Source organism: Triticum urartu, chromosome 2 (genome assembly GCF_003073215.2).
Source record: "Triticum urartu cultivar G1812 chromosome 2, Tu2.1, whole genome shotgun sequence".
Classification (NCBI taxonomy): domain Eukaryota; kingdom Viridiplantae; phylum Streptophyta; class Magnoliopsida; order Poales; family Poaceae; genus Triticum; species Triticum urartu.
The window spans coordinates 230,917,334-231,061,512 of NC_053023.1; the positions used below are offsets into that span (position 1 = coordinate 230,917,334).

Sequence of the window (144,179 nt, forward strand, 5' to 3'; positions counted from 1 at the left end):
TTCTTAATTCATCACCTAAACCCTTGGCCTTTTCCTTTTCTGAACCTGGAATTCAAATTTTCAAAAAAGAAGGAAAAGGGAAGGGGCCTCCCAGCAGAGTACTTGGGCCTCCTCCTCCAGTTCAAGCCCAGCCTACCTAGACATCTTGATCTCTCTCCCCTGATAAATCCCACACATGCATCGGGCCGGCCCCGCTTGTCATCCTCTCCCTCCTCTCCTTTTCCTTCCACCTTGGCAGCACCCCCTCTCACAGTAACTCGCACAGCCGAGCGAGGCACATGGCCACCTCAAAGGATCGAGAAGAGGTGTCTAGAGGGGGGTGAATAGACTCTTAGTAAAGAAAAGTGACAATTTTGAATTTCTTTAAGTTAAGGTGGAGTTTTAGCACAAGTTTAACCATTCACAATACATTCAAGCAAGCATGGCAAGAGTATATGAGCAGCGGAAAGTAAAGCATGCAACTTGCAAGAAAGTAAAGGGATGGGATTGGAATGTTCAAACGCAATTGGAGACTCGGAGATTTTTGGCGTGGTTCCGATAGGTGGTGCTACCGTACATCCACATTGATGGAGACTTCAGCCCACGAAGGGTAATGGTTGCATGAGTCCACGGAGGCCTCCACCGACGAAGGGTCCATGAAGAAGCAACCTTGTCTATCCCACCATGGCCATCACCCATGAAGGACTTGCCTCACTAGGGTAGATCTTCACAAAGTAGGCGATCTCCTTGCCCGTACAAACTCCTTGGTTCAAGTCCACAATCTTGACGGAGGCTCCCAAGTGACACCTAACCAATCTATGAGACACCACTCTCCAAAAGGTAATAGACTGTGTGTTGATGATGAACTCCTTGCTCCTGTGCTTCAAATGATAGTCTCGCCAACACTCAACTCTCTCTCATAGATTTGGATTTGGTGGAAAGATGATTTGAGTAGAAAGCAACTTGGGGAAGGCTAGAGATCAAGATTCAAATGCTTGGAATGGAATATCTTGGTCTCAACATATGAGTAGGTGGTTCTCTCTCAGAAAATGAATGCTGAAGTGTAGGCACGTTCTGATGGCTCTCCTTCATAATGAAGGGTGGAGGGGTATATATAGCCTCCACACAAAATCTAACCGTTACACACAATTCACCAAACTTGCTGGGACCGTATCAAAAAACTCGATGGGACCGATTCAATTCAAATGTGAATGTTAGGCTTTTCGGTGGGACCGATATGATCAACTCGGTGGGACCGATGTGCTAGGGTTAGGGTAAAACCTCATCTCGGTTTGACCGATTACACAAACTCGGTGAGGCCGATTTTGGTAATAAGCAAAACAGAGAATTGGTCAGGCAAACTCGGTGGGACCGATTGCTTATCTCAGTGGGACCGAAATAATTGCAATAGGCAACAGAGAGTTTGCAAGCCCATCTCGGTGATACCGAGATCCCATCAGTGAGACCGATTTGATTAGGGTTTCTGGCAGTGGCTATGTCAAGTGAACTCGGTGGTGCCGGATGGATCAAATCGGTGGGGCCGAGTTTGACTTTTGGTTTGGGACATATGTGGTTGAGGGCTTTGGAGCATATCACTGAGCATTTTGAGCAAGCAAGCGATTAAGCAACCCCTCATCCCCTTTTAATAGTATTGGCTTTTCCTATGGACTCAATGTGATCTTGGATCACTAAAAGTAAAATGTAGAGTCTTGAGCTTGAGCCAATATGTGACCTTAGCATTTTGAAGGGGTTCCACATTCTCTTGTCCACGCCACTCCATCTGTTGAACTTATCGGAAATGTACTACATAAAAACATTAGTCCAACAAGAGATATGTTGACATTAATTACCAAAACCACCTAGGGAGCACTTGTGCTTTCAATGTCCCCCTTTTTGGTAATTGATGACAACATACATCAAAGCTTTAGATAAAAATATAGGGAATAGCAAGTAAAGCTTTGGAAGGACATGTAACATGCATAGGCTCCCCCTACATGTATGCAAAGATGTGAATGTGGAATATAAGATCATGTGAATGCATAAGCATGACAGAGCAAGAAATGAGTTACATGTATCTTGGCTATATGCATCAGAGCAAATGATGTGGATATAGGAACTGTACCTTCATGTTCATGAGTCCTTCTTGCAAACCATATGTACATTAGCAAGAGATCATCATGCACACAAATGTGATGTGTATACTTACCGTGTGGTCTTGAGCTGGCTTAGGAAGATATGAACCTGAGTAAACAAGGTTAGATAACACAGATACATCTACTAAACATAGCTAACGGCAAACCACAAGAGTACCAAGACTGGGATGACATGTAGAGAATGAGTACTAGGTACTCCCATTGGATATAGACATGCCCCCAAGGATAGAGATATGCAATGAATTCAAGATTTACTTCCCTTAGATGTCTTTCTCCTCTTGAATCTTATATTTGATAATGGGAGAATATAGGGAACAGAAAATCAGAGCAAAACATATCAGAGCACAGAAACATAAGACAAACTAACATGTCTTTCCCCTCTTAAAGACATGTGACTTCTCTCCTCTTGAATACCAAGCATCTGGGGTCTCTCTCTCCATTTGATGTGATTAAGCATTCTCCCCCTTTGAAGTACTCTCCCCCTTTTAGCTTTGATGTGATCTCTCTCTCCCCCCTTTTTAGCTTTGATGTGATCTCTCTCCCCTTTTGACATCAATTTCCAAGAAGGGATCTTCTGGAGTCAAAATAGATTTGGTCCTTGAGTCACCGAGCAAAGGAGCATTTAGAGTGTGATGCTGGTAGAGGACAAGAATCATTGAGTGGAGCTAGGTCAATTATGCAGGATGCAAGTGGCAAATTGTCTTCTCTCCGGTGAAACCGGTAACACCGAGTTGTATTAACCGGTGGCACCGAAATGGTTCAGTTTGACCGAAAGCTACAGACCAGTGTGACCAAGTTCAATACAGAGAGAACATTTGTCACCTTAGCTCACTGGGAAAATAAGATCTCACAAAGATTTGTAATGAATTAACTAAAGGGTTTTCAATGAATTGGATGGAGGGAATGCAGAACAAAACAAAGAAAAAGAAAAGAAATCTAATGAAGGTAAACAAATATGAAAGAGACAAATGCAAGAATATAGAGAAACACTAGAGAACATCATCTAGAATTGGTCGGCGACAAAGTCACCTATGTTAGAGTATATTGACTGAGGAGTCAAGTGAGAACACTTGATCATAGGTCATACTCATTGTTTAAGCTCAAAATGTGGTTACCATTTTTCGTTTAAGCATTTGATGTATTCGCATCTTGTTGAGTTGCTTTGACCCATGACTTGGGGTAAAGCTTCTCTAAGATGGAATAACATACCTTGGGTGGTGGTGTTGAACTTGATCGTGTAGTTGAACTTGTGTGGGATGCTCAAGATTATTGTAGCTCATCAAATATTGGGAGCACCACTTGTAGTTTGAGTTCATCTACCTACATGGGTTAGTCTTGCAAGGAAGAGCACTTGTGTATCCAAATTGACAATCATGAATTTGATACCAAATGAAATTTGATATATATATAAATGGTGAGGGAGTCCTGGATTAGGGGGTGTTTGGGTAGCCAGACTATACCTTCAGCCGGACTCCAGGACTATGAAGATACAAGATTGAAGACTTCGTCCCGTGTCCGGATGGGACTTTCCTTGGCGTGGAAGGCAAGCTTGGCGATGCGGATATTCAAGATCTCCTACCATTGTAACCGACTCTGTGTAACCCTAACCCTATCCGGTGTCTATATAAACTGGAGGGTTCTAGTCCGTAGGACAACTTCATCATACAACAATCATACCATAGGCTAGCTTCTAGGGTTTAGCCTCCTTGATCTCGTGGTAGATCTACTCTTGTACTGCCCATATCATCAATATTAATCAAGCAGGAGTAGGGTTTTACCTCCATCGAGAGGGCCCGAACATGGGTAAAAACATCGTGTCCCTTGTCTCATGTTACCATCCGCCTAGACGCACAGTTCGGGACCCCCTACCCGAGATCTGCCGGTTTTGACACCGACAAATGGTCAAAGGATATTTTGAAAGGTTTCATGCTTCCTTGTATTCAACCACCATATTGTAGAGACTTGGTGATGTAGAGATTGTTCAAGATGTGAGTTATTTGCAATCTCATAGATTTTGATTCATCCAAGTACCTACAAGGGTTAGATAGCATGCAAGGGTGCAAATATATCCAAGACATATGATCATCATCATAAGAGAAACATCAAGGATTAGTCAAAGGCTCATGCCTTGCATGTATCCAAATGGAGTTTCTACTCCAAGTTTGAAGCATCAATGATGTTCAATTCACCTCTCAAATGGCAAAATACTTTCTCATCAAGCAGTTTGGTGAATATATCCGCCAATTTCTTGTCGGTACGAACTTGCTTAAGATCAATGTCCCCTTTGGCAACATGATCTCGAATGAAATGATGACGAACTTCAATGTGCTTGGTTCGAGAATGTTGCATGGGATTATGAGCAATCTTAATAGCACTTCCATTGTCACAAAGCAATGGAACATGTTCCACATAGATCCCATAATCTTTAAGAGTTTGGGTCATCCAAAGTAATTGAGCACAACATGAACCGGCAGCAATGTATTCCGCTTCGGCGGTGGATAAGGATACCGAGTTTTGTTTCTTGGAGGACCAAGATACAAGAGATCTACCAAGAAATTGACAAGTACCCGAAGTGGACTTTCTATCAACCTTGTCACCGGCATAGTCCGAATCGGAGTAGCCAACAAGATCAAAAGAAGACCTCTTAGGATACCAAATGCCAAAATTTTGTGTATGTATTAGGTATCTCACTATCCTTTTCACAGCCTTAAGATGTCATTCTTTGGGGGTCGCTTGATATCATGCACACATGCACAAACTTAGCATAATATCGGGACGGGAGGCACATAGATATAACAATGAACCAATCATAGAGCGATAAACCATTTGGTCAACCGGTTTGCCATCCTTAGTCAAGTCAAGATGTCCACTAGTAGGCATGGGGGTTTTCATACCTTTGCTTTCTTGCATGTTAAACTTCTTGAATAAGTCCTTGGTGTACTTTGTTTGAGAGACAAAGGTGCCTTCCTTAGTTTGCTTGATTTGCAAACAAAGAAAGAACTTGAGTTCACTCATCATAGACATCTCAAACTTCTCCGACATTAGCTTCCCAAACTTTTCACTAAAATGAGGGTTAGTTGAACCAAATATGATATCATCAACATAAATTTGGCACACAAATAATTCACCATTAACCCTTTTAGTAAAAAGAGTAGAATCAATCTTTCCAATCTCAAAGCCATTTTCAATAAGGAATTTGGTCAAGCATTTATACCACGCTTTAGGAGATTGTTTAAGACCATAAAGAGGTTTGTGAAGTTTGTAAACATGATCGAGTTTCTTAGGATTAACAAAGCTGGGAGGTTGTTTGACATAAACTTCCTCCTCAATTTCACCATTTAGGAAAGTGATATGTCTCCAATATCTATAATTTTTTATTGTTCAATGCTATTATATTATCTGTTTTCGATGTTTATGGGCTTTATTATCCACTTTTATATTATTTTTGGGACTAAACTATTAACCGGAGGCCCAGCCCAAATTGGTGTTTTCTTGCCTATTTCAGTGTTTCGAAGAAAAGGAATATCAAACGGAGTCCAAACGGAATGAAACCATCGGGAGAGTTATTTTTGGAACGGAAGCAATCCAGGAGACTTGGAGTAGACATCAGGGAAGCTTCGAGGAAGCCATGAGGCAGGGAGGTGCGCCCTACCACCTGGGCATGCCCCAACACCCTCGTGGGCCCCTCGTGGCTCCCCTGACTGACTTCTTTCGCCTATATATGTCCATATACCCTAAAAACAACGAAGAATAGAATAGATCGGGAGTTTCGCTGCCAGAAGCCTTCGTAGCCACTGAAAACCAATCTAGACCCGTTCTGGCACCCTGCCGGAGGGGGGAATCCCTCTCTGGTGGCCATCTTCATCATCCCGGTGCTCTCCATGACGAGGAGGGAGTAGTACTCCCTCGGGGCTGAGGGTATGTACCAGTAGCTATGTGTTTGATCTCTCTCTCTCTCACATGTTCTTGAGACAGCACGGTCTTGATGTATCGTGAGCTTTGCTATTATATTTGGATCTTATGATGTTTCTCCACTCTACTCTCTTGTGATGAATTGAGTTTTCCCTTTGAAGTTATCTTATCAGATTGAGTCTTTAAGGATTTGAGAACACTTGATGTATGTCTTGCATGTGCTTATCTGTGGTGACAATGGGATATTACATGAACCACTTGATGTATGTTTTGGTGATCAACTTGCGAGTTCCGTGACCTCGTGAACTTATGCATAGGGGTTGGCACACGTTTTCGTCTTGACTCTCCGGTAGAAGCTTTGGGGCACTCTTTGAAGTTCTTTGTGTTGGTTGAATAGATGAATCTGAGATTGTGTGATGCATATCGTATAATCATACCCACGGATACTTGAGGTGACATTGGAGTATCTAGGTGACATTAGGGTTTTGGTTGATTTGTACCTTAAGGTGTTATTCTAGTACGAACGCTATGATAGATCGAACGGAAAGAATAGCTTCATGTTATTTTACTACGGACTCTTGAATAGATCGATCAGAAAGGATAACTTTGAGGTGGTTTCATACCCTACCATAATCTGTTCGTTTGTTCTCCGTTATTAGTGACTTTGGAGTGACTCTTTGTTGCATGTTGAGGGATAGTTATATGATCCAATTATGTTATTATTGTTGAGAGAACTTGCACTAGTGAAAGTATGAACCCTAGGCCTTGTTTCCTAGCATTGCAATACCATTTGTGCTCACTTTTACCACTTGCTACCTTGCTGTTTTTATATTTTCAGATTACAAAAACCATTATCTACTATCCATATTGCATTTGTATCACCATCTCTTCGCCGAACTAGTGCACCTATACAATTTATCATTGTATTGGGTGTGTTGGGAACACAAGAGACTCATTGTTATTTGGTTGAAGGGTTGCTTGAGAGAGACCATCTTCATCCTACGCCTCCCACGGATTTATAAACCTTAGGTCATCCACTTGAGGGAAGTTTTCTACTGTCCTACAAACCCTGCACTTGGAGTCCCAACAACGTCTACAAGAAGAAGGTTGTGTAGTAGACATCAAGCTCTTTTCTGGCGCCGTTGCCGGGGAAGTTAGCGCTTGAACGTATAACTTTAGATCTTGCAATCGAATCTTTTTGTTTCTTGTTTTATCACTAGTTTAGTTTATAAAATAAAATTATTAAAAAAATGGAATTGAGTATACCTCATATGCTTCATCTTTTTAATGTCTTTCATGAAAATAAGGATTCTGATAATTGTGCCAAAGTGTTAGAAGAAGAATGCATTAGAATGTTTGGCACTAAATCTTTGGATGATGAGGATGATTGCAATGTTATTAGTATGAATTCTTTGAATATCCATGATGCTAATGATATGCAAAGCCACAAGCTTGGGGAAGCTATGTTTAATGAACATGATATTTTTTGTCTCCCAAGTTTTGATGAGCAAATTTATTATAATAGCATGCCTCCTATTTATGATGATTATATTTATGAAAGTGGGTTCGGAAGAGTGTCAACTTTAGGAAGTGATGATCCCACTATTTTGGAGTATGTTTAATCTTATTGTGATAATTATAAAACTAGATTTTAAGAGGTCATGACTTTATTTAGTAATGATTCCACTATTTCGGAAGAGGTTCTAATTGATTATGAGAACAAAGTTGCTATCTATGATGATTATTGTGATGACTTGTATGCTATTAAGAATAATGATAACCATAAAACTTGTCATGATTATGATTACCCTTTTTCTGAACATTACTCTTTTAATGTGGAAACGATTTATAGTATTCGAGTTTCTTATGATACTCCCACTATTCTGAATGAGAAGAATTTTTCTTATGTGGAGAGTAATAAAATTTCTTTGCTTGTAGATCATGAAAAGAATGCTTTATGTGATGGTTACATTGTTGAATCCATTCATGATGCTACTGAAAATTATTATGAGGGAGGAACATATGCTTGTAGGAATTGCAATAATATCAAGTTCTCTCTCTATGTGCTTAAAGTTCTGAAGTTATGCTTGTTTTGCCTTCCTATGCTAGTTGATTATTGTTCCCATAAGTTGTTTGCTCACAAAATCCCTATTCATAGCAAGTGGGTTAGACTTAAATGTGCTAGTCATATTCTTCATGATGCTCTCTTTATGTTTCAATTCTTATCTTTTGTGTGAGCATCATTGAAATCATCATGCCTAGCTAGGGGCGTTAAACGATAGCGCTTGTTGGGAGGCAACCCAACTTTATTTTTGTTCCTTGCTTTTTGTTCCTGTTTAGTAATAAATAATTCATCTATCCTCTGTTATGATTGAATTTTTATGATTTTAATTAGTGTTTGTGCCAAGTAGAACCTTTGGGAAGACTTGGGGAAAGTCTTTGTGATCTTGCTGTAAAAAACAGAAACTTTAGTGCTAACGAGAATTGCTGCCATTTTTTATTAAAGAGTGCTATTTAGTTAATTATTTGTGATGATGATTAATAGATAAATCTCTAACATCTAGCAATTTACTTTAGAATTTTGGGGGTTCCAGAAGTAGTCGAAACCTACAGATTAGTACAGATTGTTCTGTTTTTCACAGATTCTGTTTTCTATGTGTTGTTTGCTTATTTTGATGAAACTATGAGTAGTATCGGAGGGTATGAACTATAGAGAAGTTGGAACACAGTAGATATTACACCAATATGAATTTAGAATTAGTTCACAACAGTAACTAAGTGGTGATTTATTTTCTTATACTAACGGAGCTTACGAGTTTTCTGTTAAGTTTTGTGTTGTGAAGATTTCAAGTTTTGGGTAAAGATTCGATGGACTATGGAATAAGGAGTGGCAAGAGCCTAAGCTTGGGGATGACCAAAGCACCCCAAGGTAATATTCAAGGAAAACCAAGAGCCTAAGCTTGGGGATGCCCCGGATGGCATCCCCTCTTTTGTCTTCGTTCATCGGTAACTTTACTTGGAGCTATATTTTTATTCGCCACATGATATGTGTTTTGCTTGGAGCGTCATTTTATTTTATTTTGCTATGCTTGCTGTTTGAATAAAATACCAATATGTGAAATTCTTAAATGCTAGAGAGTATTCACATAGTTGCATAATTATTTGACTACTCATTGATCTTCACTTATATCTTTTGGAGTAGTTTGTCATTTGCTCTAGTGCTTCACTTATATCTTTTTAGAGCACGGCGGTGGTTTTATTTTGAAGAAATTGTTGAACTCTCATGATTCACTTATATTATTTTGGGAGTCTTTTAGAACAGCATGGTAGTTTTCTTTGGTTATGAATTTAGTCCTAATATGATAGGCATCCAAGAGGGATATAATAAAAACTTTCATATAAAGTGCATTGAATACTATGAAAAGTTTGATATTTGATGATTGTTTTGAGATATGAAGATTGTGATATTAGAGTCATGCCATTTGAGTAGTTGTGAATTTGAGAGATACTTGTGTTAAAGTTTGTGATTCCCGTAGCATGCACGTATGGTGAACCGTTATGTGATGAAGTCGGAGCATGATTTATTTATTGATTGTCTTCCTTATGAGTGGCGGTCGGGGACGAGCGATGGTCTCTTCCTACCAATCTATCCCCCTAGGAGCATGCGCGTAGTACTTTGTTTCGATAACTAATAGATTTTTGCAATAAGTATGTGAGTTCTTTATGACTAATGTTGAGTCCATGGATTATACGCACTCTCAACCTTCCACCATTGCTAGCCTCTCTAGTACCGCGCAACATTCGCCGGTACCATAAACCCACCATATACCTTCCTCAAAACAGCCACCATACCTACCTATTATGGCATTTCCATAGCCATTCCGAGATATATTGCCATGCAACTTTCCACCATTCCATTGTTATGACACGCTTCATCATTGTCATATTGCTTTGCATGATCATGTAGTTTACATTGTATTTGTGGCAAAGCCACCGTTCATAATTTTTTTCATACATGTCACTCTTGATTCATTGCATATCCCGGTACAATACCGGAGGCATTCACATAGAGTCATATTTTGTTCTAAGTATTGAGTTGTAATTCTTGAATTGTAAGTAAAAAAGAAGTGTGATGATCATCATTATTAGAGCATTGTCCTAGTGAGGAAAGGATGATGGAGACTATGATTCCCCCACAAGTAGGGATGAGACTCTGGACGAAAAAAAGAGAGAAAAGAGGCCAAAAGAAAAAAAGGCCCAAATAATAAAATAAAAAATAAAATAAAAAATGAGAGAAAAAGAGAGAAGGGGCAATGCTACTATCCTTTTACCACACTTGTGCTTCAAAGTAGCACCATTATCTTCATGATAGAGAGTCTCCTATGTTGTCTCTTTCATATACTAGTGGGAATCTTTCATTATAGAACTTGGCTTGTATATTCCAATGATGGGCTTCCTCAAAATGCCCTAGGTCTTCGTGAGCAAGCGAGTTGGATGCACACCCACCTGTTTCTTTTGTTGAGCTTTCATACACTTATAGCTCTAGTGCATCCGTTGCATGGCAATCCCTACTCACTCACATTGATATCTATTGATGGGCATCTCCATAACCCGTTGATACGCCTAGTTGATGTGATACTATCTTATCCTTTTTGTCTTCTCCACAACCACCATTCTATTCCACCTATAGTGCTATGTCCATGGCTCACGCTCATGTATTGCGTGAAGATTGAAGAAGTTTGAGAACATCAAAAGTATGAAACGATTGCTTGGCTTGTCATTGGGGTTGTGAATGATTTAAATATTTTGTGTGATGAAGATTGAGCATAGCCAGACTATATGATTTTGTAGGGATAGCTTTCTTTAGCCATGTTATTTTGATGAGACATGATTACTTTGTTACTATGCGTGAAGTATTATTATTTTTATGTCAATATTAAACTTTTGTCTTGAATCTTATGGATCTGAATATTCTTGCCACAATAAAGAAGATTACATTGATAAATATGTTAGGTAGAATTCCACGTCAAAAATTCTGTTTTTATCATTTACCTACTCGAGGACGGGCAGGAATTAAGCTTGGGAATGCTTGATACGTCTCCAACGTATCTATAATTTTTTATTGTTCCATGCTATTATATTATCTGTTTTGGATGTTTATGGTCTTTATTATACACTCTTATATTATTTTTGGGACTAACCTATTAACCGGAGGCCCAACCCAAATTGTTGTTTCCTTGCCTATTTCAGTGTTTCGAAGAAAAGGAATATCAAATGGAGTCCAAACGGAATGAAACCATCGGGAGAGTTATTTTTGGAACGGAAGCAATCCAGGAGACTTGGAGTAGACATCAGGGAAGCTTCGAGGAAGCCATGAGGCAGGGAGGTGCGCCCTACCACCTGGGCATGCCCCAACACCCTCGTGGGCCCCTCGTGGCTCCCCTGACTGATTTCTTTCGCCTATATATGTCCATATACCCTAAAAACATCGAAGAATAGAATAGATCGGGATTTTCGCTGCCAGAAGCCTCCGTAGCCACCGAAAACCAATCTATACCCGTTCTGGCACCCTGTCGGAGGGGGGAATCCCTCTCTGGTGGCCATCTAAAAAAATTAGGATCACGCGGGTATCTTCGAGTTGTTCCAATGATTTTGTGACGAGAACATTGTTCTTGGTGCCTCCTGTCATTTAGGGGTTGTGGCAGTGTACCAGGGAGTTAAGCTCCAAGGTGTTGTCGTCACAATTTTATCGTTGCAGTTCTGGTATACCTGAGTTTTTCGCCGACATCGAAAATATCTTATATGCAGTTAGTGGTGAGATAACCTCGACACCACCCAGTACTGGGGCGGGAGTTCGGGAGTATTGCCACAACTCGTATATCGGATGCTTTTTAAAGGTTGGGGTACACGATTTCTGGAGTTTTCTTGGTTATGTGTTGACGGATGGTACAGTTGGAGCGTAGGGTGTGTTAGTTGTGTGATATATTTTGTGCCTCCCTGTATCCCCAACACCAGATTGCATAACCAGAAAGTTCCAGGAGTTAATAGGTGGGAATTCAAGTATCACGTAGGATATCTTTCCAACAGACACATGATACGATATGGGGTCTATCATATGTTTGTTCCATCTTATTCTGCAAGCCAATCCTTTGTTTTGTTTTGGTTTGTGGTAGTCGAGTTGCTTCAATGTCAACTGTTGACTCCATACCTTTCATAAGCGGTGTTCTCATATTTCTATGAGGATGCTAATCCTTCTTGCTTATCGAGATTGTCATGTCAATTCTTTTCCAATGGGTTCGCTTCTCGACAAGATGATCCTATCATTTTCCCCATTCGTGGGATCAATTCAAAGTTTTCTCAACGGTGTTTGTTTCATCCATCCCAAGTTGTCTTTGTTTTCCCGCCTTCCCACCCCTTTTCTTTCAGGAGTCAGATTTCATAATCATGTATCCTTTCATTTGTGAGAAGTCTCTTCAGTCTTTTCTTTCAATGTTTTACCTTGTGTTTCAAGTTCGTCATTCTTCACTCATTTTCTGCTCCGGTGGATTAATTTCAAGCTTCGGTGTTGATCATATATCTTCCTTTTGTTTCACATATTTTGCCATGTGAATTTCTTATCCAAGGCTCTCTTATTTATTCACCTCTACAAGTTCATATCCGGAGTGTTGAAGATATCTCAGAAGATTCGCCTTTCCATTCTCAATCCGTTCAAGTTATTTTGAGGTTGTTACCTCATTCAAGCCATTTAATTCAACCGGTGCAATCTCTCTTTAAAAATCACTTCAACGGTTTTTCTTCTAAGTGGGCCCTAACCGACAGGTCATTTCCCAGGATATTACCTGACTCTTCTAATTTTCCCGAAGCTTTCTCAAATTCCTTTTTGAAGTTTGACGTTAGAATGGATTTCATCAGTCATATGTCTTTCTCCAAGATCTTTCAAATTCTTTTCATCATTGATTCAACCTTTCTACTCCTCATTCCGGAGTGCCTCAATAATTCATGGTGGTGTTTCTCATCGTCATTCTCAGATTTTGAAGACCGAAGAAGAGTTTCTCTTAAATCTTGTTTGTTCTTTCGAAGATTCATGGTTCTAGCTTTATGCCATCCTCTCATAATTGTTTTCGATTGTGAGAATTTATTTCACCCATTCGGAGCAATTCAGGAGTATTTTCAGTTTGATTCTCCGGAGCCCATCATCTCAGAATAATTCATTCTCAGCTTTCACCTCTCGTTCTCCAAATCTAACCGGTGCATCGCTCAAATATTCCTTAGTCAGCTCATGATATCTTCATTCTCTTGTATCTAAATTTCCCCAAGTATCTTCGTTCGTTTTCTAATTCTTCCCGGTGAATTATGCCTTTGCTACGTTCATCTTTAATTCTTATGGTGGTTCTTTCAAGATTCCTCTTCTCTTTATCATATCAATTCATTTGTTCTTTTCAAATCCTACCGGTGGTTCATTGAAGACCTTCCCAAGCTTGGCTATATCTCTTCAATCTTTTCAAGAAGAATAAGTAGTATGCCAAATCCGTTGCTTGTCGTCAATTTAAATTGATGAAGGAAACGCATAACATAATTCTTATTATTGTTTCATACAAATGATTTAATCCCTTCTTCCGGAGTTTTTTCATGATGAGTAAATTCTCTATTCCAAGTGATCCATCTTTCTTTCCGAAGTTGCAACGCTTCGTGGTTATATCGTCATGGAGCTCCATCTAAATCATTGCAGGGCTTCTACCGGAGTTCTTTTCAACTTTCCTTTCGTTTGATCATTCTTTTATTACCGGAGTTCTCACGAAGGCTCAAAATGGTGGTTCATAAAGGATTCCTTTCATTCTTCAATTGTTCATCAAGATTTCTCTCGAAGTTAAGATCCGCTAAGCTATACTCTAAAATAAACATGGTGCTCAACGCACGTTTTGTTTTGAGGAGTCCAGGAATTCTTCAGCTTGCATTCCAAAGTGCCATTCTTTCTATCTTATCTTTTGAGGTGGTGTTATGTCATTATTGATAATTTCCCTTCGTGTTTCGTGATTCACAAGTTGTCAAGGATGAGATATTTTAAAACCATCATTTTCTCCTCGTTCAGGAGATATTTGCAACCCATCAATCTCTTAGTTGGAGTTATCTGGGTATAGATTACACATAAAGCCTTCCATTGTGAATGTTGCTAATTGTGGTGCTTATCTATGATCCAAGTTTTTTCCTTCTCACCTCGGTGGAAGAAGATTTCTCTCTTTTGTGGCTTTCAATAAAATCAATTTTTTTCATTAGTGGCAGAAATTCACCTCAAGTTTTGAGATGTTTTTCATAAGCCCACAACAAGCTTGTTCTCTTCGTTGTTGATTACCCAACAATGTTGTTCAATCCTTCTTTTTAAGGAGGCTCTTTCAAATTCATTTGCGGTAGAAGAGGTTGTTGTTCTATTCTCCATTCTCTTAATCCCATTCTTTCATTTCTTTCGGAGGCATTGTGATGTTTCTCTCTTCATCCCATCATCTCGGTTTTCCAAGATCATGTCCTTTCCTTGCAAATCCACTTAATCGAGGTGTTGTGTCCTCTTTTCAAGTTCTTTCGATCTTATCAAGTTTTGCTTCTCCTTTTCAACCGGAGTGCAGTTCGAAGTCTTTCGTTCTTATCCCTTGTCTATTTCATTCTAACCGGAGTGGTTTCAAAGGCTTTCTTCTTCCTTAAGCTCATGGTTCTCGTAATCTCCCTTGTTCCTCTTTTCTACCGGAGTGTTTTCTACATCCCTCATCTCTGTTGTATTCTTTCCTTAGAATGTCTTAGCCTCTCAAGGTTCTTTTCTTTCACTCATTTGTCCAAGAAGCAACCTTGTTTTTCTATTCCTCTTCTGTCGCGTTCCTAAGATCTCGGGACGAGATCTCTTGTTAGTGGGGGAGTGTTGTGACGCCCCTAGATCAATGCTCCAGTTGCCTTCCTTTATTTTAGTTTTTGTCGTGTGTTTATTATGTTTTTTGCATTATCATAATTGTCTTGCATATTTCATTCCTATATTTTATGCCATGACCATGTTGATTGCCTTGTCATATTTTGCTTCTTGCATCGTGTTCATCTTTTATTATATTGCATTATGCCATCCTTGTTTGTTTTGCCATGCCTACCTCTTGTCATATTGCTTTTGGTCATTCATGGTGTTGCCATGAGCATCATGTGCATTGCACTCATCCTTATGTTACATGTTACTTTCATATGTGTGAGCATCATTCCTTGTCATCTCTCTCTCAGACCATGCACATGCATCATCACCTCTCCCTTCCTTCTCCTTTCTTTTATTTTGCAAGTGACATTTCTCCCGTCTCCTTTAATGTTCATTCTTTCCCTATAAATCTTGCCTCTTGCCTACACCCTCTCTGTCAGATTTCATCCCATTTGAAGTTTTTTTGCTCAAGTTCAAAAATGATTGAAGTTTGAGAATAATTCAAACTCTAATTATTTTTCTACCTTCCAAAAATTCTAGAGCACTTTATTCAAATCCTACATAAATCCAGGGTTCCAAATTTATTCTTGATTATTCTTAATTCATCACCTAAACCCCTGGCCTTTTCCTTTTCTGAACTTGGAATTCAAATTTTCAGAAACGAAAGAAAAGGGAAGGGGCCTCCCAGCAATGTACCTGGGCCTCCTCCTCCCGTTCAAGCCCAGCCCACCTGGACCTCTCGCTCTCTCTCCCCTGGTAAATCCCACACATCCACCGGACCGGCCCCGCTTGTCATCTTCTCCCTCCTCTCCTTTTTCCCCCACCTTGGCAGCACCCCCTCTCACAGTAACTCGCACAGCCGAGTGAGGCACATGGCCACCGAGGCAGCCAGCCGAGCCGCGTTCCCTCCTATAAATCCCACAGCCATCACCCTAGGATTCCTCCTCCTCCCTCCTTTCCCCTCTGCGCCGCCGCTAAAGGTAAGCGGGCACCCACGCACCTGCTTCCGCGCCTTGAGGAGCCATGGTCGCTGCGGCCACGAGCTCGTCGCCGGCTTCCTTCACCGGCCTCCCTTCTGCGTCCCCGAACACAGCCACGCTGCCCTGGATCCATTCTAACATCGAGCCACGCCCAAGGATCGCCAAGTCCGGCTACCTCCCGTCGTTTTCTTTCTCCCCTGCTTCTTGCTAATTCAGGGACAGTGCTGGTCAGTGCCTTCCCTCCTTGCCTCCGTTCGTCCCCGAGCACGATTGACTACACCATCCAACCCATGGTGAGCCACCGCTTGTCCCAGCCCTTTTCCGTCTCAAATTTTTCCATGCATGCCCGTCGTTTCCCGTCACATCCTAGGTCATGCTCGCCGTAGTCGCAGTACCCTTGATGCATAGCACCTTTGCTGCACACCTCGTCACCCACAGCTCCTGTCCGCACACACACGCGTCGTAGCACCGCAGATCGCCTGTAGGCCACGCCATGCCCTCCTAGTACCTACGCCGCACCTCACTGGATGAGGTGCTCGAGCTCCTCACACCCATGGGTCTCCTACACATACGCGCGTCCCACCACCGCTTCCCTCGCCAGTTTCCGCGACCCCGCTGGTGCTCTGCATTGCCTGGAGTCGCTGGCATGCTCCAGCATGTCGGCTTCAAGCTCCTCTTCGTGGCCATGGTGATCCATGCGCTGCGCTGCTGTTACCTTCTTATGGCATATGTTCCCTTCCTCATTCGAAGCTAGGCAACTAGCCCAATGGCTAGCTTTGCCTCCCTTCACCCGGGAGACAAGGGATCAAATCCCCGTAACTGCATTCTTTTCTGCAATCTTTGTCTCTCCAGTGGAACAACTCTTGGCTCTGATTGATCTACAGACGAGCCTCACGCTAAACACTAGCACCCAGACAGCTCTACTAGTCATCCTAGCGAACCAACATCATGAGAGCATCTCTAGTGGATGGTGTAAATTTGGACGTGTATATCTCCATATACACGTCCATATATACCTTGCTAAATTATACACGTTCCAGTTTTTCAGTGTAACGTGTAAATTAGGACGTGTATATTCCAACGGGTATATTTTCAACGGCCATATTTCCGATCTATATAAGCCACCCCTACCACCTCTCTTCCAGCACACTTCTACCTGTGACTTCTCTTCTCACCTAGATTTCTCTATCGTTTCTCACGCAACACAATGAACACATCCACTTGGGACATGAGTTCTCCGTCATCTTCATCTGGCGACGATGAACTCATACTTGCAGCATTCGCCGAGCGCGAGGAGGAAGAGAGAAAGAACGCTCGACGCCATGGTGGTTCCAAGCATGGACGTCAGTCAATCGATCGAGGAAGAGATGCCGGATTTCTTCTTCTGTGGGACGACTACTTCAAAGAGGTTCCTTGCTTTCCCGGACATTTGTTTCGACGAAGGTTCGTAATTAGTACACTTCTCTGCTTTGGTCCTTTTTTTCATTTCCCTGTCTCATTTACTTTTTATGCACAGATTTAGGATGTCGCGTACTTTGTTCAACCGCATAGCTGATGGTATACTTGAGCATGACTATGATGGGTTTTTTACGCAAAAAAGAAGTGCTTCTTGAGCTCTTGGGTTACATCCTTTGCAAAAGATGACCGCGGCAATGCCTATGCTAACATATGGAATAGCAGCTGATGGTGTTGATGAGTACATCCGGTCCGCTGAGTCTACTAATTTAGAGTCTTGCAAGAAATTTGTGATCAAAGTTTGTGAAGTTTTTGGGGAAAAGTACCTGAGATCTCCAAATGAAGAAGACATTGCTAGGTTACTTGCAATAGGGGAGGAAAGAGGATTTCCCGGTATGTTAGGGAGCATAGATTGCATGCATTGGGGGTGGAAAAATTGCCCCAAAAAATGGCATGGCATGTTTAAAGGCCATGTGAGCGAGCCCACTATGATCTTGGAAGCAGTTGCTTCACAAGATCTTTGGATTTGGCATGCTTATTTTGGTTTACCAGGGTCTCTGAATGATATAAATGTTCTTCAACGTTCTCCTATTTTTACAAAGCTAGCCGAAGGCCAAACTCCTCCAGTGAATTATAGCATCAATGGACATCAGTACACAATGGGGTATTACCTTGCAGATGGTATCTATCCACGATGGGCAACATTTGTGAAGAGCATACCAGCTCCAACTAGCAGAAAGCATAAAACTTTTGCCAAGAAGCAAGAGGGGGCTAGAAAAGATGTGGAACGAGCCTTTGGAGTTCTGCAATCCCGTTTTGCCATTGTTCATGGACCTACTAAAGGATGGAAACGTAAAGAAATCACTGATGTCATGAAAGCTTGTGTCATAATGCACAATATGATAGTTGAAGAGGAGCGACAAACTGGTCGGCAAAGCTGCACTTTTGAGGCAATGGGAGAAAGAGTCACAGTCTCTCGTACTCATGCGGACGAACTGAGCTCTTTTATTCAGATGACTCACCGGATTAGAAATTTCGATGAACATGATCAGCTTAAACTTGATCTAATTGACCATGTGTGGCAGAAGTTTGGAAACGAGTGATATCCTAGCTATAAGTTTGTAATCCATTTCTTTTCATCTAGTTTTAATTTATGCAATGAGTGATGTAATCCATGTCTTTGTAATGCAGCTATCAAAACAATATTTATGCAATGAGTGATGTAATCCATGTCCTCAACTAGCAGAAAGCAGTAAATAGTTCTTACAACTACAACATATAGCTCACATTACCCTAGGCCGCGAGCAAGGATCTCCTTCTGCTTATCTCGGTAGAACTGCTTTTGCACATTAGTCATACCACTAGTGTCGATGAGCATGATCCTCTCATCTAATTCAAACTATCTCCGTGCATCCTCCCTCTCATTTCGTGCATCTTCATTCTTTTTTAGTCCAATTTCCTCTTTTCGCAATTCCAATTGCTGTGCGTAGCGAGCATTTCTTGCCGCCTCTTTGATCTCATCCTTCTCTAGCTTTGCTGCCCACACAGTTTCTAATGACAGCTTGCAAGCACTATCGTCAGCTTTACCTCTCTTATCCTTCTTCACACCATCAGGTCTTTTCTCATGTTCAAGAGCATCAGTGCATATCGAGGTAGCATCAATACGTACCGAGGATGCATCAGCCGGATCATTGGTGGCTGTGCCCGGACTTGCATCAATGGTCTTCTTTTGTTTCTTAAGAGAAGTTCCAACTTCTCTTGTCTGCCACTTTGGATACTTCGAAAACTCTACACACTACTGGAATCAGCTACTTTGCCATCTGCCAGCTCTTTGCCGTCTGCTAGCAGACGGCAAAGAAGCTCTTTGTCATCAGCTACCTGAAAGCAGACGGCAAAGAACTGGCTGATGGCAAAGGTCTTTGTCGTCGGCTAGCAGACGGCAAAGAGGAAGGGGCCCCACTGACGAGCTTCTTAAAAAAAACTTAACGGCCCCCCCTCTTTGCCGTCTGCTAGCAGACGGCAAAGAGCAAATAAGCGGACGGCAAAGGGGGGCGGACGGCAAAGATTTAACATATCTAATGGCGCGCCCCCCACCCCGCGCCCTCTCGCTCTGTTTCTTTCCCCTGCTCCCATACGCGCGCCGCCGCCACCACCACTCGCCGCCGCCGCGCCCCCGGCCCCCCCGCGCCCCACCGCCCCGGGCCCGGCGCCGCCGCCCCGCCCTCCACCGGCCCCCCGCCTCGTCGCCACCCGCCCCGCCCCCCCCCCCGCCCCGCCGCGCCCGGCCCCGCCCCGCCCCCCTTCCCGGCGCCGCCCCAGGCCGCCCCGCCCCCCTCCTCCACCGGCCACCTCCTCCACCGGCCCAGGTGAGCTCTACCTCTTCCTCTGTTTTTCTTTTTTCTGTTTTTTTAGTTTTAGGTTTATGTTTAGTTTAGATTTAGTTTAGTTTTAGTTTTAGGTTAGGTTTAGTAGTCTTAGTTTAGTTTTAGGTTTAGATTTAGTTTTTTCCTTTTTTCTGTTTTTTTAGTTTTAGGTTTATGTTTAGATTAGATTTAGGTTTAGTTTTAGGTTTAGTTCAGTTTTAGGAAAGAAAAAGAAGAAGAAGAAAAAAACAGGAGAGGAGGAGAAGAAGAAGAGGAAAAAGGAAAGGAAGGAAGAAGAAGAGGAGGAGGAGAAGAAAAAGAAGAGGAAGAAGAAGAAGAAGAAAAAAACAGGAGAGGAGGAGAAGAAGAAGAAGGAGGAGAAGAAAAAAGAAGAAGAGGAAGAAGAAGAAGAAAAAAACAGGAGAGGAGGAGAAGAAGAAGAGGAAAAAGGAAAGGAGGAAGAAGAAGAAGAAGAAGGAAAAAGGAAGAAAGGAAGAAAAGGAAGAAGAGGAAGAAGAAGAAAAGGAAAAAGAACCCGACCCGGCACCCCGACCCCGACAACCCCGAGAGTTTACCCGTTAAGGTTTTCGGACCTAACAGATTGAAGCTATAGCCCGCCCGAGACCGGGGGTGTGTGAGGGTGTTTGAAGTGTGACACCGACAACCGAGCCCGACCCGCCGAGACAGGCAGTTGAGGAGAGAAGATATTCTTCACATTTATGGTTTATGTCTCGTTTTTGATGGATACATAGTTTAGCTACGATTGGTCCACCCTAGGCGTGCCTGTTGGCGGTGAAGGGTGTGTGGTGAACGGTTTGTACGCTCTGGTTCACTTTACGCTTGGGGGTGTGAACCTTCCGTCGGCGCGGTTCTCTGTTATCGGGCCCCCGACCCCGCCGCCCCCGACACCCGACCCCAAGTGACACGACACCTGACTCCGACCAGATCCACACTCTGACGAAATCACAACACCCGACACGAACGGCACTCCCGAACATGACATGGTTGGAAAAAAAAAAGTGAAAAACCCGACGCCCCGAAAACAGCACCGACCGACACGGCACCCGACGACACGGACCCGACCCCCACACACTCCCGAAAAGGTGTTCTTTGGCCTTCCAGAGGCCGACGGGGTCATATATTTGTGAATTATTAGTTAGGTCATATATTTTTCGATTTTGTTATGAAAAACATCATATATAATTGTGTTGATCGGGTAGTTTTAAATGTGCAGTTGTTTCATCGCTGCGAGGTTTGGTGTTCGACGACCTCGCCGTGCGTTTGACGAGCTCTGCCCCTTCGTTCGTGGGTGAGCACAAATGACATGTCCTCCTCCCCCATTAATTATTTGATCTATTCCGATGAAACTTGATAGCTAGCTATATATGTGTCTTGAATCATCAGTATGCGTAACCAATATGTGTCTCCCGTTCGAAAGCGTCATAGTTATAAATATGCATGCATTTGCATATTTATAACCTTGATTCTTTCGAGTTTCCAACGCTATCCATGGACAGCCCGAGTATGTGGTGCTTTGCTTGGTACATTGGTAGCGCTAGTCTGTGTTTTATGAGTATTATAGTTCTCTATTGCATCGTGAAGATGTTCGGTGCGGTTATATATCCATTCGTCGACATCGAGCCGAGTTTGTGTAAGTGATTTGGGTTCATGTTGAGTGTCGCATTTCCCATGGTTTAGCAAGTATTTGCTCTTGCAAATAGTGGCTTTGCTCCGGATCCGACGCATAAATTTCGTCAGTGCCTCCCCTGTTGTTCTCCGGGTACACATCCTCTCTGTTTATTGCAGAGACGTGTAATCAGGAGAACAGCGGGGAGGTGCTGCCGAAAATTTTGCGTCGGATCCGGAGCATAGCATGGGAAATGAACCAATCTACACATACACGGGTGGGATTAGGACCTATCATTACCTATTAGAGTGTAGGTTGCATGGACGTAATAAAATTGACAAAGTAGATCAACTGATGAATATATACATGGTGAATTACATATATAATTGTTGTGTGTCCAGTAGCTCTGAAAGTCAAGATGAGTGATCGTGCGTGGATGTATACCGGTCACACTGGTCAGAACAAATGGAGCGCTGAATGGTTCACAAAAACCAAGGGGTTTGTGCAAGCCGCATTTGCAAATGGCCAGAGGAAAACCTGGTGCCCCTGTTTCCGGTGCGGCAATTGGGAAAAGAGGACAGAGGCTGAAATGGGCAAACACCTGCAGAAGAGTGGTTTTACGCCTAATTATACGGTGTGGACATTTCATGGTGAGTCTGCCCAATGTGACCGAGCTGAGGTGGATCGTCGTTGCACCGACGAGCATGGTACCGGGATGGGAAACATGGTGCAAGACTATGATGATGCTCGGGATTCGGACGAGGAGATGGAGGAATCTGCAAAGGCCTTCAATGAAATGTTGGAGTCTTCAAAACGTCCGCTCCACGAGCACGCTGAGCTTTGTTAGTTGGATGCCATCTCACAAGTAATGGCTCTGAAGGCTCAGTTTAACTTGGGCAGAGAATGCTATGACGCAATTATGACAGTATTTGGACGCTTTCTACCCAAAGGCCATGTAATGCCTGCAAACCTGTACCAGTCGGACAAAATCCTCCGTGCACTGAAGATGCCCTATGAGAAGATACATGCCTGTGAGAAAGGATGTGCCTTATTTAGGCTTGACTATGCGGACTTGAACTATTGTCCCATTTGCAAGTCTTCCAGGTATATTGTGGTAGACAACGGTATGGGTGAGAAGACACAGACCAAAATCCCCGTTAGTGTTCTTCGGTATATGCCAATCGTACCAAGACTTCAACGTCTTTTCATTGTCGAAGAGACGGCCAGACAGATGACATGGCACAAAACAGGCAAAAGAACCGAACTAGATGCAGATGGGAATCTGATGATGGTACACACATCGGATGGTGTTGCGTGGAAAAAGTTTGATGAATTACATGCTGACAAAGCGGCAGATCCGAGGCATCCTCGAGTCGGCATCAGCACGGATGGGTTCAGTGTGTTTGGTATGACAGCAGCCCAATACAGTTGTTGGCCCGTATTTGTCTTTCCACTCAATCTCCCCCCCCCCGGACAGATTATGCAAAGAAAGAACATTTTCCTGACGTTGATAATTCCAGGACCCAACTATCCGGGCAAAAATATGAATGTGTACATGCAGCCGCTTAAGGACGAATTGCAAGAAGCCTGGGATAATGGGTTCAAGACATACGACGCCTTTAGCAAACGGAACTTCATAATGCGTGTCTGGTACATGTACTCGACGCATGACTTGCCGGCGTATGCGCTATTCGTTGGCTGGTGTGTGCATGGAAGGTTCCCGTGCCCCACATGCAAGGGAGCTCTTGAGTTTCGTTGGCTTCAAGCCGGTCGCAAGTTTTCTTGCTTCGACATGCATAGACAGTTCCTGGATCCTCGCCATAGGTTCAGGAAAGACAAGAAGAACTTCATCAGGGGTAGAGTTGTCAAAAACTCTGCACCACCTGCATTGACAGGCCAACAGACCCTAGATCAGTTAAACGCTCTCGAGCCAGATCCACAACGTCCAGGGTACTCCAAGGGGTATAATACTAAGCACGCGTGGACTCACAAAAGATGCTTATGGGATCTGCCTTACTTCAAAGACCTCCTTTGCCCACACAACATCGACGTGATGCACACTGAGAAGAATATCGCCGAGGCACTTTTTGGTACATTGTTCGGCATAGATGGGAAGTCAAAGGATAATACTAAGGCTAGAGTCGATCTGGAGGCGCTATGTGATAGGCCATTACAAAACATGAAAGAACCGAAAGGAAAGCAGAACTGGACGAAGCCAAAGGCATGGTTCAATCTTGGAAGGCCAGCTATGAGGGAAATTCTCTTGTGGGTGCAACAGCAGTTGATGTTCCTCGATGGGTATGCAGCGAATCTAAAGAGGGGAGCGAATCTTGATAAACTGAAGATATTTGGTCTCAAGAGTCATGATTGGCACATATGGATTGAGCGGGTAATGCCAGTGATGTTGCGTGGCTTCATCCCTGAGGATGAATGGCTAGTACTGGCAGAACTCAGCTATTTCTTTCGTGTTCTTTGTGCGAAAGAACTATCGCCTGGCGTGCTAGAAGAAATGGAAGAGTTGGCGCCGGAGTTGATCTGCAAGTTAGAGAAGATCTTTCCACCGGGCTTCTTTAATCCAATGCAGCATTTGATTTTGCATCTCCCGGCCGAGGCAAGATTGGGGGGCCCATGCAAAATCGTTGGTGCTACCCAACTGAGAGGATGCAGAAGATGCTTTGAGAAAAATGTAAAAATAAACGTAGAATTGAAGCATCGATGGCTGAGGCATTCATCACAGAGGAGGCGGCAAACTTCGTAACAGCGCACTACGAAGCCAAAAATCGTCATTTGCATAATCCGAAGCCTCGGTACAATGCTGACGAGCCTAAAAAGGGTGGATCCAACCTCAGCCTATTCAAAGGGAATCTCGCACCAGCTAGCGTTTCACATCCAATATCTTTGGATAACGAAGAATGGCGGACCATTTCGTTGTATATCTTCAACAACCTGATACAAGTGCGGCCGTACATCGAGTAAGTTCTCGGTACATTGTTTCGCAACTTCTATTTCCTTTTAACTACTCTTATTCCTGGATATGTCATACAGTCGATACGTCGCCATATTCTCGTATGGAGCGGAGATCCAAAAGGATTCCGTCGAAGAGTATGAGCTTCTCGCAAAGCAAGGAGGTGGCTATCCCAGTTTCATCTCTTGGTTCAAAGAAACGGTAATTTCTATTAGACAATTTCATTTCATTCGCTAATTTGTGCATAATGCAACAATCCTTTCATATTAAACTTGTAGGCTAATTCAGAGTCTATGGACGCCGAATTGAGACAAGTCGCTAATGGTTTTGACTATAAGGTCCGTTCATTTGACAAGTACGACATCAACGGGTATCGCTTTCGTACCTATGGCAAAGAGCTATCTATGGCCGACCGAAAGTCTACAAATTGTTGTGTATCTGCTATCGGCGAAGGAGGTACCGAGTATTATGGGAGAGTTGAAGCAATTTATGAACTTCTGTTCTATGGTGAAAACCCACCGAATGTCGTAGTCTTCAAATGTTATTGGTTTCATCCGAAGGAGACTAGAAGGAATCATGAACATATAGGGCTAGTTGAAATCAACCAAAGCACTCATTTAGATGTTCCTGATGTCTATATTATGGCTCAACAGGCGACCCAAGTATTCTATCTACCATGGGCCTGCCAAACTAATCCAAATCTGAAAGGTTGGGATGTCGTTTATGAAGTGCCGCCACGTGCTAGACTTTCTCCCCCAAAGGAAGAGGATTATGAACCTCACATTAACCCAGACACATATGAAGGAGAATTCTTCCAAGAGACAGGTCTTTCCAAAAAGCGTTTCAAGAACCGCTATACTTCACCCCAAAACATTGAAGTAGACAGCGACAATGAATCCGACATCACCCCAGAGCAGGAACAAGAAGAGCCGGAACAAGAAGAGGTTACTGCTGCGGATGACCTGTCAATGCTTGACCGATTACGTCAAGGTGGCCTTGCACATGTTGATGCCAATGAACCCTATGAGCCCGTCATTGATTATAGTGATGATGATGATGATTATGCATTTATTGATGATACTGATCGAGATTATTAGTAGTGTCAGGTATTAAATTTTTTTATGTTGTACTTGATGATGATACACTTAAGTGATACACATATTATTATTCATGTCGGTCTTTTTTTATGTTGTACTAATTTCGTTTACTGTTTGTCATGGCAGGTGTTGAAAGATGGTGGGCGCTGGTCGGGAGCGCGCCAAGGCCCCTTCTTCGTCGGCGCGTGGTCTGAGGTCTTCCATTCCAGACGCACCTCTCCGCCGAGCGTTGCTGGACAGTATGGCCACACCGCCGGGCCCTTCTTCGTCGACCGCGGTGCCCAGCAGGGGACGAGGTAGGAAGAGAGGAGGTGGGGCACGTGGTCGTGGGAGAGGAGGAAGGGTGACTGCTACGGCGCCTTCCTCGCCGCCACCCCCAGCTGTTTCACCCGAGCACGTGACTGCTAGGGTGGACTCGTCCGAGGAGGAGGCTACACGGACTCCGGTCCATGAGCCTCCGGTCCACGGGTCTTGGGCCCACGAGCCTCGGGTTGACTGGCCTTCGGCCCACGAGAGTTCGGCCCACGAGACCCGGGAGGAGCACACGTCCGGATGGGGTACCTGACCGGATCAGCCCGAGGAGCCGAGTGGCCATGCTGATGATGGCGGGGAGCCGACTGATCTTGAGGAGGAGGGGGGGCACCATCTACCAGCGTGGTGCTACACGGCTCTTGTCCGTGCCAGCGACCCGCGAGTAGAGGTGGTTGATTTTCCCTGATGGGGAGAGGTACGTAAGTGCATTTAATATTTTTTTACCTTCTGCATTCACGTTTCTTCAAATAACTAATGCGTTGGCCTTGTCATGCTGCAGGGGTTGGGACCACCATCATAGTGTCCGCCGGCCCAACTCCGTCCTTGGAGTTCTTTGCCGGCAAAACTTCCCGGGGTTTGTCACATTGCCTGGTGAGGGTCGGCTTCCAGAGCTTGGATTGAGCTGGGAGCACTACGTGGCTGCCCCGGCCCCGCCGGATGAGATTATCGACGGTGTCGTGTGCGACACGAGGGCAGACATGGTGATCAGAAAGTTCTGGGTAATTTCTCCTTTACACATTTAAAAATCTTCAACTAGCTAGTTATTAATTGTACTAATCAATATTGTCTCATTTGATTGCAGACATTCTACAGGTGTGAGGAGGGATACGAGGAGGACGCGGCACATGTTATCGAGAACGTCTGCAAGCGCCTACTCCAGAACTTACGACACGAGGCTCGGGTGCAGGCTGTTCGAGACTACTACGCCTTGCGTGGTATCAAGAAGACCAAGCCGGCGTGCCGCGATAAGTTCCTGAGTAAGGAGCAGTACATGAAGGTAATTCTTAAGGCCTTCTCTACTTAAGTTCCTTCATTTAGTAATTCTTAGCCGTAGCGCTCAAGTTTCTATTTGCTAACTTAGGCGCCTCCGAGATGGTGTGCGGATCGGATGGATTGTTGGGAGGTGTTGGTCGATGAGTGGTGCTCAAAACAATGGCTAGCCCTCCACAACGAGGCCAAGGACAAACGTGCCCAAATGGAAGGTGTGCCACACCATCAAGGCAGCTCCAACTTATATCAGTTCGGGCGCAACTGGGTATGTGGTTTGCTTCATGATTCATGCAATTCATTCATCATGCTAGCTTGAGCCCTTTAATTGCTAATTTTCATTGTTTCTCTCTTTCAGGCACGCTACAATAAGGCGGATAAGGTGCCAGAGGTGTACGACCTGTATGCCATGGCCCACACTGCCTCTTTCAAGAAAGTCAAGGCTTTCTCTCAGTCTGACCTCGATGATGCAAACAACTTCACCAACATCTCCTCCCACAACAAGCTCGTGAGATATAGAGATGAGGGGAAGGCGAGGAAAGGGGAGGACTTTAACCCGAGCCAGGGTCCCATTGATCCAGAGCTGGTGATGATATCTGGTGGCGGGAGGTCCCATGGCTCCATAGCCATTGGAGATGGACTTATCCGTTGTCCTAGCACTCTCCCGGAGATCAAGGCGCGCCAGTCGAGCTTCGCTCCTGAGATAAGGCCTCGTGAACGGCCAGTGCAACTCGCCATCAAGGTTAGTGATACGTACTCAGTTATCTTTCTCCATTACATTGTGTGCGCTTCCATCAATGATTACAAATGGTCATGTGAGTGGTGTTGCAGGCTGCTATACAGAGTGAGAGAGATAGAACGGAGAAACTTCTGGCGGAGGCGGCGGAGAGGCAGCGGGAGTTGGAGGAGAGGACGACAAAGATGATGGAGGAGGAGAGGGCACGGAATGACATGCAGGCAAGGGCCATGTACGAGCTCCTTGTGGTAAAGTTTCTTCTGCAGATTAGCCAAAACATTCATGTAGTGTTTGTCTCATTACTAACTAGTATGACTGAGTCGTCAAAACCAAATGTGCAGTCTGTGTGCGAGAAGACAGGTCAGACCGCTCCGCCGATGCCAGTGAATTGCAAGAAGCCTGGGACCACGGTGAGTTTTATTGAATGGACATTACTTGCTAGTCTTAACATTTGAGTGTCATCATGCTAACAAGACATTGGAAATGATCTTTGGTGCAGCGTAACTCCAGACAAGCATCGCACGATCCTTCTCCAGCTACCGACACGAGCCACCCCGCTCCTACACCTCCTGGATCTTGGTAAGTTTATCTAGTGTTTTGCTTAACACATGCATAAAGACCTAGACTTAGCTTTATTTCCTCCAATGCTTACCATAATGACCTAGACTTAGCTTCTTCTCCTCCAAAATGACTTAATAAGCTTACTGACCTCCAAAACCATCCATTTTACCTAAGTTAGCTCTAAAACGATCTGTACTTAGCTTACTTATGTCAAAAATTGCATAATTAGCTTAGTTAGCTCATAGACGATCCATTTTACCTAAGTTACCTCTAAAATGACCCATTTTACCTAGGTTAGCTTATAAATGATCCAGTTCATCCAAGTTAGCTCAAAAATGACCCATTTTACCTAGATTAGCTCCTAAATGATCCATTTTACCTACGTTAGCTTTAAAATGACCCATTTCACCTAGGTTAACTCCAAAATGACCCATCTTACCTAGGTTATCTCATAAACGATCCATTTCAACTAATTTAGCTCATAAACGATCCATTTCACCAAGTTAGCTAAAAAATGATCCATTTCACCTAAATTAGCTCTTAAATGATCCATTTCACCTAAGTTAGCTCAAAAAGATCCATTTCAACTAAATTAGCTCATAAATGATCCATTTCACCTAAGTTAGCTCAAAAACGATCCATTTCAACTAAGTTAGCTCATAAATGATCCATTTCACCTAAGTTAGCTGAAAAACGATCCATTTCACCTTAGTTACCTCAAAAACGATCCATTTCACCTTAGTTAGCTCATAAACGACCCATTTCAACTAAGTTAGCTCATAAATGATCCATTTCACCTTAGCTAGCTCATAAACGACCCATTTCAACTTAGTTAGCTCATATATGATCCATTTCACGTAAGTTAGCTCATAAATGACATACTCTTCTTGTTCTAGTCTTCTTCTTGTTCTACTCTTCTTGTTCTAGTCTTCTTCTTGTTCTACTCTTCTTCTTGTTCTACTCTTCCTGTTATAACTTTCTTATTTTTCATTTTGCAGATTTCATTCACTTGACGAAAGCTTGCATAGATGGAGTGCTCCTTATCCCTTTCTCTGTTTCTTTTGTATCGTTGAACTATGCATGTATCGTTGGATGAAACTATTGTAATATATATGGTTGGATGCCTCTATATATGTTGAACTTGTTATGTATGATGGAACTATGCATGTAATATATATGGTTGGATGATGAAGTTATGTGTTGGATATCTTATATGTTTGCTCTGTAATGGCCTTTTGAAATATATCTATATATGTCATATATATTTGTGATGAAAATTGTTGGATTTAATAAAAAACAGATAAAAGACCCAATATGCAGGCTCTTTGCCGTCGGCCACCGACGGCAACGGGCTCTTTGCCGTCTGCCGCGGACGGCAAAGAGGACACGTGGCATCCAGCTGTGCTTCCTGGGAGCTGACCCATTTGGTCAGTTTGCCTACAGTGGTAGACGGCAAAGACTTTGCCATCAGTGGCAGACGGCAAAGAACCTGCCATGCAGTGACGTGTAGATGACATCATACGGCGGACGGCAAAGACACTAGAAATTTTGCCGTCAGCGGCGGACGGCAAAGGCCTGCCGTTAGCCACTTAACGGACTGACAACGCAATTATTGCCGTCCGCTCTCTTTGCCGTCCGCCGCAGACGGCAAAGGGCCTTTGCCGTCAGCCGCCGGGAAGCAGGCGGCAAAGTAGCTGTTTACCGTAGCCTACTTTGTCGGAGCCTTTTGCCGTCCGCGGCTGACGGCAAAGGCCTTTGTCGTCCGCCGTTCATGCCTTTGCCGTCCGCCGTGGCAGACGGCAAAATAGCTGATTCCTGTAGTGACATAGCAATGCATCAGTGTGAAAGGCTTCTTTTTTTAAGATCCATTTCCTTGAACAAGATGTGTGCATCGTTTGTCTGCACATATAAATATGTTGTTAAAATAAGCACAACACATATAGAATATTGCACATCACATATAGAATTACAAGAAAGGCGCATACCTTTTCTTCTATAGTCCTTCCACTTTCTTGCCTATTTAAAATATGCTGAAGGCAACCACAAAATTTAGAGGTCTCTCTGTTAATCGTTGTGTAACGGCAATTGATTGCATTAGCATTACGCTCCGGCCATGATGATTCCTTGTGTGTGTTGTAGTACTCTGAAATTCTATCCCAATAAGCATCTCGATTTTCATCTGTCCCAACAATATCCAAACTTGTATTTGCCCATGCTGCTATGAGAACCTTGTCCTCATCACTAGACCAATTTTTTCCTTTGTTGGATTTTCCTTTCTCTGTTATTGCAGAACGATGCTGAGTTGATGGAGTTGCCTGCTCTCCAATTGGACTATCTGGTTGTGTTTGTGTGTAACCAAAACTAATGGTGTCCAAGAAGCTTTGGTCACAATCCATCTGCAAGCAAACAATGCACAGCTATTTTAGACCACAATCTGACATCAAATTGACATGGCCAAGCAACAATTTGCAGTAGACAAATACCAAATATCAACACCAGATGGAGAAAGCATTGCAATTTCCTGCTTTTCCCCACCCACTCGGCCTCACTGCTTCGATACTGACGCTGCCTCTCCCCTGCCCGTCGACCTCACTGCTCTCCCAAGGCTGCAGGCAGCCGGCCTCCCCAGCCCGCCCGTCGACCTCCTACCTCTTCCCAGGCCACAGCTAGCGCCGCCCGCACCCCGCACTCCGCCGCCCGCATCCCGCACCCCGCCGCCCGCACAGTGCCGCCCGCATCCCGCACCCCGCCGCCCGCATCTCGCACCACGCCGCCCGCAGCTAGCGCCGCCGGCCCGCCGCCCGCACAGCCACCCCACGCGGCCGACCTCCCGCCGCCACCAGATCTAGCTGCAGGGCGTGAGGCCCCCCGTCCCCGCCCTCCCACTCGTGAGCAAGGCCAGAGAGGAAGAAATTGTTACCTTGGGTGATGACCGGAGAAGAAATGCGACGGTGACCTGGGGGCGAGCTCCTTCAATCCTTCCTCCGGGCAGGCGCGGGACGAAGCAGCGGTCTCCTTTTCGCGAGCTCACGAGCGTGGCTTGCTCGTGTATATTTCCACGCCTCGTATCGTCGTGGCCTGGGCGTGGATGTTTACACGCCCTTTTACACGAGTCGCTGGGAGCTGTTTTTTAGCTCGCATCGTGTATATTTACTATACACGTCCATATAGATGATCCACTAGAGATGCTCTGAGGTGCTGGGTTCGAGTCCCAGGCGCCCCAGCTTTTTGCCCTGTTTCCCATTTCTTATGCACACTGTCACCGCTGGGCCAAATCTCCTCCTGAGCCGCTGCACTATGTTGCAATTCAGCACAGGTATGTTTTTTTCCTTCTCTAGTTTTTAGTATTTTTCAAGTGCATTGCATATTTACATAAATGCCACTCTTTTATATTATTAATAACTAAATATCCATGCATCCAAATAAAAACATGTCATATATGTAAAATGCTTAGATTTCATGTACTTTCACAATATGCAACTTTCATCCCTGTTAAAAATATTTAAATTTCATGTTTGCATTAATTTTCATAAATGCCACGTTAAAATGGTTTATTTCATAACTTAATAGCCGTAGCTCCAAATTTAATAAACTACATATGTAACTTGTCTAGAAAAATGCATAGATTAGCATGATGCACTTACTTTGCATGTTTAACAACTCTAAAATATGTTTTAGGGCTTAACAGTACCAAATTCAAAATATGCACATGGGGATTTTCCGGATTTGTTGTTTTCGGCCCCATTTAAATTGCTTAGATAGTGTAGCTTTATTATGCTTCACCTCTTGCCATGTTAACCAACATAATATGGATGAGTAGCTTAAATGATAGAGAATTAAATAATTGTTGTGATGTTTCGTCAATATGCAACTCATTGCATATTGAGTTGCACTTAACTTCTAGTATTGTTTGTTGCACTTTGCCATGCCATGCCTCATTAAACCGGACATGCATCATACTTGGATGAGCATCATGCTATGTTTGTGTGTTGTCTGTTTACCGTGTTGTTTGCTTCTTTTCGGTTGTGCTCCTTCTCGATAGTTCCTGTTTCGTTGCGATTGTGAGGATTCGTTCGACTAAGTGGGATCGTCTTCTTCATGGACTCGTTCTTCTCCCTAGCGGGATTTCAGGCAAGATGACCGTCACCTTGGATCTCACTACTATGTTTGCTACGCTAGTTGTCTCGATGCTATCGCTATGTCACGCTACCTACCACTTGTTTATCAAGCCTCCCAAATTGCCATGATAGCCTCTAACCTTTTTACCCTTCCTAGCAGACCGTTGTTTGGCTATGTTACTGATTTGCTCAGCCCCTCTTATAGCGTTGCTAGTTGCAGGTTGTTCCATGTTGGGACATGGATATCATGGGATATAACAATATCTCTTATTTAATTAATGCATCTATATACTTGGTAAAGGCTGGAAGGCTCGGCCTTATGCCTGGTGTTTTTTTCCACTCTTGTCGCCCTAGTTTCCATCATACCGGTGTTATGTTCCTTGATTTTGCATCCCTAACACGATGAGAATTTATGGGCCCCTCTTGACAGTTCGCTTTGAGTAAAACTCTTCCAGCAAGGCCCAACATTGGTTTTAACATTTGCCATAATAATACTTGAACCTAACAATTAATTGGCATAGGGCGTCATGAACCTGAGAATTTCGACATACAGGGGGGCAGTGCTGATGGTGTTGGTCCCAAATAGAGCACCGTGCGGGACCGCCCCTAGGCAACTTGGGGTATTTGGATCATGTACGCCTCGCTCATCTGGTGTACGCTGAGAATGAGATCGTGCAACTCCTAACAGGCTAGGTTGGTGCATCAGGAGGTCTTGCTGGACTTGTTTTACCATTGTCGAAATGTCTTTTGCACAGGGATTCCGACTCTGATCGGAGGGTCCCGCGATGGAGGATTGTCTCCATGGATCGTGAGCTTGTCATGAGCTAAGTTGGGACACCCCTGCAGGGTTTAAACTTTCGAGAGCCGTGCCCGCAGTTATGTGGCAGATGGGAATTTGTTAATATCCGGTTGTAGAGGACTTGAAGTAAACTCAATTTAAAATACACCAACCGCGTGCGTAACCATGACTGTCTCTTTTCGGGGAAGTATGAGAGGAGAAAACGGTTGGGTTATGTTTGAATGTAAGTAGTTCAAGATCACTTATTGATCATTACTAGTTTGTGACCGTTTGCGTAGTTTCTCATCTTACTCTTGTATTCGTAAGTCAGCCACCATACTTTGCTTAGTCGCTGCTGCAACCTCACCACTTTACCCCTTCCTTACCCATTAAGCTTTGCTAGTCTTGATACCCATAGTAACGGGATTGTTGAGTCCTCGTGGCTCACGGTTTACTACACCAACAGTTGCAGGTACAGGTAATGCGATGATCATGACGCGAGAGCGACGTTTGCTTGTGTTGGAGTTCTTCTTCTGCTTCTTCTTCATTCAGGGGATAGGTTCCTAGTCGGCAGCTTGGGCTAGCAGGGTGGATGTCGTCTGAGCTTTTGTTTGCGTTTCATCTGTAGTCGGATGTTGTTCTATGTATGATGTATTGATGTACTCTTGTGGCATTGTATGCCTTTGGTATGTATCTCAAATATTATGTAATGGTACGATGGTATCCACCTTGCAAAAGTGTGTCAATATGCGGTTCTATCCTTGGTGGGACCTTCGAGTCCCTTTAGGATAGTGTCGCACATTGTGCGTGACAAGTTGGTATTAGATCCTCGACCGACCATAGGAGCCGTCTTGATTGATCCCTGGCTTTGTTGAGTCTAGAACAAAACTATTTTGAGTCTTAGGATTATATATATATCGGAGAGTAGGATTTTTTTTATCCTCAGCCCCCTTCGTCGCTCTGGTGAGGTCTCCTGACGTAGGTGTTTTGACCTCCCTCTCCTCATTTTCACTAAAAAATTAGGATCACACGGGTATCTTGGAGTCGTTCCGATGATTTTGTGACGAGAACATTGTTCTTGGTGCCTCCTGTCATTTAGGGGTTATGGCAGTGTCCCGGGGAGTTGAGCTTCGAGGTGTTGTCGTCACAATTCTATTGTTGCAGTTCCGGTATACCTGAGTTTTTCGCCGACATCGAAAATCTCTTATATGCAGTTAGTGGTGAGATAACCTCGACGCCACCCAGTACTAGGGCGGGAGTTCGGGAGTATTGCCACAGCTCGTATATCGGATGCTTTTCGAAGGTTGAGGTGCATGATTTCTGGAGTTTTCTTGGTTATGTGTTGACGGATGGATACAGTTGGAGCGTAGGGCTTGTTAGTTGTGTGATATATTTTGTGCCTCCCTGTATCCCCAATACCAGATTGCATAACCAGAAAGTTCCGGGAGTTAATAGGTGGGAATTCAAGTATCACATAGGATATCTTTCCAACAGACACATGATATGATATGGGGTCTATCATATGTTTGTTCCGGCTTATTCTGTAAGCCAATCCTTTGTTTTGTGTTGGTCTGTGGTAGTTGAGTTGATTCAATGTCAGGTGTTGACTCCATACCTTCCCTAAGCGGTGTTCTCATATTTCTATGAGGATGCTAATCCTTCTTGCTTATCGAGATTTTCATGTCAATTCTTTTCCAATAGGTTCACTTCTCGTCAAGATGATCTTATCATTTTCCCCATTCGCGAGATCAATTCTAAGTTTTCTCAACGGTGTTTGTTTCATCCGTCCCAAGTTGTCTTTGTTTTCCCGCCCTCCCACCCAATTTCTTCAATGATTCAGATTTCATAATCATGTATCCTTTTATTTATGAGAAGTATCTTCAGTCTTTTCTTTCAATGTTTTACCCGGTGTTTCAAGTTCGTCATTCTTCACTCATTTTCTTCTCCGGTGGATTAATTTTAGGCTTCGGTGTTGATCATACCTCTTCCTTTTGTTTCACATATTTTCCCATGCGAGTTTCTTATCCAAGGCTCTCTTATTTATTCACCTCTCCTAGTTCATACTCGGAGTGTTGAAGATATCTCGGAAGATTTGCGTTTCCATTCTCAATCCGTTCAAGTTATTTTGAGGTTGTTACCTCATTCAAGCCATTTAATTCTATCGGTGCAATCTCTCTTTAAAAGTCACTTCAACGGTTTTTCTTCTAAATGGGCCCTAGCCCACAGGTCTTTTCCCAGGATCTTACCTAACTCTTCTAATTTTCCCGGAGCTTTCTCAAATTCCTTTTTGAAGTTTGACGTAAGAATGGATTTCATCAATCATATGTCTTTCTCCAAGATCTTTCAAATTCTTTTCATCGTTGATTCAACCTTTCTACTCCTCATTCCGGAGTGCCTCAATAATTCATGGTGGTGTTTCTCATCGTCATTCTTAGATTTTAAAGACCGAAGAAGAGTTTCTCTTAGATCTTGTCCGTTCTCTCAAAGATTCATGGTTCTAGCTTTATGCCATCCTCTCATAATTGTTTTCAATTGTGAGAATTCATGTCACCCATTCGGAGAAAGTCAGAAGTCTTTTCAGTTTGATTCTCTGGAGCCCATCATCTCAGAATTATTCATTCTCAGCTTTCAGCTCTCGTTCTCCAAATCTAACCGGTGCATAGCTCAAGTATTCCTTAGTCAGCTCGTGATCTCTTCATTCTCTTGTATCTAAATTTCCCTAGGTATGTTCGTTCGTTTTCTAACTCTTCCTGGTGAATTGTGCCGTTGCTACGTTCATTTTCAATTCTTATGGTGGTTCTTTCAAGATTCCCCTTCTCTTTATCATATCAATTCATTTGTTATTTTCAAATCCTATCGGTGGTTCATTGAAGACCTTCCCAAGATTGGCTATATCTCTTCAATATTTTCAAGAAGAATAAGTAGTACGCCAAATCCATTGCTTGTCGTCAATTTAAATTGATGAAGGAAACGCATAACATAATTCTTATTCTTGTTTCATCCAAGTGATTTAATCCCTTCTTCCGCAGTTTGTTCATGATGAGCATCATGCCATCCTTGTTTGTTTTGCCATGCCTCATTTAACCGGACATGCATCATACTTGGTTGAGCATCATGCCATGTTTATGTGTTGTGTGTTTACCATGTTGTTTGCTTCTTTCCGATTGTGCTCCTTCTGGATAGTTCCTATTTCGTTGCGATTGTGAGGATTCGTCGACTACGTGGGATCGTCTTCTTCATGGACTCGTTCTTCTCCCTAGAGGGATTTCAGGCAAGATGACCGTCACCTTGGGTCTCACTACTATCTTTGCTTTGCTAGTTGTCTCGATGCTATCGCTATGTCGCGCTACCTACCACTTGTTTATCGAGCCTTCCAAATTGCCATGATAGCCTCTAACCTTTTCCACCATCCTAGCAAACCGTTGTTTCTCTATGTTACTGCTTTGCTCAACCTCCGCCGTCACCAAGAACCTCGCCGGAGAACCATGTCCCGCTCCTGGAACCGCTCGTCTCCGTCGCCTGCCACCACTCTGAACATGCGCCTCCGTAGTCTCTGCATCTCGTGTGTGTGTGAGCGCACGCCTGTGCCCGCATGAGGGCCGCATCGCGTTGACTGAGGCCCAGCAGCGTTCTTCGTTCCCCAGGCCGCCCCTTCTTCCTCAATCGGGCCAAGGCCCATGGTGAGGCAACCCCCCCCCAGTGCCTCTTTTTTCCCCATCCTTTGGCCCAGCTAGTTCCGGCCCGTGTATGTTTTTTTCCAGCGCCTGGGAATTTGCTAATTAATCCAGTAAAACAAATTTGTAAAAAAAACCTCAGCTTCATGCATTGAATAGCTAAATAACCGTGCTTCAGTTTAAAATGATCTAAATATGAAAAATGCATAGAATTTTGTGTAGATTAAGAATTTGCAACTTTCATGAATGTTTGACATGTTTAAAATGTTGTTTGGTTAAATTTTCTCATATGCCATGTTAAAATGTTTTAATTCATGACTACATAACCATAGCTCCAAACCTAACAAACTTTATATCTAAATGGGGTAGAAAATGCCTAGTTTAACATGGTGCACTCCTCTTGCATGTTTAACAACTCTAAAATATGGTTTAGGGCAGAGCAGTACCAAACCTAAAATATGCATATGAGGAGTTTACGGACTTGTTGTTTGTTGTTCCGGAATCATTTAAACTTGCCTAGATAGGTAGTTTTCATTTGCTTCACCTCTTCCCATGTTAATCAACATTTAACATTGTTGGGTACATAAACAAGAGTGAGCTAAATAATTGATGTGGTGTTCCGTTATGACGCCCCGAGACCGATGTGCCAGGTGTCTCCCAGTAATTCGCCGTCGTGCCATGTCATTCGCTTGCGTGTTGCATCTTGCCATGTCATCATGTGCATTGCATCATCATGTTTTCAAAACTTGCATTCGTCCGGGTCTCCCAGTTCTCTTCGTTGTCCGTTCTAAGCCCAGACACACTTGCACGCGCCCGTGGCATGTCCGAAATATTATTTTATAAGTGGCCGGAAAATGTTCTCAGATGGGGTTGAAAGTTGGCATGCGGTCTTATTTTAGTGTAGGCCGTCTGCCAAGTTTCATCACTTTCGGAGTCCGTTTGACACCCCATCGGATAACTATAGTGGCAGTATAGCCGGTCTATCGTCGGACATTTCGGTCTCCGAAGCAGTCGTCGGGCCTCTCTCTCTTCTCTTCTCTCAGCCCACAACTAGCTCTCTCAGCCCCCCTTCGATCGAAACCACCGGATCGCGATCGGACGCTCCGAAACACTCTCAAAACCCCTCCAAACCCTAATCCTAACCCCCCTGGCCTATATAAACCACCTCCCCTTCCATTTTGGGCAGCTACCTACCCCTCCTCCTATAATTCCGCGCCCCTAATCAGCAGCCGCCGCCTCCACCTCGTTTTCCGGCGCCGCCCTGATACGTCTCCAACGTATCTATAATTTTTGATTGCTCCATGCTATATTATCTACTGTTTTGGACTATATTGGGCTTTATTTTCCACTTTTATATTATTTTTGGGACTAACCTATTAACCGGAGGCCCAGCCCAGAATTGTTGTTTTTTGCCTATATCAGTGTTTCGAAGAAACGGAATATCAAACGGAGTCCAAATGGAATAAAATCTTCAGGAACGTGATTTTCTCACCGAACGTGGTCCAAGAGACTTGGACCCTACTCCAAGGAGTCAAAGAGGAGGTCACGAGGGTGGGCCCCCCCCTAGGGCGCGCCCCCTGCCTCGTGGGCCCCTCGGTGCTCCACCGACGTACTCCTTCCTCCTATATGTACATACATACCCCCAAATGATCAGAACAGGAGCCAAAAACCTAATTCCACCGTCGCAACTTTCTGTATCCATGAGATCCCATCTTGGGGCCTGTTCCGGAGCTCCGCCAGAAGAGAGCCGTCATCACGGAGGGCTTCTACATCATCATAGCCCCTCCGATGAAGTGTGAGTAGTTTACCTCAGACCTTCGGGTCCATAGTTAGTAGCTAGATGGCTTCTTCTCTCTTTTTGGATCTCAATACAAAGTTCTCCCCCTCTCTTGTGGAGATCTATTCGATGCAATCTTCTTCTTTTTGCGGTGTGTTTGTTGAGACCGATGAATTGTGGGTTTATGATCAAGTCTATCTATGAATAATATTTGAATCTTCTCTGAATTCTTTTATGTATGATTGGTTATCTTTGCAAGTCTCTTCGAATTATCCGTTTGGTTTGGCCAACTAGATTGGTAGTTCTTGCCATGGGAGAAGTGCTTAGCTTTGGGTTCGATCTTGTGGTGTCCTTTCCTAGTGACAGAAGGGGCAGCAAGGCACGTATTGCATCGTTGCCATCGAGGATAACAAGATGGGGTTTATTTCATATTGCATGAATTTATCTCTCTACATCATGTCATCTTGCTTAAGGTGTTACACTGTTTTTAACTTAATACTCTAGATGCATGCTGGATAGCGGTCGATGAGTGGAGTAATAGTAGTAGATGCAGAATCGTTTCGGTCTACTTGTCACGGAAGTGATGCCTATATACATGATCATGCCTAGATATTCTCATAACTACGCTCAATTCTGTCAATTGCTCAATAGTAATTTGTTCACCCACCGTAGAATACTTATGCTCTTGAGAGAAGCCACTAGTGAAACCTATGGCCCCCGGGTCTATTCTCATCATATCAATCTCCATCACTTTAATCTTGCTTTGCTTTTTTACTTTGCCTTTACTTTTTACTTTACATCTTTATACCAAAAATATTATATCTATCAGATCTCACTCTCGTAAGTGACCATGAAGCGATTGACAACCCCTAATCGCGTTGGTTGCGAGTAGCTATCGCTTTGTGCAGGTACGAGGGACTTGAGTGTGGCCTCCTACTGGATTGATACCTTGGTTCTCAAAAACTGAGGGAAATACTTACGCTACTCTGCTGCATCATCCCTTCCTCTTCGGGGAAAACCAACGCAAGCTCAAGACATAGCAAGAAGGATTTCTGGCGCCGTTGACGGGGAGTCTGCGCAAAAGTCAACATACCAAGTACCCATCACAATCCCTATCTCTCGCATTACATTATTTGCCATTTGCCTCTCATTTTCCTCTCCCCCACTTCACCCTTGCTGTTTTATTCGCCCTCTCTCTCTCTCTATCCTCCCTCTCTATTTGCTTCCTTTTGCCCGTTTGCTCTTATTTGCTCGTGTGCTAGTTTGCTTGTTTGTCGCGATGGCTCAAGATACTACCAAATTGTGTGACTTCACCAATACCAATAATAATGATTTCCTTAGCACTCCAATTGCTCCTCTTACCGATGCTGAATCTTGTGAAATTAATACTGCTTTGTTGAATCTTGTTATGAAAGATCAATTCGCCGGCCTTCCTAGTGAAGATGCCGCTACTCATCTGAATAGCTTTGTTGATTTATGTGATATGCAAAAGAAAAGAGATGTCGATAATGATGTTGTTAAATTGAAGCTATTTCCTTTTTCGCTTAGAGATCGTGCTAAAGCTTGGTTTTCGTCTTTGCCTAAGAATAGTATTGATTCTTGGAACAAGTGCAAAGATGCTTTTATCTCTAAGTATTTCCCTCCCGCTAAGATCATCTCTCTTAGAAATGATATTATGAATTTTAAGCAACTTGATCATGAACATGTTGCACAAGCTTGGGAGAGAATGAAATTAATGATACGTAATTGCCCTACTCATGGTTTGAATTTGTGGATGATTATACAAAAAATTTATGCCGGATTGAATTTTGCTTCTAGAAATCTTTTAGATTCGGCCACGGGAGGTACTTTTATGGAAATCACTTTAGGAGATGCTACTAAACTCCTAGATAATATTATGGTTAATTATTCTCAATGGCATACTGAAAGATCTTCTAATAAAAAAGTGCATGTGATAGAAGAAATCAATGTTTTGAGTGGAAAGATGGATGAACTTATCAAATTATTTGCTACTAAGAGTGTCTCTTCTGATCCTAATGATATGCCTTTGTCTACTTTGATTGAGAATAACAATGAATCGATGGATGTAAATTTTGTTGGTAGGAATAATTTTGGTAACAACGCTTATAGAGGGAATTTTAATCCTAGGCCATATCCTAGTAATCCTTCTAATAATTATGGGGATTCCTACAAAAACTCTTATGGAAATTATAATAAGATGCCCTCTGAATTTGAGAATAGTGTTAAAGAGTTTATGAATTCACAAAAGAATTTTAATGCTTTGCTTGAAGAGAAATTGCTTAAAGTTGATGATTTGGCTAGAAACGTTGATAGAATTTCTCTTGACATTGATTCTTTAAAGCTTAGATCTATTCCTCCTAAGCATGATATCAATGAGTCTCTCAAAGCCATGAGAATTTCCATTGAGGAGTGCAAGGAAAGAACTGCTAGGATGCGTGCTTCCAAAGATGCCTTTATTAAAGCGTGGTCTTCCAATTCCTATGAAAATCAAGATGAAGATCTAAAAGTTATTGATGTGTCTCCTATTAAATCTTTGTTTTGCAATATAAATCTTGATGAAACTGAATATGATCTTCCTTTACCTAGAAGGCGTTCTAAAAATTCGGAGTATTTAGATCTTAATGATGAAATCGATGAAAGTGGGATTGAAAGAAATAAAAATCTAGATGTTGCTAAACCCACTATATTGGATTTCAAGGAATTCAATTATGAAATGTGCTCTTTAATTTATTGTATTTCCTTTTTGCAATCCGTGCTAAATTCTCCACATGCTTATAGTCAAAATAAAGCCTTCACCGAACATATTATTGATGCCTTGATGCAATCTTATGAAGAAAAATTTGAGTTGAAAGTTTCTATCCCTAGAAAACTCTATGATGAGTGGGAACCAACTATTAATAAAATTAAAGATCATGAGTTTTATGCTTTGTGTGATTTGGGTGCTAGTGTCTCCACTATTCCCAAAACTTTGTGTGATTTGCTAGATTTCCGCAATTTTGATGATTGCTCTCTAAACTTGCATATCGCGGATTCTACTATTAAGAAACCTATGGGAAGGATTAATGATGTTCTTATTGTTGCAAATAGGAATTATGTTCCCGTAGATTTCATTGTTCTTGATATAGATTGCAATCCTTCTTGCCCTATTATTCTTGGTAGACCTTTCCTTAGAACGGTTGGTGCGATTATTGATATGAAGGAAGGGAATATTAGATTTCAATTTCCATTAAAAAGGGCATGGAACACTTTCCAAGAAATAAAATAAAATTACCATATGAAACTATCATGAGATCCACTTATGGATTGCCTACCAAAGATGGCAATACCTAGATCTATCCTCGCTTTTATGCCTAGCTAGGGGCGTTAAACGATAGCGCTTGTTGGGAGGCAACCCAATTTTATTTTTATTCCTTGCCTTTTGCTCCTGCTTAGTAATAAATAAATTATTTAGCCTCTATTTTGGTTCTGTTTTTTGTGTTTAATTAGTGTTTGTGCCAAGTAGAACCGTTGGGAAGACTTGGGGAAAGTCTTGTTGAACTTGCTGTAAAAAACAGAAACTTTAGCATTCACGAGAACTTCTCTCATTTTTATTTGAAGAGTTATATTTAGTTAATTATTTTTGAAGATGATTAATAGATAAATTCCTCACGTCCAGCAATTTATTTTAGAATTTTTAGGGTTCCAGATCTTGCGCTAGCTACAGATTACTACAGACTGTTCTGTTTTTGACAGATTCTGTTTTCGTGTGTTGTTTGCTTATTTTGATGAATCTATGGCTAGTAAAATAGTTTATAATCCATAGAGAAGTTGGGATACAGTAGGTTTAACACCAATATAAATAAAGAATGAGTTCATTACAGTACCTTGAAGTGGTCTTTTGTTTTCTTTCGCTAATGGAGCTCACGAGTTTTCTATTTTGAGTTTTGTGTTGTGAAGTTTTCAAGTTTTGGGTGAATTCTTTTGATGGATTATGGAACAAGGAGTGGCAAGAGCCTAAGCTTGGGGATGCCCATGGCACCCCCAAGATAATCCAAGGACACCAAGAAGTCAAAGCTTGGGGATGCCCCGGAAGGCATCCCCTCTTTCGTCCACTTCCATCGGTAATTTACTTGGAGCTATATTTTTATTCACCAACATGATATGTGTTTTGCTTGGAGCGTCTTGTATTATTTGTGTCTTTGTGTCTTAGTATGCCACAATCATCCTTGATGTACACACCTTTTGAGAGAGACATACATGAGTTAAAATTTGATAGAATACTCTATGTGCTTCACTTATATCTTTTGAGCTAAATAGTTTTGCTCTATGTGCTTCACTTATATCTTTTGAGCGTTATAATTTTGCTCTATGTGCTTCACTTAGATATTTTAGAGCATGGTGGTGGATCTTTTTTAAAGAAACTATTGATCTCTCATGCTTCACTTAAATTATTTTGAGAGTCTCTTAATAGCATGGTAATTTGCTTAATAATAATATGCTTGGTATTCAAGATTTGTGAAACTTTCTTTTGAGTGTGTTGAATACTAAGAAAAGATTGAAGCTTGATAATTGTTTTGAGATATGGAGGTGATAATATTAAAGTCATGCTAGTTGAGTAGTTGTGAATTTAAAGAATACTTGTGTTAAAGTGTGTGATTCCTGTAGCATGCACGTATGGTGAACCGTTATGTGATGAAGTCGGAGCATGATTTATTTATTGATTGTCTTCCTTATGAGTGGCGGTCGGGGACGAGCGATGGTCTTTTCCTACCAATCTATCCCCCTAGGGGCATGCGCGTAATACTTTGCTTTGATAACTTCTAGATTTTTGCAATAAGTATATGAGTTCTTTATGACTAATGTTGAGTCCATTGATCATACGCACTCTCACCCTTCCACCTTTGCTAGCCTCTCTAATACCGCGCACCTTTCACCGGTATCATACACCTACCATATACCTTCCTCAAAACAGCCACCGTACCTACCTATTATGGCATTTCCATAGCCATTCCGAGATATATTGCCATGCAACTTTCCACCATCTAGTTCATCATGACACATTCATCATTGTCATATTGCTTAGCATGATCATGTAGTTGACATAGTATTTGTGGCAAAGCCACCGTTCATAATTTCTTCATACTTGTCACTCTTGATTCATTGCATATCCCGGTACACCGCTGGAGGCATCCATATACAGTCATACTTTGTCTTAGAATCGAGTTGTAATCATTGAGTTTTAAATAAATAAAAGTGTGATGATCATCATTTAATAGAGCATTGTCCCAAAAAAAAGAGAAAGGCTAAAGAAAAAATGGCCCAAAAAAAGAGAAACTAAATAAAAAGGGGCAATGCTACTATCCTTTTACCACACTTGTGCTTCAAAGTAGCACCATGATCTTCATAGTAGAGAGTCTCTCATGTTATCACTTTCATATACTAGTGGGAATTTTACATTATAGAACTTGGCTTGTATATTCCAATGATGGACTTCCTCAAATTGCCCTAGGTCTTCATGAGCAAGCAAGTTGGATGCACACCCACTAGTTTCTTTTGTTGAGCTTTCATACATTTATAGCTCTAGTGCATCCGTTGCATGGCAATCCCTACTCACTCACATTGATATCTATTGATGGGCATCTTCATAGCCCGTTGATACGCCTAGTTGATGTGAGACTATCTTCCCCTCCTTTTTGTCTTCTCCACAACCACCATTCTATTCCACCTATAGTGCTATATCCATGGCTCACGCTCATGTATTGTGTGAAGATTGAAAAAGTTTTGAAAAAGTTAGAGTATGAAACAATTGCTTGGCTTGTCATCGGGGTTGTGCATGATTTAAATACTTTGTGTGGTGAAGATGGAGCATAGCCAGACTATATGATTTTGTAGGGATAACTTTCTTTGGCCATGTTATTTTGAGAAGACATAATTGCTTTGTTAGTATGCTTGAAGTATTATTATTTTGATGTCAATATAAACTTTTGTCTTGAATCTTTTGAATCTGAATATTCATATCACAATTAAGAAGATTTGTATTGAAATTATGCCAAGTAGCACTCCGCATCAAAAATTCTCTTTTTATCAGTTCCCTGCTCGAGGACGATCAGGAATTAAGCTTGGGGATGCCAGATACGTCTCCAACGTATCTATAATTTTTGATTGCTCCATGCTATATTATCTACTGTTTTGCACTATATTGGGCTTTATTTTCCACTTTTATATTATTTTTGGGACTAACCTATTAACCGGAGGCCCAGCCCAGAATTGCTATTTTTTGCCTATTTCAGTGTTTCGAAGAAACGGAATATCAAACGGAGTCCAAACGGAATAAAATCTTCGGGAACGTGATTTTCTCACCGAACGTGATCCAGGAGACTTGGACCCTACTCCAAGGAGTCAAAGAGGAGGTCGCGAGGGTGGGGGGCGCCCCCCCTAGGGCGCGCCCCCCTGCCTCGTGGGCCCCTCGGTGCTCCACCGACGTACTCCTTCCTCCTATATATACATACGTACCCCCAAACGATCACAACAGGAGCCAAAAACCTAATTCCACCGCCGCAACTTTCTGTATCCACGAGATCCCATCTTGGGGCCTGTTCCGGAGCTCCGCCGGAAGAGGGCGGTCATCACGGAGGGCTTCTACATCATCATAGCCCCTCCGATGAAGTGTGAGTAGTTTACCTCAGACCTTCGGGTCCATAGTTAGTAGCTAGATGGCTTCTTCTCTCTTTTTGGATCTCAATACAAAGTTCTCCCCCTCTCTTGTGGAGATCTATTCGATGTAATCTTCTTCTTTTTGCGGTGTGTTTGTTGAGACCGATGAATTGTGGGTTTATGATCAAGTCTATCTATGAATAATATTTGAATCTTCTCTGAATTATTTTATGTATGATTGGTTATCTTTGCAAGTCTCTTCGAATTATCCGTTTGGTTTGGCCAACTAGATTGGCAGTTCTTGCCATGGGAGAAGTGCTTAGCTTTGGGTTCGATCTTGCGGTGTCCTTTCCCAGTAACAGAAGGGGCAGCCAGGCATGTATTGCAACGTTGCCATCGAGGATAACAAGATGGGGTTTATTTCATATTGCATGAATTTATCTCTCTACATCATGTCATCTTGCTTAAGGCGTTACTCTATTTTTAACTTAATAGTCTAGATGCATGCTGGATAGCGGTCGATGAGTGGAGTAATAGTAGTAGATGCAGAATCACTTCGGTCTACTTGTCACGGACGTGATGCCTATATACATGATCATGCCTAGATATTCTCATAACTACGCTCAATTCTGTCAATTTCTCAACAGTAATTTGTTCACCCACCGTAGAATACTTATGCTCTTGAGAGAAGCCACTAGTGAAACCTATGGCCCCCGGGTCTATTCTCATCATATCAATCTCCATCACTTTAATCTTGCTTTGCTTTTTACTTTGCCTTTACTTTTTACTTTGCATCTTTATACCAAAAATACCAAAAATATTATATCTATCAGATCTCACTCTCGTAAGTGACCGTGAAGGGATTGACAACCCCTAATCGCGTTGGTTGCGAGTAGCTATCGCTTTGTGCAGGTACGAGGGACTTGAGCGTGGCCTCCTACTAGATTGATACCTTGGTTCTCAAAAACTGAGGGAAATACTTATGCTACTCTATTGCATCATCCCTTCCTCTTCGGGGAAAACCAACGCAAGCTCAAGACGTAGCACGCCCAGTCGCACCCTGCCACTTGGCGTCGCCGCCCCCGCGCCCCGGACCAATCTTGGCGCGCCACGTCGCCCTGCGCGCCGCTCCAGCCAACCAAGGCCCTCCACCTGTCCCTGCCACGTCTCCCCACACCTCCCCGCCGCGTAGGCCCGTGCCAGGCCCGCCCGGGCCCCAATCTGGGCCCGAGGCGCCCGCACCATGCCGCCGCCTCACCGATCGGGAGGAGCCCCGATCCACGCAGCTCTCCGCAACCTCCCACCGGCGACCCCGTTCCCCACCGTTGGACTCCGTCGGCGCCTTCCCGGACGTCCCTCGTCACTCCGCCGCCGGCGAGCACCAACCCAGGTCACGCCGCCCGCCTCCTTCTCCTTTCCTGACTGGATCTCTCCCACCTCACCCAATCTCTCTCTCTCTCTCCAGGGCGTCGTTCGTCGCATTTGGAGCCTCCACGAGCGCCGCCGGCCACCTCCGACACCGGATCCGGCTTCCCCAGTCCTGGATTTGTCCATTCCTGCCGGTACCGCCTCGCCCCACCGCCTCAGGCCACCATCGCTCCCTGCCGCCGCCACCATGGCTCGCCTCGGCCTCGACGGGAGGTCGGGGACGAGATCCTCCTCGCGTGGGCCGCCTCCCCTTCGCCCGATCCAGCCCAGCCGCGTGGGCCTCTCCATCTGCAGCCCAGCAACCGGCCTGCCTGGGCCTCTCCACCAACCGACTGGGCCTGGCCCAGCTGGGTGAGCAGCCCCAGCCTCCCGTGTGCACCTCTGGGCTTGCCAGTTTCGGCCCGTTCCATTTTTTTCTGGCCTATGTGATTTTGCTAATTATCCGGAGAAACCAGTTTTGCAGTATAGCCCCTAAACTTCATGCATTTAATAACTTCACAACCGTGCATCGGATGTAAATAACTTATATATGAAAAATGCTTAGAATCTTGTCTAGTTTCCTAATATCCAACTTTCAACTATGTTTGAAATGTTTAACTTGCTGTTTGCATTAATTTGCTCATATGCCATGTTAAAATGCTTTATTTCATAACTAATTAACCGTAGCTCCATTTTAAATAAATTTTATATGTATATGGGGTAGACAAATGCCTAGTTTAACATGGTGACCTTACTTTGCATGTTCAACAACTCTAAAATTATGTTTAGGGCAGAATAGTACCAAATCTAATATATGCAGATGAGGAGTTTCCGGACTTGTTATTTTGTTGTTCCGGCCTCATTTAAACTTGCCTAGATAGGTAGTTTTCTTTTGCTTCACCTCTTGCCATGTTAATCAACATTTAATATTGTTGGGTACATAAACGAGATCGAACTAAATAACTTGAATGTGGTGTTTCGTCAATATGCAACGGAGTTGCATGTTGAGCTCCACTTAATTTGTAGGATTGTTTGTGCATTTTTCCATGCCATGCCTCATTAAACCGGACATGCAACATACTTGGTTGTGCATCATGCCATGTTTATGTGGTGGTTGTTTACTATGTTGTTTGCTTCTTTTCGGGTTACTTCTCGCGTTAGCTTCGGTTTCGTTCCGGAGTTGTGAGGATCCGTTCATCTATGTCTGTTTATCTTCTTCATGGACTCGTTCTTCTTCCTTGCGGGATCTTGGGCAAGATGACCATACCCTCGAAATCACTTCTATCTTTGCTTGCTAGTTGATCGCTCTATTGCTATGCCGCGATACCTACCACTTGCTTTATCATGCCTCCCATATTACCATGTCAAGCCTCTAATCCACCTTTCCTAGCAAACCGTTGTTTGGCTATGTTACCGCTTGCTCAGCCCCTCTTATAGCGTTGCTAGTTGCAGGTGAAGATAAAGTTTGTTCCATGTTTGGAACATGGATATGTTGGGATATCACAATATCTCTTATTTAATTTAATGCATCTATATACTTGGTAAAGGGTGCAAGGCTCGGCCTTATGCCTGGTGTTTTGTTCCACTCTTGCCGCCCTAGTTTCCGTCATACCGGTGTTATGTTCCTTGATTTTGCGTTCCTTACACGATTGGGTGTTATGGGGACCCCTTGACAGTTCGCTTTGAATAAAACTCCTCCAGCAAGGCCCAACCTTGGTTTTACCATTTGCCTCACCACGAGCTACCTTTTCCCTTGGGAGTCGCGCTCCCAAGGGTCATCTTTATTTTAGCCCCCATGGGCCAGTGCTTGTCTAAGTGTTGGTCCGAACTAGAGTCCTTTGCAGCGCCACCTCGGGGAAATTTGAGGGCTGGTTTTAGTTGTACGGAGCGCTCATCCGGTGTTGCCCTGAGAACGAGATATGTGCAGCTCCTATCGCGATGTCGGCACATCGGGCCGTCTTGCTGGTCTTATTTTACCATTGTCGAAAAGTCTTATAACCGGGATTCCGAGCCTGGTTGGGTCTTCCTGGGAGAAGGAATATCCTTCGTTGACCGTGAGAGCTTGTGATGGGCTAAGTTGGGACACCACTACAGGGTTTTGAACTTTCGAAAGTCATGCCCGCTGTTATGGGCAGATGGGAATTTGTTAATATCCGGTTGTAGAGAACTTGAAACTTATCTTAATTAAAATGCATCAACCGCGTGTGTAGTCGTGATGGTCTCTTTCCGGCGGAGTCCGGGAAGTGAACACGGTTTTGGTGTTATGTTTGAACGTAAGTAGTTTCAGGATCACTTCTTGATCACTTCTAGTTTCACAACCGTTGCTTTGCTTCTCTTCTCGCTCTCATTTGTGTATTTTAGCCACCATATATGCTAGTGCTGGCTGCAGCTCCACCTCATTACCCCTTTCCTACCCATAAGCTTTAAATAGTGTTGATCTCGAGGGTGTGAGATTGCTGAGTCCCCGTGACTCACGGATTACTTCCAAAATAGTTGCGGGTGCCGATGATGCCAGTGCAGGTGACGCAACCCAGCTCGAGTGGGAGCTCGATGAAGATCATATTCGTTGTGTTGTTTCGTTTCCAGTTGATCAGTAGTGGAGCCCAGTCGGGGCGATTGGAGATCTAGCATTAGGGGTGGTCTTCTTTTATTTTGGTTCCGTAGTCGGACCTTGATTGTATTCTGAATGATGTAATGCTATATTTATGTATTGTGTGAAGTGGCGACTTTAAGCCTACTCTTTATCCCTTTCTTATTCAGTACATGGGATGTGTAAAGATTACCCCTCTTTCGACATGCCTACTATGCGGTTATGCCTCTAAGTCGTGCTCCGACACATGGGAGATATAGCTACATCGTGGGTGTTACAAATTGGTAATCAGAGCCTTCCCTGACTTAGGAGCCCCCTGCTTGATCGAATCGCTGACGTTGTTGAGTCTAGAAAAATGTTTTGAGTCTTATAGGATTATATATATCAGAGAGTAGGATTCTTTTTACTCCTTAGTCCCTTCGTCGCTGTGGTGAGGCCTCCTGGCGTATAGTTTTTACTCTTCTCTTCTCAAATTTCACTATAAAAATTTAGGATCACGCGGGTATCTTGGAATCGTTCCGATGGTTTTGTGACGAGAACATTGTTCTTGGTGCCTCCTGACATTTAGGGGTTGTGGCAGTGTCCCGGGGAGTTGAGCTCCGAGGTGTTGTCGTCACAATTTTATCGCTGCAGTTCTGGAATACCTGAGTTCGCCGACATCGAAAATCTCTTTTATGCAGTTGTCGGTGAGATATCCTTGACGCCACCCAGTACTGGGGCGGGAGTTCGGGAGTATTGCCATAACTCGTATAACGGATGCTTTTCGAAGGTTGAGGTAAACGATTTTCGAAGGTTTCTTGGTTATGCTTTGAAGGATGGATACAGCTAGATGTAGGATTTGCTAGTTTTGAGTGAGATATTATGCTTCCCCTGTATCCCCAACACCTGATTGCATAACCAGATAGTTTCGGGAGTCTATAAGTGGGAATTCAAGTATATCCTAGAATATCTTTCCAACAGACACATGATACGATATGGGATCTATCATATGTTTGTCTAAGTGGTGTTCTCATATTTCTATGTGGATGCTAATCCTTCTTGATCATCGAGATTTTCATGTCAATCCTTTTCAACCGGCGTGTTTCTCTTCAAGTGGATCCGATCATTTTCAACATCGGCAAGATCAATTCTAAGTTCTCTCAATGGTGTTTGTTTCATACGTCTCCAAGTTGCCTTTGTTTTCCCGCCCACCCACCCTTTTTCTTCAAGGACTCAAAGTTCTTATTCAAGTATCCTTTTACTGATGGGAAGTCTCTCCATTCCTTTCCGTCAATGTTCTTATCCGGTGATTCTCAAGAAGATACTAACGGAGCTTCAAGTTCGTCACTCTTCACTCATTTTCTTGTCCAGTGGGTTCAAATCAAGCTTTTGGTGTTGATCATATCCCTTTTCCTCGTTTCAAATGCTTTCTCATGCCGGTGCACCTCTTAATCATCCACTCCTCGCTATTCATTTGTTCTAGAGTGCTAAAGATATCTCGAAGATTCGTGCTTCCACTCTGTATTCGTTCAAGCCTTTTTCGAGATTGTTATCTCATTCAAGCCATTTAATTCAACCGGCGCAATCTCTCTTTCAAATCTTTCAATGGTGTTTCTTTTGAGTGGTCCCTAACCCAAGTCTTTTCCCAGGATCTTACCTGACTCTTCTAATTTTCCCGAAGTTATTCTCAAATTCATTTCTAAGTTTGATGTAAGAATGAATTGTTATCAGTCATATGTCTTCCTCCAAGATCTTTCAAATTCTTTCATCGTTGGCTCAACCTCTTCGCTTTTGATTCTCCCGGAGTGTCTAAACAATTCTTAGTGGTGGTTCTCGTCATCATCCTCAACATTTGAAGACCGAAGAAGATTTTCTCTTAAATCTTGCTTCGTTCTCTTGAAGAAGCGTGGTTCTAGCTTGTTGCCACCCTCTCATAATTATTTTCGATTGTGAGAATTCTTTTCACCCATCTGGAGCAATTCAGGAGTCTTTTTAGTTTGATTCTCTGGAGCCCATCATCTCATAATTATCCATTCCAGCTTTCAGCTCTTGTTCTCCAAATCTTACTGCTGCATCATTCAAGTATTATCTAATCAGCTCGTGATCTCTTCATTCTCTTGTATCTAAATTTCCTCAATTATCTTTGTTCATTTTCAAATTCTTACCGGTGATTCATCCCTTTACTTTGTTCGTTTTTCAATTCTTACGGTGGTTCGTTCAAGATCTCTCTTCCTTGGTTATCATATCAATTCATTCGTTCTTTCCAATCCTACCGGTGGTTCGTTGAAGACCTTCCCAAGTTGGCGCTATATCTACCTTAGTCTTTTCTACGAGAATAAGTAGTTTGCCAAATCCGTTGCTTACCATCAATCTAAATTGGTGAAGGATGCGCATAACGTAATTCTTATTATTGTTTCATACAAGTGCTCTAATTTCTTATTTTCGGAGTGGTTCATCATATCACGTTCTCAGTTCGAGATGCTTTATCTTTTCTTCCGGAGTTCCAAGTTTCCACTTTATCTTGTCGCAAAGCTTCATCCAATCATTGCAAGGCTTCACCTTGTGTTTTCAACCTCTCTTTCCTTCTGTTTGATCATCCTTTTTTTACCGGAGTTCTTCATGGAGGCTCTACATGATGGTTCATAAAGGATTTAATTCCTTCTCGAAGTATTCATCGAGATTCTTTTCAAAGGAGCTCAAGTATTCTTCATCTTGCATTCCAAAGTGAAATTCTTTCTACCTTATCTTTTGGGATGGTGTTATGTCATTCTTGACAATTTCTCTTCGTGTTTCACGATTCACAAGTGTCAGCAATGAGATATTTAAATCCATCATTTTCTCTTCGTTCAAGAGATCTTTTCAACCCATCAATCTCTTCATTGGAATTATCTTGGGTTATATTTCACCGAAAGCTTTCCCTAAGGATTGTTGCAAATTATGGTGCTCATAAATGACCCAAGTTCTTCTTTCATCCTCCCGGTGAAATAAGTTTGTCATCTCCTTGTTGACCTTAGTCCAATCTATTGTTTTCGTTACTGGCAGAATTTCACCTCATAATTTTGAGACGTTTTCCATAAGCCCACTACAAGTTTATTCGTTTCGTTGTTAGTTTTCCAACAATTACGTTATAACCTTCTTGGAAGGGTGCTTTCCAAGCCCATTTGTGGCAGAAGTTGGCATTTTCTTCACCATTCTGTCATTCCAATGATCTATCGTCTATTATTTCTTCCGGAGGCATAGTGATATTGCTCTCTTCACTCATCATCTTGTATTTGGAGGATCGTGTTCTTTTCTGTGCTTATCCATTTAATCGGAGTGTTGTGTCATCTCCTCAAGTTCTTTTCATCTTATCAAGTCGTGCATCTCTTTTCAATCGGAGCATTGTCCAAATTATATCATTCTTATTCCTTCTCTATCTTGTTTTAACCGGAGTGGTTCCAATATCTATCTTGGCATTTAACCTCAAGGTTTTTCGCAATGTTCTTTGTTCCTCTTTTCTAACAGAGTGTTTTTGACTTTGTTCACCTTCCTTGTATTCTTTTCTCGAAATTGTTTAACCTCTAAAGGTTCTTTGGTTTCGGTCATTTGTCAAAGAAGCAATTAGTTTTACCTCTCCTCTTCCTCTTCCGTTTTCCCTCCGGTGCCATCCTAGATCTCGGGACGAGATCCTTTCATAGTGGTGGAGTATTGTAACGCCACGAGACCGTTGTGCCAGGTGTCTTCCAGTTATTCGTTGTTGTTGCCTTGTCATTCTCTTGCGTGTTGCATCTTGCCATGTCATCATGTGCATTGCATCATCATGTTTTCAAAACTTGCATCTGTCCCGGTCTCCCCGTTTTTTCCGTTGTCCGTTCTGAACCCAGCCAAACTCGCACGTGCCTGTGGCATGTCCGAAATATTATTTTATAAGTGGCCGGAAAATGTTCTCGCGATGGGTTGAAAGTTGGCATGCGGTGTTGTTTTGTTGTCAGTAGACCGCCTGCCAGGTTTCATTTCATTCAGAGTTCGTTTGATGCCCCAATGGATAACTATAGCGACAATATAGTCGGTCAAGACGTCGGACGTTTTCGGTCTCCGGAAACAGTCGCCGGGTCTCTCTCTTCTCTCAGCCCTAGGCTTTCTGCACAGCCCACTACCACTCACCGTCAGGCCCTACCTAACCTCTCTCGTCATCCCGTGACCCTCCTCGCGCGCGCGTCCGAAAGCTGTCCCGGACCCGACCCGGGCAGTCGTCACCAACGGGTCCGGATCATTCCCAAACATCTACATTACATCACCGTTTTCTTATTTAGACTCCCTACCTAATTTTTTTTCTCGACCCTCAGATTCCGATCGGAGGGACTAGGTCGCCTCTAATCTCTAACCCACATGCTATATATGTATCAGTCCAGCCCTAATTTGTGGAGAGCTGTCCCATCCGCCGATTCCCTCCGCCGCCGCTGCTGTGTTTCCTCGGGATCCCCTCATTCCTTCCCGAACCAACCCAGCCTCCACCGTGCCTCGCCCCGATCCAAATGCACCAAAGCCACCGCGTCCCGCACCCACAGCCTCGTGCGCCCGAGGCCTCGCCTCTTCCCGACCTCACCTGAGTTCAGGGAGCACGCGCCCCTCGTCACCGCGCCGCCCGGCGAGCCTGCCAGCCGGCGACCTCGACCTCAGGCCGGCCCCGTCGCGTGACCTCTTCCTTCCCTTCCTCCTCTGGTTCTTCTTCCTCTCACTCACCCCGCCTGTCTCTCTCTCTCGCAGGTGGAGTCCATGGCGCCCCCGTCCGGGCCTCCACCACCGCTGCCGCCTCCGGCCCCCACTCATTGAGCCCCGGCCATCCCCATTCATCAGCCGCCTCGAGCCACCCCGCCGTCAGCCAAGTTCCCGCTTTGCGTCGCGACGCCCCTGGGCCCCTCTGCTTCCCTGCTCCAGATCGAGTGTCAAGCGTCGCTGCCTCTCCTGCCGACTGGAACCCCGCCGGATCCGGTGACCCTTGTCGCCGCCGTCGCCAAGAACCTCGCCAGAGAACCATGTCCCGCTCCTGGAACCGCTCGTCTCCGTCGCCTGCCACCGCTCTGAACCTGCGCCTTCGCAATCTCCGCATCTCGTGTGCGTGCGAGCGCACGCCTGTGCCCGCACGAGGGCCGCATCGCGTTGACCGAGGCCCAGTAGCGTTCTTCGTTCCCTAGGCCGACCCTTCTTCCTCAATCGGGCCAAGGCCCATGGTGAGGCAAACCCCCCAGTGCCTCTTTCTTTTTCCTTCCTTTGGGCCAGCTAGTTTCGGCCCGTGTATGTTTTTTCCAGCGCCCGGGAATTTGCTAATTAATCCAGTAAAACAGATTTGCAAAAAAAACCTCAGCTTCATGCATTGAATAACTAAATAACCGTGCATCGGTTCAAAATGATCTAAATATGAAAAATGCTTAGAATTTTGTGTAGATTAATAATTTGCAACTTTCATGAATGTTTGACATGTTTAAAATGTTGTTTGGTTAAATTTGCTCCTATGCCATGTTAAAATGTTTTAATTCATAACTAAATAACTGTAGCTCCAAACCTAACAAACTTTATATATAAATGGGGTAGAAAAATGCCTAGTTTAACATGGTGCACTCCTCTTGCATGTTTAAAAAATCTAAAATATGGTTTAGGGCAGAGCAGTACCAAACCTAAAATATGCACATGAGGAGTTTCCGGACTTGTTGTTTGTTGTTCCGGCCTCATTTAAACTTGCCTAGATAGGTAGTTTTCATTTGCTTCACCTCTTGCCATGTTAATCAACATTTAACATTGTTGGGTACATAAACGAGAGTGAGATAAATAATTGATGTGGTGTTCCGTCAATATGCAACTCGTTGCATATTGAACTCCACTTAATTTCTAGTATTGTTTGTTTCACTTTGCCATGCCATGCCTCATTAAACCGGACATGCGTCATTCTTGGTTATGCATCATGCCATGTTTATATGATGGTTGTTTACCATGTTGTTTTTCTTCTTTCTGGTGTTGCTTCTTCAGGTTAGTTCCGATAACGTCGCGTTTGTGAGGATCCGTTCGACTACGTCCGTTTGTCTTCTTCATGGACCCGTTCTTCTTCCTTGCGGGATCTCAGGCAAGATGACCATACCCTCGAAATCACTTCTATCTTTGCTTGCTAGTTGCTCGCTCTTTTTCTATACCGCGATATCTACCACTTGCTATATCATGCCTCCCATATTGCCATGTCAAGCCTCTAACCCACCTTGTCCTAGCAAACCGTTGTTTGGCTATGTTACCGCTTTGCTCAGCTCCTCTTATAGCGTTGCTAGTTGTAGGTGAAGATGGAGTTTGTTCCATGTTGGAACATGGTTATTGTTGGGATATCACAATATCTCTTATTTAATTTAATGCATCTATATATTTGGTAAAGGGTGGAAGGCTCGGCCTTATGCCTGGTGTTTTGTTCCACTCTTGCCGCCCTAGTTTTCGTCATACCGGTGTTATGTTCCTTGATTTTGCGTTCCTTACGCGGTTGGGTGTTATGGGAACCCCTTGACAGTTCGCTTTGAATAAAACTCCTCCAGCAAGGCCCAACCTTGGTTTTACCATTTGCCACCTACGCCTTTTTCCCTTGGGTTTTGTAGACTCAAGGGTCATCTTTATTTTAACCCCCCGGGCTAGTGCTCCTCTGAGTGTTGGTCCAAACTAGAGTCCTTTGCAGCGCCACCTCGGGGCAACTCGAGGTTTGGTTTTAGTTGTACGAAGCGCTCATCCGGTGTGCCCTGAGAACGAGATACGTGCGACTCCTATCGGGATTTGTCGGCATATCGGGCGGCTTTGTTGGTCTTGTTTTACCATTGTCGAAATGTCTTGTAACCGGGATTCCGAGTCTGATCGGGTCTTCCTGGAAGGAATATCCTTCATTGACCGTGAGAGCTTGTGATGGGCTAAGTTGGGACACCCCTGCAGGGTTTTGAACTTTTGAAAGCCGTGCCCGCGGTTAATGGCAGATGGGAATTTGTTAATATCCGGTTGTAGAGAACTTGAAACTTATCTTAATTAAAATGCATCAACCACGTGTGTAGCCGTGATGGTCTATTTTCGGCGGAGTACGGGAAGTGAACACGGTTTTGGTGTTATGTTTGAACGTAAGTAGTTTCAGGATCACTTCTTGATCACTTCTAGTTTCACGACCGTTGCTTTGCTTCTCTTCTCGCTCTCATTTGCGTATTTTAGCCACCATATATGCTAGTGCTTGCTGCAGCTCAACCTCATTACCCCTTTCCTACCCATAAGCTTAAATAGTGTTGATCTCGAGGGTGTGAGATTGCTGAGTCCCCGTGACTCACAGATTACTTCCAAAACAGTTGCAAGTGCCGATGATGCCAGTGCAGGTGACGCAACCCAACTCAAGTGGGAGCTCGATGAAGATCGTGTTCGTTGTGTTGTTTCGTTTTCCAGTTGATCAGTAGTGGAGCCCAGTCGGGGCGATCGGGGATCTAGCATTAGGGGTGGTCTTCTTTTATTTTGGTTTCGTAGTCGGACCTGGATTGTATTCTGGATGATGTAATGCTATATTTATATATTCTGTGAAGTGGCGATTGTAAGCCAACTCTTTATCCCTTTCTTATTCAGTACATGGGATGTGTAAAGATTACCCCTCTTGCGACATGCCTACTATGCGGTTATGCCTCTAAGTCATGCTCTGACACGTGGGAGATATAGCCGCATCATGGGTGTTACACCTCCCTCGAAGCGAGCCCGCCGGCTAGTCATAACCGTCGCTGCTTGAGCTCCTGCCGGAGGAAGAGCCGCCGCTGCTAGATGAGCCATGGTCGTCGCCAAGAAGCTCACCCTCAGCGTCACCACTGCTTTCGTCAAGGCCAAGCTCATCGTCGCCGCCGTCGTCTTCGGGGCAGTACCCCACGCGGCCTCCATCTTCCCCGAACACCCTCGACGAAGAGGGTCGCGACGCCGTCATACTTGAAGTGGAGGGTGCACCTCCCGCTCAGACCACATGCACGAGCAAACGTCTTCCAGCCGCGGGTCAGTGTCACGTTGCCCGTGGCGGAGACCTCGACTGCGGCCCATGAGGCCTTACTGCAGCAGTCGTCAGCCTGCAACCAGAGGCCGTCAGGCCCCAGGGCCGGTAGCTCGCCGGCAAAGAAGCGCAGAAGATGGAGCCAGGTGCCGGCCGGCCTCTCCGACCACACGACGAACTCCGGGAGCACCTTCGCTGAGTGGAAGCGCAGCCGAGGAGGCCGGACAACCATGGTGCACCTCCCCTCATCACAGGGGGTGCCTCGCCCTTGGCGGCTTCCACCACGAGAAGGAGCACCGCCACGGCCGCCCAGGGCGGCGCCGACCCCTGAAGGAGTGCACCCGCGCCCCCGAGAGGCCACCGCAGGGGTCGCGACGTGCTTACGGGGGCAGCCTCGCCCTCTCTTGGGCGGCGGCGAGCCGGGTCCCTCCTTGGGGGACCTTCCCCTTCTCAACGGTGGAGAACTTCCTCGTCGGCGCCTTAAGGACTACAGCAAGGTGGCGAGGCAAAGAGGAGGAACAAGAAGCAGGCAGCAAGAAGATGGAGATGAGCAAGGGGGCTCCGCCCCTCTCTTCATTTATAGCCGAGGGAGGCCAGCCGCCGGCCTCCATGATCCCGCACAATGATGGTTTTATCTTCATGAAGTGAAGTCTCATCAAGCCGGACGGTTGCCGAGGCAGCATGGGGAAGCGGAGGCGCCCACGTCCCATCAATCGCCATGCGTCGACCAAGGCCGCAGGCGATTAGGGCCCGCGGTGCTCCGCATTTGCCCTTTGGCTTCGCCTCGAAGCCAAGTACAAGCGCGCCTTGGGCTCGGGGGCTACTATTGGCATTCTGGGAACGGGAGTACCCAGACTTGCCTACCTGCGGCCCACGGCATGGCTCCATCGACGGCCTGGTACGGCCCTGCGTCAACGGCAACAATCCAAGACCCTCACGAGGCGGACAGCATCCAGGGCCTCCCTGGGGCCGGCCTCACCAGGCTGGCTCCCGAGGAACGGAGATATCTATGCAAGGTGCACCTCGCGAGGTTCATATGACGTGACCCATGACGACCAAGGCCAGGCGGGCGCCAGCGGGCGCAGTGTACCAGTTGAAGGAAATATGCCCTAGAGGCAATAATAAAATTATTATTTATTTCCTTATATCATGATAAATGTTTATTATTCATGCTAGAATTATATTAACCGGAAACATAATACTTGTGTGAATACATAGACAAACAGAGTGTCACTAGTATGCCTCTACTTGACTAGCTCGTTGATCAAAGATGGTTATGTTTCCTAGCCATTGACATGAGTTGTCATTTGATTAACGGGATCACATCATTAGGAGAATGATGTGATTGACTTGACCCATTCCGTTAGCTTAGCACTCGATCGTTTAGTATGTTGCTATTGCTTTATTCATGACTTATACATGTTCCTATGACTATGAGATTATGCAACTCCCATTTACCGGAGGAACGCTTTGTGTGCTACCAAACGTCACAACGTAACTGGGCGATTATAAATGTGCTCTACAGGTGTCAACGAAACCGAGTTGGTCACGTTGTGTGATCCGGCTTGGACTCTTGTAAGCCAGGGGGCTCGACCTATGTATATAAAGGCGAGACCCTGTGGCAGGTTAACTCAAGAAACAATTGATCGATAGCTAGGTCAAGCGATTCTGCTCCCTTGTAATCAATATTCAAGCAATAGTCAACAAAAGCAGGAGTAGGCTTTTACCTCATTGTGAGGGTTCGAACATGGGTAAACCCCGTGTCCTTGTCCCGTTCAACCCCTTCAAGCTAACCTACGTTGCGATGGCTCCAACCTAAGTCCTTCTCCCGTGACAAAACCACGACAGGTCCCGATCTGGTAGTCTTGACTAGATGGTAACAAGACACAACGGAGCACCTATGTTTACCCAGGTTTGGGCCCTCTCAAAGAGGTAAAACCATATGTCCTGCTTATTTGTATTGATGATGGAGTATAGGTTTATCTACCTGGAGATCGAGTATGAATGAGTTGGCCTCTACGGTCTACACCCCTCTACTTATATAGAAGTCGGGGTACCTATGGTTATACATGGTCAGTTACATCTGAAGATAAGCATGCCGAAGATTGCATTCGTGCCTTGGAATATGTGCCAAGTCTTTGGAAGATTCCTCCTGGGGCCTGACAAATGTGGCCCATTGGTTGGTTGTTTTGGGGGTCCTTGGCCCGACCCACATGTTGGGGAGCCGACCTGATTAGCACCCCCTTATCTGGGACACCATCAGCAAGGTTGGTGAAGAAGGCTCCGGCAATGGAATCCCCCTCCTGCAGAGCTCCGGAACAGTCCTCCAGATTGGAACTTCATCAAATAGGAACTTGCGGCGGCGACAAAATTCTTCTAAAAATATGGCGGATGGTTTCGGTATTTATAGGGATTTATGGCGATGGAACGGAGATATGGCAGTAACTATGGGCCCCACACGCTTAAGCGGCACGCCCTAGGGCCAGGGCGCGCCACCTGGCCGTGTGGCCCCCTGGTGCAAGTCTTGTCCTCCCCCGAGGCTTCTAGGGTCCTTCGTTGTCCAGAAAAAATCATCAATAATTTGCATCATGTTTTGACCTTCCTAAATATTGATTCCCTGTGAAACCAAATACAAACAGGAAACATAAATTGACACTGGGCACTAAATTAATAGATTAGTCAAGAAAAATAACATAAATTGCTATAAAAAGTACATAAAATTGATAATATAATAGCATGAAACAATCAAAAATTATGGATACGTTTGAGACGTATCAGAGGCCATGTTCTGCTCTGGGAATGCCAGGCCTTGTGTGGATGGGCTTGCCCTCGCTGTGGTTGTGACCAAGATTCCTCCTAGTGGTGTAGACGAGTTTCTGAGCGAAAGATTCACGTTTCCGGCGCCGGCGGTGCCCATGGGTGCCGCTTGCTTATTGGATACGTTGTCGTGGGTCTTGTCCCAGTTCCAAGGTTCCAAGTGAAAACCTCTGTCTCTTTGCTCGGACTCGGCAGCGGCGATGCTTCATGACATCACTCTTGGGGGCATTGTTATGGAGCTGAGGAGGCTTTGGTCGGGCCTTGGTGAGGTCTTTTGATTTGCTTTGTAAGAGGGCCTCCTCACCATATTGTATTGTTCGCCTGTGTACTTTGGTGTGTTTTATTTTATATATAAAGCGAGGCGAAAGCCTGTTTCGAGAAAAACTTGAAATATTGCTGAGGAATGCTTGTCAAATACTCCCTCAGTTCCTAAATATTTGTCTTTCTAGACATTTCAAATGACTACTATATCCGGATGTATGTAGACATATTTTAGAGTGTAGATTCACTCATTTTGCTCCGTATGTAGTCACTTGTTGAAATGCCTAGAAAGACAAGTATTTAGGAACGGAGGGAGTAGATTATTAGTACACATTTGTATCAACCATGCAATTGGTCAAATCTCGCATTTGTGGGGTGATATTGACTTGTAGTGGCTGAAGAAATTGTTTTGCTATTTTAACTCTAGGTTAGTCTACTACTAGCGGCTTATTCAATCACGTTAGCAATTCAGTATGAAAGGTAAGTGATCGATAGATAGCTCTAGCAGGTACTCCTTCCGTCCCATAATCTAAAACGTTTTTTGACACTACACTAGTGCCAAAAAACGTCATACATTATGGGACAGAGGGAGTACATTTTGGGGGGTGGGGGGGGGGGGGGGGGGTAGCAAATGTAGGTGTTATTTGGTATAGGCCTTATCTCTTCTATCTGAAAAAGTGCAAAATGGTTAGTGTTTTTTCTGGCTTTGCTAGGACTTGCTTTGATTTCTTTAGATCTCATGTTTTCTCACCAAAGAAGCTGGGATATAGTGGTAGTGTATGTGACTTAAGAGGACACAATGACTACGAGAATGTTAGTTAATTAGTGGCTCGTTACATTTTTTTGTTATCCCATGACAAGGCGCAGGTTCTTAGGCCCCGCTTGGAATGTCGTTTCTCAGCCCATTACATCTGTAAAACATCCCCTCCGTAAAAGAAAACAGTTGGGCTTCGACTAGGTGCTTGGAACGTCGTTTTCAGGCTGTAAAAATACAACTTTTACACCCGGAACAGACACGTAAATGATGCAGATCCCTGGGCGCCGTATTTCCCCACCTCCTCGCTCGAGACCAGGTTAAGCGTTGCGCCGCCGTAACGAGGGACAGGGAGGCGTCGCCGCATCCACGACGCAAAGGGCAAGGCACTGGCTACTTACAGGACGAGAGACCTCGTCCGCTCCGAAGCCGGTGAGGTCCCCGGCAACCGTGATGTGTGTGTGCGTGTGCGGGGGGTCTAAGGGCAGGTGGCCGTTTGAAAGCGACGGTGACGGCGGCGAGCACCGGCCACTCAGTCCCTCCTCTTGCTTCAAGCGGCCAGATCCGCACCATGCTACCAGTCTCCTCTGTCCCCTTCCCATCCTCTGAATGCCTGCTGTATTTCTTCAATCATCGTTCGATGATACAGTGGTGAGACACATCGGGTCTGGGAGCCATGCCTATGGAACGCGGCGGATTACAGGCAGAAATTTATTCTAAGTGTAATCATTTACAGTTGTAAAATTTCAGACATTCCAAGCGGGGCGCCTTTATGTAGGAGTAGCAGAGATAGGAGAGAAGAGAAGAGGCAGTTAGAAAATTGAATATCATTGGTCACCAGCGTTCCTTGTTGCACACCACCATCCCCATCCTGTCGTGCCGTCTTAGGCCTTATACAATGAGAGATGCTTAGAGGGGTGCTTAGAAAAATAAACCGAGATTTTCTGAAGCACCGGTGCCTATTTCTACAGAAGAGACGCTTAGTTAAGCGTCTACCCTGTACAAATAAGCACCAGTGCTTAAAGAAAGTCTGGTTTATTTCTCTAAGCATCTCCCATCGTACAAGGCCTTATACATACACCACCTTGCACCCGGGCACAGCGGGGCGCAGTCCGGATATATATACACCTCAGTACCTCACCAATGCTATACCAGGACTAACACACAACAACAGACATGTCTCACCCTGTACTCATGTAACTGTACGGTCTCTACACACAACAGACATTCTTCATCATGCAACCAACGTCCGTATTCACCTTGGCCGGTCATGAGCTGCTCCTCAACCTCTCCAGTCTTTCAAGGTGAGACTTGAGCCATGCAAACTCGTGGCGCATCTTCTCCATGTGCGCCTCCGCCATGTGCATCTCCTCGCTGAGTAAGCTCACTCGCTTCTGCAACCACTCTATGCTCTCCTTGCTATATGAACCCAAGCTGCTCACAGAAGCTTCGGGACTGACCATGAGGACCTTGGGGGGTCTACTGAGCAGAACGATGATTGTTACCTGTGATCAATACAGTGTCACAATAGAGTAAAAACTGAGCATTCCCCATGATAGGATAGGCCACCAAAAGCCTTGAATACTTGCCTGCATTAAGATAACGATGGCCACCAACATCACTCCTAAAACCGGACCAAATTGACTGGACCTCATATATGAGGCGAGTGAGCCCCAGAATTCTTGTGAAGTGGATGCCAAAGTGCCTACGCTTTGTTGACGATGTTCAATGGGAGGAACAAGGCTACTCAAACCAGAATCATATGGTGCCGAAGCCATGTATGCGACTGTATTTTCCAAAGGACCTTCAATGTTCAGACTAGGCCCTGATTCAACATCAGCGTTCATGGGGATGGAGGCTCCTGCAAGAATCAAGTCATTCAATTGTTTCAGAATTAGACATTTGCTGCGTGCGGCCTAGGATGTTATTTGGATCAAACAAGCCGAATCACGGCGAAAGAGTTGGTAAGTGGTAGAAACTGCAAATACAAACCTTTCCGAGAGATGCCATCCTGCTTCAAAATATCATGGGCCTAAAACACGCACGTGATGAGAAGGATTTTTACAATTTGAAATGTAAATACCACTGAATAGAAATATGTTCCAGGGATTGCAAGAGACGTACAAGCTTGATCCAGAGACCAAAAACCTCACGACATTCATCCTTCGTTGATTGCTCTATTTTCCCTGTAATATGAACATGATAATATAAGAAGAAGCAATGTCTTGAATTCTAATTAATGAAATGCTCTTGGGAGTAGAAATAAGCTAATCACACTACAGACACAAGAAACAATATCTTAGAACTAATTCCATATTTAAAGTAAAGATGTAATTAGGAAATAAATTTGATCCACCCTGAGGCATAGGTGTGTGTTGTTTGGGGTTTTAGTTGGCCTTTTCCTATCTTCTTATGGAAAAGCCCTTCTTCACCGTCCAGAACTCCTGTACATTATCTTGGTTTCCTGCTTAATAAAATGATGTGCAAAGCATTCGGACATCTCTAAAAAGAATCAGTACACAACTAAAGACATCTGTGCAGAGAAGTCTATTAGACAGCAATGAAGAGGCCTTGGTTTAACTGCCACCAGGAACATGATAATCCACCTGTTAGAGTTATAATATAAGTCATGTACCCCTTTGTATTTATCCCGTTGTATGAGGGGTTTCCTGCATATGTTCCACACCTGTACATGTATATATATATCGGCCTATGGCCTCATGGGAATACAAGTTGCTTTCCTAACATGGTATTAGAGCTAGGTCAATTTTTACACGCCGCAACTCGTGTGATTGATCCTTCCGTGACGCCGCAGCTGCTTCTCTCTCCGCCGCCTATTTCCCACGTCCGCTCCTGCTGCTGGTTCCACGGCTGGTCGCTCCTGCCCGACCTCTACTCGAGATCAGGTCGAAGCTGCCTGCTCGTTTTCCTCTCGAGATCGGATTGCAGCCCCCTCCCCTTTATCTCCCGATTGGATCGGCAGCCACGACAAACTCCCGCTGCTCCGCTCAGATTCGTAGGCGTCCCGTCCAGCTGAGCTCGATCTGCTGTCCTCCAGTCGGATCCCGTCGCCGGCCGCTGTCTCTCGTGATCCCTAGTCGGATTCCGTCGCCGGTCGCCGTGTTCCACCGCTTCCAGTGAGATCTTGCAGCATATCACGGTGCCTCGTCTTCTACAGGATTAGGCAGCGGACGCGGATCTCCCATTGTTTGCTGCCTCTGTTGACTGCCTCCATTGACTTTGTTGGGTGGCTAGTACCGGTGTTGTTGCTTCCATCTGTGGCTGGTCCCGATCTCCTGCTGCCGGCCCGTCCCGATCTTCCGCTCGATCCGTCCCCAGCCAGCGCCTGATCCCGATCTGGTTGTTCTCGTCGGATCCAAAAAAAAAAAAACATGTCTGCTGCATCGGGTTTTGTTGCTGTCCCTCGCTGTCCGGTGATCTTTGATGGTACTAACTACACCGAGTTCACTGGCTTCATGCGCATTCACATGCGTGGCATTCGTCTTTGGGGTGTTCTTTCTAGCGAGGTCTGCTGTCCGCCACGTCCAGTTCCTCCGGTGGCCCCTACTCCGCCAACTCCATCGGTTCTTCCCACGAATGCTAATCAGGCAGCCAAGGATGCGGCTAAGGTTGCTGATGAGGCTGCTGATCATGCTTATGATGAGAGGGTTTTGGCTTATGAGGAGGCTCTTCAGTTGTATCATGGTGCTCTGTCTGCTTACACCCAGTGGCTTGATGATGATGCTCGTGCTGCAGCTGTTCTCACTGCTAGTGTTCTGCCTCAGTTTGCTTCTGAATTTCTGGGTCTTTCTACTGTCTTTGAGATGTGGACCCGTCTTCGTGAGCGCTATCAGCCCTCTGGTGATGCCTTATACCTCTCTGTGATCCGTCAGGAGCATGCTCTTCAGCAGGGTGACTCTACTGTTGATGACTTCTATGCCCAGAGTTCTGCTATCTGGCGTCAGCTTGATTCTCTCCGTAGTGCTGGGTGTCGTACCTGCCCCTGTTGCCAGGCTGTCCAGGCCAATTTGGAGTTTCATCGCGTCTATGAGTTCTTGTCTCGGCTCCGTAAGGAGTTTGAGCCCCGGCGTGCTCAGTTGTTTGCTCGTGGCCGTATTTCTCTCATGGAGGCGCTTTCTGAGATTCGTGCAGAGGAGACTCGCTTACGTGGTGCTGGTTTGCTGGAGGTTCCCTCTGTGCTTGCTACTCGTGCTCCTACGCCACCTGCTCCATCGACCACTTCTCGCTCGAGTGCTCCGCCGCTCTTGCCCACTCCTTCTGGAGGCTCAGGTCGTCCCCGTCCACACTGCGCCTATTGCAACAATGATGGTCATCTTGAGTCTCAGTGCTACACGAAGAAGAAACACCTGCGCAAGGCTCGATCATCATCTTCAGGGACTTCGTCGTCTACCTCGACAGCTTCAGCCATTGCTTTGACTGAGCAGGATATTCTGAGACTTAAGCGTCTGCTCGCGGCTTCAGGTTCTTCCTCGACGGGTGCTGCTGGTTCTGTGACTGATGCTTCCCGCACTGAGCACTCACCCTCTACACAGTCAGGTACATCCCCATGGGTTCTGGACTCTGGAGCTTCTTTTCATATGTCTTCTCATTCTTCCACTTTGTCCTCTCTTCGATCACTCGATTCTCCTATTCATGTCCTCACTGCTGATGGTACTCCCCTTTCTGTTGCTAGTAGAGGCAATCTTACTACTCCTTATTCTGTTCCTAATGTTGCTCATGTTCCTCGACTTACCATGAATTTGTTTTCTGCTGGACAACTTACGGATTCTGGTTGTCGCGTCATCCTTGACGTTGACTCTTGTTCTGTCCAGGACCGTCACACGCACACTCTGGTTGGGGCTGGCCCTCGCCGCCGTGATTCTCAGGGTCTTTGGGAGTTGGACTGGCTTCATGTTCCTTCTGCTGCCACCACCATCGCCAGTTCTCCCGCTTCTGTTGCCTCCGTCACTGGTTCCTTCCAGCAGTGGCATCATCGACTTGGTCATCTGTGTGGTTCTCGATTGTCTTCTTTAGTTCGTCGAGGCCTTCTGGGGTCTGTCTCAGGAGATGTCTCTTTAGAGTGTCAGGGTTGTCGTCTTGGCAAGCAGATTCAGTTACCATATTCACATAGTGAGTCCGTGTCTAAGCGTCCTTTCGATTTAGTCCATTCTGATGTATGGGGTCCGGCCCCTTTCGCTTCGAAAGGTGGTCATAAATACTATATTATTTTCATAGATGATTTCTCTCGTTACACATGGCTTTATTTCATGACTTCTCGTTCTGAGGTGTTGTCTATTTATAAGCGTTTTGCTGCCATGGTTCATACTCAGTTCTCTTCACCCATTCGTGTTTTTCGTGCTGACTCTGCTGGCGAGTATATCTCTAAGATGTTGCGTGGTGTTCTTGCTGAGCACGGGACTCTCTCTCAATTCTCTTGTCCTGGTGCTCATGCTCAGAATGGTGTGGCTGAGCGAAAGCATCGACATCTTCTTGAGACGGCTCGTGCATTGATGATTGCTGCCTCTCTCCCGCCTCATTTTTGGGCTGAGGCCGTCTCCACATCCACCTATCTTATCAATATACAGCCTTCCGCTGCTCTACAGGGTGGTGTTCCTTTCGAGCGACTTTTTGATCGTTCTCCCGATTATTCGATGCTTCGCTCGTTTGGTTGTGTTTGCTATGTTCTTCTTGCCCCTCGCGAACGCACCAAACTGACCGCTCAGTCTGTTGAGTGTGTCTTCTTAGGCTACAGTGATGAGCATAAGGGCTATCGTTGTTGGGATCCTATTGGTCGTCGGATGCGTATCTCTCGAGATGTGACTTTTGAAGAGTCTCGTCCCTTCTACCCACGCCCATCTTCCTCGACTTTTTCAGTGCAGGATATCTCTTTCCTCACTTTTCCTGACTCACTTATCACCCCTGCCGACACTGTACCTCTCAGTTCCACTTCCTCTCCTTCTCCACCCTCATCTCCGGTGACTTCATCCCCGGTCTCCTCTCCCAGTCTGTCACCGGATTCTACACCTTCATCTCCGGTGACTTCTTCGTCGCCACCCCCTGATTCTACCTTGCCGATTCCTCCTTCTATTATTCCATCTCTTCCTCAGCATTACACTCGTCGTCCACGACCAGTTGATGCCTCTGTGGATGGGTCGTCATCTTCCTCTCAGCCTACTTATGGCTTGCGTTCTCGTCCTCGTCCGCCTGTTGATCGCTTTGGATTTCCCACTGCTGGTGCTGCTGTTCTTGAGCCAACTTCTTACCGTCAGGCTGTTGTTCATCCTGAATGGCAGTTTGCGATGGCAGAGGAGATTGCTGCTCTTGAACGCACTGGTACTTGGGATCTTGTTTCTCTTCCTCCCGGAGTCCGTCCGATCACTTGTAAGTGGGTCTACAAGGTTAAGACTCACTCCGATGGTTCTCTTGAGCGTCACAAAGCTCGTCTTGTGGCTCGTGGTTTTCAGCAGGAGCATGGTCGTGATTATGACGAGACTTTTGCTCCTGTGGCTCATATGACCACTGTTCGTACCCTTCTTGTTGTTGCCTCAGCACGCCACTGGTCTATATCTCAGCTTGATGTTAAGAATGCCTTTCTTAATGGTGAGCTGCGTGAGGAGGTGTACATGCAGCCACCACCTGGGTATTCTATTCCCGATGGCATGGTATGTCGTCTTCGTCGCTCTCTCTATGGCCTTAAGCAAGCCCCCCGCGCCTGGTTTGAGCGCTTTGCCTCTGTGATCACTGCTGCTGGTTTTTTAGCAAGTGCTCATGATCCCGCATTGTTTATTCACCTTTCTCCTCATGGTCGGACACTTCTTCTTCTTTATGTTGATGACATGATCATCACGGGGGATGACCCCGAGTATATTGCCTTTGTAAAGGCCCGTCTTAGTGAGCAGTTTCTTATGTCTGATCTTGGACCTCTTCGCTACTTTCTTGGGATTGAAGTCTCTTCTACCTTTGATGGCTTTTTTATATCCCAGGAAAAGTATATCCAGGATCTTCTTGCTCGTGCTGCACTTACTGACGAGCGCGTTGTTGAGACTCCTATGGAGCTCAATGTTCACCTCCGTGCCACTGATGGTGATCCTCTCCCTGATCCGACGCGTTATCGTCATCTTGTCGACAGTCTTGTCTATCTAGCTGTCACTCGTCCGGACATATCTTATCCGGTTCATATTCTGAGTCAGTTTGTCTCTGCCCCCACCTCGGTTCACTATAGTCATCTCCTTCGTGTTCTTCGATATCTTCGAGGCACGATCTCTCACCGTCTATTCTTTCCTCGCTCCAGTTCTTTACAGCTCCAGGCCTATTCGGATGCTACGTGGGCTAGTGATCCTTCCGATCGCCGTTCACTTTCTGCTTACTGTGTTTTTCTTGGTGGTTCTCTCATTGCCTGGAAGACGAAGAAACAGCTTGCAGTTTCCCGTTCGAGTGCCGAGGCTGAGTTGCGAGCAATGGCTCTTTTGACGGCAGAGGTGACTTGGTTACGGTGGTTACTTCAGGATTTTGGTGTTTCTGTCACTACACCGACTCTGCTTCTATCTGACAGTATAGGTGCTATCAGCATTGCACGCGATCCTGTGAAGCATGAGCTCACCAAGCATATTGGTGTTGATGCTTTCTATGTGCGTGCTGCTGTGCAGGATCAGGTCATTGCTCTTCAGTATGTGCCTTCCGAGTTACAGTTGGCGGATTTCCTGACGAAGGCTCAGACTAGAGTACAACATGGCTTTTATCTCTCCAAACTCAGTGTTGTTCATCCACCATGAGTTTGAGGGGGGGTGTTAGAGTTATAATATAAGTCATGTACCCCTTTGTATTTATCCCGTTGTATGAGGGGTTTCCTGCATATGTTCCACACCTGTACATGTATATATATATCGGCCTATGGCCTCATGGGAATACAAGTTGCTTTCCTAACACCACCAACTTGTTAAATAATGTTTATACGTAGCTTCTGTGTATACTCTGTATATTGTATTTGTACACTTTGTGTATCCTTATATATATGAGATAGCCACACCTGTATTGGGTGTCGAGCAGTTTCCCACAATTCATAATTGTTTATCAGATTAGGTTACGAACATGTCTTCCGCCGCCGCTACTTCCCGATCCCATCTGCCGCGGCCGGTGCCGCACCAGCCGCCGCCGCCGCCGCCCTGCCCGCTGCTCCGGTCCACAGCGCTCGGGCCAGCGCGGTCTCTCCGTTCCTGGCGTCACCCCCACTGGTCTCCATCGCGGGTGCCGCCGCACCAGCTGCTGTGTGGGTCGCCTCGCAGGCTGCTACCTCCATGCATAGCCAGCCGTGGCTGATTCCCTACGAGGCCGCTACCTCCATGCATAGCCAGCCGTGGGGCTGATTCCCTACGAGGCCGCTACCTCCATGCATAGCCAGCCGTGGCTGATTCCCTACGAGGCCGCCTCACAAACCCATGCGGCTCCCTCAGCGCCCACGGTGCCATCCCAAGCGTCGCCCGCTGTCTACGGTACATGGTCAATGACCTCCTACGGCGCATGGCCTCCGGCTGCATACGGCGCAGCACCCGCGCCTAGGCCGGCTAACCTGGCTCCACACGATGCGTCTTCCACGGCTTCCTACAACGCAGCTGCCACTGCTACGTCGCCCTACAGCACTGCACCGGCGATCTACGGCGGGTACCAGCCGGCTCCTCCGATCAAGCCGTACTATGGTTCTTCCTCGGCACCGTATCCTCCGCCGGCTGCGGCTCCTTTGACGGAGCTCGTTCACATCTCACCGACGTCTGGCGGTGGTCCGCATCAGGGCTACTACGCGCCGCCTCCGCCGGATCATGTCGCCGCTGCTGCACCGTTTTACTTCGCGCACCTAATCCCGGTGAAGCTCACGTCGGATAACTACCTGTCGTGGCGGGCACAGGTGCTGCCGCTTCTCCGCATACGCTACTTGGAGGGCTTTGTTGATGGTACTCTGTCGTGCCCTCCGCCATATCATCCGAGGCATCATGCGTGAGTGGCTCACAGAGGGAGTCTCGTCGCTGGTCATCTTCGCCGCTATGTCTCGAGACGCGTGGACGGCTCTTCATACCAGTTTTGCTTCGCAGTCTCAGGCGCGGGCTCATGCTATTCACACTACGCTTTGGGAAGGTGAAGCTTCATGATCTCACCGCCACCTACTACTTCAACAAGGTGATGGGTATGGCTGACACACTTGCCTCCATTGGCAAGGCTCTTGGTTCGGAGGAGTTCACCTCTTACGTGCTCAATGGACTGAGTGACGACTATGATAATTTGGTGGAGAATATAAATCGTCGTGACACTCCCATCCAGCCGCCTGAGTTGTATGCGCGCCTTCTTGCCACGGAACAGCGCGTCCAGGCTCGTCACTCTACGCCGAGTTTCCCTTCCACCAACGTTGTAACACATGGGAAGGGCAAGCCCTACAAGCCACCAACTGGTGGCAAACCTCCGCCGACCGCGCCTAACTCGCGAAACACCACTACCTCCACGGGAGCTCGAGTCCCTTCCTGCTGCTCTTCATGTGGTGCTCAGGTCCCCTGCCAGCTGTGTGGACTTTACGGTCACCTTGCCTCTCAGTGTCATCGTCGCTTCAAGCAGAATTTCTTGGGGATCAGGAACAATGGCAAGGGTAATGAGAAGCAGGATGCCCTAGCAAGTCATGAGCAGGGCATACTCCTTCCTATCCGGTTGATGCATCTTGGTACATGGATACGGGAGCTATCAATCACCCGACGAGTGAGATGGGCAAGCTCTCTACATAGGAGGTACCGTGGACACGATCAGGTTCGCACCACTAATGGGAAGGTATGCACATCTCACATATTGATCAGGCATCACTTCTTACACGTCGATCCACACAATTATGTCGTCTTAATGTCCTTCGTGTTCCCTCTGTTTCACGTAGTTTGCTTTCAGTTCCTAAACTTACTCATGATAATAATGTTCTTACTGAATTTCATCCTTTTCATTCTTTTGTTAAGGGCCGAGACACGAGGGACGTACTCCTTAGAGGTCGACTGCGCCATAATGGTCTCTATGCACTTGATGTGCCACCAGTTCCTAGTGCTTTCAATGGTGTTCGTGTGTCTCCACCACATTGGCATGCGCACCTTGGTCATCCTGCCACTCCCATTGTTCGCCATGTACTTCATTGTCATGAGCTTCCAGTTGTGTCCAATTAACATGTTGATGCAATTTGCGATGCCTGTCAGCAGGGCAAGAGTCATCAGCTTCCTTTTTCTGATTCGAGTCGTGTAGTCAATAAACCGCTTGAACTTGTGTTTTCAGATGTATGGGGCCATGCCCAAACCTCTTGAACTTGTGTTTTCGGATGTATGGGGACATGCCCAAACCTCTGTTAGTGGTCATAATTACTATGTCAGTTTCATTGATGCTTATAGTCCGTTCACTTGGCTTTATCTTCTTAAACGCAAGCCTGATGTGTTTAATGTTTTCTTACAATTCCAAGCGCATGTTGAGCGTCTACTCAGTCATAAAATCATTCATGTGCAGTCCGATTGTTGGGGGGGGGGGGAGGGGTGAGTATCACAACCTCAATGCATTCTTTAATAAGCTTGAAATTACACATCGTGTGTCTTGTCCTCATACACATCAGCAAAACGGTGTAGCTAAGCGTAAGCATCGTCATATAGTTGAGACTGGTCTTGCTTTGCTTGCCCATGCCTCCGTTCCCTTTCGGTTTTGGAGTGATGCATTTTCCACTGCATGCTTTCTCATTAACAGACTCCCTACACGACTCCGTCAGATGAAAACACCACTTGAGCTCTTGTTGAATGAAGTTCCTGATTATACGTTTCTCAAGGTCTTTGGGTGTGCGTGTTGGCCACATCTTCGTCCATATAACCAACGCAGGTTGGAGTTTCAGTCTAAACAGTGTGTGTTTCTTGGTTATAGTTCTCTTCATAAAGGGTACAAGTGTCTTCATGTTCCCTCTAACCGCGTCTAACATCTCACGTGATGTGGTGTTTGATGAGAATGTTTTTCCTTTTTCCGCACTTCCGGTAACCTATACCACTCCCACTACACCTAAGAAATTTGTTTTACCTTTGCCTGGTTAATTTGTTGATGCTACATATACCCCCTTGTTGCTACCTAACCATGGTGCAGGTACTGGGCGTGGAGCACGCCTCAAGCTTCTGGATGAGTAGCCGCCTGCGTCCCCTCGGACGTTCGCCGAGCCCGCTCGCGACGCTCCTCCGTCACCTGGCTTGTCGACGGGGCTGCTCGAGCCAAGCCCTGCTTCCTCGGTCCAGCATGGGGCTGGCCACGCGCTGGCTAAGCTGGTCAAGCTGGCCGAGCTAGCTTCGCCCGAGCCCACCTCTGCCGCCGGGGCCGAGCCGGCGTCCCCGCCCGTGTTGGCTTCGCCCGAGCCAGCCTCTGCCGAGCCAGCGTTCACGCCTTCCTCGTCAGGCCGATCGCCTGGCGCGACTAGCTCTGCGTCTAGGGAGCGGTCTGCGTCGTCATCGCCATCTTCACCGACCTATTCTGCGTCCTCGTACGTGCAATCAGAATGGTATTCTTCGGCCGAAGGAGCGCACTAACGGCACGGCTGCATGGATTGCGGCGTGCATGGCACAGACAGATGCTAACCCCACAGTTGAGCCTCGGCATTTTCAGGCGGCTCTTCGGATTCCTCATTGGCGCAATGCCATGGAGCATGAGTTTCAGGCACTACAGAGGAACGATACTTGGCGCTTGGTTCCTCCTGTGTCTGGTGTCAACATCATTGACTCCAAGTGGGTGTTTAAGGTAAAGAAGCATGCTGATGGTTCTATTGAGCGATACAAGGCACGGTTGGTGGCTAAAGGGTTTAAACAACAGTATGGTCTTGATTATGAGAATACCTTTAGTCCAGTTGTCAAACCTACCATCATTCGTCTGCTTCTGTCCTTGGCTGTTGCCAAAGGGTGGTCTCTGCGTCAGCTTGATGTTCAGAATGCTTTTCTCCATGGGGTCTTGGAGGAAGAGGTTTACATGCGGCAACCTCCAGGTTTTGTTGATCCTGCTCGTCCACACCATTTGTGTCGTCTTGTTAAGGCGCTTTATGGACTTAAGCAGGCTCCTCGTGCATGGCATGCTCGACTTGGCTCGGTTCTTCGACGTCTTGGATTTGCTTCGTCCACTGCTGACACGTCTCTGTTCATGTTCCATCGTCCTGAGGTTACTATGTTCCTGCTGGTTTATGTTGATGACATTATTCTTATCAACTCCTCAGTGACTGCCGCTGATCATCTACTGTCTGCTCTGAGTGGTTATTTTGCTGTCAAGGATCCGGGTGCTCTCCATTACTTCCTTGGTCTGGAGGTTTCACGGTCCCCTGCTGGCCTGACTCTCAGTCAGCATAAGTATTCCTAGGACTTGATGCGACGTGCTGGTATGTTGCAGTGCAAGCATGCTACCACCCCTATGTCTGTGACTGATCGGTTATCAGCCTTGGATGGTGCCTTGCTTCCTTCAGATGATGCTATAGAATACCGCAGTATTGTTGGTGGCTTGCAGTACATGACTATCATGCTCATGCTCCTCAGACTTCACATACTGCGGTACTCTATAGCATCATCCAAATACAATATGCGGTAAACCGTGTGTGCCAGTATCTTCATGCTTCTCGGACTTCACATTGGTCGGCTGTGAAGCGTATACTGCGTTATCTCTCTCATACTGTCTCCATGGCTTTGCATCTTCGGCCTTCCTCCTCAAGTGCTCTCTCGGCGTTCTCTGATGCAGATTGGGCTGGGAGCCTGGATGACCGGCGATCAACAGGGGGCTATGATGTCTTCTTTGGTCGCAACTTGATCGCCTGGAGTGCGCGCAAGCAGGCCACAGTATCTCGAAGTAGCACTGAAGCAGAGTACAAGGTGGTTGCCAATGCCACCACTGAGCTCATCTGGGTACAGTCTCTGTTGAGAGAGTTGGGAGTCTCTCAAGAGCAGCCACCGGTTCTTTGGTGTGATAATATTGGTGCAACGTATCTTTCATCTAATCCAGTTTTCCATGCTCGTATCAAGCACATCGAAGTTGACTATCACTTTGTGAGGGAACGTGTTGCATAGAAGCTTCTTCATATCAAGTTCATCTCCTCCAAAGATCAACTTGCTGAGATCTTCACGAGGCCACTTTCATAACCTCAGTTTGAAGGTTGTAGGCACAATCTTAACTTGCTTTGTACTTCAGGCCACAGCTAAGATTGAGGGAGGGTGTTAGATAATGTTTATACGTAGCTTCTTTGTATACTCTGTATATTGTATTTGTACACTTCGTGTACCCTTATATATATGAGATAGCCACACCCGTATTGGGTGTCGAGCAGTTTCCCACAAATCATAATTGTTTACACAACTCTGGGTCCACAAGGGATTTCATTTCAAGAATATTACCAAAGGGGAGTATCCCTCAAGGTGCTAGGAGCAAGTCTGCGGCAGACCGACACATAACACCTAAGCGTCTATTAGGCGGGACAAGGTGAGTCTAGGCAGAAGGCTAGGCAGACGCATGTTAGAACACTGCCAACAGGAGTCACTACCCACCGCAGCAAATTTATTGGGTATCAAAATTACATTCAGGATTTAGAAACAGAAAAAAGTTTGAACAACCCCAGGAGAGACTAATTTAACATTGTGCTCATGCTTTTTACCACTAGCCTACCCCAACTTGTTTGGGACTAAAGGCTTTGTTGTTGTTGTTGTTGTTGTTGTTGTTGCTCATGCTTTTTACCACCAAGAGTGGGTTATTACTACCCTGCTTAATTAAGTTGTGCTATTTATTACTCCCCCCGTCCCATAATATAGTGCGCATTGGTTTTCACGGAAGTCAAGCTACACAAACTTTGACCAAGTTTATAGATAAAATGATACATATCTACAATACCTGATATATACCATATGACAATATATTTCATGATACATATAATGTTAATGATTTGGTATTTTAGATATTGATTGATTCAATAAATTTGGTCAAAGCTTGCAAGATTTGACTTAAAAAATATCTAATACACACCATATTTTAGGACAGAGGGACTACATTGGTTTAACCATTTTATGAAACTGAATACTTTTTGGCACATTTAATCAACTTTAGTGAATTAAAATTACTCAAGGAAAGTCGTCCTGCCTATTTTAGGAGAAGAGAACTAACATCTGTACAACGCTTCTATAACCAAAACTCTCAGAGTTTATTTGGCCTGAAGCTTATCAACGTATAAGCTGAAGTTTGAGCAAAGCAATCAGATGGTAGTTGGCCTAATTCTGTCCCCTTTGACTGTAGCATACTGAGTTAAATTTTGAAAGCACTGGAGCACCATTCAGGATACAATGGATACATCTTACCTCTAAAAATGGTCCTCTTCGAGAACGCTACATTAGTATATACCCTGAGGTGGCAACTGTTCTCATCTAGGCTGTCTTGTTCAACATCCCAGATTCCCTGCAAGGTAAATAGGCCAACAACAATTCCAGGAAGTGCCCAAAACAAAAATAAAAACAACAAAATACTTATATAGCTCGCTACAAAATATTGGCTTTCCTACAATGACAAATATATGTTTCTGTATGTGTAGAGGACATAAGTAAGCATCCATAACACTCGCCATTTCTAAAATTGAAACCCTTATATGCCCCTAGGCACACAATGTCATAGATGCAGGGTGCCCCATGTACCCACATGTGTCATAAACACAGGAGGTTCAACTTTGCAGTGGCATATGAGGATTTAACTATTTATTGTAACAGTAAAAGTTTATAAAAGCAAGGTTCATATTTCAACATTAGTCATTTGTAACAACAATAGGGAGTTTATAGAAGCAAAAAAAGGAAGTTCCAAAATTCAAAGTTCATATTTCATTGCCAAAAGACGAAGCTTGGATCGACGTTTGAGACAATGTTTGTTTTTAACCTGTTTGATTAAGATGCAAGGTATTGCTTTGTTTTTGCTTAACTTGGATTCCACATTCATGCCCATGGCCCTCAATAGGGAGGACTAGTGAGCAGCATGTGCCACTATTTATATGCAACGGTGATAAATAATGTTAAGGTTTAAAAAGAGATCACAAGTTCAATCACATGTTACTTTATCATGAAATATTACAACAGCCTGTGACACTTTATGCCACTATGAGATACCTCTTCACTAAAAATTAATTAAGGTATATTTCAATTAAATGTGTGGATTAAGATAATCACAAAACTGAAAACGCTAGATCATGTACCCTAACGCATTTATAATTGAACAGATAGAGCTATGTGAACTATATTCGTCATGCTGAGTTTAGTGGACAGAAGTGATTTCAAGCTACATGAAGCAACATTGTGACTTGTTTCCTGACCTCAACAATGAAATGGTCCCCGTATGGTGCATCACCAATTTCTTGAGATGTCTGAATCACAACATGACTGGTCAAGTAAACAAGAAAAAAGATACATCAGCAAGTCTTAGCATGAACCATTTATTGCGGTAAAACATAAAAGCTCTTTAGCACGTATAGCAAGATCACAGAAAAAGGAAACTGTCCACTGTACTGCTATATAGTACTGTGTTTGTTTACTTAACCCCATCGATCTTTTACGGGTGATCTTAAATCCCTGGTCATCGAATGCCGGATCACTTTACTCCCGAGGCCAGTTTGAGAAGAGCTTTGCAACTGTGGCATCACACATCGGTGTTCACTCCATCTTCCACATATACTCTTTTGCTCTCTTCCCTATCTATTTATCACTCTCTTTGGGAAGGAGTGATATTTGGAGGGCGTAAGATGTGGGGGCATGATGTCCATTGACAGTATTCATGTGTACTTAGAAGTGGCAAAAAAGACAATATGTACCATACCATCGTTTATGCTATTAATCCAAGAGTTGATAAAATGGTAATGGAACATTGGGGAGTTAAGTGCACTAAAAACTGGGACTTAAGGAAATAGACGTGGTAGTCAATAACTCAATACCGCCCACTGCTAGGCAAAATCAAACTTGGGTTAAGTGCAATCGCAAAACATATCTAAACTCAACGAGAAAGAAAAGTACAGCCTCCGTTCTATAATTCTTGTCATGGAACGGAGGGAGTAGGTGATAAGCAGCATAATCATCTTCACATACAAACGACATGGATTATCATTAATACAAGAATTGGCACTAGCAAACCCAATTATCAAGTTAGGGCGTGTGTATAGACTGCCACGATGGTTGAGTAACTGAGCTAACATTCTATTCCAAATAATCATTTGGATTAAACAAAAAATATTCTGGTACGGATTAAATTCTAGGCCATGTCACTAGAAACCACCACCAAGAAGTTCATGCAGAAGAACAGAAATTCACATGAAATAATAGGTAATATCACAGCTGAACTTTGACTTAATAACCTTAGCGATCGTTTGACTACCTGCAGAAGTATATTAAACTTAAACTAACCTGTTTCTGTACAGACGAAGCTTCTGAACCTCCTGACATGTCCCAAATTTTGCACCTAAACACAATTTAGAGTTATCAACATAAATGCTACGACAACATAAAGTAATTAAGGCACACGGTGACATATGAAATGCAAATTATTATATCCAGTAGGCACGAAGTTCTAGACATACCAAGATAAATTTTAATTGGGTGCAAGAATGAGACATCTCTTACAAGTCCTCCTTGCCCATCCAAACGCCAATTGGAACAACGAAATTCTGCAGGTCATCTAGGTATCAATAGAATATATTACTGACAAGATGTGTTAACTGGAAAGGGGGAAGTATTGGGTATTAACCTTTGTCACCACACTTTTTGTGGAGATCATCCAGAAAGCCAAGGGCGCCATCAGAGAGTAAGACATTAAAGAAAACTTCCACAGGCACCTAACATCAGAATGTCAGTTGGGCAAAGTTACATTAATAGTCATAGCAGTACAAAATAAGTGAAATCTGGCAAACCTGAAACTTAGACTCCGTGATCAAAGTATATGATTCAGGTACTGGAAAAGGGAAAGATATGCAGGCAAGAAAAATAGTTAAGTAACAAAAAACTAACGGGGTTAACAATGTCAAGAAAGACAAAGAAAAGAACAATTCAAACAAACCATTAGGAGCATCATCATCAAACGGCTGCAAGTTAAATGGGTTAAGAGATCCAGGGTTGTCCTCGGTTCCATCCACTGGCGCTTTTAAGAATCTTTTAGAAGTACTGGCATCTGGATCACCACAATCAGCACTACCCCCAATGATAGCTGTAGGATTGGCAGACCTACATTCAAAATACCCAACTGAACATTCACAGATAATTCATGAAGGACAAAAGTCCATTTGAGCTAAACTAACGAGAGGGTCAATTTAGTTCAGCCTGTAAAGATAACCTGTTCAATGGCGACGAACCTTCATCTTGTTTAGATTCTTTTCCTTCTTCCAACAAAACGTAACCATTTTCATCACTGCTACTTGCTGACTTTGCATCCTACGGTGCAGCAAAAGAGAAGTACAGACAGCCTATTAGAAATGAACTTCTTTATAACTTGTTAGAACAAAAGAGTTCAATAGAAACTAGTTTACCAACCTGACGTTCAATGAGCAACCTAGCATCGCTAACATGCTGCTCCCAACCATCTACTATAATACGATACGCTTCATCGCGCACCAAGAAAGATCCAAAAAAATGCTGCAAGTAATCATACATGAGTGAGTGACATCTTATATATACTAGAAATTTAGGCAGTGATATCTTCCTCACCCTCTTCGCACCAGCAACAATTTCTATGGCGTTAGGAAAAATAGCAGCTGTTTTTGCTTTACGAACATCAGTGACATCCTGTAAAGGTATAGTTTTCTGCATAGAGAACAATATCAGAGTAACATAGTCAATAATAAGTTTTTAATAGTACGAGCAGTACATATATTGGTAAAAAATTATTATATGCAATGACAAGATACTTAATGAGCAATACTATAAGCATATAAGTATTTAACATCAAGTAACAAACTTAATTTTAGATATTCGGCATTGAATAATTCCAATCTGTAACAAAAAGCTAACTTCGTCAGCATGTAAATCAGTAAATATGCAAGTATATAGTAACTTAGTTGGAGAACCACACTTAAAATTCCAGTCCAACTAACTCTCCATTCAAGCTGTTAAAAAATGTCACAGGAAGCAAAAAAGCATGATATTTAGTACAATGACCACAGAGAAGATGGGAAGTACAAAACAAAACTAGCAGGAATTCAGGTTTAACAAATATTATTAAAGCATTGATGCCTATGAGACTTCCAAGATGATAAAAGTTTAAACTTATTGCAGAACAGAAACACTGCAGAAGATAAAAGCAGACTTGCAGAACATAGTGCTCACGCTGTTTGTGATGGAACACAGCAATAAAAATTTCATAGCAAATTCAAAGAATAATATAGACACATAGCTCCCAATACATTTCTCAAACAAATCTTTTGAGGGCAATGTATCTTTATATGAAGTTAGTGCCAAGACACGTGTCAAATGATAACAAGAATCTTCGAGCAATGGTATCTGTCAAAATTATGATTTGACAATATTTGTGAACTACATAAATCAATTCGTTATCAGCAAGCGCAATTAAGCAACCAAAAAAGGTATACATGATGGAACTGTCTTCAGATCATTTATTAGTTATTACCTTCGTCTCGTATCCGAAAATGTTAGAATAGAAGCATATATGGTGTAGAAATAAATACATATGCCCCTGCCAAACAATGTATATTTGTTAGAATCAGAAAATCGTGAACAAGGTTGAAACTAAATATTTTCTCCAGCAAAATGAAATAACCAAAATTACAGTACAATTCCAGCATTTGCGGTTGGCAAGAGTGTAGAGAATTTAGAGACAAGCACAAGCTAAAGCACTAACGGCACCAAATTGTCAAATATGTTGTTTTTTCAATGAAGAGAAGAACGAACAAAGGTAAGACAACAAAGATGGTAACTGGCACCAGCTCCTTTAATTGCAAAGCACATGCCTTTTCCCAACTTTGGGCACTTAGTAATCTATGTAGGTATTTATTTTAAACAAGCTCCAGGGAAATCTCTCATTTAATAAGGACTACAATTGCCATATTAACAGGAGAAACAGAAATTCCCTCACAAGTAGAAGTTTGATGGATCTACAACTTCCATTATGTATGTTCAAGCATATATATTTTATGTATGTTCATGCATGTATATTTTATGTATGTTCATGCATATATATTTTATATATCGATGGCACAAATTTGAATTGACTTTTGTTGGGCTTACATGTCTGCAAGCAAGTTCAAACAGAGATAAATCTAGACCAACATAGTTGCACGCAGTGTGAGTTGCGCCAATTATAACTAGTCCAATTCCAATAAAGTTGATTGTTGGACTATGCATGACCGCTAAATACAGGCAACTTATGCTCAAGGGAGTATCACAGAGGCATATACTCTAGTTTAATTTGGGAGAGGAGCACATAAGAAGTTGAAGCGAAGAAAAGAAAAAAACCTGAAGAAGAATATTTTCTTGGAGGGCACAGTTAAAATCTTGCACAAGGACCTGCAATAACACAATAACTATTTAACATCCTAACATTAAATTGATGAAATATCATGCGAGATCACTTGTGACTATGAGCGGGTACTATCCAAAGCATGGTTACAAAACTGGATAAGGTGCTCTATTCAATTCCAAAGAAAAATCCAAATTTTACCATGTGACCAACCATAAACAATCGATTAACTTGCTAAATTATGTCCTGATCAAAAGATAAACTTGGCATGTTACTGTGATAGGACATGGTAGGTTGACATTTTGGTTCCCCGAACAGTACGATCACGTGAAACAAATTAAAATAGTCACTCAATTAGTTATCAACCGTAAGATCATGAAACCACAAACTGACTACTGAATCCACCACATACAGAAATGGCTATTGAAATCCATACATAAAAAATGGCTGCGATACCAACGCGGCAAATCTGCCAGCTACAGCGAGTCAGACACAATTTTGGCAAGCTATATCAAATTCATCAATAATTGAACCATCACCAATAATGCACATTTTATAGAAGGAACCAAATTGGCACGACAAACGTTACCCTAGGTAAGCAGAGCAAAGATTAAAGTACGAATTTGTTAGTTTTATCCGTGAGGAATCTTCCACATGGAATGAAATCCCCTCAACCCCAGTCCAACCACTTCGGTACACAAATTCCCCCAGCACAACGCATCACAATCAGAAGCCAACAATTAGATCGAACAGAGGAAGCCACCAAATGTGAATTACCTCGTCCGGCGGGAGCCGGAACATCAGCCTGTACTCCTCGCTCCTACTAGCGAGCAACGGGCTCTGCACGATCAAACCGCGCGGCATAAAAACGAGAGAAGAAAAAAAAGAGGAGAAAGCAGGAAAAGTCCGACAAGCTCCAATTCCGAAGCAAGCCACCCACCGAGACATCGCAGGCGGAGAGGTCCCCGGAGTGGGCGGATACCGGGGAGGAGACCGCGGACGCGTCCACGCCGGGCGGCGCCGAGGCGAGGCGGCGCGGCGGGGAGGCCGGCGAGGGCGCGGTGGTGTCAGCGAGGGCACGGGTCGGGGAGGCCGCAACGGTCGGGGAGGCCGCAGCGGTCGGGGACGCCATGCGGGCGGCGCCGTGCTCCGAGGAGAGGAGACGGCGATGCGGCGGGTGGTGGGGCTAGGAGAGGAGGCGAACGGTAGGTGAGTGAGGAGAAGGAGTAGAAAGAAGAAGGGGGGTTTGAATAATGAAAGTGGGGGCGGTGTGAACGGTGACGGTGACGTGTTCCGGCCTTCTTCGGGTTGGCCGACTAGCGGTAGCGGTGGTGGGCTCCGCCGGTGAAGGGAAGGAGACGGGGAGGAAGGGTATTCTTTTTCTTTTTATTAGGCAAAGGAAAGGTACCGATTAGAGAAGGAACAAACCAGAACGGTTAAAAATTACGGATGTTATCGGTAACGTTGTAAATATGACGCCAGATTTTTTATTATGAAAAATCGAACGTTTTCTATGACAGTAAGAATTTGCTATAATTGTTCTGTAAGAGGGATGAAAATGATGCTTAATCTCACGAAACGTGAGATCTGAGTGAAGTCCATTTGAGTGAGGATATGTCCCTTTCATTATGAGCCCAGTGACGAAATTCTCTTCAACCGTGACCCATGTCAACTGACACAAACGATTATCATGGGTCTACCTGGTGGGAGATGACCTCGTCATTAGCTCTCGAATCCATCAAGATCTCGGGAAGTTGAATCACACAATTCGTTGGACCCCGGCTGAATATTCATGAAAAACAGAATCCCGAGTGATCGTTAAATTTCGATGAGCCGTAGATTTGCTCAGAGAAAGATCTTGGTGGATTCTAGATAGCAAGAACTTTCATGGCTCTAATTATCACGAACAAGTTTTTGGGAAATGTTCAATGATACTCAGTATCTTTTAAGAGAGGCTAGCTAGTGATTCGACTGAGGATGTATCATAAAATTCAAGTGCTGATTATGGTGTTTGGACTAACTCTCTTAGAGAGATGCCAGTCACTATCACATAGGAATACCAATTCCTCATCCACTTCAGATCCAAACTTGCAGTTTTGATACTTTGTCTTCTAGAGAAAGGACCAAACCAGACCACGGAAGGTATTAAATTCGCCCCTTGTTCAAGATATTCCCGAGTGATCTTAAAATCTAAAAGAAGGGATCATCGGTTCATAACCTTGTAGAATTTATTTGCAAAGAGTGATTGGTCACTCGCCCTTTTCTTTGCACTAGTTATGTGGAAAATTTGGTTTAAGATTTTCTCAGTCGAGATTGTTTCATCCGTCTGGAATTAATTTGTTTAATGACTCGTTCAAATGGATCAGGGAATATCTTTTGCGTGTTGCCGAAAGATTCAGAGCAAGATCAAAAGGAATTGACAGGAGAATTTCGTAGGAAAGCTCCTTGGTTCCCACGCTTGATCTCCTTTGACTAGTCTGAACAGTTACCAGCATGGTGAAGGGGCCCAGACGACGCCTACTGCGTCCCAATTACTCCACTTGCTGAAATTTATGCCATTACCTTGGACACGTGTCGAGCTGATGTGGTGAATGAGAGGCTGAGGTCACGCATTGGTTGCTACTCCTCTACCATATATAAATAAACAAAGGGATCAAATCCTGCCATTCTCTCCCCAATTCCTCATCTCCACCGCGGTCTCACTGTTGCGCCCATCTTCTCCACGCGCAATCTCTCGCCACCTCCTATGTCTTCACAACAAGCTCGAGTAGAAGAAGAAGAAGAACAACAACAACGCGTCCTCCTCGAGTGTGCTTCCGCCTGACTGGAAGAAGGGCGATTGGTTGTCGTCCATGGTGATGGAGCAAGCGCGCATCGAGCTTGTCGCTGATGGGCTCCTGCTAGCGGAGGGATGGAGCCTTATCTCTCATTAAATAAGGTTTGAACTTTATTTTGAATTTTTCTTTTGTTGAACTATTTTTAAATTCAAATTTTGACCTGCTCAAATTTGAATTATGGTGAGCTAAGTTGAAACTACAATTCACTAGTTTTAACTTTGCAAAAAGATTCAATTTAATTGGATTTATAATTTGCAAGTTAGACCCTATTGAATTTGAATACGTTCTTTTCAAATTTGAATTTCTAAAATTTTCAAAATATAAATTTATTGCTCCAGGTGAAAGTGTATTTCCTAAGGATCATTTTGCAAAAAGTTTCACTTGATTTAGAATCTCTCATAAAAACTTATAATGGTTCGAATATTTAGGGTTTTTTTGTAAAAGTGCCATTCTAATCCAGTGGTTTAAATTAAAAACGTGATATGTTTTTGTATAAGGCTGGGACACGTGGCAGCTTCTGATTGGTTGGTATCGGTTAAGTTAAAATGTGGATCAACGGAACTAGATTTAATAGTTGTGATTGCGTATCGATTCGGCGACTTACCTAAGTGCGCATGGTGCATTGGATCTAAATCGAACGGCTGAAAAAATAGAGGCTCGCCGGCGGTGGCTAGTTCGCCGGAGACTCGCCGGAAAATGTGAAGACGGCGGCGTGGCTCTGGGGTCGAGGGTTTCAAAGCTTATTGGAAATATGCCCTAGAGGAAATAATATTTGTATTATTTATTTCCACATTTATAATTAAGTATTATGTTCTATATTATAACTATCGTGATTCTTGAATATGTGATTCATAGGAAAACTCATTAGCACGTGTAGAATGATAAAACTCATTAACCTGATTCCTAGTCTTGCCTCTAGGACTAGCTCAAGCGTTGTATGATGATTATGTTTTCCTGATCATAGGCATTTATTTAATTTAATGAGGATGCCAACAACATTGAGAGTAGGATGTTAGAAGAATGATCATATTGAATTGACCCAACTTGTTTGTCATACTTAGATATGTTATCATCGCAAGTCTATAGTAATAACTCAAAGAGTTAATGTATGCCTAGTTCCTTAGACCATGCGAGCATCATGTGACCTCATAATGGACAGTACACCTTTCGGGTTGCTCCAACATCAGCTATAACACAATGATCATAACGACAACTTATAGGTTTATCGAAAAGTATGTCAAGGGGCTAGATAGCTCAAGAGTGGGATTTGCTGCTCCTGTAATGGAGAGATGTTCTTATGGCCCTATCGGTTTGATGGCATCCACCATCGTTTGTCCAGACACATGTGACTAGGTCACAGGGATGCCGGAACATGACTACGAGAAAGAAGAACAAAACCGGTAACAAGGAGACCGGTATAGTGAGCATGTGTATGACTCGCAGGGATACCAACATATCTCACCACAAGTTTTGTAACTTATCGTGAAGTCCATGGTCCCGCTATTGATCATAAGGTGTTTTCGTTCATGTCTATGTTTTACCAAACCTACAGGGTCACATGCTTAAGGGAATTACGATCTGTTGATTTTTATTGGATTGAATATGAGAAAATACCGGGATGGTTTCAGGAATGATAGAAATAGTTTCGAGAGAAACCGAAAGCGTTTCGAAGTTACCAGAAGTGTTTCGGGGAATACCGGGAAATGATATACAGACGGAAGTAGTTTTGGGGGACCTAATATAAATAATAGAGGGCTTATGTAATTATCTAGGAGTCCCTAATATTTATTTAGAGTCAATTGGCTAAAGAAAATACCTATAAGGCCTGGTAGGGGAGAGTTATGGGGCCATAACACCCAATAAGAGTGGGGCGGCTCCCTTAGCTTGTTGGAGACGCTTGGGGTGAATTGGGGTTGGATGAGGACTCCTCACATATCTCCGTCATATCTATAATTTTTGATTGTTTTATGCCAATATTATACAACTTCCACATACTTTTGGCAATATTTTATATGATTTATTGGACTAACCTATTGATCCAGTGCCCAATGTCAGTTCATGTTTGTTGCATGTTTTTGTTTCGCAGAATATCCATATCAAACGAAGTCCAAACGTGATAAAATTTTATGGTGAATTATTTTGGAATATATGTGATTTTTGGGAGGTGGAATCAATGCAAACAGGGGCCCACAACCACCACAAGACACCTGGGCGCCCCAGGCAGCCCAGGCGCGTGGTGGTGGGTTGTGCCCTCCTTGTATGTCGGTTGGAGCTCTACTTCGGGCGCAATGAAGCTTATATCCGGAAAAAAATCGTGTTAAAATCTCAACACAATCGGAGTTACGGATCTCCGGGAATTTAAGAAATGGTGAAGGGCCAGAAAACAGGAACGTGAAACAGAAGAGAACAGAGAGACAGATCCAATCTCGGAGGGGCTCTTCGCCGCCATGGAGGCCATGGACCAGAAGGGAACCCTCCTCCCATCTAGGGGGGGATGAAGAATAATAAGGAGGGGGGCTCTCTCCCCCTCTCTCCCAGCGGCGTCGGAGCGCTGTCGGGGCAATCATCGTGACGACAACCTGCTCCAACAACTTCGCCGCCGTCACCACCAACTCTCCCCCTCTATGCAGTGGTGTAACACCCCTTTTCTCCGCTGTAATCTCTACTTAAACATGGTGCTCAACGCTATATATTATTTCCCAATGACCTATGGCTATCTTATGATGTTTGAGTAGATCCGTTTTGTCCTATGGGTTGATAGATGATCATGATTGGTTTGAGTTGTATATTTTATTTTCGTGCTATCCTACGGCGCCCTCCATGTCGCGCAAATGGAGGGATCCCTGTTGTAGGGTGTTGCAATACGTTCATGGTTCCACACGTCGACAGCTATCCAACAAGCATCTAGAGTATTAAGTTCATAAGAACGGAGTAACGCCTTAAGTACGATGCCATGATGTAGAGGGATAAGCTCAAGAAATATGATGAAAAACCCCATCTTTTTACCCTTGATGGCAACAATACAATAGTGCCTCGCTACCCCTACTTTGTCACTTGGTGAGGACACCACAAGATTGAACCCAAAACTAAGCACCTCTCCCATTGCAAGAAAAAACCAATCTAGTTGGCCAAACCAAACCGATAATTCGAAGACAAATACAAATATATCAAATCATGCATATAAGAATTCAGAGAAGACCTAAATAATATTCATAGATAATCTGATCATAAATACACAATTCATCGGATCTCGACAAACACATCGCAAAAGAATATTACATCGGATAGAACTCCAAGAACATCGAGGAGAACATTGTATTGAAGATCAAAGAGAGAGAAGAAGCCATCTAGCTACTAGCTATGGACCCGTAGGTCTGTGGTAAACTACTCACGCTTCATCGTAGGGCAATAGAGTTGATGTAGATGCCCTATGTGATCGAATCCCCCTCCGGCAGGATGCCAGAAAAGGCCCCAAGATGGGATCTCACGGAAACAGAGGCTTGCAGCGGCAGAAAAGTATTTTGGTGGACGCTTCTATTGGTTTGGGAATATTTCTGAATTTATAGGCCAAGAATTAGGGTTGGAGGAGCTCCGAGGGGCCCACAAGCCCTCAGGGCATGCCCCCCACCGAGGGCGCGCCCCTGAAGCTTGTTGCCGCCTCGGGACTCCTCTGACTTCATCTCCAAGTCCTACATGTGTCTTCTGGTCCAAGAAAAATCAACGTAAAGTTTTATTCCATTTGGACTCCGTTTGATATTGCTTTTCTGTAAAACTCAAAATAAGGAAAAAAACAGAAACTGGCACTGGGCTCTGGGTTAATAAGTTAGTCCCATGCACATAAAACATCCAAAACAGATAATATAATAGCATGGAACAATAAAAAATTATAGATACGTTGGAGACGTATCAATCATCCCCAAGCTTAATTCCTACTCGTCCTCGAGTAGGTAAATGATAAAAATAAAATTTTTGATGTGGAATGCTACCTAACATATTGATCCATGTAATTTTCTTTATTGTGGCATGAATATTCAAATCCATAAGATTAAAAACAAAATTTTAATATTGACATAAAAACAATAATACTTCAAGCATACTAATAAAGCAATCATGTCTTCTGAAAATAATATGGCCAAATAAAGTTATCCCTACAAAATCATATAGTCTGGCTATGCTCCATCTTCATCACACAAAGTATTTCAGCATGCACAACCCCGATGAAAAGCCAAGCAATTGTTTCGTACTTTTGGTGTTCTCAAACTTTTTCAAGTTTCACGCAATACATGGGCATGAGCCATGGATGTAGCACTATAGGTGGAATAGAATATGGTGGTTGTGGAGAAGACAAAAAGAAGGAGATATTCTCACATCAACTAGGCGTATTAACGGGCTATGGAGATGCCCATCAATAGATATCAATGCGAGTAAGTAGGGATTGCCATGTAACGGATGCACTAGAGCTATAAGTGTATGAAAGCTCAAAAAGGAACTAAGCGGGTGTGCATCCAACTTGCTTGCTCACGACGACATAGGGAAATTTGTGGAAGCCCATCATTGGAATATACAAGCCAAGTTCTATAATTAAAAATTCCGACTATTATATGAAAGTGACAACATAGGAGACTCTCTATCATGAAGATCATGGTGCTACTTTGAAGCACAAGTGTGGAAAAAGGATAGTAACATTGTCCCTTCTCTCTTTTCTCTCATTTTTTGTTTGGGCTTCTTGGCCTCTTTATTTTTTTGTGGGCTTCTTTGGCCTCTTTTTTTATAAAGTCCGGAGACTCATCCCAACTTGTGAGGGAATCATAGCTTCCATCATCCTTTTCTCACATGGGACGATGCTCTAATAATGATGATCATCACACTTTTATTTACTTACAATTCAAGAATTACAACTCGATACTAGAAGTCAGAACAAAATGTGACTCTATATGAATGCCTCCGGTGGTGTACCGGGATGTGCAATGATAAAGAGTGACATGTATTAGCCATCGAAACAAAGTACTACACGCATGCTATGCCAACTACATGATCATGCAAAGCAATATGACAATGATGGTGCGTGTCATAATAAAACGGAACGGTGGAAGTTGCATGGCAATATATCTCGGAATGGCTATGGAAATGCCGCAATAGGTAGGTATGGTGGCTGTTTTGAGGAAGGTAATGGTGGGTTTAATGCACCGGCGAAAAATGTGCGGTACTAGAGAGGCTAGCAATGGTGGAAGGGTGAGAGTGCGTATAATCCATGGACTCAACATTAGTCATAAAGAGCTCACATACTTATTGCAAAAATCTATTAGCCATCTAAACAAAGTACTACACGCATGCTCCTAGGGGGATAGATTGGTAGGAAAAGACCATCGCTCGTCCCCGACCTCCACTCATAAGGAAGACAATCAAAAAATAAATTATGCTCCGACTTCATCACATAAAGGTTCACCATACGTGTGTGCTACGGGAATCACAAACTTTAACACAAGTATTTCTACCAATCCACAGTTACTCACTAGCATGACTCTAATATCACCATTTTTATATCTCAAAACAATTATAAGGAATCAAACTTCACAAAGTATTCAATGCTCTTTATATGAAAGTTTTTATTATATCCCTCTTGGATGCCCATCATATTAGGACTAGATTCATAACCTAAGAAAATTACCATGCTGTTTAGAGACTCTCAAAATAATATAAGTGAAGCATGAGAGTTCAAAAATTTCTATAAAATAAATCCACCACCATGCTCTAAAAAGATATAAGTGAAGCACTAGAGCAAATTGCCTAGCTCAAAAAATATAAGTGAAGCACATAGAGTATTCTAATAAATTCGCGATTAATGCGTGACTCTCTCAAAAGGTGTGTACATCAAGGATGATTGTGCAAACTAAAAAGCAAATACCCATATCATACAAGATGCTCCAAGCAAAACACATATCATGTGGTGAATAAAATATAGCCTCAAGTAAATTTGCCGATAGTCGAGGGCGAAATAGGGGATGCCATCCGGGGCATCCCCAAGCTTAGATGCTTGGTTGTCCTTGAATATTACCTTCGGGTGCCTTGGGCATCCCCAAGATTAGGCTTCTGCCACTCCTTATTCCCTTGTCCATCAAATCTTTACCCAAAACTTGAAACTTCATAACACAAAACTCAACAAGAAAACTCATGAGATCCGTTAGTATAAGAAAATAAATCACAACTTTTTGGCACCGTTGTGAACTCATTCTTTATTAATATTGGTGTAATATCTACTGTATTCCAACTTCTCCATGGTTCATACCCCCCGATACTACCCATAGATTCATCAAAATAAGCAAATAACACATAGGAAACAGAATCTGTCAAAAACAGAACAGTTTGTAGCAATCTGAAAACATCGTATACTTCTGTAACTCCAAAAATTCTAAAAAATTAGAACAACACAGGCAATTTCTATATCAATCTTGTGTAAAATTTTCAAAGTTTTTCCATGATTCTGTGATATTTAGAAATTCTGGCAATGAGCGCAAAAGTTTCTGTTTTCCAGCAAGATCAAATCAACTATCACCATAGACCATCCCAAAGGTCTTGCTTGGCTCAAACACTAATTAAAACACCAAAACACAATTATTACAGAGGTAAGAATGTGTATTTATTACAAAACAGAACCAAAACCAAAAACATAAAAAGAAAATTGGGTTGCCTCCCAACAAGTGCTATTGTTTAACGCCCCTAGCTAGGCATAAAACATAGATCTAGGTATTGTCATCTTTGGTATGCAAACCATAAGTAGACCTCATAATAGATTCATATGGCAACTTAATTTTCTTTCTTGGAAAGTGTTACATGCCCTTCCTTAACAGAAATTGAAATCTAATGTTTCATTTTTTTCATATCAATAATTGCACCAATCGTTATAAGGAAAGGTCTACCAAGAATAATAAGACATGTAGGATTGCAATCTATATCAAGACAATGAAATCTACGCGCACATAATTCCTATTTGCAACAATAAGAACCTCACTAATCCCTCCCATAGGTTTCTTAATAGTGGAATCCGCTAGATGCAAATTCAATGAACAATTATCAAATTCACGGAAACCTAGCACATCACATAAAGTTTTTGGAATCATGGAAACGCTAGAACCCAAATCACACAAAGCATGGCACTCATAATCTTTAATTTTAATCTTAATAGTAGGTTCCCACTCATCATAAAGTTTTCTAGGAATAGAAACTTCCAATTCAAGCTTTTCTTCAAAAGACTTCATCATAACATCAACGATATGTTTAATAAAAGCTTTATTTTGATTATAAGCATGAGGAGAATTCAATATGGATTGCAACAAGGAAATACAATCTATAAAAGAACAATTATTATAATTAAAAATCCTTGAAATCCAAAAGAGTGGGTTCATTGCTACTTAAAGTTTTGACCTCTCCAATCTCACTTTTATCAATTTTTGCATTAAGATCTATAAACTCTGAATCACTGGGACACCTTCTAGCTAAAGTTGACTCATCTCTAGTCCCATCTTTATCAATATTTATATTAGAAAACAAAGATTCAATAGGAGTCACACCAATCACTTTAAGATCTTCATCATTATTCTCACAAAAAACTAGAAGAACATGCTTTTACAAACCAATCTCGCTTAGCACGCATCCTAGCGGTTCTTTCTTTACACTCATCAATAGAAATGTTAATAGATTTCGGAGATTCATTAATATAATGCTTGGGTGGCATAGATCTAATTATCAAAGAATCAATCTCAAGAGAAATTCTATCAACGTTCCTAGCCAAATCATCAATCTCGAGCAATTTTTCTTCAACCATAGCATTGAGAACTTTTTGCAAATTAATAAATTCTTTAATATTATTCTCAATACAATAGGGTATTTTATTATAATTTCCATAAGAATTGTTGTAGGAATTACCATAATTATTAGAGGAATTACTAGGAAACGGCCCTAGGGATGAAATTACCTCTATATGCGTCATTACCAAAATTGTTCCTACCAACAAAATTCACATCCATAGAATCATTATTATTCTCAATCAAACTATACAAAGGCATATCATTAGGATCAATATGAACACTCTTACTAGCAACCAATTTCATAAGTTCATCCATCTTTCCACTCAAGGTATCAATTTCTTCAATCACATGCACATTTTTACTAGTGGAAGATCTTTCGGTATGTGATTGAGAATAATTAGACATAATATTATATAGGAGTTTAGTAGCTTCTCCCAAAGTAATTTCCATAAAAGTACCTCCCGTGGCGGAATCTAAAAGATTTATAGATGCAAAATTTAATCCGGCATAAAAAATTGTATGATCATCCATAAACTTAAACCATGAGTAGGGCAATTTCTCATCATCAATTTCATCCTCTTCCAAGATTATGCAACATGTTCATGATCATGTTTCTTAAAATTCATAATATCTTTCCTAAGGGAGATGATCTTAGCGAGAGGAAAGTACTTGGAAATAAAAGTATCTTTACACTTATTCCATGAATCAATACTATTTTTAGGCAAAGATGAAAACCAAGTTTTAGTGTGATCTCATAATGAGAACGGAAATAGCTTCAATGTAACAATATCATTATCCACATCTTTCTTCTTCATATCACACAACTCAACAAAAGTATTTATATGGGATGCATCATCTTCACTAGGAAGGCCGGAAAATTGATCTTTCGTAACAAGATTCAGCAAAGCAACATTAATTTCATAAGATTCCGCACTAGTGGCGGGAGCAATTGGAGTAATAATAAAATCATTATTATTAGTATTGGAAAAGTCACACAACTTGGTATTTTCTTGAGACATCGCGACAAAGCAAGCAATATAACACACGAGCAACCAAAAAGCGAACGAAAAGACGAATGAAAGAAGGGCGAATAAAAAGGCACATCTTTTTGTGTTTTTCTGAAAATGTTTTAGAAGTGGGGGAGAGGAAAACGAGAGGCAAATGGCAAATAATGTAATGCAAGAGATGAGAGTTTATGTTGGGTACTTGGTAGGCTTGATGTAGATCTCCTCGGCAATGGCGCCAGAAATTCTTCCTGCTATACTTGAGCTCTCGTTGGTTTTTCCCTTGAGGAGGAAATGGTGATGCAGCAAATTAGAGATAAGTATTTCCCTTAGTTAAGAATCAAGTTATCAATCCAGTAGGAGATACACGCAAGTCTCCAATCTATGCACCTGCACAAATAATCAAACACTTGCACCCAACGCGATGAAGGGGTTGTTAATCCCTTCACGGTCACTTGCAAGGATGAGATCTGATAGAGATAGATATAAAAGATTACTAAAACGTTAACAAAATAAATGTAAATAAATTGCAGCAAGGTATTTTTGGGTTTTTTGGTTTATAGAACTGAAAATATATGATGGAAAATAGACTCGGGGGCCATATGTTTCACTAGAGGCTTCTCTCTTGAAGGAAAATAATACGGCGGGTGAACAAATTACTGTCGCGCAATTGATAGAAAAGCACAACGTTATGACGATATCCAAGGTAATGATTATGAATATGGGCATCACGTATGTGTCAAGTATACCGACTCCTGCTTGCATCTACTACTATTACTTCATACATCGACTGCTATCGAGCATGCAGTTAGAGTAAAAGTTCATAAGAACGGAGTAACACCTTAAGTAAGATGACATGATGTAGAGGGATAAACTCAAGCAATATGATGAAACCCCCATCTTTTTACCCTTGATGGCAACAATACAATACGCGCCTCGCTACCCCTACTTTGTCACTAGGTGAGGACATTGCAAGATTGAACCCAAAACTAAGCACCTCTCTCATTGCAAGAAAAACCAATCTAGTTGGCCAAACCAAACCGATAATTCAAAGAGAAATACGAAGATATCAAACCATGCATATAAGAATTCAGAGAAGACTCAAATAATATTCATAGATAATCTGATCATAAATACATAATTTATCGGATCTCAACAAACACACTGCAAAAGAATATTACATTGGATAGAACTCCAAGAACATCGAGGAGAACATTGTATTGAAGATCAAAGAGAGAGAAGAAGCCATCTAGCTACTAGCTATGGACCCGTAGGTTTGTGGTAAACTACTCATGCTTCATTGGTAGGGCAATAGAGTTGGTGTAGATGCCCTCCGTGATCGAATCCCCCTCCGGCAGGATGCCAAAAAGGCCCCAAGATGGGATCTCACGGAAACAGAGGCTTGCGGTAGCACAAAAGTATTTTGGTGGACGCTTCTGTTGGTTTGGGTATATTTCTGAATTTATAGGCTAAGAATTAGGGTTGGAGGAGCTCCGAGGGGCCCACAAGCCATCAGGGCGCGCCCCTGAGGCTTGTGACTGCCTTGGGACTCATTTGACTTCATCCTCCAAGTCCTACATGTGTCTTCTAGTCCAAGAAAAATCATCGTAAAGTTTTATTCCATTTGGACTTCGTTTGATATTCCTTTTCTGTAAAACTCAAAAACAAGGAAAAACAGAAACTGGCACTGGGCTCTGGTTAATATGTTAGTCCCAAAAATAGTATAAAATAGCATAGTAATGCATGTAAAACATCCAAAACAGATAATATAATAGCATGGAACAATAAAAAATTATAGATACGTTGGAGACGTATCACTTGTGTGCATGATGTTTAAGTTGTTAGCTTGTAAGCTTCCTACCGGATTGATAACATTGGTTATCTAACTAAGGGAAATACTTTTCTTTTGTTCTATTTCACCCTTCCTCTTTGGGGGAATCTCAACAACTCCTACGAGAGTCAGCAATTACCATTGAACTGGCACACTTGAGGTATACCATGATCCGAAGTTTCTCTACGCCCAATTTCTAGACTATAGGAAAACACTTCTACTTTCAGTCTTTAATTCATGTGCTTTATTTTCAAGTCATTATTAGTCTCGTAGCAACCATCTCATCATATTTACTACACCGGTTTATTATCCTCTTGTAACATTAATAGCTTCTACAGAATCACATACAGAACTTGACACAAGAGCTATGACAACTTGTGTGTGATAGAAACATCACTCATAAATACTGTCCTCCACTCTTTGTTGGGGCGATAACTATTTGGGATACTTACATGAAAGTGCTACACTCCCCCGTGTGTCTTGCAGATCATAAAGTATTTTTTGGCATCATTGTCGGTGAGTGAAGCACAGAGTATTTGATTCATAAATGTTCTGTATGTGCTGTTATTATAGATGCTTCCTGATACTGACAGGGGTTCTACTCGTTCTAGTAAGACTTATTTGCCAGATTATATTCCATGTATTCCACTGGAGCTTCGAGCTCCATTATTAGAAAAACTACAAAACGATCAAACTATTGAGCTCAATATTTTGTTTGCAGAAATGATGATTACTCAAAAAAAAAATCTATGAGGGAATAGTGTTCTTCGTATATGGGCTCCAAATCTCATATAATATATCCTACAAATTATGCTACTAATATTTGATTGACTATTCTCAAGTCAAAAAGCATGCCTTTTCAGGGACTAAGGAAGAAGACCCTCAAGCACATCTTATGTTCTTTGATGCTTTATGGGGGACTTCTAAAATCAAAGATGTGTCCAGAGTATTTGTTTTATTGGAACTCTTCGAGTTCTCTTTGAAAGATAAGGTAGAAGAGTGGTATAATATACTACAATATCACAACATAACTAGCTGGAAGATGTGTGCAGAGAAGTTTATGGCTAAATTCCCCCTGCTCCAAAATTGTGAAACTTCGAAAAGATCTTACTTCTTTTGTTTAGGAAATCGGAGAGAGCCTATATGTAGCTTGGGGGAGACATTCTATTCTATTTGAATCTTTGCACTAACCATGGTTTTGCTGAGTATGTTATACTCCATATATTCTATCATGGAACTAATGATGAATCTAAATCTTTCATTTATTTAAGTACAAGAGGATGCTTTATGTCCCTTACTCTATAAGAAGGAAAAGAATTAATAGAAAAAAAATTATAACTGCCAGGGAGCAACGGAATATTGAGGAGCCTGTTAAATACACTGGAAAAATTTATCATGTTGAAGACATGGAGGAATTTAAGAAGGTGCCTCAAGAAAAAGGTAAACATATTGAACAAGTTATTCATGAAAAAGTGGATCTATTTAGTATCTATCCGCAGGAAGACGAGCTTAGGGAGACGATGAATAGGTTTAAGCACCATCAAGAGGGTTTCAATAGAGACCTAAGATTGTGTATTCATCACAATGAAAAGGTTATATCTTATCTTTCTGATAGATGGTTTATGTCATGTTGTGAACAATCTTGGTAAACATTCTCGCATGATAGAAACTCAATGCTCACAAATTTCTAAAACTCATAAAATGATGCAGGACCTAAAAGGACCTGAGTGATATGAGAATGAAGATGCCTTGAAGAGGAGAGAAAGTCGGCAATAAACTCAAGAAGATGAACTCCTCAACAATAACAAGGACCAAGAAGAACCAGATCAACAAGATGCACATGGTAATGAAGAAGAAGGGGAGAATGATAAAGAAGTTGATTCTGATGTAGAGACCGTCGACGATAATAGCAATAAGAATGAAGAAGAGGCTGGGCGGGAGCATGATAGAATAGAAGAAACAACCATATAGAAGAGGAGCAAGCCTCCATATCCAACAAGAGGTGAGAGCAGTCAGGATTCGAAAGACAAAGATAAAGGTAAGGAGAAATAAAAAGAGAAAGGTAAAACAAAGAAAACTCTCCCTTACCCTAAGGTAGTTAGGCCACCTTTGAATAATGAGTTATATGCTTCTCAGGCTGCAGATGAGAGTGGAATTAAATGGGACTAATCATCGCATCCCACTTAAATTGCTTTGGTGGGATCCCATTGGACCTACAAAAATTTAAGTGGGCTAGCCCTATTAACCCACTGGGAACCCACCTCACCCACCAGGCCCTTACCCTGGGGCATCATCACGAGCATGGGAGGCCATAGGCGACGTTCAAAGCTATGCAGTGATGCAGATATGTCATCCATTGAGCTAAGCGCTAAGATAATGTTGCAATGCTGGGCAAGGACCTCTTCTCTGGCTACCTAGATGAGTGCAAATGGCCTCACCACCACCTGAAAATGTGCATGCGAGGACGACCGCCGCAGCCGCCGCCTGCAGCTGGGCAATGAGGTAGGATTTTCTACTCTTGTTCTCGCAACCGCGCCTCCCGAGCCAGAGCTCACCGGCCTCCGCACTGGCTAACTCTGCCACACCTGAACTCGCCGGGCCCCACGCTGTCGCACCCGATGATGACCCACAAGTATAGGGGATCTATCGTAGTCCTTTCGATAAGTAAGAGTGTCGAACCCAACGAGTAGAAGGAAATGACAAGCAGTTTTCAGTAAGGTATTCTCTGCAAGCACTGAAATTATCGGTAACAGATAGTTTTGTGATAAGGTAATTCATAACGGGTAACAAGTAACAAAAGTAAACAAGGTGCAGCAAGGTGGACCAATCCTTTTTGTAGCAAAGGACAAGCCTGGACAAACTCTTATATAAAGGGAAGCGCTCTCGAGGACACATGGGAATTATCGTCAAGCTAGTTTTCATCATGCTCATATGGTTCGCGTTCGTTACTTTGATAATTTGATATGTGGGTGGACCGGTGCTTGGGTACTGCCCTTCCTTGGACAAGCATCCCACTTATGATTAACCCACCTCGCAAGCATCCACAACTACGAAAGAAGAATTAAGGTAAACCTAACCATAGCATGAAACATATGGATCCAAATCAGCCCCTTATGAAGCAACACATAAACTAGGGTTTAAGCTTCTGTCACTCTAGCAACCCATCATCTACTTATCACTTCCCAATGCATTCCCCTAGGCCCAAACAATGGTGAAGTGTCATGTAGTCGACGTTCACATAACACCACTAGAGGAATGACAACATACATCTCATCAAAATATCGAACGAATACCAAATTCATATGACTACTTATAACAAGACTTCTTCCATGTCCTCAGGAACAAATGTAAATACTCACAAATCATATTCATGTTCATAATTAGAGGGGTATTAATGTTCATAAAGGATCTGAACATATAATCTTCCACTGAATAAACCAACTAGCATCAACTATAAGGAGTAATCAACACTACTAGCAACCCACAGGTACCAATCTGAGGTTTTGAGACAAAGATCGGATACAAGAGATGAACTAGGATTTGAGAGGAGATGGTGCTGGTGAAGACGTTGATGGAGATTGACCCCCTCCTGATGAGAGGATCAATGGTGATGACGATGGCGACGATTTCCCCCTCCCGGAGGGATGTTTCCCCGGCAGAACAGCGCCGCCGGAGCCCTAGATTGGTTCCGCCAAGGTTCCGCCTCGAGACATCAACGCTTCATCCCGAAAGCTTCCTTCTGATTTCTTCCAGGGCAAAAGACACCTTATACCAGAAGATGGGCATCGGGGGGCTTCCAGGTGGCCCATGAGGCAGGGGCGCGCCCAGGGGGTAGGGCGCGCCCTCCACCCTTGTGGACAGTGGGTGGCCCCCCTATGGTGCTTTCTTCGCCCAATATTTTTAATATATTACAAAACTTACTTTCATGAAGTTTCAGGACTTTTGGAGTTGTGCAGAATAGGTCTGTAATATTTTCTCCTTTTCCAGCCCAGAATTCCAGCTGCCGGCATTCTCCCTATTCATGTAAACCTTGTAAAATAAGAGAGAAAAGGCATAAGTATTGTGACATAATGTGTAATAACAACCCATAATGCAATAAATATCAATATAAAAGCATGATGCAAAATGGACGTATCACCCGGTAAGTTCATCATTGCTCGCACACCAAGATCGGTCGGCCCCTCCTTCACCTCCAACCACAATAGCTCGCTGACTCTATCACACCCCTGCGCGTGTCACGCGCCACCAGAGGCGACTGAGGCACCTCGTCGACACCAACCCATCGAGTCCCCAGCATTTCAGTTGCACCTCTGTCGCCAGTCTCCACCTCTCGATTGAGCACCGTGCCTTGGAAGGAGACTATCTTGCCAATGAGTCCTCGGTGGCCAGCTCCGATAGGGCCCGAAACTGTTCCCGTGAAGGGGCGACGACCATCACAAGGCTTCCAACCCGTCCTCACCTACGACAGGCCAGAGGAGGGTCGTCGCCATAGTATCCACCAGGCTATCGGCGCGCGCCGCAAGCTAGTAAGCTACTAGTTCCGATTGCCTAGCGATTTAAACGCGATGAATATCACTAGTTTAGCTGCTGGTTGCGTTTGTACGTGTTGTGGCCCATCTTCTGGCGTGATATTTGCAATCATGAGTGCTAAGTGGGATCCCACTTGTGCGCATATAATTTGTGTAAGTTGTGATGGTTTGACTTGTTATTCCCACCAAACTTAGTGGGATCAAGTGGGCTAAAGGTGGGAATCCCATGCATAGTCCTACTTGCAGCCTGATATGCTTCCTTCTTGAAAGATATAACGAATCTTCAAGTTTCTGTGCATGTAATTGACATATTGAAGTTTCCTACTTTTGCAAAGTTTATGCGGGATATTATTAAAAATAAAAGAAGCATGAATTTAGAAGAACAGGTTGCCATGATAAGGAAGTACCCCTTTGAGGACAAGATACCGGCTAAACTCGGAGATCCAGGTATACCGATGAAATCTTGTTCCATAGGTAACATAGATATAAACAATGTTCTTTGTGATATTGGAGCTGGAGTAAGCATTATGCCTCTAACACTTTATCACAAGTTGAATTTAGGGGAATGCATCCTGATGGGAATAACTTTATAGATGGCTAACAAGTCTACGGGGAAACCGATAGGAGTAGCCGAAGACATGCTCTTGAGATTAGACGGACACGTTATTCCTACCGATTTCATTATACTTGATATGCCTAAAGATGAAAAATATCTATTATTCTCGGGAGATCGTCTTTTGACACACAGGTGCAACACTAGGCTGTGTTGATTGAGGGAGTCCTGGATTAGGGGGTCCTCGGGTGTCTGGGCTGTGTAATACGGGCCGGACTGATGGGCAGTGAAGATATAAGGTAGAAGGCCTCCCCCCGTGTTCGGATAGGACTCACCTATGCGTGGATGGCAAGATTGGTTTCCGGATGTATAATTTCCTTCTTCTGCAAGCCGGCTCTGTGCAACCCTAGGCCCCTCCGGTGTCTATATAAACTAGAGGGTTTAGTCCGTAGAGATCATCAGAATTCATATAAGCTAGACATCTAGGGTTCTAGCCATTACGATCTCGAGGTAGATCGACTCTTGTAACCCCTATACACATCAAATACAATCAAGTAGGATGTAGGGTTTTACCTCCATTAAGAGGGCCTGAACCTGGTTAAACATCGTGTTCCTTGTGTCCCTTGTTACCTTCGATCCCCAGACGCATAGTTCGGGACCCCCTACCAGTCACAGGATTTCCACGACCACCTATGGGACGAGGCGGCCCCTTGTTGGTTCAACGAGGGGATGGTGCGTTGCACAAAGATCAGACCAGCATACGACCATGCGACAGCGAGCACACAATCGATTTACCCAGGTTTGGGCCGCCGCGAGGCGTAAGAACCTAATCCTGCTTTAGTGGATTGATGGAAGAATGGATGTGGGGGTGTGTAGTACACTTGCCTGACAAGGTTTGCCCGAGGCGACTACGTGTATGTGGTGGCTTGGGGTTGTCAACTTTTCAACCTTCTAACCCCTCCTACGAGTGCCATGGACCTCCTTTTATAGATTAAGGGGTCACCACAGTGGTAAAGTGGTCATTATCCACTAATATGATAACAAACAGTGCTATCATACCTAACTCTACGGGCTGACATGGTGCATTAAATGCATTGCTTAGTGTCACATCACTGGGCGCCTGGCAAGGCCTGCTGGGCTATCTCACCAACTCCACTCTTGCTCTCTTGACACGTCGCAGGACGGGTGTCATCTGTAGGCTTCTCTATAGGAAATGGCTGCCATGTGGCGAATGGCCGCCACTTAATCACCTTGCGGCTTGACACCTCACTGATTGACAATGTGGCTCGTGCTTTGAGCGGTAGGTTGGGCGGTTCTGCCCCCACGGACCCGGGCAGGCTCTACTGGGTGGGGGGGGGGGCTTTGTTGCTTGCTTTGGGTGGTGGCCTCGCCCCTTGCCGGGCTCACCTGCCCGGCAAGGGCGGCCCTTCACTTGTCGATACCTTGCTCGTCAGGCTCAATCCTTGGTCCATTTGAGCTGCATGTTGGTCCTTCAAATCTCTCGGTTCTCCAATCTCTGTTTTAATCTTGGCTTGTCCGTGCATGATTCAGGGGAAAATATCAACCCCCATATATTTTTCCCGACATAAGCCCCCGGGCCTGAGCCATACGTGTCGGTGGCACGTTGGGTTAGGCCCCAAATAGTGCGTGGACACATGGCGGGAGAGGGTCGTGACGGTTTGCCACGGTGACTAGTCAATCCAACGTTCACCTTGCGCAATTACTGTGCGTCGTGGGGTCATGGGGTGGTTGTAATTATAGTAAAACGGTAACTTTCTGAAGCGTCACGCCTCTGCCCCACTTTCCTGCCCTCTGAAGAGCAGAGAAAATCGGAACAACACGATTCATCTGACTCCCGCCCCGCTCCTCCACCTTCTTCCTCCGCAAGCCAAACGGCAGTTCCCTATCTTGCTTCTCCTTCCGCTGCCATCCTCCCCAATGATTCCTTCTCACGTTGCTGCAGCGATGGGGAAGAAGCCCACGGATAAGAAGAAGTTGACGACCGCGGCGAAGGAGCCCACCACCGAGGGGAGCAAAAGATCGGCGGAGCTGAACAAGAAGCGAAGCGCGAACGTCGTCTTCCTTCCGTCCACCTTGAGCAGCCCCGTGCTTCAGGCGAAGTACGGATACTTGTGGGGGCGGCCCGTTGAGAAAGGGCACAGAGCGCCCATGGTCTTTGCAGCGGGCGATGTGAATCCCCCCAATTCTTATCGGTTCTTTGCCGCTTATTTCATCTATGGTCTTTGCCCTCCTTTTTCTGAATTCTTTGAGGCAATCATGAACATCTACGATTTTCACCTCCTTGACTTCATGCCAAATGCAATGGGCGACCATGGCAATCTTTGCGCATTTGTGTGAGAATTTCAGTGGGGTGAAGCCCAACGTGGATTTGTTCCGGCATTACTTTGTCCCACGGGTGGAGAGCAAAGTTAACTGTTCTGGGATCATCAGTTGGATTCCCCGGTCGAAGAAGGATTACCTCCCTGGGTACCAATGCGACAGATGGGACGAACGGAGAGGGGATTGGTGCTGGATTCAGGACAAGGAAGCCCCTGAGTTTTTTGAAGCGCGGCAAGAGTGCGTCGAGCGCGACAAGGATTGGAGCGCCAAGGGCCTTTCAGAGGACATGTTGCGCCCGACAATTAATAGGATAATCCGCCTGGCGGCTGCCGGGCTAACCATCGAGCATGTGGGGGCACATTTCCTCATCCATCACATCTCACCGCTGGAGGAAAGGGATAGGCCTGCGTGGCTATATGGTGACGCGGCGGATAGGATGAGACTGTTGCCGGGGCTGACCAATAACTTGTCGGTTTATGGCCATGCTTGGTTGTGCGACCAGCTATTTGGTCGCTTTGAGATGTTCAAGCTCCCAACATCCATCATCCCCCTGAACATCAATTCTGCCCATGATCAGATACTGAATTGGATGCCGGAGTGCAATGCTGAGGGAGTGTCGGGCACTTGGCAGCTCCCTTCCCTTGATGAAGAGCTACAGCGGCCGAACCTTGGTGGAGAAGGCCACCAGGGATGAAGGGGAGATGTATAAATGCACCTCAGCTACAGAGGCAGCGTACATTCTAAAGAGGGTCGCGGAAGACAAGGATGCCCGCCGCGCAGAGATGGAAAAGGCCGCAAAGGCTGGAAAGAGCAAATGGAAGGCTGGAAACGAGATCTCTTCCCAGGGCGGCAGTGAGACACAAGCCACAGAGGATGCTGTCGGGGATAACTTTGCCGGGCTAGATGCTCTAGCCACGGCAGCAACATAGCTCCAGGAGGGAGAGGAGGAAAAGCGGGAGGAGGGCATGGCAGCAGCCCCCGAAGAGGATTGGCTTTTTTTGGGGGGGGGAGCCCCCCCCCCCCCCCCCGACCAGCGCACCCGTAGGCGTGCCGCCGGTCGAGGAGCGGCGTCCTCCAACCTGGTCCCTCCCACCAAGAAGGTGAAGAAGATCTCCACCAAGTCTTCCAAGGCCGAGGTGGCGTGCCGTCAATCCCCTCACCTTGCTCAGGCTAAGGCACCTTATGCCAAATGGTCGGTGGTCATGGAGGCGGAGTCCATCTCCTGTTCTATCTCGAGTTCCTCGTAGAGCTCATCTCCCCCGGAGCCCTTGGTGCCACAGTGGGTGTCGAAGCTGTCAGGAAGCTCCACCGTTCCATCTCTGAAGAGAGGATGTGTAACACCCTCGATGCGACTATAGCTCCCACGTGTCGAGGCACGACTTAGAGGCATAATCGCATTGAAGGCACATGTCGCAAGTTAGGCAATCTTCACAACATCCCATGTAATATGATAATAAAAGGGGAGATAACATTGTTGGCTTACACTCGCCACGTCAATCAAGTACATAAATAACATTACATCATCCAAACACTCATGGCCCGACTACGGCGCCAAAATAAAAGAGAACCCAACATGCGACAACGGTCCCGTTCACCCCCAACTGGGCACCACTACCGATCATCAGGAAAGGAAACATAGTAACGTTGAGAGTCTTCGTTGAACTCCCACTTGAGCTCAAGTGCGTCTCCTGGAGCGAAATCATCAGGCCCTGCATCTGGTGTAACAGTAATCTGTGAGCCACAGGGACTCAGCAATCTCGCACCCTCGCGATCAAGACTATTTAAGCTTATAGGTAAGGCAAGGTAAATATAAGTGGAGCTGCAGCAAGCGACTAGCAAATATGCTGGCTATCCTGTTCGCAAAAGAGAGCGAGAAGAGGAGGCAAAGAGCGAGCGAGAAACTAGAGAGTAACCTGCGCAAACATAACTCCAACACCGTGTCCACTTCCCGGACTCCGCCGAGAAGAGGCCATCACGGTAACACACTCAGTTGATTCATTTTAATTAAGTTAAGGTTCAAGTTATCTACCACCGGACATTAACAAATTCCCATCTGCCCATAACCGCAGGCACGGCTTTCGAAAGTTCAAATCCCTGCAGGGGAGTCCCAACTTAGCCCATGACAAGCTCTCACGGTCAACGAAGGAATAGACCTCCTCCCAAGACGTTCCGATCAGACTCGGTATCTCGGTACTTCAAGACAACTCCGACAATGGTAAAACAAGTCCACCAACACCACCCGCTGTGCCAACAAATCCCGATAGGAGCTGCACATATCTCGTTCTCAGGGCACACCGGATAAGCTAAGCGTACGGGAGCCAACGTAACCCAAGTTGCCAAGGGACGGCCCCGCACGGTGCTCTAGGTTGGACCAACACTCAGAGGAGCACTGGCCCGGGGGGGTTTAAAATAAGATGACCCTTGAGTCCGCGAAACCCAAGGGAAAAGGCTAGGTGGCAAATGGTAAAACCAAGGTTGGGCATTGCTGGAGGAGTTTTATTCAAGGCGGACTGTCAAGGGGTTCCCATTATAACCCAACCGCGTAAGGAACGCAAAATCCGGGAACATAACACCGATATGACGGAAACTAGGGCGGCAAGAGTGGAACAAAACACTAGGCGAGAGGCCGAGCCTTCCACCCTTCACCAAGTATATAGATGCATTAAGATAACAAGATAATATAATGATATCCCAACAAGTAAATAAATGTTCCAACAAGGAACGGCCTCCAATCTTCACCTGCAACTAGCAACGCTATAAGAGGGGCTGAGAAAAGCGGTAACATAGCCAATCAACGGTTTGCTAGGACATGGTGGGTTAGAGGTTTGACATGGCAATTTGGGAGGCTTGAAAGCAAATGGTAGGCATCGTAGCATTGGCATAGCAAAAGAGCGAGCAAACTAGCATAGCAAAGATAGTAGTGATTTCGAGGGTATGATCATCTTGCCTGCACAGTTGTCAGAGTTGAGTGGATCCTCGAAAGCAAACTCAACGGGCTCCTCTTTAGCAAACTCGTCTCCCGGATCTACCCAAACAAGACAAACAAGCAACAAGGACACAATCAACCACGTGCAAGGATCAAACAGGATGATGCAAAGATGATATGCTATGCGGGATGCGATGCGGGATGCATATGCAAGATGTGACAAGGAATGCATGAACCTGGCCTCAACTTGGAAATCCAAGTGTGCCACTGGAAAGATGAGATGAAATCGCTTGAAAACGATATAAAGAACGCCGGAATCGGAGTTACGGTTTGGAAATGGCAAGCGATTCAAATATGGCACCGGTCTGCGATTTACAGGAAGTAGCCATCTAAATGCAATGAGATGAACAAGCTACAGCATCCAAACATGACAACAAAATACATGGCAGGGATGCATTCAAGATGCTTAACAAAAGTCTAGCACTGAGCTATGACCAGTTCATCCATTAACAGGTTCAAACAAGCATGGAAAAAATGCATATGGCAAACAGATCTCAGACTTGAAATTAACACTTGTCTGGAATTTCAGATCAGGTAGCACTCTTTGGAGCAACAAAAACTACATGCTACGGGAATTGAACATGGCAAAGTAAAGCATGGCATGGAGCTACTCAAAGAGCTTAACAAAAGTCCCTTAGTGACCTTGAGCCAAAAGGGATCAGCAAATACAATTGCAAGCATGTGAACATAGCAAAAACATAACCAGTTTTCAGACTTAGTGAAAACTGGGGCATGCTGAAAACAGATATCAAGTAGGCATGTTTACGAGCTCGATGCACTTACTACGGTGCAAGTCATGATAAGCTAGGCATACACCCATCAAGAACACACAAAATGCAACCTAGACATGGCAAGAACAATAGTATAGCATGCACGGATCAACTACAACATCATCGGCAAAATTGCAAACAAGTTGACAATCTGCCCAGATTCACAAAGTAGCAAGAGTAGAGCTCGATTGACTCAAGGTATGGTACTCCATAATTGCAAACAAAGACATGGATGGATAGAGAACTACAAGATTAACAAAACATCCTTACTGATCATCCTCAAAAGAGGCACGGATCACTAGGAAACAACATGAACATATGGCATCATGAGATAAACAACTCAAGGACTTAGTGGAATTGCTAAGTCCCTGAAAACAAAGTTACCAAGTGCCTCACTTTGTAAGTTTGTGCTAGTCACCACACACATCACAAAAATACATGGGTTGCACCTCTGGAAAGATGACAAAACCCTTAACAAAACATATGTAGAGCATCAGGGCATATCATGCACACATTAATCATGGCAAAAATGACAAAAAGCTAAACGGAGTAGCAGATCTGACAATTATCTCAAGTAGCCCTCTTCTAAAAGCATTTCAGGCATCAAGATGAACTCAAATGAAAATGATGTAATGGGATGAAATGATGTACTCTCTGAGATGAACATTTTGATATGCTATATGCATGAAACGGAGCTACGGATGCAAAGTTACGAGGCCATGAACATTGCAAAAAAATAACTAGGACGGGCAAAAAGTCAACCGGCTAGGGTTTTCCAGATCTGGATCGGGCGACACGGAAAACGAGGATGGTCGGGGCTCTCGCTGGAGCTGCGGGCCGCGGTGGCCGGAGAGGGGCGCCGGCGACGAGGGAGAGGAGGAGGAGGCCGGGGAGGCGCGGCCGGGCGCGGACGCCGAGGGGCGCGGGAGGCGGTGCGGCGGCGGCCGGGCGGCGGGCGGCGCGCGCGCGCCGGCGGGGAGTCGGCGGCGATGGCGCGCGGAGGCGGCGGGGCCGGCGAGCGCGGCGGCGGCGGCTCCCTCGCGCGGGGCGCGGGCGGCGGAAGACGCGGGCCGGGGAGGGCCCGCCCTGGGCCAAGCGGGCCGGCAGCGCGGAGCGGTGATGTGGGGCGCCACGGGGACACGTGGCAATGGCCCGTTGGTCGGCTGCGGCGGGTGGACGTGTCCGGCCTGAATCGGACACGTCCGCGGCGAGGGGAGCAGTTTTTTTAGGGTTAGAGAGATTAGATCCGAGATTTGGAATGGGGGGGGGTGTATATATAGGCATAGAGGGAGCTAGGAGAGTCCAAATGAGGTGTGGTTTTCGGCCACGCGATCGTGATCGAATGATCTAGATGATGGAGAAGGCTTAGGTGGGTTTTGGGCCAAATTGGAGGGGTGTTGGCTGCAACACACACGAGGCCTTTTCGGTCCCTCGGTTAACCGTTGGAGTATCAAACGAAGTCCAAATGATACGAAACTTGACAGGCGGTCTACCGGTAGTAAACCAAGGCCGCTTGGCAAGTATCGGTCCAATCCGGAAATGTTTAATCCCCACACACGAAAGAAAGCTAGAATTGGCCACCGGAGGAGAACGAAGCGCCGTAATGCAAAACGGACAATGGGGAAAATGCTCGAATGCATGAGACGAACACGTATGCAAATGCAATGCACATGATGACATGATATGAGATGCATGACAACGATAACAACACACGGAGACAAAGACCCGAACCCGAGAAAATAAAATAACTTAACGCCGGAAACGGCAAGAGTTGGAGTACAAATTGGGAAAGTTACATCCGGGGTGTTACAGGATGAGAGTCTCCTCCTCCCACGAAGTTCAATTTGAACTCCATGCTCATTGCAGAAGAGTAAGGCGGATTTCTCTTTGTGATAAATTTATTCTTTGGCGGATTTGAATTCTTTTGCTGACTGACCTCTTGTTCTTGTTGTCGCCGGCAGGGAAATAGAAGAGGAGACGGAGACCCTCATCCATCACCCCCGGAGGAAACTCCGGCACCTCGGGTTACTGGAGGGTAACAAGGGCTCGGCTTCGATGGGGAAGGATGCAGAAGACCCCGTGTCGAGCCCCCAGCCCAGCCCCCGGCACGAGAGCGAAGACTTGGCCCCACCCATCAGAGGAGACAATCCTTCCGCCCCTTCGCGCGGAGGAGGGGGCGAGGTAACGCAGGACGAGCCCCCTCTGGAGGAGAACACGTCCCCCTCCGCTCAAGCCAAAGATGTCATCATGGAATCCCCCGCGGCGGAGACAACATAGAAGACTTCCGGGTCTTCCCCAGCAGAGGGCGAGGTTCGTGACCCGGCAATGACTGTTGCCGGGGAAACAGAGACCCCTGCCTGGCAAAATTCTCCAGGTATCCAGCTTAACCCTTCTTCCTTTTCATATTCTGGCTGCCTGCATTGGTTTCTTCATTTGCATCGAGATTTCCATTCCCTTGTTTGTTCACTAGCCCTTTTCATCTACAGCCCCTAGGCCGAAGAACCAGACTTGTTGGAGGTGGTGGCGGACATAGGGAGGTCTGCCGCAGATGAAGCTGTGAAGGTCGCGGCTGATGAGGGGTAGGATCTGGCTGCTGGGGGAGCACAAGGTTCCTTGGCGAAGCATCCCTTGGACAGCACCTTAGCGGAGGAAGTGGTCATCGAGGCGAAGATTCCTCTTCAAACCATGGGTCCACTTCCTTCTGCTGCTAATGCCCCGTCTTTTTCTTCAAACACACTGGCTGTGGGGCTATTGCTGCCTGACATCAGAGCCCCCGGCCCATCCTTGACAGATGCAGAGCTTGATGAAGAGCTCCAGCGCCTTCTGGCCCCGCTACATCTAGGAGGCGTGGAAGTCGGTGACTCAGCTGCCATCACCGCGGATTTGTCCTTCATGGACTCCATGGTGGCTGTTGTGAAGGAGATGCAGGCCTGACATCACTAGAAGTGGTAGAAGCTCAAGGAACAGCGTGAATCTGCCGACATAGTGGACGAGAGGTTGAAGGACAAGTGCTGAGAGCTGCGTCAATGGCATGACAAGTAGTTCAAGGCACTCATGAGGCAGCAAGAGACCCTCCAGGCGACAAATGAGGATATCATGGCTCGGGAGGGGCGCCTGGCGGACCACAAAGCATCCTTGGGTGCTAGGGAGTGCGAGATCTCCCTCCCAGAGGAAAATCTTAAAGCTACCCTCCACGCCAAAGATGATAGTTTGGAGGCCTTGGTGCAGCAACGCACCAAGGAACTGAAGGACGAGCATGGGGTTGCTCTGGATACTCTTGCTACTGAACACGCTGCCCAGCTGAAGAAGCTTGTTGAAGATCTGGATGCCGCGTCTTCCGCCAAGGCCGAGCTTGATCGGCAGGTAGCCAAACCGAAGGAAGACCTTGCCGGAAGCGCCAAGGTGGAGGTACTCAAAGAAGAGGCACGGCAAGCAGAGCTTCACTTAGAGGACGTGCAGTCGTAGCTCTCCTCCAAGGCCCAAAGCCTCGAGGCCGCCAACAACAATATCTCTGACATGAAGGCAAGGATCGGCTTGCTGGAGCAGTCAACGGAGTCCCTCGAATCCCGACAGAAGCTGCTGTCCAAGGACTTGGAGACCGCCAAGCGCCTCCGGCAAGATGCAGAGGACAGGTGGAAGAACCGGGTCAACATGAACAACCTCTAGATCAAGAGCCTGGTTGACGTTGCAGAGCGTCTTGGCGCCCAGGCTGCGACGATGGGCGTGGACGGCCCAGTCTACTCAGCCAGCACGTAGGAGGTCCCGAGCATCAAGCTGGGGATCTTCTTCGACGAGCTGGTTGATAAGTTGAAGGCGCATGAAGAGGGGAGGGCCGAACGCTTCGCGACTGAGTCACAGAGGCTCGCCCGCGATGCCCTTTTCATGGTCCTGAGCAACATCGCCTGCCGCCACCCAGAGCTCGATCTTGGTGACGGCTTCAAGAAGCCGCCAGCGGGTGCTAACGTTGCCGCTGCTGAGAAGAAGGCCGCCCCCTTGCCGACAGGGTCCTCCGCGTTTAAGTTATTCCTTCTGGTCCTGTAATAGAACATGACGTATATTTTGTGTTTAGTCATTTTATCTCTAGTGTTTGTGCGAAGTTGATACTCCTAGCTAGATCTTTAAGTGCACGTTTATCCCTCTAAACTGTATATGCTGGTGTTCGTATGATCAATTCGTATGTATGCTCTGGATGCCTGCCGATATCATATTGCCGCGATTGTCGTAAGGGTCCGGCCCTTAATAGTCATCTTGGCATGGATGCGTCTCGGCAGGTTTTTCCCAGGTAGCTCTCGATGCAGCCTCTCGTCCTGCGAGCGTGGCTCTGGACAAGATGATGGAGCAATCGAAGAAACTATCCAAGGTTCCATCACACGAGGGCTTTCACGATACAAACACTTACTGGAGTTAAGGGATAAACGACTGCAGGAATCTGAAATGCATCAAATAGAAGCGATAACATGGACTTAGCTTTCGTCTCGAGCTTCCTTTTCGGTCTGCCGGGCCGCGCGCGTTCGACGCGTCCGTGGCGCCGGGAGAAACAGTAGGCGATCCGAAGGTGTCCTCGTTCCCGGCAAGGATCGTCATATTTCTCCCATAGCTGGAGGGCATAGGGGCACAGTGTCGGGCTTCGCTGGTCCACCTTCCTTTTTCTCCCCTCCCCCTTTTGGAGTCAATACAATGGCTGCCGTCGCATGGGCTGTGTCAGTGCAGGCAACCTCGTCGAAGTAGCCTTGCCGAGGCATCAATCGATAGACTCATACCAGCATTCTACTCAGGATCACCCACGGGGGGGGGGGGAGATGCTGGACCGAGCTTCGCATGGTAATCATCGATGACACCAAGATCAAAGCAACTCGACCGGCGATGGGGCGGAGGGATAGGAAGGAGGGAGCTCACGCCCACGCGTCTCGTGCCCTTTTCTTCGGACAACGTTCGGGTGGCGATAACGCCATACGAGCCGTCGGGGTAAACCCATTGCCACCAGTCACGGTCTCGGTCGTGACCGTTGCCATGGTAAATCTTGAAGAGCAGCAATGCGGCACGAGGGTGGATCTCCCCCCGTTCTGTTTCTGCACCTCCGCGGGCGCCACGGTAGGTGGCATTGCCGAGGACGAAGGTGTCGATGAAGATGAGGTGTGGTGTACCTTTTCTGGGTCGCACAAGCGCTCCCCCTACCTGGCACGCCAAAGATGTCGCGGGATTTCCGCGGCCACCTATGGGACCGGGCGGCCCCTTGTTGGTTCGGCGGGGGGATGACGCATTGCACAAAGAGTAGACCAGCGTATGACCGCGCAACAGAGAGCACACAATCAATTTACCCAGGTTCAGGCCGCCGCAAGGCGTAAGACCCTACTCCTGCTTTAGTGGATTGATGGAAGAATTGTGATGCCCCCGATTTGACCGTACACTAATCATACACACAAACGTGTACGATCAAGATCAGGGACTCACGGGAAGATATCACAACACAACTCTACAAATAAAATAAGTCATACAAGCATCATATTACAAGCCAGGTGCCTCGAAGGCTCGAATACAAGAGCTCTATCATAGACGAGTCAGCGGAAGCAACAATATCTGAGTACAAACATAAGTTAAACAAGTTTGCCTTAAGAAGGCTAGCACAAACTGAGATACAGATCGAAAGAGGCGCAGGCCTCCTGCCTGGGATCCACCTAAACTACTCCTGGTCGTCGTCAGCGGGCTGCACATAGTAGTAGGCACCTCCCGAGTAGTAGTAGTAGTTATCAACGGTGGCGTCTGGCTCCTGGACTCCAACGTCTGGTTGCAGCAATCGGATATAGGAAAGGGGAAAAGGGGGAGAAAAGCAACCGTGAGTACTCATCCAAAGTACTCGCAAGCAAGGAGCTACACTACATATGTATGCATTGGTATCAAATGGAATAAGGGTATCATATGTGGACTGAACTGCAGAATGTCGGAATAAGAGGGGGATAGCTAGTCCTTTCGAAGACTACGCTTTTGGTAACCTCCATCTTGCAGCAGGAGAAGAGAGTAGATGGTAAGTTCACCAAGTAGCATCGTGTAGCATAATCCTAACCGATGATCCTCCCCTCGTCGCCCTGTGAGAGAGCGATCACCGGTTGTATCTGGCACTTGGAAGGGTGTGTTTTATGAAGTATCTAGTTCTAGTTGTCATAAGGTCAAGATACAACTCCAAGTCGTCCTGTTACCGAAGATCACGGCTATTCGAATAGATTAACTTCCCTGCAGGGGTGCACCACATAACCCAACACGCTCGATCCCATTTGGCCGGACACACTTTTCTGGGTCATGCCCGGCCTCGAAAGATCAACACGTCGCAGCCCTACCTAGGCACAACAGAGAGGTCAGCACACCGGTCTAAATCCTATGGCGCAGGGGTCTGGGACCATCGCCCTTTGCACACCTGCATGTTGCGAACGCGGCCGGAAGCAGACCTAGCCTAGCAGGCGTTCCAGTCCAATCCGGCGCGCGCCGCTCAGTTGCTGATGTCATGAAGGCTTCGGCTGATACCACGACGTCGAGTGCCCATAACTGTCCCCGCGTAGATGGTTAGTGCATATAGGCCAGTGGCCAAACTCAGATCAAATACCAAGATCTCGTTAAGCGTGTTATTTTGAAATAACCACGGACGCCGACCAGGGCCAGGCCCACCTCTCTCCTAGGTGGTCTCAACCTGCCCTGTCGCTCCGCCACAAAGTAACCGTTGGGGGCCTCCGGGAACTCAGGCCCACCTCTACCGGGATGGAGCCACATGCCCCTTCAGCCCCCAACATCGGAATCACTCGCGGGTACTCCTACGAGCCGACCCGACTTTAATCACCACAAGTATCATATATTATGTATAAGTATATACCCGTGACCACCTCCCAAGTGATCACGGCCCGATAGTATAGCATGGCAGACAGACAAGAATGTAGGGCCACTGATGGTAAACTAGCATCCTATAGTAAGCATTTAGGATTGCAGGTAAGGTATCAATAGCTGGAGCAACAATGACAGGCTATGCATCAGAATAGGATTAATGGAAAGCAGTAACATGCTACACTACTCTAATGCAAGCAGTATAGAAGAGAATAGGCGATATCTGGTGATCAAGGGGGGGGGGCTTGCCTGGTTGCTCTAGCAAGAGAGAGGGGTCGTCAACTTCGTAGTCGTACTGGGTAGCAGCGGCGTCGGTCTCGGTGTCTAGCGAGAGAAGAGGGGGAAGAAACAATAAATATAATGCAAACAAATGCATGGCGATGCATGACATGGCAAGTAGCGGTGCTAGGGGTGCCCTAACGCGGTATGAGGTGATACCGGTGAAGGGGGGAAACATCCGGGAAAATATCCCCGGTGTTTCGCATTTTTGGACAGACAAACCAGAGGGGGAAAGTTGCATGTTTGCTATGCTAGGGATGCGTGACGGACGAATGGACTGCGTATCCGGATTCGTCCCGTCGTTCTGAGAAACTTTCATGTACAAAGTTTTTTCATCCGAGCTACGGTTTATTTTATATTAATTTTTAAAGTTTTAAATCATTTTCTGGAATTTATTTAATTAATTTAATTTAACATTATCCAGAATAGTGTATGCTGACGTCATGATGTCAGCAGTTAACAGCGTTGACTGGGTCAAGCTGACATGTAGGTCCCGCATGTCATTGTGTGTTAACTAATTAACCAAATTAATTAGTTTAATTAACAGTTAGTTAGGTTAGTTAATTAATTAGATTTATTAAACACAATTAATTAAGTTAATTAAGTTATTAATTAAATAATTATTATTTTTATTTATTAATTAATTTATTAATTCTTTTTTTATAATGTTCTGGGGCTAGGCCCACCTGTCATAGGCCCCAGGGGCCTTTGCGGGTGTGCGGGTTGCGGGGGCAACCCATGCGAGGCCGAGCCCGACCAGGGCGAAGGGGGGGACGAGGCCACCGGGGGCGGGGCGCAGCAGGAGAAGGCTGGTCGGAGCGGCTAGGCACGGCCGCGGCGAGAGGTGGCCAGCCGGAGTGGGCAAAGGCAAGGGGGCGGCCACGACAGGCTCAAGCTGCAGCGGCGGCGGGAGGGCAGCGGCAACCGCGGCAAGATGGGCAGCACGCCGGCGGTTGGAGGCGGGCGGCAGGAGTGGCGGACGCACGCGCAGGTGGCCGAAGGGGTTGCGAGCGGCAGGGGGGGGGTGGGACGCGCGGGGGCGAGCAAGTGAAGGCCGGGGCGTGCACGTGCGGAGGAGGGCGCGGTGGCCGCGAGCGCTGGGCGAGAACGAGGCACCGATGCGGGTGGCAGAGCACGACGACGGTCGTGCAGCGCGTGCGGTGAGCGCGGTGACCGTAGGGAGGGAAGATGGGGTCAGACGGGGAGGTCCTCACCGGCCCTGTAGTTGTGCAACGGCATGCTCGATGGAGGGGGCGGAGATGTGTTTCCGACGTGGTGCGGCCGATGGCGACGTCGGGGTGGCCTTTTCCGGTCCAGGAACGGGGAGGAGGGTGAGGACGCCGGCGAGCGACGGGCGGGGCGGCGCCGGTGATGCATCGAGGAGGCGGGGTCCTGTGCTCGATGGAGGGGGGCGAAGAAGAGAGGCGATGGCATCCGGGGCCCGTTGGCCCGACCTAGATCCGATCGGGGGGGGGGGGGGGGGGGGGGGGAAGAGGAGCGAGGGGATCGTTTCCCCGATCCAGTTTGGATCGGGAAGGGGGAGGAGAGAACGAGGGAGTAGGGGAAGTGTTAGGGGGGTTAGGGTTTCAGCACCAGGGGATAAGGGAGTGGGGCGCCGGCTGGGCCGGCGGGCTGGTTGGGTGGGTGGGTCGAGGCCCATGGGGAGCGGGGGGGGGTTCTTTTCTTTTCTGTTTTAGTAATTTGTTTTTCTTTTATTAGTTTTCTATTTTATTTTCTATACATATTTGTTTTATAAAATATATAAGCAGTACCCAAATTAGTGTTTCAAAAAGCCCCGATGCCACAAAAAGTTTGGTGATAAAATAAAACTGTTTAGTATTTTATTAATTGTAAAAGGCATGTAATTAATTGTTTTTGCTACTGCCATAATCATTTTAGAGCCTTTAAACACTTCTTCAGAGTTTGGTTTCTCCACCATAATTACTTACGATTTATTTGACACAACCCGAACATTTTAGTTTTGATATTTGAAAATTTTACTGTTTGCCTATATTTTAAATTTTAATTTGAATCGTTTTTGAACTAACTTGAGTTTATCAACAGTAACCGAGGTGACGTGGCACCATTAGCAGAGGTTTACTGTAGCTTGATTATCCGGGCGTCACAAGAATGGATGTGGGGGTGCGTAGTACACTTGCCCGGCAAGGTTTGCTCGAGGCGACTACGTGTATGTGGTGGCTTGGGGTTGTCAACTTTCCGACCTTCTAACCCCTCCTACAAGTGCCATGTGCCTCCTTTTATAGATTAAGGGGTCACCACAGTGGCAAAGTGGTCATTATCCACTGATATGATAGCAAACAATGCTATCAAAACTAACTCTGCGGGCTGACAGGGTGCATTAAATGCACCGCTTAGTGTCACATCACTGGGCGCCTGTGACGCCCGGATAATCAAGCTACAGTAACCCTCTAGTAATGATGCCTTGTCACCACTGTTACTGTTGTTAATCTCGCGTTAGATCGAAACCGGTTCGAATTCAAAATTCAAAATCATGGAAACAATAAAAGTTTTCAAACGTTAAAACTAAAATGTTAAAAATGGGACAACTAAATCCTAGGTAATAATGGTGGAGAAACCACACTTGTATAAAATGCGTAAATACTCAAAAATGAATAAAACAACAGCAAAATAAATTAATTAAATGCCTTTGTATTTTGTAAAATATTAAACTATTTTATTTAGCTGTCCAAATTAATGTGGCAGTGGCATATTTGGTAATGTCAAATACAGTGCCATTTTGGTATTCCGCTAACACAAGAATAAATTGAAACTAAAAGAAAACATTACAGGAAATATGAATAAAAGGTAAAGGCAAAACAGAAAACAAAACAAAAGAAAGGCCCCCCCCCAATGGGCCAGGCCCAGCTGTCCACTGCGCCGACCGGCCCACCGGCCCAGCCGCCCACCCATAAGCTCCCCCCGGGGTCAAACCCTAGCGCACACCCCCCCCCACGATCCCCCCACGATCCCCCCTCTCCCTTGTGTCCTCCCTCTGCCCCTCCCCCGATCCAGATCGGGATCGGGCAGCGCCCAGCCCCGTGCGCCTCCTGCCTCCCGCCCCGTCGCCCGCTCTCCGACTCCTCCCGCACAGCGCCCCCCCTCGACATGAGCTGGATCGGGGGCTGGACCCCGCGCCACCCCGAGCCCCGACGACCGCGCCCCGTCCGTTGCCGCTCGAGGGCCTCCTTGACTCGCCGGAGCCCTACCCCACCGGACTGCATCCCCTGCGCCGCGTCGTCTCCGCCCGCCTCCTCGCCCCCCCTGTTGCCCCTGACCCTACGGATCCACGGTGAGGCCCCCGGCCTCTCTTCCTCCCGGCTCCTCGCGTCGTCTCGCAGCCATGCACGAGCACCACCGCGTCGGCCACGCCGTCGCCCGCGTCCCTGGCCGCCCGACTGCGCGCCAGGCCAAGCCCCCTCCTCCCCGCGCACGCCTCGCGCCCTGCGCGCACGGCAGCCCAGGCCCGGCTCGCCGTGCCGTCGCTCCCCGCTGTCCCCGCGCATGCCTTTCCGCTCACCGGCTCCTGTCCGTTGCGCCTGGTAGTGCTCGCCTGGGCCGCCCCTTGCCACGCCCAGCCCCTCACCGCTGCCGCCCTGGAACCCCCTTTGCTCGCCGTGGCCTTCACCTCTGCCGGCCCCGCCTCGCTATGCCGTCGTGCTCCGGTGGCCTCGCCCCGTCGCCCTTGGTTGGGCTCGGCCCCGAGCGGGTGGCGCCCGCCACCGCTAACTCAGCGCCCGTTAACCACCCCCTGTGCCTATGACAGATGGGGCCCACGCCCAAAAATAAAACCTAAAAAAAGAGATTAAATAAATAAATATTGTTAAATTAATTAATTAATTGATTAATTAGCTAGTAAGTTAATTAGTTAACTTAATTAACCTGCTTAATAACCTAATCAACCATATTAATTAATCAAGTGCTGTTTAGTAAAACATGTATCAATGACACATGGGTCCCATTGACCAGTCAAACCACTGACTGGGATAGCCCAGTCAATGACATGCGGGTTCCATGGGCCCCTTTTAACTAGTCAACGGTCTAGTCAAACGCTAACTTGTCAGCCCCTTAGACACAATCTGGGTACACTTCCTGTGTACCCATAGCATTTAAGTACAAAATTAATTTCGAATTAAATTAAATCCTGAAATTAGAAAATCATTTTAAATCTTTAAATTTTAATATAAAATAATCCGTAACTCAGATGGAAAAACTTTGTACATGAAAGTTGCTCAGAACGACGAGACGAATACGCATACACTCTCCGTTCGTCCGCCACACATCCCTAGCATAGCAAACATGCAACTTTCCCCCTCCGATTCATTGTCTGAAAACACGAAACATCGGGGATATTTTCCCGGATGTTTCCCCCCTGCACCGGTATCACCTCATACGGCGTTAGGTCACCCCTAGCACCGCGCGTTGCCATGTTATGCTTTGTGTTGCTTTGTTTGCTCTGTTATTTATTGTGTTACCCCTCCAATACTTCTTTCCGGTAGACCCCGAGACCGCTGCCGGTACCCCTGATCGACTACGGTGTTGACGACCCCTCTCTCTTGCCAGAGCAACCAGGCAAGCCCCCCCCCTTGATCACCAGATATCGCCTACTCTCCTCTATACTGCTTGCATTAAAGTAGTGTAGTATGTTACTGCTTTTCGTTATTCCTATCCTGATGCATAGCCTGTCCTTGCTACTACTGTTGTTACCATTACCTGCTATCCTACTGCTTAGTATAGGTTGCTAGTATTCCATCAGTGGCCCTACACTCTTGTCCGTCTGCCATGCTATACTACTGGGCCGTGATCACTTCGGGAGGAGATCACGGGCATATACAATATACTTTACACAGTTACATTACCTGTGATACTGTTCGGAGATGGGGGCTGAAGGGGCAGGTGGCTCCATCCCGGTAGAGGTGGGCCTGGGTTCCCGACGGCCCCCGACTGTTACTTTGTGGCGGAGCGACAGGGAAGGTTGAGACCACCTAGGAGAGAGGTGGGCCTGGCCCTGGTCGACGTTCGCGGATACTTAACACGCTTAACGAGATCTGGGTATTTGATCTGAGTCTGGCCATTTGGTCTATACGCACTAACCATCTACGCGGGAGTAGTTATGGGTATCCCGGCGTCGTGGTATCAGCCGAAGCCTTCGTGACGTCAGCGACTGAGTGGCGCGCGCCGGATTGGAACGTAAGCCTGCTCTTGTATTAAGGGGGCTAGTTCTGCTTCCGGCCGCATTCGCAACGTGCAGGTGTGCTAAGGGCGATGGGCCCAGACCCCTGTGCGCTTAGGTTTAGACCGGCGTGCTGACCTCTCTGTTGTGCCTAGGTGGGGCTGCGACGTGTTGATCTTCCGAGGCCAGGCATGACCCAGGAAAGTGTGTCCGGCCAAATGGGATCGAGCGTGTTGGGGTATGTGGTGCACCCCTGCAGGGAAGTTAATCTATTCGAATAGCCGTGATCTTCGGTAACAGGACGACTTGGAGTTGTACCTTGACCTTATGACAACTAGAACCAGATACTTAATAAAACACACCCTTCCAAGTGCCAGATACAACCGGTGATCGCTCTCTCACAAGGCGACGAGGGGAGGATCATCGGTTAGGATTATGCTATGCGATGCTACTTGGAGGACTTCAGTCTACTCTCTTCTACATGTTGCAAGACGGAGGCTGCCAGAAGCGTAGTCTTCGAAAGGATTAGTTATCCCCCTCTTATTCTGGCATTCTGCAGTTCAGTCCACATATGATACCCTTACTCCATTTGATACCCATGCATATGTAGTGTAGCTCCTTGCTTGCGAGTACTTTGGATGAGTACTCACGGTTGCTTTCTCCCCCTTTTCCCCCTTTCCCTTCTATCTCGTTGTCGCAACCAGATGTTGGAGCCCAGGAGCCAGACGCCACCGTCGACGACGACTCCTACTACACTGGAGGTGCCTACTACGTGCTGCCCGCTAACGACGACTAGGAGTAGTTTAGGAGGATCCCAGGCAGGAGGCCTGCGCCTCTTTCGATCTGTATCCCAGTTTGTGCTAGCCTTCTTAAGGCAAACTTGTTTAACTTATGTCGTACTCAGATATTGATGCTTCCGCTGACTCGTCTATGATCGAGCTCTTGTATTCGAGCCCTCGAGGCCCCCTGGCTTGTAATATGATGCTTGTATGACTTATTTATGTTTTAGAGTTGTGTTGTGATATCTTCCCGTGAGTCCCTGATCTTGATCGTACACATTTGCGTGCATGATTAGTGTACGATTAAATCGGGGGCGTCACAAGTTGGGTATCAGAGCCGACTGCCTGTAGGAATCCCCTTTCCACACTCCTTGCCGAAGTCGAGTCCTAGTCATTGAAAACTTTTACTAACATGGCTTGTGCGCTTTACGGGCCCACGTCGCCATTGGTGTATTAGATCTTTTAATTCCTCGACCTATACTCTGGACTCTGATCTCTCTTTCTATTGGTTAAATGATTTGCTAAAAATCTAACTCTAGGGTTCTCGTTACCACACTCGCCGGAGAGCCCTTCATTACAGATGATCGACTTCTTCACTAGAAGATTCCAAAGATAATCTCGTGTCTCCTTGGAACACTTGTGCCCATCGCCTTTTGCCAAATTCCCTACCACTGTTATATTATTATGGATAACTACAATACACTTGTCCTTTCAATCCCATTGATCTGTATACAATACCTCGAATTCTCTCTATTGGCTCCCGAGAATACTTTTGTGCCTACTGCCTTGCAATTCATTACCCACATGAATACCTCTATGGATAAATCCTCGCACTTATCGAGTATCCGCTCATTCCCAAGTTGTTCATGTGTTCCGCAAAGGACTTTGAAATACCTTCGATCTTCAAAAATCTCAGGAGCCCTATTGCTCTTGAATTCTTGTGCTTTGCTTACATTTGGTTAATCCATAAGTCTTAGTAATCCTATTGGCATCCTTTGTCACTATCATTTAAGTCCGTTGATTCTATATGTGTGTGAATGCATGCCAATCATCAGTTGATCATTATAAATTACCCTTCCGGCTCACGTCTTTCGAACATGAGCTGGTTCTCGGCCAATCAGATTGCCATCGATCTTACCCCTAAGTCTAGTTGACTATCCATCCTTTGATCAAGAGCTTTTGCTCCTGATCCTTTGAATTGAAAATCATAATTAACTTATGGCTATTTAGATGTTGATTATTCAAATGTTCTATAAATCGATGCATTTGCATTCTTCTTCCTCTGATTGGGTATTGGATACTCACATCAGCCTCCATTTTGGATCGCCATAATCCACTGTGGATTATTATCCGACAGTGTCCTTCATAATTATCACCTTGTGAGTTCTTTCTCTCCGATACATAATGCCTTTTGGTAAATTGTATCCTCTCCTTTGCAACCATGCTCTGCTTTCGAGCCTGGTGATATCTACTCTGAAAGATTGTGTTATATTTTTCCACGATACCTAACGGGTTGATCCGATGCCCTTCCCTTTAATATGTGAACTCGAAGTTTCACGAGTCAATACTCATCTGTATTTCAACCAGGTATAAAACTTTCAACACTAAGGCTTTATCAAAAGCGAAAAGTGAATGGAAGGTTATACATTGAAGAAGTGGGAGTCGACCTTGAACCTTGCGTTCATGCCCAGGGACACGATGTATAACTTATCATGGAAGCTGCTCGTAAAAATAATTACCCCTTGTTATAAGTTCATCTTGTATCCATGGTTCGATCCTTTATGATCGTGGATTTCCGACCATGTTCTCCTTTAAATACCATTTCGCGTGCAAGTTTAAGCGCTTGTCTTCTGTAGAGCAATACCCCAGTCCAACCTCTACTTTGATCTGTCATCGAGTATTACCCCCTCTGGTATCTCGAGATTATCACGGAACTGCATAATTTCTTATGAGTTCTTCTTCAAGTATTATTTCTCACTGATTCCAAAATTTTCCCCGGGTTCTGAGTTGTTAGACACTCAAGGACACCGACAGTGAATCGAGTCTGTACTCCGAATCAATAACTATAAGTAATTTTTATTGCTTATGAGTTTAATAATCCTTCAAGTCATTCCTAGCCCGGTTGGCTATATCATTATCGTGCTAAATTTTAACTGTGCTACCTGGTCCTTCTTCCCGGAACACAACTTTCGACGATGAGCTAAGCTTACGTCGATCTTTCTCGTCATATCTTTCACCTTGGACAACAAGCTTGATTTTGAGTTTGTGTCGTACCCATGGTTCCGATAACCTTTTGCTTCATAATTCCTTTGACTTGATGTCATCGCCGATAGATTACATCTTCATGAAATCTCTCGACAAATGTGTCGAGATCAGCACCAACATCTTGGGCTCTTCCAGGATATCCATCGAATTCATGATGAGAATTACCATCTTTTCCCTCGGTGATTTATATTATCATCGACCACTTTATTGCCTTCCGTTCAACATAAACTTGTTCGTGTTTTGTGTTACACGTTGAGATCCTTGCTACCCCGCAGTTGTTCTTCTTCACCTTGGAAGTATTACCATCTCTTTTGTCAAGAATGTGGTGAGAATTTCACCACCTCTTAAAAATTCTTGGTATGATAATACTTCTCGCCATCTCCGTACATTCCTTGGTCCCCGTATTGTTTTTGACCGGAATACCGACAATTGAGCTGTGATGTGTAAATTCAAAACTTCTAGCAACCCTATTGCTTTGAAATTATTGGTCTATAGTTTCATTCTAAGGCTATTGCTTATTGAATCATCATTCAAACATTGATCGTGCTACCTAGTACAGATTCCTGGGTGTACCCTTCTATCATTGTTCAGTTGTGTATGTTTCCCTCGAGCATACATCATCATATCATTTGATCCGACAAATGATATTTGCTTGTTCACATAATTGTGGAAATCCATCCTTTGGAAATCTCGATGATTTGTTGCTGAGCCTATCAGCCACCTCCTCATCCTCTCCTTGGTTTACTGATGAACTCTTGTTTCAGAGCTCACTTCCATAGATCATTTTGAGAATCTCACAAATGTCATCTCGTCAAATTGTGTAGCACCTTTTCTTCTCAGGCATACTGAGTCTGAGGTATCCTGACACCAATCAAATCTGAATCTCGGTCGGATATGATGTTTGGAACATATTTCCAAGAGTTATAACGTTGGTCTTTATATGACCCGGTAAGGTGATGTCATGCCTAACACACATGACCGGAGGACCTATTGTTATAATTTTCCTTTTAGCAATGCTATCCATTCTCCCATGAGGAAATTGTAAGACTTATTCTACAAGTTATTCCTGATGGATCCTTTGTGTTTCCAAAGTCTGATCTTCACCTGATGACCATGTCAATGCTATCTCGAAGCACGTCTATGGTACTCCGATTTTCAACAAGACCATTTGAAGCCCAATGCTAAATGTTTCCTGCTCAATTAACCGAACACCGCTGTATGGGTAATGTCATGAAATTTCTCTCCCCTACCTAAAGAGTTTTCTACATTATATCCTGTCATGGATATCATACTCTGCTTGTCCTTGGGAAGGATATACCCTTGAAATATGTGTTTAAACACATTTTCCTTTCCATTTTTCTGTTTAAATCTGATAATCATATTTTCCCTTCCATTGGTTGGTTTAACGTTTCTTGTGATCTATATAATCTAAGCAGTAATAATTCATTGCTTATGTAAACACCTCGGTGTACCATTCTGTCAGCAAGACCCTGTTACTATTGTTGAAAACTTTCTGGTAACCGCCGATGAACGAGAACTCTACCTATTGGTCCGCCTCGTTCAACGAGCAGGAAAATGGTTCTCTTCGTCCCTCGCCCTTGGTACCGATGTTGTTGCCGACATAACCGACAGACTATCCTCTGACATGCCTTGCTTTCATGATCGTGCAAAACGTCACCGCCCTTCCTGCTTTTAACCCACATGGTGGGCCCATAACCCACAGTTCCTCAGGATCGAAACCTGACTCTCCTATACACCCCCTGTTTTTAAGGTTGTTCCTCGCACCTGGCCTCATATGTAATTCACGAGCCACCTTCCGTGTGATCCTCAATCCTGGTATTAAACACAATACTTGTTTCCGTTGCTTTGAACCCCTTTCACACTCTGTTTCAGGCAACGAACGATTGCCTACCCGCTTGAAACTTCTCATGGTACCCCCTTACTTTACTCTCGATATTTTCTTAAGTTTTAGTTCGAGAGTTACTTTCCGCCACCTTCCCCGATGTTAACTACCAGATAGTCAACCTTGCAGAGGTCCGTTCTCCCGGAATATACCCACCCTTTATTCTTTCGTAAGTACGATTGAGTTCTCGAAGAAAGGAAGCCGACTTCATCATGATGACTGAAGCATAGGGATGAAGACATCAATGTTATGGATCGACCTCTTCGAGAAGAGCAACAACGATCAAGAAGAATCACTAGGATTTCGTAACCTATTCTTCCCCCTTACACACCTCTTAAATCTCGGGACGAGATTTCTTATAGTGGAGGAGAATTGTGACGCCCGGATAATCAAGCTACAGTAACCCTCTAGTAATGATGCCTTGTCACCACTGTTACTGTTGTTAATCTCGCGTTAGATCGAAACCGGTTCGAATTCAAAATTCAAAATCAGGGAAACAATAAAAGTTTTCAAACGTTAAAACTAAAATGTTAAAAATGGGGCAACTAAATCCTAGGTAATAATGGTGGAGAAACCACACTTGTATAAAATGCGTAAATACTCAAAAATGAATAAAACAACAGAAAAATAAATTAATTAAATGCCTTTGTATTTTGTAAAATATTAAACTATTTTATTTAGCTGTCCAAATTAATGTGGCAGTGGCATATTTGGTAATGTCAAATACAGTGCCATTTTGGTATTCCACTAACACAAGAATAAATTGAAACTAAAAGAAAACATTACAGGAAATATGAATAAAAGGTAAAGGCAAAACAGAAAACAAAACAAAAGAAAGGCCCCCCCCCAATGGGCCAGGCCCAGCTGTCCACTGCGCCGACCGGCCCACCGGCCCAGCCGCCCACCCATAAGCTCCCCCCGGGGTCAAACCCTAGCGCACACCCCCCACGACCCCCCCACGAACCCCCCTCTCCCTCGTGTCCTTCCGCTGCCCCTCCCCCGATCCAGATCGGGATCGGGCAGCGCTCAGCCCCGTGCGCCTCCTACCTCCCGCCCCGTCGCCCGCTCTCCGACTCCTCCCGCACAGCGCCCCCCCTCGACACGAGCTGGATCGGGGGATGGACCCCGCGCCACCCCGAGCCCCGACGACCGCGCCCCGTCCGCTGCCGCTCGAGGGCCTCCTCGACTCGCCGGACCGCTCCGCCATCGCCGGAGCCCTACCCCGCCGGACTGCATCCCCTACGCCGGGTCGTCTCCGCCCGCCTCCTCGCCCTCCCTGTTGCCCCTGACCCTACGGATCCACGGTGAGGCCCCCGGCCTCTCTTCCTCCCGGCTCCTCGCGTCGTCCCGCAGCCGTGCACGAGCACCACCGCGTCGGCCACGCCGTCGCCCGCGTCCCTGGCCGCCCGACTGCGCGCCAGGCCAAGCCCCCTCCTCCCCGCGCACGCCTCGCGCCCTGCGCGCACGGTAGCCCAGGCCCGGCTCGCCGTGCCGTCGCTCCTCGCTGTCCCCGCGCATGCCTTTCCGCTCACCGGCTCCTGTCCGCTGCGCCTGGCAGCGCTCGCCTGGGCCGCCCCTTGCCACGCCCAGCCCCTCACCGCTGCCGCCCTGGAACCCCCTTTGCTCGCCGTGGCCTTCACCTCTGCCGGCCCCGCCTCGCTATGCCGTCGTGCTCCGGTGGCCTCGCCCCGTCGCCCTTGGTTGGGCTCGGCCCCGAGCGGGTGGCGCCCGCCACCGCTAACTCAGCGCCCGTTAACCACCCCCTGTGCCTATGACAGACGGGGCGCACGCCCAAAAATAAAACCTAAAAAAAGAGATTAAATAAATAAATATTGTTAAATTAATTAATTAATTGATTAATTAGCTAGTAAGTTAATTAGTTAACTTAATTAACCTGCTTAATTCCTGTTGAATTAAACTAATTAAACATTAGATACCTAATTAACTAATTAAACTGATTAATAGATTAATTAGGTTATTGTAACTATGACATACGGGACCCACCTGCAGGGTTGACCTAGTCAACCTTTGGTCCTGCTGACATCATGCTGATGTCACGCTGACACAATCTGGGTACACTTCCTGTGTACCCATAGCATTTAAATTCAAATTTAATTTCGAATTAAATTAAATCCTGAAATTAGAAAATCATTTTAAATCTTTAAATTTTAATATAAAATAATCCGTAACTCAGATGGAAAAACTTTGTACATGAAAGTTGCTCAGAACGACGAGACGAATACGCATACACTCTCCGTTCGTCCGCCACACATCCCTAGCATAGCAAACATGCAACTTTCCCCCTCCGATTCATTGTCTGGAAAACGCGAAACATCGGGGATATTTTCCCGGATGTTTCCCCCCTGCCACCGGTATCACCTCATACGGCGTTAGGTCACCCCTAGCACCGCGCGTTGCCATGTTATGCTTTGTGTTGCTTTGTTTGCTCTGTTATTTATTGTGTTACCTCCATTTACTTCTTTCCGGTAGACCCCGAGACCGCTGCCGGTACCCCTGATCGACTACGGTTGACGACCACTCTCTCTTGCCAGAGCAACCAGGCAAGCCCCCCCTTTGATCACCAGATATTGCCTAATCTTCTCTATACTGCTTGCATTAGAGTAGTGTAGTATGTTACTGCTTTCCGTTATTCCTATCCTGATGCATAGCCTGTCCTTGCTACTACTGTTGTTACCTTTACCTGCTATCCTACTGCTTAGTATAGGATGCTAGTGTTCCATCAGTGGCCCTACACTCTTGTCCGTCCGCCATGCTATACTACTGGGCCGTGATCACTTCGGGAGGTGATCACGGGCATATACTATATACTTTACACAGTTACATTACTTATGATACTGTTCGGAGATGGGGGCTGAAGGGGCAGGTGGCGCCATCCCGGTAGAGGTGGGCCTGGGTTCCCGACGGCCCCCGACTGTTACTTTGAGGCGGAGCGACAGGGCAGGTTGAGACCACCTAGGAGAGGGGTGGGCCTGGCCCTGGTCGGCGTTCGCGGAATACTTAAAACCGCTTTAACGAGATCTTGGTATTTGATCTGAGTTTGGCCATTTGGTCTATACGCACTAACCATCTACGCGGGAGTAGTTATGGGTATCCCGGCGTCGTGGTATCAGCCGAAGCCTTCGTGACGTCAGCGACTGAGTGGCGCGCGCCGGATTGGACTGGAAGGCCACTAGGCTAGGTCTGCTTTCGGCCGCGTTCGCAACGTGCAGGTGTGCTAAGGGCGATGGGCCCAGACCCCTGGGCGCTTAGGTTTAGACCGGCGTGCTGACCTCTCTGTTGGTCTAGGTGGGGCTGCGACGTGTTGATCTTCCGAGGCCGGGCATGACCCAGGAAAGTGTGTCCGGCCAAATGGGATCGAGCGTGTTGGGGAATGTGGTGCACCCCTGCAGGGAAGTTAATCTATTCGAATAGCCGTGATCTTCGGTAACAGGACGACTTGGAGTTGTACCTTGACCTTATGACAACTAGAACCAGATACTTAATAAAACACACCCTTCCAAGTGCCAGATACAACCGGTGATCGCTCTCTCACAGGGCGACGAGGGGAGGATCATCGGTTAGGATTATGCTATGCGATGCTACTTGGAGGACTTCAGTACTCTCTTCTACATGTTGCAAGACGGAGGCTGCCAGAAGCGTAGTCTTCGAAAGGATTAGTTATCCCCCTCTTATTCTGGCATTCTGCAGTTCAGTCCACATATGATACCCTTACTCCATTTGATACCCATGCATATGTAGTGTAGCTCCTTGCTTGCGAGTACTTTGGATGAGTACTCACGGTTGCTTTCTCCCCCTTTTCCCCCTTTCCTTTCATTCTGGTTGTCGCAACCAGATGCTGGAGTCCAGGAGCCAGACGCCACCGTCGACGACGACTCCTACTACACCGGAGGTGCCTACTACTACGTGCTGCCCGCTGACGACGACCAGGAGTAGTTTAGGAGGATCCCAGGCAGGAGGCCTGCGCCTCTTTCGAGTTGTATCCCAGTTTATGCTAGCCTTCTTAAGGCAAACTTGTTTAACTTATGTCTGTACTCAGATATTGTTACTTTCGCTGACTCGTCTATGATCGAGCTCTTGTATTCGAGCCCTCGAGGCCCCTGGCTTGTAATATGATGCTTGTATGACTTATTTTATTTGTAGAGTTGTGTTGTGATATCTACCCATGAGTCCTTGATCTTGATCGTACACATTTGCGTGCATGATTAGTGTACGGTCAAATCGGGGGCGTCACAGCGCCCGACAAGGCCTACTGGCCTATCTTGCTAGCTCAGCTCCTGCTCTCTTGACACATCGTAGGACGAGTGCCATCTGTAGGCTTCTCTGTAGGAACTGGCTGCCATGTGGCGAATGGCCTCCACTTTACCACCTTGCGGCTTGACACCGCACTAATTGATGACGTGGGTCGTGCTTTGAGTGGTAGGTTGGGCAGTTCTGCCCCCGCGGAACCCGGCAGGCTCTACCGGGGTGGGGAGGGGGGCTTTGTTGCTTGCTTTGGGTGGTGGCCTCGCCCCTTGCCGGGCTTGCCTACCCGGCAAGGGAGGCCTTCACTTGTCGATACCTTGCTCCTCAGGCTCAATCCTTGGCCATCTGGGCTGCATGTTGGTCCTTCAAATCTCTGTTTTAATCTTGGCTTGTCCATGTGAGGGAGTCCCGGATTAAGGGGTCCTCGGGCGTCCGAACTGTTAGGCATGGGCCAGACTAATGGGCTACGTAGATACAAGACAGAAGACTCTCTCCCGTGTCTGGATGGGACTCTTCTTGGCGTGGATGGCAAGCCTAGCGTTCGGATATGAAGATTCCTTTCTCTGTAACCGACTTTGTACAACCCTAGTCCCCTCCGGTGTCTACATAAACCGGAGGGTTTAGTCCGTAGAGGCAATCATAATCTGACAGGCTAGACTTCTAGGGTTTTAGCCATTACGATCTCGTGGTAGATCAATTCTTGTAACCCTCATTCTCATCAATATCAATCAAGCAGGACGTAGGGTATTACCTCCATCAAGAGGGCCTGAACCTGGGTAAAACTTCGTGTCCCTTGTCTCCTGTTACCATCAACCTTAGACGCACAGTACGGGACCCCCTACCCAAGATCCGCCGGTTTTGACACCAACATTGGTGCTTTCATTGAGAGTTCCATTGTGTCGCCGCCAAAAGGTTCGATGGCTCCATCCAGCATCTGCAACGATGTTGCCCTAGGGGAGTCTTTTCTCCCCGGCCAGATCTTCGTATTTGGCGGCTTCGCACTGCGGGCCAACTCGCTTGGCCATCTAGAGCAGATCGATAGCTACGCCCCAGGTCACCAGATTAGTTTTGGAAACTTGGATTATGTCGCTAATATCCGAGGAGACTTGATCTTCCAAGGATTCGCGCCCTCAATCTCCGCTCTGGCCTTAGATCCAGAGTGCATCGCCGGGTCCAAAGACGGGCTCCCTCAGCTCGCAGGACTATTTGCGGCCACTGAGCCCATTGTGGGAGAGCCGGGGGAGGTTGGGTCGCTGGCAGCCATCATGGAGCCATACCCTTCTCCGAATGCGGGCTCCGAATCCTCGGAGTCAGCATCGCGTGAGTTCGTCCAAGGAGTCTCCCTCTCGCCGCACTCCACGGTCTCTCTTCTCTCGGGCCAAACCTCGCCTTTAAGTGAGGCCCTGGACCTAATGCGATCCCTTGTCATTACAAAGGAGCAACGTCCGAACTGTGCCCAGCCCGGACTACGGGCTAAGAGCAGGGAATTTTACGTCCCACCCACCACTCACTTTATAGCCACTATCGAGAACTTAGCAGACATGCTCGATTACGACTTCGAAAACATCAACGGTATGGACGACAATGCCGGAGAATAGGAGGCCGAAAACCCGACGTTTACTGGACGCTGGACGGCCACCTCCTCGTATGACGTATACATGGTGGATACACCCAAAGAAGCTAACGGCGATGACAAAGAAGACCCAGTCGAGGATAAACCTCCTGAGATACAACCAAAGCACCGACGGCGCCGCCCTAAATCATGCCGCAATAAAGACAGTAATACCAGCACGAGAGACAACAACACTTCGGATGATGCCGAAGACCAAGAAAACCCCGTCGAGCAAAACTCTGAAAAAGACGATCGAGAGGATGGGCAAGTTAGCCCTAACGAATAGGCTGCAAACGAAGACTCGGAGGACAGTAATTACCTTCCACCCTCCGAGGATGAGGTGAGCCTCAGCGATGAAGACTTTATCGTGACTAAGGATCCTCTCGAGCAGGAGCGCTTTAAGCAACGGCTAATAGCCACTACAAGGAGCCTAAAAAAGAAGCAGCAACAGCTTCAAGCTGACCAAGATCTGCTCAACGATAGATGGACTAATGTCCTGGCAGCAGAGGAATACGGCCTCAAGCGCCCAACCAAAAGTTACCCGAAGCGTAAACTGCTACCTCAATTCGATGACGAGGCACTTGAGCCCGTACCATCAGCGCGTAATGCGGCTGATCGACCACCACGTGGCCGGGACAAAACGGCAACTCAGTCCGAACACCAGCCCGTCCTACCTCACCGTAAAGGCAGAGATAAAACAGCTCGGGGATACACATATGACATGCGGCAGGACCTAAAGAATAAAGTAGGTCCGGCCAGATCAATCTACGGATCGTGGGGGCGTGCCCTGACGCGCGGCGATGGCTATCAAGCCGAACACGGCAAGCACAATCACGCCCGGGCCAAAAACCATAGACGGAGTCCATCCGAACTATGACACGATCTGACCCAATATAGAGGCGCCGCACACCCCCTCTGCTTCACTGATGAAGTAATGGAATATGAATTCCCAGAAGGGTTCAAACCCATGAAAATCGAATCATATGATGGAACCATAGACCCCGCGGTTGGATTGAAGACTTTCTTCTCCACATTCTTATGGCCCATGGTGATGATCTTCATGCCATCAAATACCTCCCACTAAAACTCAAGGGGCCAGCTCGGCACTGGTTGAACAGCCGGCCTGAAAATTCCATTGGGAGCTAGGAAGACTTGGAAGACGCCTTCCGCGATAACTTCCAAGGTACATATGTCCGGCCTCTGGATGCCGATGACCTAAGTCCCATTATCCAGCAGCCCAGGGAGTCAGCTAGGAAGCTTTGGACTAGGTTCTTAATTAAAAAGAACCAAATTGTCGATTGTCTGGATGCCGAAGCCCTTACGGCCTTTAAACATAGCATCCGAGACGAATGGCTCGCCCGCCACCTCAGAGAAGAAAAACCAAAATCCATGGCAGCCCTTACCACTCTGATGACCCTCTTTTGCGTGGGAGAGGATAGCTGGCTCGCTCATAGAAGCAACAACACCAGTGATCTAGGCACTTCCGAAGTTTGAGACGGCAACGACAAGCCATGGCGCAATAAACACAAGCGTCGAAATAATAATGAAGGAATGCAAGACATGGCGGTCAACGCTGGATTCAGCGGCTCCAAACCCGGTCAACGGAAAAAGCCATTCAAGGCAAACAGAGACAGACCATCCAATCTAGACAAGATACTGGATCGACCCTGCCAAATTCATGGCACCCCCGATAAACCAGCCAATCATACCAACAGAAGCTGTTGGGTCTTCAAACAAGCCGGCAAGCTTAATGCTGAACACAAGGGGAAGGGGCCGCCCAGTGACAGCGATGATGAAGAGACTCGCCAACTGAACACCGGGGGTCAGAAGCAATTTCCCCCCGAAGTAAAAACAGTAAACATGGTACACATGACGCACATCCCTACGGGGAAGCGCAAATGCGCACTATGGACGCCTACGCCATAGAGCCGGTCGCCTCAAAATGTAGCCAATGGGCGGCTTGCCCGATCACTTTTGATCACAAAGATCCCCCAGCCAGTATCCGTCACAAAGGTTCGACAACTCTGGTCCTCGACCCAATTATCGATGGGTTCCACGAAAGTCCTCATGGACGGCGGCAGTAGCCTTAATCTACTGTACCAGGACACTGTCTGCAAAATGGGCATTGATCCTTCAAGAATCAATCCCACCACAACTTCCTTCAGGGGAGCAGTACCCGGCATAGAAGCTCACTGCATGGGTTCAATTACATTGGAGGTCGTTTTCGGCTCGCCGAACAACTTTTGAAGCGAAGGCTTGACCTTCAATATTACCCCGTTCCGCAGTAGCTACCATGCACTGCTCGGGCGTACCGCTTTTGCTCATTTTAATGTGGTCCCACACTATGCTTATCTAAAGCTTAAGATGCTCGGTCCATGCGGCGTCATCACGATAAACAGAAACACGGAACGCTCCCTCTATACAAAGGAGAATACTACGGCTGCTGCAGTCGAAGTACAGAGCGGCCCCATCAAGCCGCATATCTCATCGGCCATCAAGCCGTCGGTCTCTATTAAACATGACCGATCAATCTCAGAGCTGGATTAGCAGTTCGGCCTCCATCGTTTGCCTCATATAGCTGCGAAGTTTGTACCGCGCATACATAATTATGCACTTAAAATACCCTAGTCACCGGCGAAGGCACAATACGGACAGGCCTACAATGCGGTCCGCACTCCCATAGCCTTCTACCCTTTTTTCTAACTATCATCTATCTTTTACCACATGTGACTCAAAGCCTGGTCATGTTACAGACTCTTTCTGAGTTCGGCTTCGTATAGATAACCAGAGGCTATTCCTGCCAAGGAGTTCTTTCGCCGAGGCAAGGCAACGCAGACGTGCGACAGGAGGTCCAAATAATTTTTTGTAGACCACACTCTTTATTTCAAACCTGTAACGTGCCTTTTTCCTCAGCCTTCGACCCCCGGCATGTTAAATAGTCTGGGTAGTGGCGTTATAATCTGAAAGATTGAGTTTGACGTGTCAATCAGATTCCAGTGAACACAGTCTGTTTTCAGTATTTGCTTTTTCTAAGAACTGAATTTTGCTTCTTCGGTTGGTTCACACACGCACCTCGACACTAATTGCCAGGGGCTCGATATGGCAACATATGAGTTGCTGACAAGTCCAAATAGCTTTATGCATACTTCGGCGTCATGAGTTTGGTATAACACCCTCGATGCGACTATAGCTCCCACGTGTCGAGGCACGACTTAGAGACATAATCGCATTGAAGGCATATGTCGCAAGTTAGGCAATCTTCACAACATCCCATGTAATATAAATAAAATAAATAATAAAGGGGAGATAACATAGTTGGCTTACACTCGCCACGTCAATCAAGTACATAAATAACATTACATCATCCAAACACTCATGGCCCGACTACGGCGCCAAAATAAAAGAGAACCCAACATGCGACACGGTCCCAATCACCCCCAACTGGGCACCACTACTGATCATCGGGAAAGGAAACATAGTATCATTGAGAGTCTTCGTCGAACTCCCACTTGAGCTCATATGCGTCTTCTGGAGCGGAATCATCGGGCCCTGCATCTGGTGTAATAGTAATCTGTGAGCCACAGGGACTCAGCAATCTCGCACCCTCGCGATCAAGACTATTTAAGCTTATAGGTAAGGCAAGGTAATTATATGTGGAGCTGCAGCAAGCGACTAGCAAGTATGGTGGCTAACTTATTCGCAAAAGAGAGCGAGAAGAGAAGGCCAAGCACGAGCGAGAAACTAGAGAACAACCTGCGCAAACATTACTCCATCACCGTGTCCACTTCCCGGACTCCGCCGAGAAGAGGCCATCACGGTAACACACTCAGTTGATTCATTTTAATTAAATTAAGGTTCAAGTTATCTACAACCGGACATTAACAAATTCCCATCTGCCCATAACCGCGGGCACGGCTTTCGAAAGTTCAAATCCCTGCAAGGGAGTCCCAACTTAGCCCATGACAAGCTCTCACGGTTAACAAAGGAATAGACCTCCTCCCAAGACGTTCCGATCAGACTCGGTATCTCGGTTCGTCAAGACACTTCGACAGGTTAAAACAAGACCAGCAACACCGCCCGAATGTGCCGACAAATCCCGATAGGAGCTGCACATATCTCTTTCTCAGGGCACACTCAGATGAGCGCTCCATACAACTAAAACCAAACCTCGAGTTTCCCCGAGGGGGCGCTGCACAGGACTCTAGTTTGGACCAACACTCAGAGGAGCACTGGCCCGGGGGGGTTTAAAATAAGATGACCCGCGGGCTCCGGTAACCCGAGGGGAAAAGAGGCTAGGTGGCAAATGGTAAGACCAAGGTTGGGCATTGCTGGAAAAGCTTTAATCAAGGCGAACTATCAAGGGGTTCCCATTATAACCCAACCGCGTAAGGAACGCAAAATCCGGGAACATAACACCGATATGACGGAAACTAGGGCGGCAAGAGTGGAACAAAACACTAGGCGAGAGGCCGAGCCTTCCACCCTTTACCAAGTATATAGATGCATTAAGATAACATAGCAATATAATGATATCCCAACAAGTAAATAAAAGATGTTCCAACAAGGAATGACCTCCAAACTTCACCTGCAACTAGCAACGCTATAAGAGGGCCTGAGCAAAGCGGTAACATAGCCAATCAACGGTTTGCTAGGACATGGTGGGTTAGAGGTTTGACATGGCAATTTGGGAGGCTTGCAAGCAAGTGGTAGGCATCGTAGCAATGGCATAGCAAAAGAGCGAGCAAACTAGCATAGCAAAGATAGTAGTGATATCGAGGGTATGATCATCTTGCCTGCACAGTTGTCAGAGTTGACTGGATCCTCGAAAGTAAACTCAACGGGCTCCTCGTTAGCGAACTCGTCTCCCGGCTCTACCCAAACAAGACAAACAAGCAACAAGGATACAATCAACCACGTGCAAGACCAAGCAATACGATGCAATGATGATATGCTATGCGGGATGCGATGCGGGATGCAAAATGCAAGATTTGACAGGAAATGCATGAACCTGGCCTCAACTTGGAAAACCAAGTGTGCCACTGGAAAGATAAGATGAAATCACTTGAAAACGATATAAAGAACGCCGGAATCGGAGTTATGATTTGGAAATGGCAAGCCATTCAAATATGGCACCGGTCTGCAATTTACAGCAAGTAGGCATCTAAATGCAATGAGATGAACATGCTACAGCACCCAAACATGACAACAAAATACATGGCAGGGATGCATACAAGATGCTTAACAAAAGTCTAGCACTGAGCTACGGCCAATTCATCCATTAACAGGTTCAAACAAGCATGACAAAAATGCATATGGCAAACAGATCTCAGACTTCGTGAAATTAACACTTGTCAGAAATTTCAGATCAGGTAGCCCTCTTCGGAGCAACAAAACCACATGCTACAGGACCTGAACATGGCAAAGTAAAGCATGGCATGGAGCTACTCAAAGAGCTTAACAAAAGTCCCTTAGTGACCTTGAGCCAAAAGGGATCAGAAAATACCATTGTAAGCATGTGAACATAGCAAAAACATAATCAGTTTTCAGATTTAGTGAAAACTGGAGCAAGCTGAAATATAACTCAAGTAGGCATGTTTACGAGCTCGAGGCACTCACTACGGTGCAAGTCATGGCAAAACAAGCATACACCCATCAAGAAGGCACAAAAATCAAGCTAGACATGGCAAGAACAAAAGCATAGCATGCACGGATCAACTACAACATCACCGGCAAAATTGCAAACAAGTTGACAATCTGCCCAGATTCACAAAGTAGAAAAAGTAGAGCTCGATTGACTCAAGCTAGGTTGCTCCATAATTGCAAAAAAAGTTATGGATGGATAGAGCACTACACGGTTAACAAAACATCCTTACTGATCTTCCTCAAAATAGGCACAGATCACTAGGAAACAACATGAACATATGGCATCATGAGATAAACAGGTCCAGGACTTAGTGAAATTACTAAGTCCCTGAAAACAGAATTAGCAAGTGCACCACTTTGCAAGCTTGCACTAGTCACCACACACATCACAAAAATACATGGGTTGCACCTCTGGAAAGATGACAAAACCCTTAACAAAACACATGTAGAGCATCAGGGCATATCATGCACACATTAATCATGGCAAAAATGACAAAATCCTAAATGGAGTAGCAGATCTGGCAATTATCTCAAGTAGCTCTCTTCTAACAGTATTTCGGGCATCAAGATGAACTCAAATGAAAATGATGCAATGGAATGAAATGATGTACTCTCTGAGATGAACATTTTGATATGCTATATGCATGAATCAGAGCTACGGATGCGAAGTTACGGAGCTACGAACATGAGAACTTGGATCGGAATTTCTGGGACTTAGAGAAAAATCGCCTCCGAGATCTAGGGTTTGCACGTATTACGAGGACGGCCGGATCTTCGCCGGAACAGTGCTCGGGACCGCCGGAGAGGTCGAGGTGGCCGGAGTTGGAGATGGACGGGGCGGCGGGGGCCGGCTCCGGGCTCCCCGGGCCGCGGCGGCGGCGAGGTGGCGGGTGCCACGTGGCAGGAGGCGGTTGGCTGGCGGCGGTGTGTCTGCCCCGGGCGGACAATGTCCGGCGGCGCACAGTGGAAAATTAGGGTTTCGGAGGTAGGAGGAGATCCGAAAATCGGGGGGGTGTTTAAATAGGCATAGAGGGAGCTAGGAGAGTCCAAATGAGGTGAGGTTTTCGGCCACGCGATCATGATCGAATGCTCTAGATGATGGAGCAGAGTTTGGTGGGTTTTGGGCCAAATTGGAGGGGTGTTGGGCTGCAACAGACACGCGGCCTTTTCGGTCCCTCGGTTAACCGTTGGAGTATCAAACGAAGTCCAAATGATACGAAACTTGACAGGCGGTCTACCGGTAGTAAACCAAGGCCGCTTGGCAAGTCTCGGTCCAATCCGGAAATGTTTAATCCCCACACACGAAAGAAAGCTAGAAATGGCCACCGGAGGAGAACGAAGCGCCGGAATGCAAAACGAACAACGGGGAAAATGCTCGAATGCAAGAGACAAACACGTATGCAAATGCAATGCACATGATGACATGATATGAGATGCATGACAACGACAACAACACACGGAGACAAAAACCCGAACCCGAGATAATAAATATAACTTAACGCCGGAAACGGCAAGAGTTGGAGTACAAATAGGGAAAGTTACATCCGGGGTGTTACATTTGGCCTTATATGCATCAGCTCCAAATCATGTCTTTGGTCAATAGTTGGGTTGCCCGGCTCCTGTGCTTACTACCTTACGTTCCGCCCTATCGGCTAAGGTAGTAAAGGGAGAACTACTGCGATTGTGTTTCCGATTCATCTGGTCAAGCACCCCAGTAGAGAAAGCCAAAAACTGACTGTCATGATGCGGCGAGAGCTAGTCAACCACTCGATGACTTATCAGAATCTTTCGCGATTCCTTCCGTATTACACGAAGGACCATTATTCTGGTCACCTATGTAACACACTATATTCAGATAACCGCGTACATACCAGGGGCTATATTGTAGACCCACCGTCAAACTCCTATGGCTAAGTGAAAGTGTTAAAGCCCTATAGTATGATTGCCTAGTTCGCTGCACTGGCACCTCCTTCATGGACCAAGACGTTGGGTCAAGAGTGATCAAGTGCTTTTATGAACACCCCCGTATTATATGTGAGGGGGCTGAAGCCGATGACTGGAAAACTTTCAGATTATACAAAAAACGGCCGCACAGGAGGAACCAAAACCTTCAGGCAAAAATCATAGCCTGTAAAAATATCATAATATTGTTTTTACAATTTCGGTACAATCACTCGAATATCATATCCTTCGAGCACTGGCCCTCTATCAAGCAGGCGCCCTCAAGGACATCCTCCAAATAATGCTCGAGCGTGTGATGGTCCTTGCCCCCGGGTGGACTCTTTGCTGCAATATCGGTGGACTTCATCTTCGCCCAGTACGTCTTGACATGGGCAAGGGCCATCCGTGCACCTTCAATGCATGTTGGCCGCTTAACGGGGTCGATACACGGCACCACATCAACAAGTCGCTGTACCAAACTGAAATAACTATTCGGAACAGGCTCAGTCGGCCACAGCCGGACCACGACGTCCTTCATGGCAGATCTAGATATTTTGTGGAGCTCGGCCCACTGGGCCATCTGTTTGTTCAGCAACAGCGAACGCTTTGGCATGCCGAATTGCGACCAGAAAAGCTTCTCCGTCGCATGTCCTTCTCGTGCTGGGTAAAACTGCGCCGCATCGAAGACACTCTTCGGCAAGTCCAAGAATGCGTCTGGAGAACTCCACATTTGATTAAGCGGGGCATACTTCGGATCACCGAATCTAGTCTGTAATAAGAAGGGCTTACCGGCCACTATCTCCCCAGCTTGCCGAATCTCCTCTCGAGCCGCTCTAGACTCGGTCTGTGCTTCTCTCACCTATTGCAAGGCCTTGTCGAGATCGGTCGTTTTGACTTTGTTATCCTTTTCGACAAATTCACATCGGATAGTAGCATCCTTTAGCTCGCGCTCCATGGTAGATATTCTCTCCTTGCACTGGCGCCGAGCAGCCTGTTCGGCTTTTAACTCAGGAGCTGCCTTCTTGGCAACCGCATTACTCATCTTGGCTTGCTCCTTGGCCTGGACGAGCTCAGCCCACAGGGTCTCAACCGCGGCAGCACCATCTGCAGTCACTACTGGAATCAGCTTCTTTGTCGTCCGACATGGCGGACGGCAAAGGCATAGATCACGGACGGCAAACTGTCCGGATGAACGCCTTCCAGCAAAGGCCTTCTTTGCCCTCCGCTTCTTAGACACGGATGGCAAAGGATTACGCCGTCTGCCATTCGAGGCCAGCAGACGGCAAACACAGCTGACGATAGTGCGGTGGCGTGAGAGCCGTTAGGGGGTTAACGGAGCTCTTTGCCGTCTGCCAGTGGACGGCAAAGTGTCAAAGATCTTTGCCGTTCGCTGGCAGACGGCAAAGAGCCCAGCTAGGCAGCACTAGGAAGCTGCCACGTGTCCAAATATGCTGTCCACCAGCAGGCGACAAAGAGGTTTGAATCATTGCCGTCTGCTGGCGGACGACATAGCTGGTCACTTTGCCGTCCGCCAGCATATGGCAAAATGACCAAATAGGCAGCCAGTGTTCCCAGTTTGCACAGGTGACTGCCACGTGTCCTCTTTGGTACGATTGGCATATACCGAAGAACATTAACAAGTATTTTGGTCTGCGTCTTCTCACCCATACCGTTGTCTACCACAACATACCTGGAAGAATTGCAAATGGGACAATAGTTCAAGTCCTCATACTGAAGCCTAAATAAGACACATCCTTTCTCACAGGCATGTATCTTCTCATAGGGCATCTTAAGAGCGCGGAGGATTTTGTCTGACTGGTACAGGTTTGGAGGTAGCACATGGCCTTTGGGTAGAAATCGGCCGAATACTGTCATCATCGCGTCGTAGCATTCTCTGCCCAAGTTGAATTGAGCCTTCAAAGCCATTATTTGTGAGATGGCATCCAGCTGACAAAGCTCAGTGTGCTTGTGGAGAGGACGTTTTGAGGACTCCAACATTTTAGTGAAGGCCTTTGCAGATTCCTCCATCTCCTCGTCCGAGTCCCGAGCATCGTCAAAGTCTTGCACCATGTCTGCGGTCCCGGTACCATGCTCGTCGGTGCGACGACGAACCTCGGCTCTGGCACGTTGGGCAGACTCACCATGTAATGTCTAGGCCGTGTAACCAGGCGTAAAACCAAACTTTTGCAGGTCTTTACTCATTTCATGCTCGTCCCTCTTTTTATAGTTGTCGCAACGGGCACAGGGGCACCATCTAAATTCCTGGCCATTTGCAAATCTGGCTCTAACAAACCCCTTGGTTTTTGTTAACCATTCCTCGGTCCAAACTTTCTGACTAGTGTAACTGGTGTACATCCATGCATGATCACTCATATTGACTTCCTACTGGACACACAAGAAATATCTTATATTTACTAATCGGAGGCATCATACGAGGCTCCACGTTAATCCTCGGAAACAAAGAAAATTAGCGGTCCGATCTCCTAATTAATAATAATTCACCGTAGGATGCATGCCTCAAGGAGTCCTCAACCGTCGTCCCACCTTAACACATCTTCATGAGAAAAAAACATGTCCTGCAGTCTCAAAAACCTGTGCACCTTTAGTCCAACCACGTTAATCCTCCCAAAAATAAAATAAAAATTGTTCTATATAAGAGCAATTAACCTTTACTTGGCCGTCAGATGAGAAGGCAACTCATCCTGACCTACGCGCATGCCTTCATTGCCATACTTGGTTCCTTGCTTATCTAAGGAAAAAAATTATCTCCCCTAGCGCCTCCTGTTTTTCCATGGCCATGGCCGTCCTTCAGTGGCCGTCAAACCCTAGAGTCATTCCATCTCCTGGACTAACTCCTCTCTTGACCGCACACGCTAGGTACTCTCCCCACCAGCATCGGACCTACCGACGACTTCCAATATGATGGCGCGCCCGGCCGACGCAAACTCCATGGAGTCCATCAGACCTATTCCAGGGTTTATGCTACCTCGCTACCAACTTTCTCTAGCAGAGTTTGACTTGGTCGTGGCGATCAGCAGGTAATACCATCAACTTTATTGGATTAGTTTGGTTGAGCTTTCACAGCCTTGAATGTGGGACTACCTCCTAGGATTGTTTGGAGAACAAAATAGAATTAACATATGCAAACTAAGTTCACTAAGAAGGGGATTTTAGTCATATATAACTACTACAACTACGCTCATGTCTTGATTATTAGTAGTATTTATTTTCTAAACATCCAGTTAGTTATGGAAGTAGAAATATATAGGAGACACTGTAACAGTAGTACTTTGTTCAAACACAGGATCTGCTGATTGTTCTGACAAAGTAGAATGCCACAGTAGCAGTTAATTTGATTAATCTTGCAGGCCCAACTATAGGTGTGTGATTTCTATGGTGTGCCGGTAATGAAATGTGGAACATACGCCTTGAATCATGCATCCTTCACTATCCTGGGAACGCCCCGTCTGCGGGTTCAGATATCATACGGTCCAAGTGGCTTGACGAGTTGGTGGTTCAGACTTTGCTGGAGTCTGGAGATACATCAATAATGAGTAGAGGCAAGGAACGGCTGGGCCTAATGCTAGCAAGTAGTGTCTACTCTTGCTGTTTGCCTACCACACGAGTCCTTAATTAGTTTTGATTTCCTCTCTACAATTTTTATGTGTTAGGTGATTTCACCCTTCTTAGTTATTTGGTAATACACGAGCCTGACTTGAAATGTTGCATCCCAAAATTTTTAGTTCCTTGCCCCTGATTGTTCTTAATGTCACGTAAGGTTATACATAGCCATTACAGTTTTGACAATAACACTGAAACATCAATGATATAATTTGAGATATTTGCATGAGGATGACTATTTCATTGCTCATTTTGCAAGAGAGTTCTATTATCAGACTAGGGTAAGTACCATTGATATGATGGATGCCATCAGGTTTGAGTGGGAAGCTGTTGTCAATAAGGGATGCATGTCAATTCTGCGTGCAAAGATATTATCAACAAAGGGATGCCTCCGTGTCCCACGGGAAGCTCGAGGAGCTGGTGCCAATTATATGGCAACGACTGAATGTTGCAAGAAAAACAACGACTGGATGCCGACATGTCCATGTAGATGGTGCAGACATCGACGTAATTAATTAAGACCACTGTGAGAAGAATCCTTCCAAGTTCTTCAACAAAAGAGCTTTAACAGATAACATACTATAGCAAATAAAATGTTTATGGTTCACTAGATGGTTCTGCTTCAGTATTTGGAATGGTTTACCTTCTATATTCACCAGGTTTGTGTGGGAAACTTCTTTCGAAAATGGATGCATGTCAAGACTGCACATAAAGCTATTGTCAACGAAAGATGCATCTGCGTCTCACAGGAAGCTTGAGAAGCTGGTGATGACTATGTGTCAGAGATATATCTTGCAAGATATATGCCAGACAAATAGACCGGATGCTGACATGTCCACGTAGAATCTGCATCCCACGACAAAATGCATTAAGGTCAGTGTGAGAAGAATGATTGTGCTTCAGTTATTGGAATAGTTTTCCTTCTATGTTCATATCATTATTCGTGTTATATTAGTTTACGAAATTTGCATTCGACTATGATTTTAATATCAACTAATGCAATCATGACACCACTATTTCTTCCCCTGTTATACACCTATAACACTATACCCTTTTGAATACAGAGTGCTGCCTATGGACATGTAAACCTGCAAAAGGGCAAGTAGTAAACTACTTTGGGTCTCATAATCAAAATTGATACAATATTGTAAGTATATATTTAACTGGAATTATACGAAAATTTTACTGGGCCTAATCTACTATTTATATACTTACTCTTTCCAATGTTTAATTTAGCCTTATGTAAATTCCCGTAAAACCGGAAGATATTTCTGGCCAAAAAAAGAAAAGGGAAAGATGCATAAATGTATAAGCAGGTGAAGATATTATTGTTGTGGCTGATCCAAGAGGACGACTACTACTTTGAGCTTCTACAATCGATAGGGACACTGTAGTGAGATTTCTATGAAACTGAAGATATTGACAATTTAAGGCTGGCAACAGTGGAGTTTGCTTCTATCAGTACTGTTAAGTATGTGGTGTTAATAAGTTACACTTACAAGTACTGAACTTATGTACGCAGATCTCACTATCTCTTATTGGGCACACTTGGATGCTAATTCTTCCATGGATTATTCGTATGTAAATAGCACCAGACCTTTTATTGCACACACATGGGAGCTAACTCTTCAAAGTATTCTTCTATGAAATATGAATTTATATTTAGTCAGGTCTATCTTACATATGCAAAATCATCTCAGCCATTTTCCTTTATCTACACAATTTATGCAAGTTCTCTTTTGGTATTACCATTCAACAAACCTTTATATTTGATTATTCGCCTCACCAACAGAATGAGGTACTATTTATTTTCTCCTGATCTGTTATGTTGCAAAATAAGCAATCTTACACACCAGCCTTAAATGGTATTCTAATGTTTATAAGAAAAAGAACCATAATACAACAACAGTTTGGGCATAAATATGAAAATCATGTAGAGAAATTTATACAGGAAAAATGATAATGTTTTTTATCGTACAGGGAAACCATAATTCAAGAAAATCCATTCTTATTAACATATATTTCTCAAACATGTGCACGGAATTTTACAAGGCATCAACTGTATGATATTGGGAGCCATTTTTCTGGATGCTACTATTGCATCTTGGAGGACTGAAGCTAGCTAGAACTTTGGTGTGTAACTTGATGGAATTGTTGGCGCTGATTGCCAAAGATACGCACGGCATCACGGACATTTCAAACTGTATTACTTCACACCATATGTGATGTTAGTATGTCAGAACCATCAGATCCATGTTCAAATCTCTATGAAAAGTAAAATCCTTTCCATACAAAAATGGATGTATCAACATGTTCACCTTCAATCCTTCATACATTTTTTTCCTTTTGCCAAAGCATAGAACATATGAAGGAGAAGAGCCTAGCGGTGCTGTTAGAGCATGGCGGGAAGAAAGCGGTGTTTCATTTGTGAAAAATGTAACTGGTCAATGTCAATCCTGAAGAGTGCCCTGCACCTTTCAGTTGCTCTGCCTGTTTCATGGCCACGATCCATTTTCAAATAACGCATGGTTTTCTCATTAGTGATCACATATATTTAGTTTGTAATATCTCTGGGCCTATATATTGGAGTTGTGTCAGTGCTTTTTATTTGAAAAAGTAAGGCAAATGCGTTTCATTTAAATGGCAAGCACTACAATGTCCCCCAAACATCAATCAATTTGCTGATTACATAGTAGCTACGATGTTACATGTCGAATATTTTAGTTACTTTTTTTGCGAGTGGAATATTTTAGTTACTGTTCAGAAGGCAAGGATTCACGGTACGTCTTTTTAGGCTAATATAACTCCTACTGGCATTGACTTATGTCATTTATGCCGGAAGATAAACTAACATTTTTTTTGATAAAAATGGTCATTTGAACCCTATTATACCCCATCCGTTTCATAATGTTGTGCGTATAGATTTTTTAAAAGTCAAACTTTGATCAATTTTATAGATAGAAGTATTTATATCTACAATACCAATACAAAAAATATAAAATATGAAACTACAGCTTATGATGAATCTAATGACATAATAATTTTGGCATTATAGATGTAAACATTTTCCTCAGAAACTTGGTCAAAGTTTGTGATCTTTAACTTTTCAAAAAATCTATATGCACTACATTATCGAATGGAGAGAGAGTACATAGCTTAACTACGGATACTTTTGTTTACCAAAATGGTATGAAATATTACAATTCCTATAATCTTTGTAATCAATAAATTGCAAATTTTTTTGTATAATGAGATGATTTCCAAAATAACTAGCCCGTGCAGGTGCACGGGTTGATGACTAGTATACATAATTAAGCAAACCATATCCATCAGTTAATGGAGTTTGTTAGTTTTATTACGTCCATGCAACCTACACGCTAATAGGTAAAGATATGTCCTAATCCCACCCGAGTATGTGTAGATCGGGTTCGTTTTCCCATGCTCTGCTCTGGATCTGATGCAATATTTCGGCAGCACCTCCCCGTTGTTCTCCTGATACACGTCTCGGCAATAAGCAGAGAGAATGTGTACCCGGAGAACAACAGGGAGGCACTGACAAAATTCTGCATCGGATCCGGAGCTGAGCATATGGGAAAACGAACCCAATCTACACATACTCGGGCTGTCCATGGATAACATTGGACAATTCGAAAGAATCACAATTATAAATATGCAAATGCATGCATATTTATAGATGTAACCCTTTCGAATGGGAGACGCATAGTGGTTACGCATACTGATGATTGACACCTATAGCTAGCAAGTTTCATCGGCACGAAGACCGAAACAAAGCAAATTAAGGGGGGAGGAGGAGATGTCATTTGTGCTCACCAACGAACACAGGGGCGGAGCTCGTCGAACACTAGACCCTTGCAGCGACGAAATACCTGCATATTTAAATCGAAAGATGAGTAACATAGCAAGTATTCGACACTGACGGCCACATGTACCTCGCACTGATGATACTTGCTATTTACGGTACCATCAACACCGAGGAACCCTCTAACCCGCTCGTCCCCGGGTAAACTAAATAGCAACTACCATCTGTGCAAGGTACATGAGGCGGTCGGCGTTGAACGCTAGATCCACATCCCACAAGTGAAGCCGGCGCCCGGCTTCCCGCAACAATAGTTCTGGTGGCCGATGACGGTCGAACACCTTGGCGAATTTGTCTGGCAGCCTCTGCGATGAGGATTAAAGCCAAGTTTTGAAATTTCAAAAAACCAAACCGACTTGAGTTAGTTTGGGTGTTTCAAGTTTCAACACTTAGCTTTCAATCGTCATCTCTGAGGCTGCCAGACAAAGTTGCAATGGTGTTCGACCGCCATCGACGCCAAGAACTGTTGCTGCTGGATGGAGGACCCCTGTGTCACTTGTGGGACGTGGATGTAGTATTCGACACCGACGGCCACATGTACCTCGCACTGATGATACTTGCTATTTAGGGTACCATCGACACCGAGGAACCCTCTTCTTCTTCTTATTCTTCTTCTTCTTCTTCTTCTTCTTCTCCTTCTCCTTGCCACGGGGAGGAGGACGACAGTGGGGCGGGGTGGCACAGGGACCTCGGGGAGGGGTCCGGCACCGGGGCAGCGCGGCGACAGGGCGCGGAGGGGCGGCGGGGTGACGGGGCGGCGATTGATTGGACGTGGGCGTATGCGCTTCCCCATGATGCCTCAGCGACCGCACCACTTGACAAGTCCTTGCATGCAGAGAAACCAGTCATGATTACCTGCGATCGTGGTGCTCGGCGGTTGGCCTCCTCCGGCTATAAGTACGGGGCTGCGCGAGCC

General features: G+C 45.4%; 1 protein-coding gene and 1 pseudogene across 1 annotated transcript; both read right to left on the reverse strand.

Annotated features, from left to right (window-relative positions):
* Nucleotides 1–18,633: 18,633 nt before the first annotated feature.
* Nucleotides 18,634–57,282, reverse strand: LOC125535918 (annotated as a pseudogene).
* A 4,412-nt stretch (nt 57,283–61,694) lies between these two features.
* On the reverse strand, nt 61,695–81,642 carry LOC125536903 (protein VASCULAR ASSOCIATED DEATH 1, chloroplastic). Its single transcript, XM_048700195.1, has 18 exons — nt 81,308–81,642; nt 81,145–81,207; nt 80,364–80,414; nt 79,519–79,584; nt 78,600–78,695; nt 78,426–78,527; nt 78,229–78,326; nt 77,956–78,119; nt 77,810–77,850; nt 77,647–77,734; nt 77,480–77,566; nt 77,307–77,361; nt 76,226–76,292; nt 75,231–75,327; nt 63,007–63,068; nt 62,875–62,914; nt 62,472–62,743; nt 61,695–62,387 (listed from the first exon to the last, which is right to left on the reverse strand). Exons 1-18 carry the CDS (start codon nt 81,497–81,499, stop codon nt 62,151–62,153), a joined length of 1,878 nt encoding a protein of 625 aa, XP_048556152.1. The 5' UTR covers nt 81,500–81,642; the 3' UTR covers nt 61,695–62,150.
* Between the last annotated feature and the right edge of the window lie 62,537 nt (nt 81,643–144,179).

Excerpts from the sequence above, each read along its gene's own strand:
- LOC125536903 (XM_048700195.1), bottom strand. The coding sequence starts at position 81,499 with ATGGCGTCCCCGACCGCTGCGGCCTCCCCGACCGTTGCGGCCTCCCCG. Across the intron at positions 78,327-78,425 it reads GGTTGCTCATTGAACGTCAG|GATGCAAAGTCAGCAAGTAG; the intron begins GTTGGTAAACTA and ends GCTGCACCGTAG. Across the intron at positions 77,567-77,646 it reads CAAAAAGTGTGGTGACAAAG|AATTTCGTTGTTCCAATTGG; the intron begins GTTAATACCCAA and ends GATGACCTGCAG.